At 40.8% G+C, this 121,896-nt stretch overlaps 2 protein-coding genes across 3 annotated transcripts; one reads left to right on the top strand and one right to left on the bottom strand.

The window, feature by feature from the left end:
* Nucleotides 1–2,300: 2,300 nt before the first annotated feature.
* On the bottom strand, nt 2,301–17,863 carry si:dkey-27h10.2 (uncharacterized). The gene is made up of 10 exons (XM_068727183.1): nt 17,723–17,863; nt 16,912–17,121; nt 16,633–16,740; nt 16,024–16,068; nt 15,787–15,866; nt 15,419–15,506; nt 15,174–15,257; nt 12,395–12,637; nt 11,666–11,761; nt 2,301–2,967 (listed from the first exon to the last, which is right to left on the bottom strand). Exons 1-9 carry the CDS (start codon nt 17,754–17,756, stop codon nt 11,709–11,711), a joined length of 945 nt encoding a protein of 314 aa, XP_068583284.1. The 5' UTR covers nt 17,757–17,863; the 3' UTR covers nt 2,301–2,967; nt 11,666–11,708.
* Nucleotides 17,864–57,210: 39,347 nt separating this feature from the next.
* On the top strand, nt 57,211–91,297 carry hhip (hedgehog interacting protein). Of its 2 annotated transcripts, none has more exons than XM_068727128.1 (13): nt 57,211–57,976; nt 61,790–61,982; nt 66,645–66,774; nt 68,256–68,457; nt 74,500–74,651; nt 76,044–76,217; nt 76,630–76,773; nt 77,071–77,189; nt 78,477–78,600; nt 79,677–79,822; nt 81,106–81,187; nt 88,409–88,557; nt 88,736–91,297. In XM_068727128.1, exons 1-13 carry the CDS (start codon nt 57,707–57,709, stop codon nt 88,930–88,932), a joined length of 2,082 nt encoding a protein of 693 aa, XP_068583229.1. In that variant the 5' UTR covers nt 57,211–57,706; the 3' UTR covers nt 88,933–91,297. The 2 variants fall into 2 exon arrangements, with proteins under 2 accessions (XP_068583229.1, XP_068583230.1); XM_068727129.1 differs by lacking the exon at nt 57,211–57,976 and adding an exon at nt 58,413–58,689.
* Nucleotides 91,298–121,896: the final 30,599 nt, after the last annotated feature.

Genomic DNA, 121,896 nt, shown 5'->3' with positions numbered 1-121,896 from the left:
CTTAGTGAACTTAAATCATTACAACATTCCTCAACTTAGCACACTGACAGACGCTTTAATGGATGTTCTCTTGTTACAAAGGAAACCGTTTTAATCATCATTCTTCACATTCTGGGCTTGTCCATAACTCTTCTCGCTCCAGAGCATCTCAAGCATCCATACAGCTGATGGACAGCTCAGTCCAGCTGTGCAGGGCACTTGATATGAGTCACTGATAGTTTGTGGTTGTCCCTGGAGACAATACAGAGGGCCATATCCAGGTAAAGGTCTGCAGCATCAGAGCTACTCTACAGGACACACACACACACACACACACACACACACACACACACACACACACACACACACACACACACACACACACACACACACACATGCATAACTGCTACCTCCACATACAGTTCAATAAGATAATATATTAATTATTGCGAACTCATAGGAAAAACTGAAAAATACATTTAAACCACGTTTTAAGACACCAACAGATACACCAGGGATATTTTGGTACTTGGGTTCAGCCCTTCCCCACTATCTTGATACATTATCGAGAAAACCCCAAACCTTGTCTTCCTGCATCAAGCTTTTTTTATGTTTAATGATTGTGCAGTTGATTATCATGTCACGTTGTGTGCTTGACTCCCTTCACAAGAAGAGAACTATATACTTTTTTTTATTTATATGGACGCTCTTTTTGAAATTTAAGTAATATTTTACATTTCTTCTCAATTTTAAAACTAGTGTTTGCTGGGCTGGTTCCCAACACAAGCTTACCACTACTTCTCATCACATAGATTTAATGAAATACATAGTAGATACAGAAATATTGGTGTGCTGCTGCTTGTGTGTGCGCATTGACTACGCGTGACTCAGTTATGTGTGCTGGTTGTCTTCTCTCTTGTTGTTTCCGTTTGCTCCTCTCTTGAGATAGAGATCTCAATTTCTCTGAGATCAACTGATTATATATGTTTTCTTTTTAAAGGATCACCTGCAGAATGTGTGAAGTAACTCTGACAGTTTCTTTGAAAACAAGAAATGACATCAGCAAGGTGTCTCACCCCTGATAAACTTCTTGACTCCTTAGAATAGCCGAAGAAGATTGCCCGCACATTCTCTTCATTACTCGCTAGCATCCTAATCATCCGGCCCGTTGTAAATATACACAGCATATAAATAGAGGATACTGAGACCTGAGACATTTGGATTCATTTCCGAGGAGGAACAGGTTTGTGTTCTGCTGCACTGGATGATTTGGTGCATGGTGTCCATGACTGCGGTCAGGTTTGAGGGGTACGCGCACAAAATTTAGACCCGCTCCTGCCGTCACTGCTGCACCGCAAGCTCAGTGCAACATTTCATCCTCTTAATGGTGGATTAAAGCATCCTGCGAGCGGATTGATATAGGCCGGTGCTATCACTTGTCTTTAAAGGAGAGCGGAAGCCCATGGAAACAGGCTGGATATAGCAGTTGGATCAGACCCAAACACCGGGCAACACATCACTGTAGATGGAAATTATAAAAATATTATATGGCGCATGAAATTAAACAGGACCCCAGATCCATATTTATAAGTCCTTCAGTGATGAGCTGAACCGCCACACAGCAATTCATTTTGCTTTATTGTGTGTTAAATAGCAGTTGTTTTTATCTTAACCACAGCAAATGAAAAAAAGATTCATCTTCCATTAATCTTCTGTTAAAGGTTTAATTAGCACCAATAATGACCTTAATATACGTCTACTACAAGACACCAGTTCCACAATCAGAAAGCCGGCTACTGGCCCAGGAATGTGTACAACACAGTGCCGGGGGATTCCTGTCTTTTAACACTGTCACTTTGAACTAAATATGTTTGCACCTGGAGCTCATGTTTGCACTTACAGTAAAATGAGTCGGGGGCGATCTAAAAGAACAGTTGGTGAAAGTCAGCAGGGGAGCAGCAGAAGAACAGCATGGTGGACTGAACAAATGCTAATTGACCTAATCATTATTTTCTGAGGCCAAAGACACACAAGAAAAGTTATGTCTGTATTTCAGTGGGTGCAAGTATAAACGGTTTATTTATCTAAACTAGAAACTTCTGAATATCGTTTGTGGATAAAGTTTTAAATGCTTTATTAAAGGTTACATGGTGTTATATAATGTTAATCAAGTTATTTTTAGTTAGGTTTCTAAGCAAAAGAATCATTTAAATATATAGTAAAAATAGTAAAAATAAAGATTAGCCAAGATTAATCAGAACCTCTATACAAACTGTAAATCCATAATTTCTAATGGTATATAATTGCAAAAAACATAGAACATGGTTAGAATACTTTTGTTTAATACATTTATGTCATTCATGGCAATTTTTTTTGCATAACGGAAAGTGCTACTGAATGAGAACAGCATGGAAAAGCAAAATGCAGGATCTACAAAAAATAACATTGCATCCAAAATTGAAACAAGAGCACTGATTTAAATCTTACAATCCTATATTATCCTGTTTATTTATGTATCATACTATCATAGTTTACAAATATGTACCAAAAATACTCTTATGTGACAAAATAACATTAAGGTTAATTAATGTAAAGTATTTGTCAGCATATTTCATAGTATTACATTAGTATTTTACTCTATTAAACCATTTATCATATGTTTATATACCGTTTATACATGCTAAATGTGTGTGTGTGTGTGTGTGTGTGTGTGTGTGTGTGTGTGTGTGTGTGGGGTGGGGTTAAATAAAAAGTGTAATACTGTAAAAGTAATTACATTTAGTATACAAACCCGGTAAATTGTGATTGTTTTCAAAACACAAATTCAGTTCAATCAGTAAAATGCTTAAAACGCTTGAAGCTGACGTTTAACTTTGAAAAAGCTGCTGTGTCACAATAAATTTGTTTCCAACAAGGAGGAAACAGCCCACTAGATTTCTCACACCTAAGAACAGATGTGTCCTTCTTCACTGCGGTCACTTCTTCAATCTGAAAGACAGAAGAAAAAGGCACAGAACAATGAAAACAATGTGTCCTGTCCCACAGTCACACGTCCTGCAATCAACTGCTTTTTCCACTTGTAACTTCTGCTTTGACCAAGTTTATGTGGCCTTTGCCATGACCTTTGACCTCTATGGAGAGACATCTGTTTGAGGGAGAGGATCACTAACATAATCTTCTCCACACCTATTGATGTGATTTATGCTTAACCAATAAGCGACTGCAAAACACAGTGTTACCTTGAGTGTTATCTGACAGTGGGACAGGGAGGGTTAATCTTGGGATTTATCCAAATATTTGTTTGAATAAATACATAATTAGCCATTTCTATTACATTTTACACTTTACAGCCTTCAATTAAAACGTAGGGGCTAACTGGTCTGTTGCTTTTTGACAATCATTCAAACTCAATCGTTTATTTCAAAGTGGTTATTTGTTCTCTCAAATTTGTCACGAGCTAATCTGAACTGCATCCAATATAAAGGGGTTTGGTTTTAGATCAGTAATGTGACTACTGAGGCTCAGGTTGCAGGTAAGACTTCACATTGATCTTAGTCTACACAGTTATGCCGAGTTGAGCCACAGGGATAGATAGGGATCTGTGGAGACCAGTTAGCTGCTATAGTGAAACCTGGCTGCTGAAAGATTGGGAATTCCAAGGGGGATTTAGTTGTGTGGAAGAAAATGCTGAACTAAATCTCATGCAAGGATGTTCCTCCTTTTCAGTCACTTACAAATGGAAAACCTACAAATGCCATTCAAGTAAAGCAATAAGACTTTGTGAAAACCATTTTTGAGGTTTTGTTCTGTCTGCTTCCTTATGTGGCATCTGAGGCAAACAAGACGTTTCTAACCATCCTTTTTGAGGGGAAAAAAGGGTTGAAAATAAAAATTTTAAGTTCACTTAATTCTCCGCTGCTGAAATTATGTCATGCGTCACTGCATTGCAAATATATGTATTTTGTGAAGGGATGAATATCTTTATTGGAGCACAACAAGGGTTGTGCACAAAAACAGAAGTTGGAACAACTGGAGCGATAAAATTGTCGGATTGATACTTCAAGGTTAAGTTTCCTGAACCAGAACAAGTGATGTTGTTCACAGAAAACAATAATGCAGTTTAATGGCTTAGCTGTAAATCATTTGAATATTAGTTGATTAGAATTCTGTCAAAATAAGTAAACATGTAAGGAACAAAATCCTAAATTTATTCAAGTAGAACAGGAATATAAGTCATACTCTTATTAATTAAGTGAAAGTAACATGTCTGAGTTTAAGATGGTAGTTACAATAGTGTAAAATATTTCTATATGATATAATGACTTCAACTTTGGTGAACTTTGACAGATGAATTTGTGCCGCTGACTGATAGAAGGTAATCATGACAGTTCTGACCTTCAAGGGGATGAAAGGCTTGAGAGGCAAAAATGGAGAAAGTTATATTATTAGTTTTGTTTGATTTCACAATTTAAATAAACTGCATTAACTTAAGTCAAGTCAAGTCAATCAAGCTCAATGTCACAAATCACAAATTTGCCTCAAAGAGGTTTTGCAATCTGTAAAGCTAACGATATCCTCTGTACTTTGACCCTTGTTACGTTAAAAAAGACCTACTGTTACATTAGCGACCAAGCTTAGCAAGCTTGCTAGCCCCTTTGATAACTCTACGCTAAATTAAAGGAATCCCGAGAATAAAAAGCCAGGCGGAGTAAATGGGCACAAACATGAAGATAGAAAGAAGCTTGGAGAGCTGTTTTGACTGACTAGTGTCATAATGTTCCTGGCTGGCCAGCTACAATAATTTACCAACTAGCCCTGTCACTACATCACAACGTCCCACAGGATGACCTGAATCTGATGAATTTCAGGTGTTCCCTATCAAATTATAGAGAGGATCAGCATTGGATAATTTTTTTGCAGTGCCACCTGTTACCTTGTACTGATACATAGTGTATATTGTAGTGTAGATATACTCATCAGGCTCAATGTGCAGATTTCATTTTCCCACTGTTTCCACATGAATGTTTCAACATCAACTGAGTAACATCGAAAGAAAGGACACTACAGTTTTAACATTTTTGGGAACTTTCATTCAGCATCATCTGAGATTCCACCTGAGTTCACTTAAAACTGTGTGTGAAGGATGAGAGACAGAGATGTAATAAAGCCCCGGTGTGACAGTTTGCCTGAGGAATGTGGAGTCGATGCCGGAGGCGATACCAGCAGGTGAATGAATGTCCGTCTGTCAGCAGGCCTCCTGATCACAGTAGTCCTGCCAACTGCATAAAGCCAGGCCAGGAATGTTTAAAGTAGCCTGGAGAGGATAACATGAGAGGAAATTGTCCCTACGACTATAGACCTCATGGGGTTCAGAGTCGTAGGTCATTGAAAGAGTCAGCTGCGTTGGGATCTGGTCGCGTCGACATGAAAGTGGATGCATCTTCATGCTGTGTTCATGTTTTTAGAGCCAACTTTACCAAGCTAGCTTCTTGACAATAGTTGGAAGGTAAATTTAGTAAAGCTATTCAAGGTACCTAGAGAGTGAAGTTTAGTGACTTTAGTTACCTGATTTCTGTTAAAATTGTCATTGTGAGCATGCTGGCATTTAACCCAAAACACTGCTGTCCCAACCGCCAGCGTGATTGTTTACTTTCCCAGTAGGTTTGGTGATTTCTAAAATTTCAATCATGACAAATATGTTAGCTTACTCCTTAATTATACTCCTTAGAACCTATAAATAACTGATTTGTTATGGCGAATACAAACTTGAACACACATTTTTGTGTGGCAATGGAGATAAGTGATTTCTTTATTCTCTGCAACATAATGTTGACGTTGATCTAATCCTTTCCCGGGGGAACCAGCAACACAAACAAGTCTTAAAGGCTTGTGCACCGGTAATCATGACAAATTTCCAAACCACAGTAACCTGTCATTACTTCGACATTAACTAGACAGATGTTTCCTCTTTATAGAAGATGCGCTGCGAAAAAAGAACAAAGCATTGGTAACTAGGCAGAGTAAAGACAACACGGTCAATAAATCACAAAGTGTCTAAGGTGTGATTGTTAGCAACTAACCCACTGTGACTCAACATTGTGGGGCTGGAGTGCTGACTCTATTTCTGTAATCTCTAGAAATTGTTTTCACTATGTAACCCCCCCTCCTTCCTTTCCTTCTTTGAGAGACTGGCAGCGTGGTGTAAAGAAGTGAAACATGCACTACTAAATTGAGCCCTTTAAATATTTTGCGGTTCACCTGCCAAAGTATGGACTGGAGTACAAAGGAAGAATCTAGAAAATGTGACACTAGTTGTAAAATGTCTATAGAGTAAATAGGGAAGGTCAAGGCTTGGCATAATTTGACATCTCTTAAAATAATAGGATGTTGGTCAGGGAAAGTAGAAGTACGTTTTTTAAGTGGCCGCTCATTTTACCTTGCTTCCTGCGACAGGATAGAAAAAAAACGTACAAAATCGTATGCTTGAATATAACATATAAAAGTATTGGGTGAATGGTGGAGAAGGAATTATTTACATTAAGTTTACATTGAGCTCAGTAAGCAATTATTCGTATCCAAATTTCTCACAAATATTGTTTTCTTTTGTTCTGTCATGTGCAGCGGCATTTGTTGAAATGCATCTTGGTTTGCATTACAAATCACAACAGCCGCTGCGCATCCAATTCTGCAGAGACTTGCTCAATGACAGGCAAAGAATGTGAGCCAGTTGACTCTGACATTGAGGCCACATTATTCTCCTGCAGTCACTGTGTCCCCTTTAATTTGGATTGTTTGACCTATGACCTTTGGAAAGGACTTTAACCAAGAAACCTCTGCAGGTCGAGGAAGCAAAGCACGTAGAGGACACGCACCCAAGTTGGTTTTGATAAAAGGGCATGAGCTAACCCGAGAGGCTAAAATACAGTATGCATTCAAGCACACACTGTTGTTCATGTCTAATGACATCACGCTGAAAGGTTCTGCATTGTTTTCAGTTTGAAGACGATCAGATTGACCTCATTTGTCATTGTCTGAGCCTTGTTTTCCTCTTTACAAAAGCATGCCATGACCTCATAAGGGGCTCAGTTTCACAAACTCAACTAAATTGTTTGTTGATGTGGTGTTAAAGGGAAGTCGAAGTCAAAGGTCAAACATAACGTATTCTCTTCATATTTTGGATTCTTCAGGCATACATTCTTGTATGCCTGGAATGACTAGTAAATACTTTTAACTTTAACAAGTGAAACTGAGCTCTTTGTTCAGCTTTACCTTTGCCACAGCAAGTTGTACCACCAACAGCTCTGTTACTGACAAAGATTTTCAGGGATTCAACTACAAATACAACCTGATTTCCTTGAAAGCCCTCAAAAAGTTAACGTTAAAGTAAAGAAAAAAAGAAAGTGCAGAACATAACTCCCTGTAACACTGTACCTTCTTTATGCCAAGCTAAGCTAACTGGCTGCTGGCTTCAGCTTCACATTTCTTGTACACATGAGAGTGTGGTATCCATCATCTTATCTAAATATCAGCAAAAAAACAAGTATTTCTTTAAATGCTTCAACTTCAGCTATTGCTTCCATACACACAATAAATCTTTCAGTAGAAGCTAGCTCGCGAGTTAGTGCTGATAATGACCCAGATGAAGACCCATGTTGGTCACAATGCCTTGGTCTTTTTAAATACATATTGCCATGTAAAATAAAGACATTTTCAATTTGCTCAAACCCTACAGTGTGCCTTGGATTCTTTTTGAAGGGACCTCTGCATTTCTTACCTTTTTGAAATCATATTCCACCCGTACAATGAGCCATTTACAAGATTGCATTAACACAGTATACCTGAAGGCTCCAAAGAGCAGCTTTATGTGATCACTACAAAGGCTAAGCAGTGCCTTTACCCCATTGTCCACACGATATTTATCTTCAGAAAATGTACTTTTTTTTTCCAGTAACTGAGACTTGTATGACTGGAATAACTTGTTTTACTTTTACATACAGTATATATATCTTACAAAGCCTTGATAAACCAAATGCTGAAAGGCATTGAAAGGCTGCTGTTCTATATGCCAGGATGAGAATCACTGTGTATCCCAAAACACTGATGAGAAAGAACAAAACGTCTAAGAGGTGATGCTTTTATTTATCAAACTAGTGATTATCAAATTAATGAGCATTCCATTTGGATATGACATGTCAGGTCTTATTTACTTCACAATTACACTAGAATATTGCTTAAGAAAACAATGTCCACTGTGGTGTTGCCAATCCTTTTCTCCTAATCATGAATAACACAAACTTATTGTTTATTAATTTTAATCCAGCACCAACATTATGCTATCAAACATGAAGTGCTATTAAAGAGCCTATCTTTGCTTTAAACCGCAGGTACATGAGTGTACTTTACCTTGTGGGTACGACAACATATATAATTTCACAATAAACACACAAAAAAAAGCGAAAAGACACACAATCCTCTGCCTCAAAACTGCTTGTACAGTACAACCCGGACACAGTCCTTTAATGATGCAAGTCTAATAGCTATCTTCACAACTTTGCAATTACAAGTTTTCAATTTCTTGCCCAAAACTAGATGTTTTGTGGTAGGAAGTCATGAGCGGAAGGAGAAGAACCAGCCTCCACCAGCTGTTTTCTTCAGTCTGTGTTGTCCCTCCTTTCTGAAAAGCTGCTCAGGTGTAATGGCCAACCTGCCAGTTTTAACCACATCAAACCACAGACGCAGGAAGCTTCCCTTCACTGTTATTATAAAGATCCTGTATTCACCACATGCACCATTGTCATCCTGCAAACGATAAATCTGCGTTTACACCTGTTATATCGGCCAAGGAAATTGTAACTTTTGCTATAACTAGAAAGCAGGAAAAGGAGACAAATTGCTACAAAGCAAAATGAGTCAATTCATATATAAACTCTTGTTTATCCTGAGCAATGAAAGGACATACAGTATAAGGACTCATTTATGATCACAAGTCCACATACAAAGGCTTTTGAGTAACAAACAAAAACGTTTTGTTCAGCTTCAGATCCTTGACCCTCCTCGGCTCCATGACCTGTCTCTGAAGCAAAACCAGCAGCCCCTTCACAAAAAGAGAATCTGCACATAAAACAAGCTGCTTCAAGCTAACGACTAACCTTATTTGTCTCACATAGTCAAATCTCACTCTGCCGCTCTCCTTCAATTTCCTCCTCCGTGCTGTGAAATATTCATCTGAGGCCGCAGACAGTTTTCTCCAACATTAGCTATCAAACATGAAAGCTGAGCTCTGACTGGAAAATAACACAGTAAAGTCCCAGGTCTAATTATGCTGGTTTAGTTTATGACCTGTCAGCTCATATCCATTATCCACAACTGCAGAATGGTAAGCCACCTTTTAACTTCAGTCTCCAGCTTGCTCATCACCTCCCAAACCAGGTGGGAATGAGTGAAGAGTTCTTTTTCCTTTTCTCTTCTCTGTTTCAAATAGCGTTATTCTCTGTTTTATTTCTGAAGGAAGACTTATACTGAGAGCTGCAACATTTCAGTCTCTCACAGTCTACAAGGGACATGATTGGCATTTTATTTTACAATGAGTTTAATTATCACCTCCAGACTACAGACAAATACATCTCAATTTAAAATTCATCACCACAGGTTTTCAACTTTTTGGTTCCAAGATACTGAGAACTGGTCCATCAATAGCATGTTTGACACCTTAAATATTTTCTGCAAACGGAAGGATCTTGTCGGATAGGAACTTCTGCTTTTCTTTGGTAAACGTGACACCATCAGACAGAAATACATCAAGACGTCATTCATCTAAAAAAATGGCTTTGGTATAAGAGAGAGTAGCTGTTCACAAATATTCGAAGCTCAGAGGATTGGAAATACCCAATAGAAGTCTGCATCAAACTGACCAATACAACAAAGGAATGAGATGGTGAGAGCATATTCACATGTCCATTTGTTACTAGGTAAAAGTCAATTGAGCTATTATTCAGGGCTTGATTTTAATCATTTTGTAAATGAAAAAAAAAAAAAAAAATCCACAGTACCTTTTAAAATGAATACAGAAGTGAAAGCACACAATCAAATTTATGATGGCTGAATTGAATTCAGCTGGTATGGAGGGTTTTTTTCTCCACAGACATTTTGACATGTCATAGCAGGAAAAAAAACGGGTGAGATTGATAACATGAATGATGACTCCGTTCCATCAAGTGTCCCAGTAAGCTCGGCCAATGAGCCACGATGCACAATACCTGGTCCTCCCCCATCGTTAATGTTATTAGATGCACCTGTGCTTTTCCTACTATGACATGTCTGCTGTGCATGCTGGCTCACTGTAACACTGTCATGGCTTATTGAGACACTTCAATACAACTGATCCATTATTAGTGTTAACAGAAACACCTGTGGGTTTCCTACTATTAATGCCACATCAAAATGGGTGCATTTGGACAAATATCTAAAGGTCATGTTTGTCAGGTGAAGATCATGTCACAGGTATAACAATAATATAAATTCAAATCTCATTAGATTTCATGGTTATCCTTTAATTTATCTTGAAGTCCTTCAGAATTAAAACTGAGTGCCTCTGCTGAGTGGGAGCTGTTAGGGATTTCTGAAGCTGGTGTTTTTGTAGGAACGGAGATGATCCGTGACTGCTAACACGGAGCATCTGAGGGCGGTTAGCCCCTCAGATGTGAGCTTATCATCAGCTGTTAAGAGCGGTGTGAATTCCTCGGGCCTCAGGCTTCGGCTCTGAGTGTTTCTGAGCAGATAGGAAGAGAGAGGGAGCGCAGGTGCAGATGCGGGCCTCACATCCTGCAGCACATGATGATTAGACTGAGAGGGCCCATGTTAGCACTGGTGTGAGAGGAATCTCATCCATCAGTGGCAGATAGAGCATGGAGGAACCACAAGGAGGAAGGAATGATGCCAAGTGTGGTTTACGGAATAGAGGTGCATTAATTAAGTAAAGGAACAATTGCTTTTCCCCCAATTATTTAGAGCATATAGACCTGTAGATGAGCATGGAGATTCAGTTTTCACCCTGAAAAGCATCGTTTCAATAAGAAAATCTCAATTCAAGAGCCACTTACAAGCTTTTCTACTTATGAGCTTTTCCCTTCATCCGTGGATTGAGTTGCTTATAACCTAAGAGTGGTCACATCGTAATGTAGATGGAGACTGTGAAACGCAGTTAATAGATCGGGAAAATGCTAAAAAGTGGACATTGATGTAATATTATTGCTGACAGAGCTATAGCTACTTCAAACAAAAAAGGCCATGAAAAAGAATCAATTAGCAAAGCAATCAAAAGTAAAGTAGTAACACTTTGAATGATATACTGTATGTTGTGAAACTGACTTTTTCAACGACCAGAGCGGCTAAGTTTATGGGTGCAGCTTCCCGTATATATTTATAAACTACTGTATGTCAGACTGTCAATGTGATTTACAATTTTGGAGACAAGCACACTTTATAATTTTAGATTTAATGGTTATGACTTCTCTATTTTTAATATTTTAATACAGGACGAGAAGCTGTAACACAGCACTCCCAGTGGTCATTCATGATGCTTGCCGACCTGCAGGGCAGGGTGTGTGGTAGGGAGGAGGGGGTTACACCTGAGCTGGCTGAGCAGCTGCAGCAGCTGCAGCAGAACGTCTGTCCACTGTGGTCTTACCGAGTTCCCGAAGAACGGCACAGGTGCAGATAGGTGAAATGTCTCACACCGGACAATCGAGAGGAACGTCCCAGAAGTTGATGCTCCTCTTCGTATCTGTTTAAAAGAAGCAAGGGGTTAGCAGAGGGTGGTTTAAAGATGCAAATCATGATGTTAAACTGAAGAAAAAACTAATATAATGTGACCTGATTACTTTCTTACACTGTAAATTAGACAGAAGAGTCAACGAATCATTAGGACCACTAGGAAGGGATCGTTTTACAGCCAGTATGGAGAGGATACAGCGACCAATTACTAATAACCAATAATCATTTTTGTCAGTCAGCAACAAACTTGGAAGAATCTTTTAATGTTGCACAGTAAATTTCCACTCAACAAGGTATACACAGTACACCCAGAAAATTAACAAAGTGAATGATTGCATAGTTCTTGTTTTTGTCACCCGATTAGCGGAAAATGTGTTGAAATGAGGCATGTTGCAGCAATTTGGAACTGACCTATGAAAAAAGGAGCTGTCATTCTGTCATTATTGTGCAATTTTAACCACCAGGCAGGTTTACAGTAGAGTCAACAAACTTAGGTCACTACTGTCCTTTTTCAATCCTAAATGGATGAACACATACGGTATAAGCAGTAGATGAGTGTTTGTTGGTAATCTTAGTGTGACTGTGAGCTAATAAACATCTCAGATAGTACAAGGAATAACAATGACAAACTTTAAATACCAACCTCTAGTCTGACTGAAGGCAGCATTGTTGCTGTTATTCTCGTTTGTCTCCTTCAGCGACTCCACAGAGGTCTTGTTGGAGACGACGCCTTCGTCATCGGTTTTCTCCTCCACACTCGGCTCCACCGGTGCGGGGGGACTCTGCTCAACGACGTCCTCTTTGGGTTTGTCCTCAGAGCTGTCTGGGGTTGGCACCGGAGCCGCAGACTCAGCGCTGGGATCAACATCAGATTTGCCAGCCTCAGCTGTGAAGGACAACAAAAGCAAACCACATTGAGTTTTCATGAATACTGTTTTTCCTACCCTGAATCCAGTTGAAGTGTGACAGAACAATATGTGGATGAATTAAAACATCACACAGCTTAAGTCATAATGGAATAAATTGGAAAAACCCAACATTTATCTCATGCCTTTTTAATAGGAAGTAAGACTGTTGCAATACATTAATTGTCTAACGTTGTTGGGACATAATTTTAACTTCTATGACATTGCAGATTGCTATTCACGTTCTGTACTTAGCACCCACATAATAACAGTATTTCCACCCATATAGCCTCAAGCGGTTTCACCCTCTCTGACAGTCAGGGGGGGATTTCTTTCGGGCGAAGGCATTTCAGGGGGCGACCATGTTGTTAATGAGGCGGCTGATTACTGACCAGTTCCTAATGAGCCACAGCCATGCAGCTGTTGGAGGCTGTGGGAAAGTAGGGCAGCCCCATCATTATCTGACACAGGGTTAGGTGGAGGGAAAGCGGAGAGGAAGGGGAGAGGAAGGGAGAGAGGAAGGTGACCGTTGTTCTAGACATAATTCTGTCATGAGTAAGATGGCTCCTCGAGCGACTTTCCAACCATCAGAGAATCATCATATCTGTCTGGTTTTTTGGCAGATGACTAGACAAATTATTACAGGTGGACTCTGGATCTGACTGACTTTACATTATGCTTTAGTAAAAGACTGGACACGTGATCTGTAGTTGCTACTTTGTGTTATGTTGAAAAGTCATTGGTTTAAATAATGTAATAAATAGCTCTATTGCACTCACATGTCCATGCTGAGATAGAGTCAGGTGGCAGTTATCTTCACTTAAAAGCAGGGGGAAACTGCTAACTTGGCCTTTTCAAAAACATTTTTTTTTATTAATTAACACTTTGGGAACAACTGGGTGCACTAACCATACAGGAGTTTTTCACTTAAGGTAAGTTAAGTTAAACGATTAAACTCTCTCTGATATTTCTCAACAACTATCAGATGTATTTATATCTCAATGAGACTGTTATTTATGTTGTAAAGGAAAGAAGAAGAAGTATTTGCAATGAACCCACAGGAAGTGACACATTCAACTGCTGGTGAAATACGTTTTACCTGCTCCACTCAATTCTGATTAAAGTTGACTAACTGACATGTTTTGCCTTGTTTGTCACTTTAGTATCTTTTGGTATAAAATGACAAAGACCAGCCATGTTGTACTGAACTTTGGGGGAGAATCTTGTATCAGATTGAATAATTCACAATTTGCCAAGAACAAGTGGGTTTGAGTGCACTGGACAAGCAGTCATCATCAGTCAAATCAGATTGTTCTTCTTGCCACCAAGTTGAATCCAAACAGCAGCAACAAACCCAGGTCCATGATTACAAATCTGACTGCACCTGCACTGATTGCTCACACAATTTCAATTATTTTCCAATGAGAAGAAGAGAACCATTTGAAAAATTGCTGATTTTCAAAGCGGCCGTCAGCACTGTCCATTTGAACAGAGTGGCCTAGGGCAGGGAGGCAAGCCCACACATGAAATGTACATTTTACCTTTTCTTATTCAGCCTGGGAAGACCTCTGAGTAAAACAGAAACACTTAATTCATTCTCAAACAAATGAAAATGTCAGAACAATAAGGCAAGAACAAGCTTATGCTTTCATACATATTACTCTATATGACACCAAATGTCTAGTTAAAGATTTAGCATACACATAAATTATAGAGGAAGTTATCTTGAATTCACAAATATTTACTGAACATCTGGATTTAAAAAAACTTTCTGACTTGCTACATATGAAGGCAATGGTTTGATTTCAAAAGCGTTTGAATTATACTGAAAAACACTCATTTTATGTGGCAAAATGACCACATGCTCAAGAACCACTGAAGGAGGTGTGAGTTGTCAGCTGCAGTTAGGGCAAACTGAACGAGCTTGTAATTTGTTAACTTGGCTTCCATTTCCACCATGTGGTAGACATGAGTACTGCAGGCCACATTTTCAGCCTGTCCCTCATTAAAGTAAGGAACTGTTGAGTGTCAGTTGCGCAGAAACTTAAAGTCAAAGTCCTCATCTGATCTGAATTCATCCGCAACAAAGTTGTTTTTCAAGTCAAGCTTGAGTCAAGCTGCTGCTCCTTCCTATACAATTGACACCAACTGTGCTTACAATCAATCCATAAACATGTTGTGGTTTGACAAAGTTGTATGACATATGGTAAAAATGTAACATTATTTTATTTAATATTTGTATTAGGCTGACAAAGACCTGGAGTGGAGCACAACATATTTTCCATTAGACTAAATGATTCTGCATGCCTGCAGGTCATTCACACTGTCTCACAGTACCTCAGTGTTAATTTAGACTGTAGAGAGAGCAAAAACTGTACTTCCTTGTATTCAGTTTAACTGATCTTGTGAAAGAGGAAGGAAGACAGCACACAATTAGCCCACAAAACACATACAAGTTCACAACTTGATTTGCTAAAAACAGATATCTTATCCGGGTTCTCAGAGGTTTGTTCTTACCTTTCTGCTCCTCCTGTACTTCAAGTTTGGCCTCTGGTTCCTCTGGCTCTTTTGTAGTTTCTGTACTTTCAAAGGTTTGCAGACCTGAAAAGCATACATGGATCAGGATTTATACTATTATTTCTGCATCAACAAAGTAGCACAATTTGTTTAAGTTCGAAGGGTAATTGTTTTCTTGTATACAAATGTGACATCTTCTCTGTTGATATAGTTGATATACAATAATGATGGTGTGTTGGACTGACCGTTCTGAGGTCCAGCATCAATCGGCTCCACAGTGCTGAGAGGGATGTTGGCTTCATCCGGTCTGGAGGTGAAGTTGATAGAGTCACGCTGTAAAAAGACGGGATTCAGGCGCACACACATTAGTGACAAAAATGGAGGGAATGGTTTGACATTTTGGGAAATGAGAGGATTGATAACACTTTTATGTCTGCGGGCGGTTAGCTGTTTCTGCCTCTCTTTAGTATTCATTCTAATCTAAGCTAAGGTGAGTGTGGTATCAATTGTGTCGTCTAATTCTGAGAAAGTAAATTAATAATCACGTTTCCAAAAATATCAAACTATTTCTTATTTGGTGCGTTAGTGGAGACAAATGGCTAATGTTACTTACCCTTCTTTTATTCCGTAGGAAGAAGCAGGCAACTCCAAATCCAAGGGCTACGAGGATGATCACAACTAGGATGATAATGCCTGAAGGAGGTAATACAGTTTGTAGTAATGTTTACATTGCGATGTGGCCCCAGACAAAGACACAACGTACATCTACTGTTTATGGCTGAACTGAAAATACATTGTGGTTTGATATCACTTGATATCTTGTGCTGGAGCACATTTAAGTGTAACTCACCGGTGCTGTCACCTGCTGTCGATTTAGCTGGCTTGGCAGTGGTCTCTGTAAAGAAATACGTATACGGTTTATATTTCAAAAGAGAAAAACAAATCAAACAATGCCCTTTAACATGAAGTTAGTCTGAATGATTAGTCAAATTTCACCCGCTATTCATAATACAGTCAGAAGGGAAAGCTGCTTCCAGACTTTATCAGTGTTTAACTGGTTTAAAGCTGCATTAACATTTTTGTTTTGGCCACTTGGAGGCAGCAAAACAAGCTGAAAACAGTGACATTAATTACCCGACAAAGATGATATATCTATTGCTACACTTTCAGCATCAATTATATTCATCACTGTATCCACTGTATCATTTGTCATCGCACAAAGTGATGTGGTTCATGCTCAAGATAAATATAATTTGAGTTGTTTCATGTACACCTATTCCAGGCTATGCAGCTGTTTATTATACCTGGCATATACTATTTTTGATTTTTACTGTTATCGTACAAGGAATATATACCCACAGTATCACAATGTTTGGTAATGTACCGACGGTCAAATCTGACAAATTAAGGAGCCCCAAATTGTTGAATATAGTTTGATTAATTAGCAGTCTCAACTCACTTTTGTCATTGAGGTTGTTTTTTTTTTTGGTGACAGATTTTGTGGTTTTAGAAGGATCCATGGGTTTAGGTGTGGTGATTGGGGATGTACTTTTAGAGCTTCCCCCACCTGAATCAGAGAATCATGTTAAGCACAATCAAACAATGATTTAGACAGGAACAACCATAAACAAATGAAGACATGATGATGAATTGGCTGACTATGAGGGTCCAAAGCATCATTTTTGGGTAATCCAACACTTATGGCTGTACGCACAAGGCAACATGAATAAGCTCTCACCGCTCTGCATTGTTGTTGAAGGTAAGATGGTGCCGTTGCCCTCGGTGGTGTTCATGACAGTGACAGAGATGTAGCTGGTGGTTCTGGTGACATTGGTGGTGGCGTTGAGGGGTGTCACAGTGGCGGAATAACTGCTTAAGTTATTTGAAGCAGTGGAAAGCCCGTTCCCTGTTGTTGTCTCAGTTACTATGTCAGGAAGCACAACCAAACCTGCAGAAAAAGATACACAGCCTTATCAAAACTATACAACCGGTGAACACAAAAATAACTAAAGCTTGAGCATAAAACAAGTTCAGATTCAAGAAGCTTTAAGTTTTTCTTGGTCTGTTTGTCTTGTGTTTTTTATTTTTTATTTGATTGTGTCTTTGCATATATAAATAAAGAATTGATCACATTGATCACACAAAAATAAACTTTACTGCAGAGTAATTTCTTTGCTGATCTGTAAATCAACTCTGCACTGCATCACCAGACTACAAGACTTAACGTAACTCTAGCCCTAAAGGGAACCAGCTATGTAAGTACTGCACTGTATATTAAGGTGTGGCCCTGCTTGTCTTATGATGTTTTACTCATAAACTCTGGCTTCAGGCTTTTCAATTTATTAAACTAAGCATTAAATTTAACTTTCACTGCATTTTTACCATCTACGATTAATTACTTAAAAAATACTGAACATCATACCAGGTTTTAAGAAATCCAGGTTTGGACAACAAAACTTAATACTTTGATAGTGATAAAAACACTGATCTAATACAGCTTAATCAGGTGCATTTAAAAAAGAAATGGATACAAATGTAAAGAGCCTTACCCAGGACAAAGAAGAAAAGATTGATCCGAGGCATTGTAAGTTTCTTTGATGGTAGCAGCAGTTGGGGATATTGTAGATACACAGAATATATATATGTATTATAAAAGCTATGAGCGCAAAGGTGATGCTTTCATACGCTGCTTTTCTTCCTCAATGCCTCAAAGCTTTACGTGTTTATAAAGAACCCTAAAAAGAGGATCAACGCCTCTGACCACAGCAGGATGCATCCAAAAACAGTGTTGCTCAAACGGTGTAAGTTAGAGGAAACATACTGTTGGTACGTTGCTTCATAGTCAACAATACCAGTACTCGTCTATTTTGGTTCACTGTAAATTTATTCATTAAATGAACAGTATGGCATGTTTGTGCCAGCTGTAACACCTGTGAGGGCAAATATTTCATCTATTATTGACCTCTTAGTGTTTGACGGATTAATTTGTCAGTTTGTGTTTTCAATTTATTTCCACTAAGCAATACATTGTTAGGTTATAAGACAACTGTGTGTCTTTTTCTTGAGAAACTTACAGTGTTGCAAAACAGGTTACTTGGTGCAATACTTCCACTGTTGTCAGTAAATTTTCTGCTCACTAGATGTCGCTGTGACAAAAGAGAAAAACGCCAGATGGAGTTAAGACAGTTCCCCTCTTTTTTTTTTGCTGAAGGTAAATTTAACTTGAACTAAATCGATTTCCCTCTCTCATGAGAATAAAGGAGGTACAAAAGGTCAACAAAACATATAGGAACCTTGTATTTAAGTTGTATTTCATTTAAAAAAAAAAGAAAGATCAATAACAATATGTTGAGGCAATTGTTTTGGAGGCTGAGGAAGACATGATGATAGTGAGAGAGCAATTAGAGATGCAACAATCAGCCGATTAATCGATCGACAGAAACAGAATCGGCAACTAATTTGATAACCGACAGATAACTTCATTCATTTGTCAAGGAATAATGCCACAATTTTCACTGGTTGCAGCTTCTCAAACATGAGGTTTGATGCTTTTCTTTGTTGGACATGGGTATCTTTGGGTTTTGGTCGAAATGCAGAAAACATCTGAGTACATCTTTTTGGGCTCTGTTGGTAATCATTACAAGTAGTTGTCACTTTTTTCTGGCCTTTTACAGGTGTGTCATTTGCTGTAATGCTGCTGTTTTTTTATAAATGTGTGTGTGTGTGTGTGTGTCGTTGAACAAGTGTGTCAGCATTACTTGTCCTGTGTGGGTGGAGTTGTTGTAAGGGTGTATGTGTGCTCAGCCTTGTAGATTCATTTATTACTGTTTATTTCCCCGTGCCAGTGGTAATCAGCAGCAGGATTAGTGTTAACTGCCACCCAGTCACTGGCAGGCTCCACGTGGGCCACCGCAGGCCCCTCCTGCCGACTGGCCTGACCAGGTCTGTCCATGACCAGCTCGCAGTGACGAGGAACTGGGAGTCCGCTACTCCTGAAGAAAGACTGGCCGTCTGGCTTCCTCTCTGGGCCACCTATCACCACATCAGAGCCCAGGCACCAGCACCAGGCCCGGCCCGGTGGATGAGCTAATCGCTGAGGGGAAAGCAGAGTGTGTTTCTATGTGTATGCGAGAGAGACACAGAGAGGGGAGAGAGCTGGACCACCCACCCGGAGGATTCAGAGGCACAGGATTCACAGCCCATTCTGTTGACCTGCCACACCGCCCCAGCTCTGGGCAAGGCCCTCCCCAATTGTTCCGCCTGCTAACACGAGGGGGGGGGGGGGTTACACAAGGGGGATGGGGGGTGGACGAGCAGTAAACAGTGGGCTGAGCTTCTCTCCTTCAGCGCACAAAGGGGCTGAATTGTGTCGGGACTGGAGCACTTTTTAGAGTGGCCCTGCCATGGGGCCTGAATGAAACATCTGTGGAGGCTGAGCCCGAGGGAGAAAATGCTATTTTGCTGTTCAACCACACTGACAACCTGTTTTCTCTTTCTTTACCCTCCAACCCCCCCTCACACACATCCACCATCACCACCTCCCCCCACTGTTATTTCTCACTTGGCCTTGTAAAACTATTCAAACTGTATACTCACATTTGCCAAGCAAGTAACAGAGAAGCAACAGTAAATGAGGGAGAGAAAGAGAGAGATTACTTGAAGGTTTGAATGAGGATACACTGAACTGGAAACTGGAATTTTATTAAAAAAAATTCCACATGCTTATGAACCTGCACACAATTTTTTTTTTCAGTTAAAAAAAATTCAACAAATAAAAATGAAACGTTTGATCACATGGACTGGCGCCCAGATTTCAGTTTCCATTTGAAAACCTGTCAACTTTATGTTGTCCAACTGATTTCAACTATGTATAACTCTGACGTAGCTGATCATAAAAATGTTGACTCCTGATGAGATATATACAGAAATGTTTAAATAGTATGTCAGTTACCAATTGTTAAGGTAACATTTTGCATGAAGGCACTGAAAAGCATGCAGAGATAAAGATAAAGAAATACAATTTCAATGTTGCAATGTTGCCACATTTCCAGACTTATGCAATTAAATTGGTGAGTACAATGTTACTATTTACCAAAAGCATTTCAGTCAAAGAACTGACCATTTACAGCAAATGGTTACACAGTTAAATGTGGCGGGAAAGGAGCTCTCAAAAAATCCAAACAACCACGATGATCAAACTGGATATCCCCCTTTAACAAACATGCATGAATGTTTAATCTTAATTAGGAAACACCACATAAGGAGTAGGGAACTTCTGCAGCAAACGCTGTTGGCACGAGCACATCAGCAGAGTTTGTGGTGTAACATCCGCACTGTACACCTGCTGTGAATGAACTAAGAATGCTGAATAGAAGCCAAGGGCCAAAACTATGAAAATAAATTGTTATACACTGGAACCATCCATTAATTCATTAATGTGTGCGAGCTGCAGACAGCTAACGTACTTTAATCAGATGAATACAGTGACTGGCGTATGGAGGCTATCATGGGTGTCGAGTCCCTCCATCTATCAACATCACCTCCCCTCTGCAGAAAGGAACCCCCACACTCTCGACCCTCTTCCCCCAAAGTCCTTCTCCACCACACGCAGCTCAAAGAGCGAGACCACTGAGACATTTCAGTTTAATTGAAGAGGAAACAAAGATCCCTGCTTACTTCCTGGTCACCCATTTTCTTTAATCAATTTCCTCCCTTTGGTCCTATATCATCTGTAATTACTTTCCCTTTCCCGCCCCTTGTGGGTTCCTCCTGGAGCAAAGGTCCCCATACGCACATATAAGGACACACACACACACACACACTTATTGCTAACCCCCTACCGTAAGCAGGCAATACCTTTGGCATCAATACTCGCTGCCCCCCTTTGGCTCCTCCAGCCTGAACAATAGAGAAGGCCCACTGGCTCCAGAACCCCACCAAGCAACCCCTGACCCTGCCCACCTACTCCATTAAACCCCTACACACACACACACACACACACACACACACACACACACACACACACACACACACACACACACACAGAGGTTCATGTGGTATGTACTGTTATATTCAAGTCGTAGACATTGTCACACACAGCTCACACAAGTCTGCAGTGAAGGGGGGGAAGGAAAAGAAGAGGAGGGGAGGCGGGGGGGGGGGGCACTTTAAATACCAGCTCAGCTTGTAATCACTGGAGTTTGAACTCAGAAGACTTCTTACGCTAAGAGGTCAAGAAGCCAGAACACTCATTCGCTCCTTTCTTTCTTCCCTGCTGCCCTCTGTCACTCACTCCTCTCAGTGGGTCTCTCTGATCCATAAGCTGGTCGCGTTGTGTACAGTGAAACCCAGGCTGATATCCTGAGGAAATCTTCCAGCAAAGCAATGAGTGCGTTGTCTTACAAGCACCAAATTCATCATGGCACAAACTTTGAGTTCCTCCTGCGTTCAAGTAATACAAAGTGAATCTTCTGCCAAACGGGGAAATTTTCTGGAAGAACTGAGGTTTATTTGCAAACAGATCCAAAGGGAATTCATTAAATTTGACCAACCTGCCAAAGGGAATATGAAGACAATGCCTGTAAATGTAATTTAATAGTGTTGGACCCGTTGCTTACTTCAGGACATTTTGTGTACATCTGGTAGAGGCTGGATGAAAATGCCCTTCCAAATTATACACCTTTATTGGACTTCACATTTCCAAAATATGACCACCCAGAGAACGCAGCCCATACCACCCACACACTATTGAGTGGATTTATCACTCAGCTGATGCCAGTGTGCTTGATGAATGAAAGCGGCTTACAGTATTGGCATCATTACCTTGTTTGATGGGGAAGCGAAACATCAGAAACTCCTATATAAATAGGTATTAGCCATGGGAATAGGAGAGGGAAAGGTGTTGCCTGCAGGCAACAAACACTATGTAAATGCCAAGAAAAGTGCTGGTGCAATATTGTAAAAATAAATAAATAAAGAGCTGAGGAGGAAATGTTTGTGTGCGGTAAAGACAGCTCTAAAATTGGCCTCCAGTTAGTCAGCAGTGCAGTGGGATACAGATAGGAGGTACACAGTGGTGTCAGCCAGAGGACAGTGCTACAGCTAAGGATTATTTTTAATACCACTTTCGATAATTTATTTCATTAATCTGGTAATTATTATTATTGTAATTGTCCGAAAATACAGTAAATAGTGAAAAATGCCCATCACGATTACCCAGAGCCAAAGGTAAAGTCCAAAACCCAACGATTTTCAATTTACAATAATTTAAAACAGAAGAAAAACTAAAATCATCACATATGAGAAGTGGAAACCAACATTGCCATTTTAACTTATTTAAGCCAACATGGATAAGAAGTTCTATGAGAACTATATTGTAGTTATATCCTATGGTGATGAGGACAGCGGGATATGGTTGAAAGCTGAATAAGTCAACCTTAAGTGAAAATTGATTTGTCAACTGGCAGTTGATCCACAGAAAATCAAAGGTCAACCGTTTTGATAATTGATTATTAATTCGAGCCACGTCATATTTATGGGTCCAGCATAACAATAGTGGGGATTCCCTGTTATTTTTCTTATTTACTGTATATGACTGCAAATTGCACATCTTTGAGTTGTTGTGGGTGTTCAGAACAAAAACATTAAAGAAATTCAAAGGACTGCATTGATGGGGATGTCTTATTTCAGGTCAACTAATTTGAAGACATCACTATGGACTATATTTTTGATTGGCTTTAAAAAAAATACATTTTCTATTTTAAAGACTAAACAAATAATTAATCAATGAATTGTGAAAAATAGGCAGATTAATTAACAATGAAAATAATCCTAACTTGCATCCCCAAAGTCAGAGATGAGAGACTTGTGTTCAGGACATGTAGAGATACAAGACAGAAACTCTCTTTCTGTCAGTGCACATTTACTAACCAGCTGTATCTAAATTCAGGCACACTGGCAGGACTCCAGCGCTTGCAGCATCCCATCATCTGTACTGTGCCACCTAGGCAGCAGATAAAACCAACTGGTATATATCTCCACATGCACACACACAGAGACACACTTGATAGACCATTGATGTGGGCCTTCTTGTGTGGGATTTTTAAAAAAAGCCAGCAGGAAGGAAAGGACAAGACGGATTTTGGCCCCAGAATTTCTGGAGTATTTTCAAAAGTCTAATGTGCAAATGATAACGGCGGTTCATCCAAACAATGTGTGTGGTCAGGTGTTGACGCACATGCACACATGTTCTCACACACACACACACACACACACACACACACACACACACACACACACACACACACACACACACGCACACACAGCAGTGCCCGCACACATACTGTATGCACACACATGCACACAACGACTCAGTGATTGGAGTCTTTGGTCTTCATCAGGTCAATCAGTGGAACCGTGAGACCTGGAGGCTTTGAGGCTGGATGTCCTTCTGCTTCCAGACTTCAGTGTGGCCTGTTCCAGTAACTCCTCAGCAAATACAGACCATCAGTGTGTGTGCATGTGTGTGTGTGTGTGTGTGTGTGTGTGTGTGTGTGTGTGTGTGTGTGTGTGTGTGTGTGTGTGTGAGAGAGTTAAAAAGTGGGGAAGAGGGGGAATTGTAGTAGTAGGAGCTGGGAACAAGCTCTGTGTGGGGTACAAAATGAAAATTAGAGGGTATGACCTCATTGTCATTTACTGTAACACACATTACACATTATCCATCCAGGTCATTAGCGCAGCCATCAGCTCTGAGGCACCCATAATGCTGAGCGGTCTGCTCGGACATCATGTCCAGGTGTTGTGGTGCATGTGATCAGTAGTTGGGAGTATGCTCTGAATGGAGTTTGTTCATTAAAGAGTGAAAGGCGTTTGTTGTTGCTATCGCATTGGGGGCCCACCTGCGGCCGTCCGTGAGCATGTGTGTGTATCATGCGTATCAGCTTGCTTCATACTCACAAAGCAGAGCCCACCACAGAAGGTGCACAGATGTGCCGCTGGCTACAAGCAGAGGTAGGTCTTGCGTTTAGAAGTGAGAGCTCTCATATGGCGTACGGCAGTAATAGTGAAATCTGACATCACTTCCACTCTAAAATATACAGCCAGAGAAGGAAGACAGATTGCAAAGCAATTTGGGGTAGAAGGAATATTCATGATCTTTCTTAAAATGAAGTTATGTGTGGACACTGATAAGGAAAGCGTGTAATCATGGCGTTCCACTTCACTTGTGGTTTGTGTGACAGCGGGTGATTGATTTTGTTTGTGTTGGGGATTTCTGAAAAATATATGTTTAGCCTGAATTCAGAACCACATCAGTAGGAAGACCACCAGCTCCTTCCTCAACATCAAGGTTAACACATTTCTGTCATCCACACGCATAAACCAAGAAGCTTCATGACTGCACATTAAGGGATTGGTTCGTCCAAACAACATAACAATACAATACAATGGAGGTGAATGGAATTGTGTTTGTGGCGAAGACAGGCTAGAATAAATAATTACATTTAAATTAGACAAAGAGTCTACAGGCATGCTAGCAGCTATGTGAGGTTCAGGAGAGGGAGAGTAGAGAGGGAGAGTATGGACTGAAGTTGTGATGTGAAACAGTCTGATATTCCAGTGAAGTGTTTGAATTACACTCTACTTACAGTGACAAACAGAGTGACGTCTAACTCATATGAACGGGGCCATGTGATATTCGTCTGGTGTATGAATGTCTGTATTGATACTGCCCTGCGTCTTTCTCAAACTATGATAATCTGGTTATGAATCACATCTCTCGTCGTCCAGGCGTCGTCTCACTCCATTTTTCTCTCCTTGGATTTGTCATACAACTGAAGTTACATCCACTGACTACTATCAGCCTAACGTTACCAGTAAATATTATCTTCAATAATATCTTCTGCAACACCGCTCTGCTCGCTCAATGGAGCAGCTCCAGTCTGCGGTCGTCTTTGCCCATCTGTGGTCCAGCAGCCTGATTGACCATTACTTGTGACTTGTAACCAATCAGATGTCAATCAGAGCTGTGGTGGGACATTGAGTGAGACTACAAAGTGGTTACTACAACTACAGACAGAGACAGGGGGATGCATCAGAGCCAAAGCGACGCATTTTTCAATACATTTGTTTTATTTGCTATCGGATAAAAAAAAAAAAAGAATCAGGTAATCATAAAAATGGTGAATACCGAGGCCAATTATTGGTCAATCCCAAGTGTGGATATCTGTACCAAAAATCACGTCAATCCATTTTGATAGTTGTTGAGTTTTTGATAGTTGTTGAGTTATTTCAGCGGACCAGAGCATAACATGACCGTCCCTGTTACTCTGGAAAATTCACAAAAACCTTTGAAAATATTTATATTGGTAAAAAGTAGTTTTTTGGAAGAAAGTAGTCAAAATGAAAACAGTTGTTTTTTCATGTTGTGAACACCATAAACGAATTAGGGGTGGTGGCATAAATCTCAAAACCTAAAAGGTAAAAACCTGGCCAAATAAAATAAACCCAAACTATATTCATGGCAAGAAGAAAGTAACTGAGAAAACATGTTTTTTTATTAGCGTTCCTTGTATTCCACCAGAAAAATGCCGCAAAGCGAATTAAAACCACATGGCTTTCAGACATATCCCTGCCAAGTGCCAAAGTCGGGATTGCCCCTTTTTGTCAAGAAACCACAAATGTAGCAGATTAAAGCTGAACCACCACCCAGCCTGCCAATACCAACTAGCTTCATCTGACATTTAAAGCCTTATAATCCATCATTAGCAGAAAGTTAGGCCTGCGCTTGCCACAAGTTTTTCTCTGCGCTGGAGTGCCACCACGAAATCTGCTCTGACTTGCTGTCGCCAGGTTCGATACTTGCATTGAAACCCGTGCGTACACACACCATGGAAATTGTCTCACTTCCTGACAACAGCATGCCCCTCTCTTCGCCTCATAAAACTTGTTTATCTCATTTAAGTTCCTTCAATAAAAATAATTTTTTATAGCAAGTCTCCCCTGCTTGTTTTATTCCCAACAACTTCTTTTTGATCCGGTCCCACAAGTGTCACGCTGAGGGCACGGTGTCAGTCTTACTGTAAATCAGGAACCCAGTTTTCCGAGTACCATGACACAAGGCACAACCGGTAATGACCACGGGGAGGGTCGTGGTGAAATTGGGGGTGAAGTGGGAGCAGAGCAGGGGTGTCCAGCAATGCGTCACCAATCCCCTGAGTGCTTTCATCTCCTCTGATAAGTGCCATACCTAATCAGGTTAAAGCAGCGCATGCCACGGAAGGAGAGGAAATTCCAGCCAAAACGGTAACGTATCTGTTCCGCTCTCATGCGTCGCATTCCTGCAGCTAATTAGGAGTAAATATCTGACCCCGGAGAGAAAACGTCCACATTAGTCCAACCAGTCAGTCGGTGTGGTCCATCTGCACTCTCTCTTTCACTCTCCTCCCCCTCCCCCTCTTTCCTCTCCCCTCTCACCCTAATTTGGCCCACAGATGACAAAAAACATAGGGGAGTTCTCAGTAGGTTTCTTTCTTTCTTCTACGGCTCCCCTCCTTTTTCTTCTCCAGCGTTAGGCCCCATCATTACTGACAGGCTATCAGTTGTTCTCATACCAGATTATCTACTGCCAATGACCTCCAGGTCGTGGCAGCGTGCTCTCCGCCACTTTCTCTCTTTGCTTTGCCTTTGTCTCGCCCCAGATACACTTCAATGAGTTTTAAGGCCCTGCTGACTCCAAATCAAAGATACTATTGATCGTAGCTCCAGTTTGAGTTTTGGTTGTTTGGGTTAAAGGGGAAGCTTAAACAGCGTAGTGCGTTATTCCTAAAATCACCTCTGGTAAAATAAAGTGTATTAAAGAGAGCTATTCATCACTGATGAGAAAAAAACAAAGCTTTGTTTACAATGTTTCTTGTGCTGTTTAATTCTGTAATGATAGACAAATATTGTGTTTGGGCGTTTAGTTGCCTCACTCTCTTCACTCTTAACAGCAACTGATTTCAAGTTGCCATGACAATTCTTATCGTAGAAATGTCAAACTATCATCTTCCAATGCAAATGAAGATCTGCAACCAGACGGAGTTGTTAACAGAAGCTAAGTAATCATTTCATCAAAATTTCAGCCAGAAAAACTGAACAATCCATCACAAAGTGATAGCAATTTGTCTTTGAAATAGCTCACAAGTACATAAAACGATGAATTAAAATGAAGTGAACGTTTATTTGTGGGGTCTCATCCCAACCCTTTCTCAAAATTACATTCCCATACAAACAAGCTGCACTACACTTTGAGGGAAACATATTTCCTCCAAGATTAAGGTTGTAGTTTTAATCATGTGGTTAACGTTGTAAACTGAAATAAAACAAAACAAAAATACAAGAAAATTACTTGGTTAGATTTAGTTAAACATTCGGCTTAAACTTAAAATGTTTGTTATGTTATTTAAGTTATGGACTAAAATAAGTCAATGTTGACTTTTGGTTGCACATGAGACACTCCTGGGCGTCCTGTTTGTTTTTTGCACAACTGCTCAGCGATGGAGTCTCAGAGCTCTAGCAGTGATGATGTTATTTCACTTTTCATGAGATTATGACGAGTTTCTCAGACTGGCAGTGTGTTTCAGGTAGGATGAAGATGTTTTATTTGTATATGAGCTAATTAAATAATCAGCTCTCTTTCCTGTTTTTGTCTGAAGTGTTACGGTTGACCTCAATTAAACTGATGATCAGGCTGAATTGCCATGGAATGCATTATATAGTTAGAGTTGCACACGGTTGTACGCATGAAAAAATACCATAAATAGTGTATGAAATGACAAAAGAGAGGAAGTTAGAGAGTTAGAGAAGTTAGAGAAGTTCAAAAACTTCTGATTCCCACCTCCACACACCTGGCCAATCACTGTGTGAAGCGGGTATGAATGTCTTTGTGGTTGGAAGGAGTTAGCGAACCTGTATGTTCGACCCTCTAAAACAGTTCTGATGATTAGCAGAAAGTTTCGGTCTGTGTAACCATGAAATCTGTTGGTTAGCAGAGTTGCTGCCACCAGGTTCGATACTTGCATTGAAACACGTGCGTACACACACCATGGAAATGCCCCGCCCTTAGCTGCCAGTAGCTCCTCACAGAACACTGTGAGGAGTGGTCCGTGACACAAGCGCATTAATTGAAACCTGACAACATGGATTTCGTGTGATATGTGATCTTGCGATTCTCATGTGATCTTTTGACATTCCGAGAATCCAGCTGCCGTGCAAGATAATTACAATATCCCATATAATCTTGTTGTTGGGCTTGTTTGTTTGATAGCTTAATGTTGGAGACACAGGAGCAAACTGCATGCAATGCTTCTCATTGAGTTTCCTTGGCTGACTTTGATGTGTGGCGTGTAACGAAGTGTGCCAAACACCACCGTTATTTGTTGACTTAGCCTCTCATGCTTTGAATATAAAAAGGAAACAAGCAAGGATGAAATCTAATGAAGCTTGCGGTCCATTTCTATCTGACAAACATTGTGCCGAACAGAACTTTTGTGCTTCGTTGATTTCATCAATCTGCAGGGAAAGCATGTTGCAATACATGTTCAATCCTGGCGTCCATGTTCAAAGAAACGGTAACATATCCAAAAATGATTTTCACGTCATTGTCAGCTTCATGTCATAATCAATTTCTGCAAGATTTTCCACACCACACTCCGACAAATCAAAACAGTCCTTGGTAATTTGGCTGCTTCCATTCACAGTCCATGTATTTATAACTGCGCAAACAGACTCACTTTATGTCTCATCAGCTGACGTACGCAGCATGCCACACACATAGCAGCAGGAAGCAGCCCAGCGTAACACACTTGGAGCTGTTTACATTGCGTTACAGAGAGAGGAAGGTGCTCGAGAGGCACATCATCATCCTGACCCATGATCCTGACCTGTGTGCAAGTGGATGTCAAGCCGCAGTCCACATGTTCCAAACTGGACTGCGGTCAAGAGCAACATTAGCAGGGGTTTGGCAGGAAACTTCAAGATTGTGATAGAACTACAGTGGGCAGGGAAGTACAGTGTGTGTGTGTGTGTGTGTGTGTGTGTGTGTGTGTGTGTGTGTGCTCTCTCACCACCTCCTTTATGCAACGTTGCACTTGCGTGTCATGAAGCGTAAAGTTAAGCTCTGTAACAGCAAACATGATGTAAAAATCATCTGGAGCACAAGACTCGTGTAGGAGTGACAAATGTTTCCAAGGCCGATGATAGATCTCTACGCATACAGAAGCTGTCATGATCCCCAATTGTAGAGACGGTGTAAAGCACCAAAAAAGGCTGCATCAACTTCAGTGTGTTAAACAAGGCATTAGTCAACAAGGAGGGGAGGAATGAGTGGTGATGATGATATTGCTGGGTTATGTAGCGGCAGCAGCGTTATGAACACTAGAGTGTAGTAACCCACATAAAGAGCTCTAACACACCACTTTGGTTTATAAAGCATCTGAAGACCACATTAGTGTGCAACAGCTAGCATTTACACCCGGGTGGCTCACAATGTTTTTTTCTTAACTCATATTTACTCTGTGGAAGGTAATTAGCGTGCTGATCAAAAACCATATTTATTCCCTTGTGGTCAACCATAGCACTCTTTCCACTTTGAAGTGTTTGCTGAGCAAAAACAACAACATCTAAATGGTTCCAGATAATAAGACAAGAGCTATTCTCAGCTTGATGTGACTTTTGTTGAATGTGCTGGTTCTTTTCAATGGGTGGGAATTATGGCTGACTGAAATAAAGTAATTCATATGTACACATGTTCTATATATATATATATATATATATATATATATATATATATATATATATATATATATATATGGAATACAATATGGACATATACCACCTCTGTGGTGTTCCACTCTATTCATATTCTATACTCCTCTGTGGTTTTAACCAATTATGGCCATAGCTGCTCATTATGTGAAACATTACTCAGCGTAGAAACACACTAAATGCTATAATTTAGATGGGAAGACATTTTGCACGTCTCCACCTAATAAATAATTACACATTATATATCAAAAAAGTGCTATTTCTTAAGTTTTGGAGCTCCTCTCTGCAGACCTCTTTCAGTGAATGTATCTCAAACTTGCGATAACAATTTTTGGGGCATATGGAAACAAGTTGTTTATCATCACTGTATAAGTTTATATGCCGAACATTTTAGCAAACAGTTGTACATTTACACATCCAGCAGTTACAGAGCAATATCATCATTTATTTGGAGTCAAGCTTATGGCCACCTGGTAAAAGTAAGTCCAACAGTCACTCTCTTTTTACTGATTTTGGTCTTAGCAACTCCTGAAGGAAGTATCTTGAATGTTCATTAGCAAGGATACCCACACGAGAAAAAGTCAAATGTTGTGGAAAACCTTGTGTTGTGTCTTGTGAAAATTATTTCAACCTTCTCCCTTTTTCTTTTAGCTGAGAATGAACTACTAGATTATTGACCCCAAAATTAATAACATTGTATCTAAAACGGCTAAGTTATGTTCAGGATAATATTAACGTTCAAAATCAATTCAAGTTCATGGACGAGAATATTTTGACGAGGCTTTTATGTTGTGGAAATGCTGTGAACAAACCCCCGAGTCACGTCACATTGTAACAGGCAGGTTACAACTTAGGTGACTGAAACTCTGAATATAATTTTGTAATAATGTAATGTAATAATAATTTAAGTTACATTATCCCTAGAATGTAAATATTAGTCACTGCAGGCTAATAACTGGGTTAATTTGTATTATTATATTATTCTAAGATCAATTTATCATGATTCATATGCATGTAACGGATGATTAATGAATGGTGCTGAGCAGGTAGTGTACAGTGGGTTTTTAGAGCTTTTTCCTGTCTGCAACCATGCCGTCTTTTTTGATAGCCAGCAGGGGCGACTCCTCTGGTTGCAATAAGAAATTCGATAAAGCAAGGTATGCTTCAGGTTGCTACCACGGCATTGTTCGACTCTAACCCTTTCACAATGTGTTTTCAGTTCATGAGAATATATTGCAGCCGTTTTTGTCGCCTATAAATGTTTTATTCAGCGTTCCATTGTTCTTAGCTCTCACTTATGTTATAATAGTGAATATTCTTTTGGTATGGAATCCTGCAAATGTTGCTAATTTATATGTAAAATAATTTAGTTTATATATTATTTTTTTCTTATTTTTCTTCTGACATCTTAATTTGTTGTTTTTCTACTCTGTTCTGTTCTGGAGCTTTTAGTCACATCATGATCTTCATCAGCATATTGACAGTTGTGCCCAGTGGTCATGTTTTTGTCTAAACACTTAAAGTAGCTATTGTCTACTTTGGCTAACTAATTGAGTTCATTCTAGACGTTGAAAGCAGAAGTTGACAAAACAATCTCACCTTATTAAGGTCCATTTAGTAGCTGTTCTGGAGCTTTCAATCATATCACATGATCTTAATCAGCAGTTTAATTTGGGTTTACGTTTGGGTTTCTAAGGTGAAGAATTGAATCTTGTGGTAACCATTTTTAGTAATTTTCGGTGTTATAGCTAGTACATTGATTGCAATTGTTGCAATTGTTCTCTTAATCTAAAATATTTCTTCGTATAAGACTTAAAACACGTTGATGTCAAACTACAAGCAAATAAGAATATATGATTTATGGTCAAAATCAGAGTTTACGAATAATCCACAAGTGCTGTTCAACACACACACGAACATACACACGGGTCAGCGGTCTGTGGTTTGAGCCTTGTTGTAGTCAGACAGCATGATGAAGTGTGTAGAGACCAGAAGAGAAAGAAAAGTGCTTCCTGGGCAGCGATGTGTGACAGGAGATATCAGAGAACTGGTGCAGGGTCAACCGTTGCTGACAGCCACCACACCTCTTGACATCCACCCGAGACCCCGGGAGTTGTGCTCTGCAGATATGGGTCAGTGGAGGCTGGAGATGTGTGGGTTCATCACTTCAGCGTGTATGTGTGTGTGTGTGTGTGTGTGTGTGTGTGTGTGTGTGCGTGTGTGTGTGTGTGTGTGTGTGTGTGTGTGTGTGTGTGTGTGTGTGCGTGTGTGATCGTCGTTTAGTTTTTGTGTCTGTGCGAACTCTTTATGTGTCTCTCCGCTTGTATTCACACTATCTGATTCCCCGAAAAGCAGCGCCGACTACCCAGGTGGTCCTGAGCCACGAGGAGACGAGGCAGTGAGCAGGTAACCTAAACCTTCAGACCCCCTGCCTGCAGCTGCCTGATCTCCTCCCTCAGGAACCAGGGCTTCTTTTACTCTGCGCTTTGTTCTCCACCCTGCAGAACATTAGCACAACAATGACCTCAACAGAGAAACCCGAGTCCATAAAAACCTAATGGAGTAGGATGAAGGAGGCAGGCTGAGAGGACGGGTAGCTGACCAAAAAATAAAAAAGAAGCCAAATTTTGTCAGGTTTATATTCTGCTAAATTCCTGAACTAAAATTACCGCTTCGAAGTTGTATGCCTCCGCCAACCAGTCAGGCTGCAGTTTACATCCATGTCTGTCCTAAATGGCAAGGTCCAAATCAGTGCTATGAAGACCCTTTTTTATGCAACAGCCGAGGCCGGAGGCATTATGTTTTCGAGTTGTCTGTCCATCTGTCCATTCCTGTGAACAAGTAAATGTCATCATTTTATCCTCTTAGACATTTGTGTGAAATTGACATAATTACCATTTGAATTCTTGACTTATAACCAAAAACGTGTTTTGTAGATTATAATGAGCTTTGACCACCAAAATCTTATCAGTTCATCATTGAGTCCAGATGGACATTTGTGCCAAATTTGAAGAAATTTGCGGAAGGCGTACCTGAGATATCGTGTCCACGATAATGGGTCAGACGTGAGGTCACATTGACCTTGAACTTTGACCTGTGACCACCTAACTCTAATCAGTTCATCTTCGAGTTCAGGTGGACGTTTGTGCCAAATTGTACAAAAATCCCTCAAGATGTTCCCGAGATATTGCGTTCACAGGAATGGACAGACAACTTGAAAACATAATGCCTCCGGCCTCGGCTGTCGCATTAAAAGGGGTCTTCATAGCACTGATTTGGACCTTGCCGGGGGGGGGTATAGTTTTAAGTAGCAACTGCGGTTTTCGATTTGGGCTCGATCATTTTTCAAAAGTATTCCCCTATCAGTGGTGAGGCAGGGGGGAGAAGAGGGGACAGCCATGGCATGTAATAATGGCCTGTCATTTTTCATCAACATTCCCGACAATGCATGACCCAGACTGGAGCCAGAACACACACTTAGGGAGCTGACACACAGCACAGAAATACATCACTCGGGTCAGAGGGTCGGCCAGCGTCATGTTTACTGTGACCATGAGACCCTGCGTATGTGTGTGCGTAGAGTCAGGGGTATAGTCCTCAACATCTTGACTGGGAGTTTAAGACAGGGGCTTCCTCTACAGGAAAAAGAAAGCGGAGAGAGGACGCAGGGCTTCTCCCATTCCTCCCCATGTCTGCATGTTCTTCTTGTACTTTTATTCGTACCATCAGAATGCATTTCTTGAGAGAAAGTCAAGCACACAGGCCCTTGAGCTGAGGGCCCTCTGGGAGAGGATGGCTGCGCCACACAGACCCCCACACCCCGAACCCCACTCTTAGCCCCCTTCTCAAATTAGATCTCAGGTCTAATCAGAGACAGCTTGGCGTTGTGGGTGGAAACTAGCCACAAACCTCATCTTCAAACGACTGTTGGTTGCTGTGAGAGGCCCCCCTGTTCTGTTGACTGGGCAGGATGGAGCACTGTAAGCGGCGCTCTCAATTCTCTTGACCACACAATGGAAAATGGGAGAGAGACCACACAACAATGAGTGATTTCCAACACAGTGGTTGACCTACACAAAGTTTCAGAGTGAAAACCTACTGGAATAATACTCCTGAAAAGAACAATATTTAATGTCTTTCTTTCTCTTGGATGGCAGGTCAGGATGCAAAACACCAAGGTGGGAGAAAAAGTTGACTAAGGTTGGACAGAGAGAGCAAAGAGGTGCTTTTTTATTTGCCAATTAGAACTAACTAGCTGAGGCTCATGAGAATATCATTCATTTTGCAGGTATTTGGTCATAACCATAGCAGTAAATAAATCCAAGATTTGACCTAATAGTGGTGCTACATGACAAGTTAGGTCGATCAGCAAAGTTTCATCCTTTGGGGAAAGATTTACCAAATTGTATGGCAATCCATCCAATAGTTGTCAACCTTAAGGCGATGCCAGACAAAAGTCAAGAATGTCATTATGATGCATCATTTAAGAACATTTATACCAAACTGAATGGTCCAATCTACCCAGTAGTAGTTGAGATATTTCAGTCTGGACCACAGTGGCGGAGCGATTGCCACACATCTCGCATGGCTAAAACTCATTTGGTTGTGACATTATTTTAGCTGCAAAAACAAAATGAGTACACTGCATCCTGACATGCTCGTTAAAAACTAGAAATATAGTAGCAGCTATGTGTCCTTGGGAGACTCAGCAGTTGTCGAGGTCAGCACTACATTAGACAGCAATCAGCCAAAGATGAGCCCTCCTAACCCACTGGAAGAAAAATGAGAAAAAGAAAGCAGTAGTGGATTTCTGGCAACCTCTCCTTTGGCAAGCCCTCGTGATTATCACTTTGTGTGGAAGCATTCATTTTGGCCTCAATTGTAAGACAGAAAAAAAGTCCATTCCCCTTATTACACTGGTAATGATAGATTGCTCTGGCTGAGAGCACATGCCCGGCCAGCCGGCCCGCTGCGTTGCTACCTACACCACTGATGCCAGAGCAAATGGGGCCTTATTTAAATCTGGTCAAGGGTAAAATTGGGGCCGTAGCTAGTCATTACAAAGTGGCACATAAAGTCTAATTTGGGTCAGGCTGTGGGGGCCTAAAAGCAGTGCAAGTACAGTTTTACTACTCCCTATGTGTCTCTGTGAAAATTAAACAAATGTGCTTCTATCCATCAGTGACAAATAGAAACGTGTAATGACCAGCACTCTCTCCCAAAGGATGTTTTTCTATTATCCAAACATAAACATTAAGAAACAGAGAACTCCCACCAGTCAGATGATTCCTGGTGGATGTGGATATTTGCATAACAACAAGTGAATTCTGTGTACAAAGTTGTAATAGACATTACACTGTTCCACATATCCTCCATGAAGCAGCATCGGCTTTGGAAGGGAAGAATATTCAGACGAGGTAGTGATGGAGCAAATGTTACCATTTAAATTGTTTCTTTCATTAATAAAGACTCCATCTATAGCCAATCTCTCTTTCTCCATAGTGAAGTTATTAATGTTGAGTGCTCATTACAGCTGTTCAAACACTGGATGGCGGCCAAATGACCCATGCTCTAGGAAAACACGGCGATCTGCTCTGGCAAAGTCATTTTAAAGGGAGCATAATAACATTTGTCATAACTCATAGGACACCGAGGACCCGCCGAGAGAGGCCTTCAAACCCAAACACGGTGTGTATGAATGTTTGTGTGTATGACACAAACCAAAACAGGCAGCTGTTCACACCAGGCCAGCAAAGAGAGGAGCGGATCCAGTGATGGAGGCCCTCCTCAAAAGTGTTCGTTTCATCTGTTGAGGAGGTCCAGAGATCAGAGGGACAGAGAGGGGTGGGCACAGGGGAAGTCTCTTATGGGCCGGTGTCGGGGGCCAAAAATAGCGGCGAACGCCCCTCTCACCCTCCATGACTCATCTGGAGTGCGTTAATTAGCAAGAGACGGTTCGCCACCATCGTGGCTGGAACCACACGGCACACGGTGGTGACAAGGCCCAAAACAAACGCTCCTTAAAGAGGGACAAGGCGGCAGAAGGGGGAGTTAAGTGGGGGAGAGCCGGAGAGCAGCAGCGTGAGGATATGTCACACTTGGAACTGATTGGTATTACCAAATCCTTCCAAGGACCAGGAGGAAGCGAGCGACCAAGCTTTCTCATTGCGAGGATTATCATCCCTTTCACCCCCCCCCGAACTGAAGAGTTGAAAAGTGGAACTTACTGTTCTCCCAAACCTGTGCTACATTTTCTCTCGATGGCACGCACTAATGGAGGTCTGTTCAGCAGCGAAACCCAGGAGCTACAACAGGAGAAATCCCCAGTTGACTATAATGGGCTCAACAGGCCCTTGGACATTAAATTACTCTGCCTACACATCAATTAATTCACCTCCGTTTTCTCTGCAAACAAAATGGCCCATTCACATATCATCGCAGACCCTGCTGAGCAAATAAATGCCTTCATCATGTCTGTATGTTTTGGGTCAATGTTTTCTTTGCATTTTGAGTCATATTGATTTAAGTCTGGACCTGGTAGGCTGTGTGTGTGTGCGTGTGTGTGTGTGTGTGTGTGTGTGTGTGTATGTGTGTGTGTGTGTGTGTGTGTGTGTGTGTGTGTGTGTGTATGTGCGTGTGTGTGTGTGTGTGTGTGCGTGTGTGTGTGTGTGTGTGTGTGTGTGTGTTAGAGATACAGCAAGAAGAGAGAGAGAGAGAGAGAGAGAGACAAGTAGACAGAGAGTAGGTACTCTGTGTACATTTGTGCGTTTACTTTAGACCCATGAGATGCTACGGGAAATAAGTCATTAAACCGTACATAGCTTGCCATATAAAAAACAAACACGTAATATGTTTTGTGGGAGGGATTGTTGGGGATCAAAGACAGAGCAGCAGATATGAGTTTCTGTTCCTGGCTAGTCGAGGAGGGGGGTTGTCATACCAGACATGGTGAGCACATACATTTCCTTGGGCCCCGGGCGTGTGCTGAGGTTCTGCTGGGTGGACTCATTACTCACTGGGAGCCCTGAGCCTGGGGTTGACGGAGAAGCCTGTGTCACACCCACTACGCACTGACCGTTGTGTAATCCCTCCTGGGGTTGTGGAATGAGCTTGTAATGATGACTGGTTTTGATACGGCTTCACCCTCCAAAAACACGCAGAGACGCTCAGGAGGCATCCCTGCAAACACAAACTAAAACCTGCTGCGATGTAAGTGATACTTCCCAGCGAGAGCTTCTGTCCATAGCAGGAAGCCCTTGACAGAGGTTCACATGCACAAAAGTCTCTAAAGCATTTAAAACTGAAATGTTGCAGCAAAATCAATTAATTCCAATTGAATGCACTGATCAGTGGATTCACAGCAGGGACAAACTAAATCTGCATTTATCTTTTGCCACAACTGAACTCGAGCCATTGATCAATAGCAAGCCGTCTTAACAGGGTTGAGTTTGAGGGAACGGAGAGCTGGAGAGTTGCAGATGGAGAACCTTACCGCAGCTTATTATTTCAGCCAGGCGTAAGCCTGAGAGAGGTTATGTGTTTGGTCGCGCGTGCATGTGTGCGTGTGTCCATGACTGAGTGTGCACCTCTGTGTCTGTCCACAGCTAATTTCGCATTCTGCTGAAGCAAACTGCACAATATTTTGGCTGCCCAGTTATGGTTGCATGCTCAAGGAACTGGTGTGGTTGCGGTGCCTCACACTTTCTCAAAACACGGTTTATTGCCTGTTTGATACTACCATTGACTGCCTGCTAGCTCCTCTCTCACTACTCTTAACCGGCCCTTCGGACATTAAGGGGCCACTAACAGCTAATGGAACTAGCAGTACACACACTGCTGTACATCGCCGCCACTCAGCTTGGTGAGTTTACCTTTGTGTTTTGGCAGAAGTGTTACACAACAACTTAGAGTTGCTTGTATAAAGTTAAATCACTGCAACCCTCCTCTGTTAGAGTACATACTGCTTCACAAAAATGAGCGATTTGCAGGCAGTTATGAGTCGATGGTCTTTTGAATTAACTGTGTGAACTTACTGTCCTGTTAACAAGCTCAAATATGCCACTCTCTGGTGTGATCCTTTAAAATTCTTTTTAAACAATGGATTACATGGCTGTGTGTCAAGTGAGCCAGCATGCACAATACCAGGATTCTGTCACTGTAGCAGCTCAATGGAATGCAGTCATCAATTATTCAAATATTTACCGCCATGCTTCTCCTAATGTGACTTTTCAGTATCAAAATGTCTCCAGTAAAAAAAGAAATGGCTTATCAGCAATCATTCATAAATTCCACCTGTAGCACTATCAGCTTCCATAAACTGTTGTTCACAGATTCCTATATCAAAACATATTTTTATGCAGAAACATTTTGAAAAAGCAAGATGAACCAAGCCAACTTTTTTTGAAACGAGGAGCGGTATAGAGCTCTCTGACCTGCTGCATAATGAGGCTCACCCCCATGATTTTGTCTCTTTGTCAAGAATGTTCACGAATCCCTGTGGATGACATCATCTTGTTCTGGGGAGTTGTGGCCAAACAGACAGAGAGAGAAGCAGCACCAAGCGTAGCATCCTGATCCAAGCCCTCAGCAGGCACTCTCTTGAGCCAGCAGACCTGGACACCAGAAGAGAGAAATGCCCCCCCCCCCTATTATTTCTGCCTCTCTCCCTGTTCTTGAAAGCTTGGTTACATCATCCTCTGTGTGCACATTTCAATAATGCCTCTGAAATCTCCCACTGGCTACAAGACTCAGGGGGGGACAGGACTGGGATGGAGAAAGAAAAATAGCAGAATGTGTGATGAAGAATAGAAGCATGGATGCAGGAATCGCTGAGCATTCATTGAAAGACATGAGTTTAAAACGTTTGGAACATGCCAATCGGATGTAGCTTTCTGTCTGTCCTCCTCTTCCCTCGTAATCCCTCCAAGTAGATGTGTAGTGGTAAGCGTTTGTATTGACTCAGGCTGGTCAGCCGAGCTCTCTTTTCAACCCCCCTCTACCCCCCACCCCCCACTCCCACCATTCAGCCAGTGGGGGGGCTCTGAGCTCCATGCAGACCCAGCCATAGCAGACATTTTTGTGGTGAAATCATTAAACCCACGTGCAGCTCTCTCTCTGTGGTCACTGGGGGTCGTGCTCCTCTGCCTTTAGCTGAATAAATCATAAAGTTTGCCGGGGGACCACACAAGAAGCCAGCACAGTGCAGCCAGCCCATCTAGTCTATGCAGCCAGCGCAAAACACATGCACACGCACAGCCCCAGACCTTGTTATTTTTCAGAAAAACACCAGCAGCGAGACAGAGACAGAGGAAGCGAGACAGAGAGAGGCAAGGAGGCAAAACTGTCAGGGCACAAAAAAACAATAGAGAAGACATTGCATGAGAAATAATGTCAAAGAGATGATAAAAATGTGTAAAGTTAACATGTCTGTGTTCTGTAAAACAAAAAAAGAAAGACTTGCAGGTACAGCAAGGTGGAAATAAACAGACAGAAAGGGAAAGATTGAAACAGACTACAGTGAACTGAAGCTAATGCACACAAAAAATACCACTGAAGAATCTGAAAAAGATGTCAACAACATTTGCTAGTAACATCAGGTCAGATGGAACTGAAAAAACAACAACATTCTTCTGAGCGGGCTCAAGAGCATCATAAAGGAGAGAGATCCTCTCTCCCTCTCTGTCTCTGTCTGGATGACCTCGCCAGACTGATCCTTCAGACAAGACCTGACTACTAGAGGAGGAAGCACTGTCCTGTCTGAGGATCACATACTGTCTAGGGAACACTTAAACAGGTCTGGCTGAGAATGTGTATGTGTGTGTGTGTGTGTGTGTGTGTGTGTGTGTGTGTGTGTGTGTGTGTGTGTGTGTGTGTGTGTGTGTCTGTGTGTGTCTGTATTTGCAAGTTGCACCAATTAATACTATAAATTACCAGAACAGATCACTATTAAAACTGTCACTGTGATTTCAGAGAAAAACTTCTGTGTACGCTTCAGTCACATTTCCATGTGAGATTGTACAAGAAGAACAGCGCTGGACGTCTTTGCTTCAGTGGTGGGAAAATTCAGAACTTTTATTTTGTAACTGTAAACAATGTTTTTATTATTGACGTTACTACAAGGGACTTTTAACTGGATATTAAATCATTACAATTTTGTAAGATGACAGACCTGTGCTCTGCCTAAAGTGACCAAAACTGCTGATTGCAGGTTTAAGTTACATTAAGTATTAATACTAAAATGTAAAAGTTCTTGTATTGTTAATTTATTGCATTTGTCATGACAGAAAACTTCACTTTATAAAATATGGTTTAAAACAATAGTCATCGGTTGTGCTTGTTATTTCTTAATTTGCATCTGTTAAACAAAATAGAGTGAAGTAAAAGTTAAAATAAAAAGTAACATGAAATTGAAATTCAAGGGTAAAGTACCTCATAATTGTACCTAAGTACAGTACTTGAGTCGTTATATTCCACCATTGCTTCGCTCCTAATGAACAGACGTCATTTGATATGTGAACCAAGCATTTATACCACTACACCATCAACACACTTGCTCCCACATTAAAGTCAACTCAAAATCAACTTTTCCAACAATCCTTTTTTGATATTTGCTTCCGACTTTCTCCAACTTAAATTCATAGACAAATCTAAACCACCAAACCACTCTTATTCTGTTTTTTAACGCCTTGCTGTCCTGCTTTGTTGTTCCCTCTTTCTTCACCTCCATCAAGCCTCTGTCACCTGACTAAAAAGTGGGGGTTGTCACGCGTGTCATAATGAGAAATGTAAGTGGCAGAGCAGCCTGGAGAAAGAGGAGAGGGCGAGGGTGGAGGTTGAAACTCTACCCTCACCGTTAACGGAGGCCATACCACCTCTCGACCCCAGGCCACACATTTCTGAGTGAACTTTGACCCTGTGACCACACCAGTGGTGCTGAGTACCTCCTCGAGTCATATATACACATACATACACACAGTATATCCTCAGACACCCTCTGGCTTGCAGGCAGGCTGCCATTACCTGGAGATTGTATCAGTGTCAGTGTGTGGGGGATTCTTGCTCCCTTGGGGTAAAGCGCAGAGGGCAGGCGCCTGATCTCTCTGTGAAATGTTAATGTGGAACAAAACAGGCTGAACTTTGAGTGTAGCAATGTGTGAAGCCGTGCTCGTAGGTTAAAGCAAACCACCCAGCCAAATTCCAATCAAGTATGTCAAATTGGGTTTCAAAATCAGGAAAAAATAAGCAGTATTCTCTCCTCTGAAATGTTGGGGGTGTGTGCGCTGAAGGCGCTGTATTTTAAAAGTATCATACTGTCTGTCTGTGATGTGTCGCCCCCCCCGGGCTCTCTGAAGCTCTGTGAGTCGCATTAACTGGCTGGCGGGGGTGACGGCAGCATTGAGATGCCCGGGGCACGCTGGTAGACAATATATAACTTAAATTTTAAATTTATATAATGTACCAGAATTTACAGGAGCAGGAGATCGAACCGCCGATTGAAAGGCAGCCCTGCTCTCCACTCAGCCACAGCGACACCAGATGTCACCAGATGACACCAGATGTCAGCGGTACGAGAGGATGAAGACCGGGGAAGGACACAGGAGATAGACAGTTCGGCTTCATTCACCAGTGGATTATTTCTGAATCCCAGTTGTCTTCTTAGAAAGTTGTTGAAACTATCCAGTGTAAAGTGTTCACTGCAGAGGCAACGAAGTTGGTGGTGATCCATAGCTCTCCATCAAGGTGACTCCTTAAAAAGTTAATCCACCTTTTCTTCACGTTCTGATTTTTATTTAGTAATTTAAATGAGGTGACTACATTTTTTTTGTAAATCCTGAAAAACTAGGGAATGTACATTTACGGAAAGTCAAGGAAGTCATAGCTAGCTAGCTAACTGTAGACTGTGGTAAGTACGTATGTACGTGGTGTTGTAACTCACTATTGAGCTGCAAAACCACTGACGCTGTGCGCTCTAGTTATTGGTTAGTGTTAAGGAAGGGATTATGCTATGGATGCTTCATCAAGCCATAATTTCAGGCCTGCAAAAAAATCTTCAACATGAATTTGATGAAAAACAGTTTAACAGTACAAATCCACAATTCAGTAGAAAATAGTTTGCAGTCTTTTTTCATTGTTTCAGCAAATATTTTCTAACATGTATAATGTGATTTCAAACAAATCTCTGATTTTACTTCACCCAGACTTCACCCAAACTCTATCCCCTTTAGCATCAAATGGCATGTGACCAAACCCAAAACAAATCAGATGACTTTGAGTGCTTTAAAAGTTTTCTAAGCACACATTGATGGTTCTACAGTCAGATCACTTACTTGCATGCTTTACAGTATATCTTCAGTGCACTGCCTTCATTACTGACTGAGACAAAAATCTCCTATTCAAGCTACAGTTTTCATTAGCACTGGTATTTCAATTTTGAAGACAGTAAATTGGCCAAGGAATGCAGCTTGTTCCTTATCAAAGTCTGGAAGTCAGGGATCTGGAAATGCCTTGCTTTGTTGAGCGTTTAGTTTATCTGTCCCGTAATTGCACATTGTAAAACTGTCTTTCTGGGCTTCTTGCAATCCCCAGTGGCCAATGTAACCATCTGGCCCTCGCAAAGATCTGAGCAGGAAGTTATGTGAGACGTAAGAGGACAGGAACTCTGATAATGGATGTTTAGCCTCACATAAAGTCGGCTGATTCTTCAGCAATCCCGTCATTGTCTGAAGTGCCTGTCACCGCGTGTTTGACTACCTTGCCAAAGTCGTCAATCTTAACGGTGCTTTCCTGCAGTAAGACGCTCAACAGGACGTTAACAAGCTTTTCACGTTTTTTGCACAATGCACTGCTTTGGTGTACAGGTGGAAAGCACGCAGACCACTGTGTTACTCGACCTGGCATAAATGGTTCATTGAATCAGAAATTCTGGCATCTCTTTACCTAAGTGCAGGTGGATGGCGCACACAGCCATGTCTTTGTGCAAACTAGCATTGCAATATCACCATGGGGAGCACCTGCTGTGTTCCTGCACAAATATGTCTCTATTATGAGTCTATGTGTCAACATGACCTAGTGATAAAAACATGTTTTCATTATTTTACCTTTATATTCTACCTAATATCCTGTCATTTCAGGGCTTCTATGGTTATCAAGACACATGTTCTGTGTCTATCTTCATCATGCTTTCACAATAAATCACTCTGTTAACACATATAAGCAGGTGGCTGGCAGCCTCCTACCAGCCAAGTCACACAGTCCGATTGTGTAGGATGAGAGAGCGTGTACGTTCAGCATCCCTACTTACCCAGAGGGTTTCAGAAAGCTGGAGACGGACACAGTGATATTAAGACAAGGAGGTCCGAGGAGAGTCAACCTCTGTGCACAGATCCCTCTTTATGCTCCTGTTTATTATGGTCCCAAGTAATCCATGCCTTGTGCACTACACCAGAGCTGCCATATGTCAACATCATGCTGGTGGTTTGCAGGGTTCCAAACAACAGATAGGGTGCACTGAACCTGCCATGTAAACTTTATAAAACACATTCAGCCGAACTATAATTATTTACAAAACCAGAGCATGGGAATATTTTTAGTAGAGGAAGGGGGGAAGTTTGTTGCCCACGGCCTTTGTGATAATATAACTTTATTAAGAATGATATTTTACAAGCACCTTGTTATGGCACCTTCAAAGCAACGGCGAGTTTGAAATCGAAGCTCTTATTTACTAAAGAGCTAGAGAATGCTGTATTGTATATGAGTGTTTAATTTGCGCAGCTTTGCCAGCATGGCTAACACACAGGTTTGTGTGTGTAAACATTTCACCTTCAGTGCCTTCACGGTCTAATGGAGGGTTCTGCAAAATTTAGTCCACCTTTCCGTAGAGCAGGCGTGGCAAAACCGGGTGGGGAGAGGGGTAGATGGTGAGGAGCGAGGGGGGTTATTTTTGTGAGCACCCCTACAATGCTCCACCTGTGCCTCAGCCATACCCCAGAGGACCACCCACTTAGGGAGAGAGAGGGCAGTCGAGAATCCCTATAACCTCTTTGGGTGGGCAATAAGGCCTTGCGCTGAAGTAGAGTGTTTGAGACAAGTGAAAGACTCAGGAGGAAGGACTCTCAGCGAATACTATCACACCACCAGCAAAGAATAGCAAGTGCTGGTGTGAATTAAAGAGGTGCTACATCAGGGCAGCCTGTGTGTGTGTGTGTGTGTGTGTGTGTGTGTGTGTGTGTGTGTGTGTGTGTGTGTGTGTGTGTGTGTGTGTGTGCGTGTGTGCATGTGTGTGTGTTAGTAGTAGTTGTAGGAGTAGTAGAAGTGGTACATGCATATCCATATGTGTGCATTGTGTGAAATTGAGTAAGAATGAAAAAAAATGACTTTATTTATCTGTATGGGAATTATATAACGGATTTACAAACCTGTGTTCATTTCATCATAGAACTCAGTATAATCAGAGATCACCACGCTAGACATCACGCTACATATATCAAAGACACTCGAGACACTCCTCTCATCCCTCTCATCGCCACTTTCATGGTGAATTTCATGCAGATAACCATAAACATTAATAACTGTCAGTTATGATGCCAGCATGAAACAGCTAACACCAGATGAGTAGCAGGCCTCCGCAGAAGACACACGGAGGTATCAAAGGTCAAAGACACACTTCACCATCACTGACATAATGCTGAGTAGGTTTGGTACAGAGGGAGTCCTTATGGTAATATGAAACACCAGGGACGTAAACGGCCATCAGCTGTGATGTGTTTTTATTCTGATAAAATGTCTGCAGTTACCAGTAAACACACAAATCATGGGAAAATCATTTTATAGCGATCCTCTTGTTCAGGTTTCCTTTTTAAAATAAATATGCATTTAAAATAGTTTTGTCTCTGTCAGGGAATTCTGTCCACCCACAGACCCTACTTTATCCATTAGTGGCCCTTTCCCAAGTAGGCTAGATATGGCAATGAACATTAAAGAGCCATAAACCTCCTTATCTATAAGCGTAAAGCTGGAGGCCAGTGTTGGTTATGGCCTTGTTTGAATGCGGGAATTTAAGGTGCCGTTAGACTTCCACTGTAGTGCTTGCCGGATGGTCAAAAAGCATCTGAATTACAGTCCTTCAACATCTTTGAAACTACCAAAATGATCGATCTGCCAGTAAGGTCCACTTAACGCAGCTTGTGACAGGTGTGGAAGTAAGAAAGTAGAAAGGATTTGGAGTAATCTGTCTTCGACAGACTACTGCGCCTGGTCCCTCTCTATGACAGCAGGCTTTTTGAGTGTGGCTGTTGACTATAAACACTTTTGCTGTCTAACGTGGTGGGAGGACAAATCTTAAAAAGTAATCGTTTTGAGCATACCTTGGCTTTTAAGATTCATTCTGTGACAATAGAGCAAAAAACGAACAGTGTCCACTTTAACAGAATAAAGCGAACATTAAAATATAACACACATCGGTCAGTTACAATAAAACACATGCTGCATCAATCAATGTTCAGGAACCAAAGATCTGGCATGAAGAATATACATCATAATGTAAATTACGACTTTCATTGTAGGTAATTCTGTGTGAAGTAAGCGTAAATTACACATAATGGCAAGGTGTAAGGATGAGCGTCTGGTTGTGTTTGCTTGTATCTATCTTTGCTTATATGAATGTGAGTGATTGATGGCTGAGGAAAGAGGTGAAGGCCTCCTCCCCGGTGGTCTAGCTGGGCTCTTAGCCACTGTGCAATGATCGCTGCTGCTGCTATCCCTGACCCACATCACCACATCATTGACACTAAACCGACCGCCAATCTTCCGTTGGCCTGTTGCCCTTGGCACCGTCTGCGCTGGAGCTGTTTGGATTATCACCCTGCTTCATAATGAAGGCCGAACAATAATGAAGAGGAACACTGTATCCACAAATACAAGATAAAGTTTGTTTGTCTATCATTATTGTCAGGCTGACTAATATTTTCCTCTTTAAAAAAAAGAAAAAGAAACGTGGTGCACACTGCTGCACAGGCCAACCCTGCGGTGCACGTGTTAAGTGGCAAACACAGGGAGGATAAAACAGCTCAGGAACACTATCCCATGTTCAAATAAACAGAGGTGTGTGGGGTCTGAAGGACAAACACACATTCATTAGGTGTCTCGGTGCCTCCAGACCCGTAGTGTTTGCGCAGGGATGCACACACACATTCACATACACACACACATGCCCTTACTCTCTCTTTTTTTAATCTCTCATTCTCTCTTTTTCTCACACACACACACTCACACAGAGTCCAACCCCCAATTAGACAATCAAACAGCTCCACTGACCCTTAGTTTCTCTGGGATTTGGAGTTTACACCCCGACATGGGCCGGCCATTCCTGTTTACCCAAGAAACCTGACTGATGGATTGTATTGTTTGGCCTTTCACAGTTATAATTGGCTCCGTTGTATAGGTTAAAGCTTGGGATATATTCTGCAGGCCCCAAACATGCCACGCTTGGCCTCAGGGTCAATGACACTCATATCAGTCCAGGGCCCCCTAAATGGTAAAAGGGTCAGTAGTGAACATCACTGGCTCGCTAACGACATCGGTCGGTGGCGATGACTTCACCATCTTACCCCCTCTCCGTCTCCTTGCTGCTGAACCAGAGACACAAGCTTGGCCAAGCATGCCTTCTAGTCCCCCAGCACCCAGTAAATATTTAGCCAGGACTCCACATTGTGACACACAGCCAGTCCAAACAACCTGCTAAACAATTATCATTGGCATAATCTGTATACTGCATTGCCTCCTTTATGTATCCATGTGTCAATATAGTATTTGGCTTTAAAATGCCATGTGATATTTTGTTAACTTGAAATGTCAAATTGGACTGAATGTGTACCGACTATCATTCTGACACCACAGAGAAAGAAAATATACATTTCAAGTTGGTAAGTCAATGATGTAAATAATGTCCAGGGACTGGGTCCAGTATGTTTCTGCTATCACTAGCAGCATTGTACCTCAAACAATTCTGCAAAAAAAAACAAGTGGAATGCGCACAAGACGGTCAGTCTTAAAAGTTGATAACCAAGCTGGAAACATAAAAAAGGCGACTGTAAACACAATAAACCCAAGATGTCAAAATAGTGGTACAACAATTATCAGCTTCATTGGGCATAGACGTCGGCTGAGAGACATCACAACATTGATTGTACTTGTATAATTTTATACAGCTACAGGCCAAGAAACTCTGTCTAAATGTATTATATAAAAGATGATTCAGCCATATGCTAATTGTTTACATTAAGGTGACAAACTAGCTTCACAAAAAAAGGTTTAGACTGTATGCTATGATGGAAAATAATTTAGTTGTGTGGATCTACAAGAGTCATTAATGACTATGCCACTGGTTGCTAAGCATTCAACAAAGACAGGTGCAAACACATAACACCTCTGTGTTTGGCCACTGGTGAAGTTGTCACACTTGGTTATGCAAACATTTGCAAAAATATGGCTTCCGCTTCTCTGCTGCTTGCTAATGAGGCTGCAGGCACAGGGATTTAAAGGATGTCCAGCATTTTGCGGTTGCTCTTGGAGACCAAGCCATTTCAAATAAATGTGATGATTTTTTTTTTAATGTGTTGTAGTTTGTGTTACGCTCTCAAGTTTCATTTCCGTCCACACCGGAGGTCTACAGCGGTGGTGAATCAACACGGAGCTTACAGTAACTGAGCTGTAATCCAACAATGATAGATGTTTGTGTACTGTGGCTGTGGCTAACCGTACTGCCAAATACTATTTTGATTTCAAGATAATGCTGCACTGTTTGTGGTGGCCATCCAAAGTTAGCTAGATAGACAATATCTTGTGAGCACCTGGTTTGAAGTGAGACAACGGAAAAGATTGGCCTTTGTAATTGACAGTAGTGATAATTGAAAGGTAAAAAAATGTAACTCAAACTGTCCATATGCAAAAGAAAGGAAAACATTGTTGTTTGGTACATGTGCCAAATGCAAAGTAGAGTAGGTAGAGTTCATTCTCAACCTTCGTACACATTAAAGACAGGACTGCCACCAACCTTTATTGAACTCTATCAGAGACAAGTAGTGCAAAGACATCCGTAGAAGAAATGTTCACCTGTAGGGTAGGCCTGCCCTCCCTTTAAACTATAAGTCACCTGTACAGTAATGGCGTAATTGACACAAGTAAAAAAGTCCACATTTTAGAAAAATAAGATGACAAACAGAGCAGAAGTCAAAGAGAAAGTTAAAAAGTTTGTGACGCAAACTAACTAATTATTCATGAATGGGGTGGACGGATAAGGAATGTTCTTAAATTACAATGAGCAAACACACTGCAGACTCAAAAGTGACGTCTGAAGCAAACCTTCCAAAGTAATCACTTAGTGATCAGAACATACACTGCATTGTCTTCATTTCTATGTATCATGCTGCTCAGCTAGAGCAGGACAACAGAAATCAACATCTCCTCCCTTAAATTACTTCCACATTTTATTCATCGTATAACAAAAATAAATGCCAAAACTTGAACAGCGCAGTGTAAAACATGAAGCAAGTTCAAGAGTGTTTGAACATCACTGATGGGATTCAACCGCAACAGCACTGTCCAGTTGACCACACAAATATTTGGAGTACGCAGTGATACTTGGCAGCCTCCTTCTCCTTGAAACAGCATGCAAGCCACAGGTTGTGAAAGACTGGTAGGGAAAAAAAATCCACTTTCCCAAGGAAGGACAAGTGTTGAAATGCATCTGAACACTGCACTGCAGTGCACAAATGATTTATGATCAATCCATCCTCTAATTTTCTTGCTGGTTTATCTCAGTGGGATTGTTGAGTTTGCTCGACTCTCCCTTGGATTCAGAATTCACAGAGCTCTTTTGGTGGGCCGAGTGCACCGCAAGAACATAAAGGCTCAGTTCATTTAGCATCTTAATAAAAAACATACCATATGGCTTCTATGTCTTGGCCTGTAAAATCATAACAGCCTTACTAATCAAAGACATTGTGTCAAAGGAATACTGATTCCAGTTGTGGCCTAATGTTGGCAAGACACCCTGTTTCTTTCTTTATATTCCTCTGCCAAAAGCTGAATAAAAAAGTCAGTGTTTTACAGGAAATTAGCACAAACTATACATCTAAGAGTATCGACGTCAAACACCTGCTCATGCAGACCACCATTCGAATGAAAATATTGCTGTTCACAATTATGTACAGTATATACCAGATGGAATTGAAAACAGACCCCTAAATTAAAGGTTCAGTTTACCGAAAGTACAAATAAACATGTTTCTCTCACTTGACCCTTGTTGTGTCTGATCTTGAAGATAGTTTTGTTTTTTGTCCAAGCTTTGACACATTAGAGTCTAAGATTTACCACCACATTCATTCAATAGTTGTTGCGATAGCTTACTCTGGACCGATCTGGTGGACCGTCCAACCTAACATCAGGCCAATATTGGCAACCTTAGATTATGCCTTAAATTATATTTAAAAAAGTAAGCAGGAATGTGTCTTTCCAGAAACAAGAAGCAAGTTACACTTCACTATGCACAGACCTCACTGTGGACAGTTTTAATTGGAACAACATTGTACTGAAGACACAGTGTCTCTGAAAAGAGTTGACAGTGTGTTCTTTCGATTATTCAGAGCAACAGGGCACTGATGCAGTAAGTGTTGTTATTAAAATTCAGCTTCAGTTTCAGGCCCAGAACTCCAACTTGCTTATAGACTTGTTAAATACAAGGCGCCGTCTTACAGACAAGACACACTCTGACAAGGAGAGGATGGATAAGCAGCAGAGGGAAACATTTTATCAGAGTCTTTGTACATCTCAAGTCATGTAAGTATACTTTAAGTCCTTGGTGGTCCAATACTGCTATCAGCATCTGGAATGCAGCACAGTGGTGACTGCACCCAAAAAGTTCTGCTCTGTATCTTTGCAATTAGCTGAAGATAAACTTGGTGTTTTACACTGTCCTGATTTATCCTTTGTTTCTTAAATTATTTACAAAATTATCTTTCCCACAAGAAAGTGCAAACATGTAGCCCGTGTTTATGGTCACTGACTTTGGTTCATTTGTTGTCTGCTTTAAATGGCTATGACGGGAGTATGAAGATAATGATGCAGTGTTTATGTTTTCAAGTGTTTTGTGGTAATAGGCCTGCATCTGTTTGCCTGTTTTGTACTCTTGTGCAGATGGGCTTATGGAGCAAATGGATGGAGGATATCTGCAGGTTTCAGACCATGTGAGAGACAGCTCGTCTGTCCAAGTGTCAACGTGATGGAGGGTTTGAGGAATGGGAGGGGGACATACAGTGGCACACAGGGCAGTGACCCCATCCGTCTGAGATAAACCCTGCTGAGAGGCCGGGGACACAACTGCTCAATTACACAGTGCGTTTACATGCACTTTGGTAAACGATTTATCGTCAGATTTTTGCATTAACTTTAACTATTTAAATTAGTGTAAATGAGAAAAGAATCAGAATCAGAATCAGCTTTATTGGCCATGTATGCCAATGGCCATGTATACGCATAGAAGGAATTTGACTCTGGTTTTCATGCTGCTCTCAACGTACATACATAGAATATACAAATAAACAAGAAAAATATAAAAAATAAAGGACATTTAAGTCAACAAAGTAAAACAGAGGTAAGCATAAACATTTAAACATTTAACTACTATATACAATATAAATATATATCCAAAAGTAGAAAGAAACCTGGGTTTCTTGTCCATGTATACGTTTACTTGTGTTTTTAATGGGGTTTCTACACGTGCCCATGTGGATGACAAAGATTGCAATGCAACAATGAAAAGAAAGATTGTTACCAGTAGCTCTCCATCCTTGTTTCCAAGATATTTAAATCCAAAATTCAACTAAATGTAAAACTGACACTAAAACAGATGAGTCTGAAAAAGTCAGTCTCCAAAGCTGACACACACGGTAAAATTCAGATACATTTGCACAGCAAGAAAAAACTTCTGCTGCTCACTTTACAGCCTGTTCTCCTACTGCGCCGTCAATCCAAATGCTCCTACAATAAATTTAAAAAAAAACACGCTGGTCTGCAGTCATATATAACTGATTGATGACACTTAATATACGCCAACATATGGTAGACATTAGGAAAGAAACCTGATTACTGCATGTAGCGAATACAGATTTGACATTAACCAGGTTATTGCAGTGCATATAAAACCCATTTTGTGATTTCCTAATTGAACTTTAATTGAACCTGTTTTCTTGTGTGCATGGAAAGCACAGTGACTGACTCAAACCTGTCTTCACTGGGGCCAACATGGAGACCACCTTCTGACACGACGCTCACTCGCTGCTAATGAGAACCTTAAGGCCACGAGGAGGTAAAACACATCTGACTAACACACAGTCGAGCATGACCAATACGGAGACTTTTTAGCCATTAAAGTGTTAGGTGATACATAAAGGGTAATAGCAGGGGCAAGGTGGAAATGCAGCTGGACATAAATAATGAAACATGTCGATGTCACACTGAGTTTAATGCAAGTGAGGCTAACAAAAGCAGTAGCAAATCTGGCACGGTACATTTTTCAAACTGTTGAATCAAAGCTACCACTAAATACCTTCCATGGCTGGTATGAACACACAAAGGAGACCACAGTTTGAATTACATTTAGGGAGGCAATATGAAAATGTATACTGTAATAACTGGGCAGTGTATTCTAGCAGACGTACCTTGGGCTAACTGAAAGGGATTAGAACAAAAACATCCTGACAGGAGAGGCTGGCACATTATAAAAATGACTCATGCTTTGTAACCAGATCCCAGACAAAGGGGAAGTTTTCACTTTGGCTTTTTGATATAAAAGAATGAGGGCCAGACGAGGAAATATTACTCTGAAATGAGACCTCAAAACAATTCCCTGGGACAAAAAAACACAGTGGATTCCCAAACAGTGACCTTTGTATGGCGGGATGAAAGGAAAAAATAAAAAAAAAAGGATTCCATACTACACCTAACTGGCTTCTTTGGAGCGCCTGTTCCATTCGCCTCTTTTCCTTCTGTTGTAAAATGATCCCAACGTAAAGAGGCTGTGTAAACCGGGATTTCACAATTGACCACAAGCCCTAGGAAAACCATATAATGTCCACTCTTGAGAAAACTCATACAGCACTGAACTATCATACCAATCATCCCTCCAAACTCAAGCTGAGGACCACCTTGAGAGCTACTTTTCCAAATAATGGAAGTAAAATACTTTCCATTTGCTCAATATAAATAAGGATGGAATTGATTAATCTGTCTGTAGACCTTTTTGTTTGAATGATACAAGTTAAACTTACAGTACAAGGCAGAAAAGCAACACTGCAGGCAAGACTCCTCAGATGAAATGTACAAGTTTAGAGTGAGAATTGATGCCTTCCATATCCACCGAGCAATCAAAGTATTTGGGGCACAAATTTACTGGCATGGTTCTTAATGAAGGCAGATATTGCTTACAAAGGGAGTGACACTGCTTGGATTTGAAACAGTGTCAAAATAATCTCTTAATGAGAACAAAATGGCATCAGAATATCATGCCATTTGATATCCCCTGTACTTCTTACCTGTCTGTATTTAAAAGGGAAAGCGAGTGCGTGTTGTACGCTAAATATTTTCACTTGAGCTGATCTGCCTGAAGGCAAGTTGATAGCCAGCTAATGACATTGGTGGGCCCTCATTTATCAAACGTTTAAGACAGCACATTTAAAAAACACACACACACACACACACACACACACACACACACACAGTCTTGCAGGTGCACACACATGTACACACTCTCCTCAACATGACTTATTCAGATGCCATGAGATGAGAGGAGCACTCAATAGCTCGGGCCTACCTGATGGAGAGCCTGAGAGGCCAAGCAGGAACAGATGGGCTGAGGACGGCGGGGAACTGGGAATGAGGGAGTAAAGGGAGGGAAAGCCGGGAGAGAGCATTGACAGTCAGGGACCACCATCATTGCTGCCCACACCAGACTACACTTACCACCATTCGCCCGTCCGCCCCCATCCCATCCCACCAAATTAATTTGCAGCTCAGTGATTCTAGACCGTAATGATTCTGCAACTTGCACACATATGTACGGTGCCCAACATGGTATTACTTTGGGATCTTTTAACCCCCGATGGAAACATTTACAAACAAGAGGCCGCAAAGAGTCATCAATCCGCACATTAACCTCTTTCTTGCCTTTGGGGGATTGTGCTATTCTCTATTATAGGGTTCAGAGAGGACCAAAGAAACTGAAACAGGGAGGAAATGGAAATAGTCCCTTTCAAAGCAGGCTAAAGAGGCAATTATTCAAGCACAAAGAGGACCAAGCTATGGTCACTTCAGTCCTTGTCTTCCTTTATGCTTTAAGATCAGAAAAGACATGATCAAAGTGAAGTGAGAGATTTGAGACCCTTGAGAGGTAAAATGACCACTTCTAAGCTCCCTGAGTTGGAATCTAAAGCGTCACTGTGCCTGCACATCTGGAACGGCATCTATCTGAAGCCAATGCTGCTGTATTTATCTCCCTGGAGCTATGTCGCTGTATTTGTGTGTATTTGTATGCATCAGGCATCGAGTATCGAGTAAACAGCGACGGGACACTACGTCTTCCCGACTTGTGCAACCCGGTATGTGTCTCGTGCCACCGCGCCAGGAAGCCCTGGGTGGCTTCAGTTACTCATGCCATGTGTATACTCTAGCCAAACAAGGCCTAAGGACACTCCAGGGTGGTACAGAGGAAGGAGGGGCGAGGAAGCTAAAGGCGAGGTAGTGTGGTCCGATGGTTGAAGCCAGTGATTTAGGGGCTGTTGATACCGGGCAGACAGCCCAGGCTCAGTCACTGACTCACTGTAGATGACGCTGCATAAGTCACTACACTTAAAATGTCCTCATATGTTTAGAAATGTTCAAGTGGAAATCAGGCGCGCTCACACAGCTGGAAATCGCTACTGGATCAGATTTTTTTGTTTCTCTCTTGCTTTTCCCTGAAGCTTTCATAAACAGATGGCCGAGGCTCATTAAACTGTTGTCAGGACTATTAATGACATTGTGAACACTTTCTGAGTTCTGTATGCCTGAGGGCTTGCGATTGCCAAAGCTGGGCCATTAAAGAAGGTGTGAGAATAACACAATGCTGCTGTGTGCTGCAAGGTGAGGGATGGAAGCCATGAAAGAAACATACACACATCCTCGAACTGCTGTTGGGCTAAAGTTAATGATTTCATGTTAGCGGTGAGAAAACCCTACAATGCTACATTGCATGTATACTGCATTGTATTTACTCCAATAATGTGGTAGAGGGGACACACTACAGTCATATCTGCCACTAGTACTACTTTAAGATAACACAACAATTGTGATGCGTTTCTATGCAAGTTCACAAAATTGTATAGTGTTAAACTCAAAGAGTCCACAGCCACGACTGCGACTCTGTGATGGCTGTAATAGGCACAGCGGTGGTTATACCTAAATGCTAAAATGCTCACAATTATAAGGTTAACATGCTGATATTAGGCAGGTATAATGCTTACCATGTTCACCATCTTAGGAACACGTAGCATGCTAACATTAGCTGATTCAAGTGATTACAATTCATTCGGAAACGAATATGAACATGTGTACCAAATTTCATTGCAATCCATCCAATCGTTGTTGAGGGATTCCACTCAAAGCCACAAATGTAAAACCCATGGTGGTGCGAGAGGAAATGTCTGGGGATCAAAAAAGTCATGATTGGACCATGATTGTATGTATCAAATTTCAGGGTAATCATTAAAATTATTATTGAGATATTTCTACCAAAGTGGTAGACCAACAGAAGACCAACATTGACATCCATAAGCTAAAAAGATAATCACTTGAAAAAATAATTGTCACAGACAAAGGTTGCATTTTTGATTCAAACATTAAAAACACAACTTTAAAATAGACAATACTATTTAATTTACAGCCATTGGAAAACTTCTGTTCTTGAGTCAAGTTATGGCTAAAAATCCCTCTTATCTTGCAGCACCACAGACTACTTCTTCTGGACCAACAGCTAAGTGCTGTCCCCCTCTGACAACACTCAGAGACAACTTTAGGTGGACTTATGAACTGTGAAGTGTGAGGTAGTGGTTTTGCCTGCTCGGAATGGAAAAATTGAAAAAAGCTCAAATGGAGCCCTGTCATCAGTGCTGTTGTGTATGCTCATGATTGCGTTAGTGAGTTATGAAGCAAACAATGCAGGAACAGAATGGACAGAGAGAACAGAGTAAACTTTCAACATCTCCTCAGTCTGGGAAACAGTGGAGGCGGCAATGAGAGCTTGCAGAGCTCCAGACTCATGTTGTTGATCCTTATGTGGTCACACGCAAACCTAACCATCTTCCTCTGGGATATCCTCTCTGAGTGCATGAGAATTTCCCCGCTGACCCTGCAGAAATAAAAGGACAAAGCAGGTGGTATATCTTTTCAAGGTTTCTTTCCTTGTTAATGTTTTCAGGAAATCAATATTGAGTCACAACCATGATCCCAACTGAGCCAAATTAAAGCAAAGTGAGCTATAAAATGCATCCCTACACCTGAAGTGCTGTGATGCAATAAATGTAATACAACCAAATTAGTTTTAATTGTTGTGGAGAGAAAGTATTGCAAGAGGAGACAGTTTATAAGGCTGTTTGCTTATTTCTTCTTGTGTATGCATGTATGTGTGTGTGTGTGTGTGTGTGTGTGTGTGTGTGTGTGTATGTGTGTGTGTGTGTGTGTCTGCTCTGAGCCTGTGCCACTCGGACTCTGTCAGGTTAAAGCTGTGGTCTGTCAAACAGTGATTCTCTCTAATGGTCTATCTCTCCCACCAGATGTACTCCTCTTTGCTCCACAGCTGCATCCCACATGTTTTCACGCTCTTCGACAATGCAGTTATATTCTTTTTTTCTGCATGGAGCTCTATTGGTGGTGGCACATTCATTCTCTGCACATGCTCTTTTCCCTTCCCTCCTTTACATCCAGAACACTGCAATAGCACTTTGGCTATACTTGGTCCTGAAATGTCTCCAGTTGGGTAACGTAAAGAATGTTGAGGGTGGGGGGTCAGATCTGGCAGGGTCTGCTATACGGCTTCATAGCACACACAGTCATTTCCATAATTGCCCACAATCAAACCAACCCCTCCTGGATTCCTGTAGATAAGCTGAGCTGGGGCTCTGGTGAGTGCCGGAGACCCCCAAGTAAGAACAGGTGCCGCTAATGTCACTGATTTCAGATTCTCTGTGTATGCAAAGAAAGGGGGGGGGGGGGGGGGGGGGCTGTTGTTTCTCCAGTAATTGGCATGGTTGGACATTCCCTTTCGGATCGCAAGCGTGTGACTTTTTTGATGAGGAGAATGAAAGAGGATTTGTCCCACATTTGATCTGGTATTATCAGGAGCCAAATTAAGATGCCTTACAGTATGTGCAACTGTAGGGCAACAAATTGCTGTGCATTAGGTCAAAGCGATTGATTCACAATGTAGCTGATTTTCCACTGCCTAACACATGTAATTCTACATTCTGCGGCTAGCAGAATAAACCTTTTAGATCATATTTAGAAACAAAGTCAAACACCCGTGACACAGTTTGTGATGTAACATAATATTCACAATTTTCATAATGTCACTGTCTTACAGAAATCTCCATGCCTCTTTCATAAGCTCAGTTATTTGAGAAAAAAAAAGAAAGTATGACTCATTTTTCAAATATTTGAAGACTTGGCTCATGGCCATGCCGCTACTCTAACATATGGACAGCAGTGGAATTTCATGTATTTAGATTATTGTAAATTTACCAATAGCAAAATGTAAAAATACTCCATTAGTAAGTACAACATAATAGCCTAATGTAAATCCTGGGAATGGGCAGTGCAATTTATATGTTATTAGCCTACTGTATCATTAGTGGACTGAACAGTTACCAATCAAAAATAAGTGGTTATATTTTTGTATATTATCTTTTAAATCACACATTTAAGGCAGAAACAGACATGAGTAATACTTGTCTTTACTGTTTAAGTCGATGGAGCCCAACAGTGCGTCTCCCACGTCTTCCACTCTCCGTCCTCAGCTCTAGCAGGTAACTGTTTATCTCGACGTGGACGCGACTGTGGCCACATGCGCGCACCCGCGAAGTCATACGTCACCGCGCTCGCTCCTCTTCTCGCGCGCTGGTTAAAAAGAAGGAGGATAGAGCACGGCAAAACATGTGAGCGGTCTGAGGACTTTAGTGAGAGACAACTTTTATGTCTTCTATGTTTTTTTTTTACCCTGTGCATGCACAAACCGCCGTGTTGTGCTTAAAAGGATTTACATCTAAAGGAACGTCTTTTGCAGTTGGGGTTTTGACTTTTTGATTTCATCAAGATAAATTATTATTGTTTTACTTTTATTTTTATTTGCTTTATTTTATTTTAGTTTAACTATACAGGCGAAGCAGAAGCAACAACAATTATTATTTAAACAGCTTTCTTTATAGCAGTGAGTCACATTTAGGACACCTGTTCTGATTAACAACATATTTGTAATTTTCTGGTAGTAATTGGCTGCTTTGATAAATATAGCCCAAAATAAATAAATACATAGGCTGCATTGCAGGCTAAGCCCACTCCTATCTTAGAAAAGGGGACCACACTTTGAGGTGCTTTTTTTATTTCATTTCTATATTTTTGTCAATTTTGTGATTTTTTAATTTTTTTAAACTATGAAGCATTTGCAATTTGTGCTCGTCCTGTCCATCGCGGTCAGCGTGTGGGAATGTGGGGACGCAAAGTTTGGCGAAAGGGGAGAAATTAGCCCCAGGAGAAGAAGATGTTACGACGGAAGCTTGCCCAAGCGGCTGAAGAAAAGGGAGCGAAAAGTGTTGCTTGACGGCAGCAACAGCGGAGAAGTTTGCCACAGGTTGTATCCCCGTGTGTCCTGCTGTCCCACCAGGAGAGCCGCCTATCAGATCCTGCACCGCAGGGATGCCAGGGTAGGTTACTGTCCATCCACCACGCTGCATTCTCAAATTAAGGGACTGGGGTTTTACTGCCCGAGGAGATGCATTTTATTCACAGCGCTTTTGTATTGTCATTGTAGCTCTTGTTACCGACAGCTGGATTTGGGGATGGTCAGGGGAAATAGCCCTGGGCTACCTCTGAGTGTCCCGATGAAAAAGTCTTTATTTATCACTGCTAATGTGTGTGTGTGTGTGTGTGTGTGTGTGTGTGTGTGTGTGTGTGTGTGTGTGTGTGTGTGTGTGTGGTTGCCTGGCAGGTGACCTTACCATACCTTTGTGTTTTATCACCTAAAGGTTCGCCCTGTAAACTCCCTATTTGTGAAATGCACGTTATATCTGTAGGCTACTGCTATGTTATCGCGTTTTTAATCTCGTATGATATCGCTATATCCCTTTAATATCTTCTCATATCAACTTATTTTGCTGGTATATTGTATCCTTTCTGTAAATGTTTACCTGTTTGTTTGTTTTTTTACTTACCTGGTCTGAAAGTTATGTGTCCATGTTTTGAGGATTTCTTTTTATTTTGTTTACCGGGTGTCTGGCTGTACACAGTCTGGTGCAACACTAATTTAGCTGTGCAATGCGCACAGCCGATTTACGTTACTTCTCGCCACAGTCAGCTTTAACTGTCAGGAGAGAGGGACAGCCCACTAGCCACACTGTTGAACCGTTTACCCGAAAAGGTAGGAGCCCGGTGGAGAACCGTCGACACGTTTTTACCGTAGCTGGCAGCTGATAACGAACTGTTTACTTGTCGTCTTATTGACAGCCAGTAGTTCGGCGTTAACGCACAGGAAGTTGTTAAGGGAAACGTTCCACGAAATGTACCGTGCTCGCGCTTTCACGAAAAAAAGTCTTGGCCGTCATGGCATCGACCGAAGTGTTTCAATGAGTGCGACAATGTCATGTAAGCAAGAATTTTAAAAGCATATGCTCATTTCCCGGTGGGGCAAAGGCAATACAAAGCGACTGTATGCGCCAAACTTGTGTAGCGGATTCCGTTGGATTCTCACCGAGCCATTCTCCTGTAAACCATTCCTCGAATCAGTCAGTGGCTGGGTGGTATCTTACTTTGTGTTGCGACAAAAAGCCATATTGCATCATTTAATTTGCTCAAGTCATGCAAATAGGGGGGGGGGGGGGGGGGGGTGAATAGGACAAACTCGACTTCTCCTCCTCCCCACTACACTGCCCACACACGGAGCCCTTTCTGATTATGGCAAAAGAATAACAACCACACCATTGTGTTTGTTGGTTTCACTAATGGGAGAAGCTGGAGAACATCACTCTCTCCCAGTCATCAGCCCTGTCCAATCGTAATGCCTTTGAGAGGGTGTGTGTCCTTCACTATATCCCCCTGCCAACCAACTTACACCTATTCCCTGAGGACAAGTGTTTTGTTAAAGCTTAGCATTGCCCACATCAGTGCTCTCCCCCTCCCTTAGTCTCCCTGACCATATGAGGTTTGCACAGTGTTACTGATTTATTGCATTTGAAAGGCAAGTGTGTTTTTGTTTTTTTTCAAGTTCGGCATTGTATTTTAATATGTTTGTTCCGGCAATTTCATTGGCAAAAGCAATCATGCAGATGCTATCCTAGAAAGAAGTAATCCTGTAACAGCTGTTCTTCCATGTGACGCCATGCATTGCAGCTTGGTGTGATGCCAACTTCAGAGAATGTAATGTAAACATCTGAAATAGCCGGGTAATGCCTCAATGACTATTTTAGTTTCTTACACTATTATTACTCCATGTTTGTTTGATTATGACTCTGTTCTTGACTTGCTTTAGCGTGTCCTCAGCAAAAGTGCAACAGCTGAGCCTCATTGACATTTTCTCCCTGCTTTTGAGGAACGTATTCACTGAGATTCAGCAAAACACAACAAACAAAGGTCCACTTGTTCTGGTTTGGATGATGGCAACATTGGAGCCCATCCCAGCAACATATGGACACAGGGCATGGCTGAGAGCACACAAATGCTACTCTCCATGGACCTTGTGCCAGCCCATGGCACACAGAATCAATGGGCAATTTAGAGCAGGAGGGCAGGCATGCCCCACGACACTGCATGACATAGATCACACATCACACATAGCCAGCCTGGAGATCCCTTTTTTTTCTAGGAAAACGTCAACAATTAGATAAAATATAGAACAAAATTGGGATTGAGATCTGAGTTTAACCATAGAATCTCAGTTAGGCCAGAATGTTTTTTCTGTCTTGAATTCTGTTATACTTCCTTTAGTGATTAGAGATTGTATGTTTATGTTTGTATATCTTTCAGGTAGACTCTCAAGATGTTGCCAGATGTTGTGCTACCTGTTGGGTAAACTCAGCTCTGAATAACTGCTAAACAGAAAATCTTTTCTCCAGTTACAGTTTGTTTTGGTGTCCGAGCGAAGTGTAAGGCATCCATATGTTGGCCTTGGGTCCGCTGGTCTAATTGACTTCGACAGACTGCTAATTTGTTGATACCAGAGTGGGAATGATGTGCCTGTCTATCTCTAAATTGGTGTTTACACATGGACCTCACACAGAGCAAAGCACTACCAGCCTGCCCGCCTGGCTGCCCAAGCAGCGCTGCTCTTGACCTAAAACAGATTACATTGTGTTTTATTACAGCTAATTTGTTATGTAAATAATCCCGCTAATTTCTTTTGGATTAACTCTTTGTGTACTTTTGCGTAATGACCCCAAGTCAGTCTTTTAGGTTCTGAATTTGGCTTCATTCATTTCATGCCCGCAATCTGTCAGACATGGGAATTGTAATTTTACTTTAACTGTTTATGAATTTGGGTAAGTAGGCAGTGATTGAGATTATTTCTTTGTTTATTGGTCCAAACAGACAGGGTGTTCCAACCTCAATGTTTAACAAATTGGAATCAAAGGATATAGAATTCTGTAATACAGAAAATGCTGTTAGGATAGAAATTGGAAAACATCAGTGTACATGGCTTTGTTATGATTCAGTTTGTGTAGATTGAGATTGTAAAATCTCTGAAGAAATGCTTCAGTGTGAGAATGCGGTAAGAGGCCATACCACTACTACCAGTGGAAATTTGGAGTGTCTTTGCAGTGTGAATGGTGTGAACGTTCATGCAGATCGTGGTACTGTAGAGAGGCTGCAGACTTTCACACCATCACAAGTGACTGTCTGTCTCCCTCCTCATTCTTCATTCATCAAATGATGCAAGGAAAAAAGAAAATTTCTCACAATTATCTGTTCAGCACATTATCAATCCAAACAATAACTAACCACATGTCAAATCTGAGGATCATGTAGAATATAAACACACGACATGATGACATTGATGTTTAACATGTGATGTGGCATGTGAGGTAATATATAGTTTATTACATCTAGTGTTGCCTTACACCTTGTTGCCAACAAGAGAATATCTCACTTTGGATGTGTTATATGGGAGAAAGCTGTTGTTGACACACGGTTGTTTTCTGGATGTGTTGTTGTAACTTTGAAGTATTTGTGTTTAGTAGAGATCATTGCCTTTCTCTGTGGTAACTGGGGGGAGATTTTACACATTACATGGACTGATATATACACATTGAAACATGTAGGTGAATTATTTTAAGGGCTAATATTTCCCTTTTAAAATGTAATTTGGACTCACTAGTTATAGTTTTCAGAATCTCAGTGTCTTGAGTTGTCAGGAATTTATGATTACGTCGATTTGAAAACACACCCCACATTCAGAATTCAAGAAGTTAAAGTTAATAGCCGAACATTTTAATCAGGCATTGGTCCTTGTTGCGTGTGGTCTCCAGATTTTCTCCACCAACAACACCGAATGTGGACGTCTCCTGGAGGAGATCAAGTGTGCTCGCTGCTCCCCCAATGCCCAGGTGTTGTTCCACTCCTTGGACATGGATAAGATGCCACACAGGGAGCCAGACCTGCCTCGGCTCTGCCAGGACTTCTGCCGTGAGTTCTACTACACCTGCAGGGGGCACATACCAGGTAATTATACAGATAATAATGACCATGAATGTGACTTGAATTATAGCCCCTGTGTGGTTACCTGGTGATACGCAAGCAAACATACACACATAGAGTAAGTGAAAGTAGGCATACGTTATACTTGCTCATTTTGGTCTACCATGCATTTGAAATGAAACTGACACTTCTGATTGTGATGAATTAAAATTCACAGCAGGCCTCATTTCCCATTGAGACTCAGCCTGCACATGTAGAACTGGCAGATTTTTGGACTTATGCAAAAAGTGGTGCGTCAGTAGTCTGGTCTGTGAATATTTATTTATTCAGCTCTTACCTCATCTGACCTCACCTCCATTTGTTGCTGAGCTTGTCTCACCCGTTTGCTTGCTCGCTGCCTCGCTCCTTGCTTTACTGTTGCACTTTAATGCATCAGTAAAATTACTTGCCACACACTGCCCATATAGATACAACACCCGTATGCTGATTAGTATGCAGTCTGACGTAGCACATTTGGTCTTGCAATATTTTAGCTTTTTTTATGACGCAGTATTCAGTCGAGCTGTATTTATGGCACCAGGTGCAGAAAGTTTTGTTCTCCTGTCTCTGTTTGGTTTGTTTGGATCACGCAAGTTTATTTTAATCAGCATAAATATGCAAACATGTGACTTTTTTTGTAAGACCTTGAATGTAGTTACAGTTCACCGATTTGAGGCATTTCCTGTCATGTGAATGGAAAATATTAGATTTGCAAAGGTGGGTGTGAAAACATGCACTAACAAAAGCTGACCCAGCCTGACCAGTGTACCAGAAAACTGGACTGGAGCTAAATAAACTATTTTATAACCTGTTCCTGGATACTGCTCACCAGACTCAACTCCTGAGGTTGATTCTCTATTCGGGATGCATAAGAACCCTAGCTGTGGTCTAGACAGGATTGCCCAGCACCTTGCCTTCCTCAGACATTGACCTCACTTAAAATCCTGTGGCTCATGCTCTGCCACTAGTAAGTTTTCATTTAACTAGTAAGTTCACATGAATCTAAACATAGCTGAAGTGTTGCTTTACTGGCTCCTGTCATCTCAGACTATGAGCTCTACTAGGAGATGTCAGAATCCACAGAACAGGGGAAAAACACATTGATGCAACCGATATCCTTGTGGATATGGTACTGCTAAATGATAGGAACCCCTTTGCCCTTTGAAAGCATTTGGTCTTCAGAACTTCCTTTGGAGAGATGCAAGATCAGAGGTACCTGTGCCTTCACAGTGCATACCAAACATGATCAAACACTTTCTGACTGTCTTCAGCAAAGTCTTCTTCCAATCTCTGTCGCCACAAACTGATTAGATCTGCTGAGATTTGCAAACAGAGAACAGTTTCAAACACACTTGTCCGCAACCCACCCACATGGTATGCTTCAGCTCAAGTCAAATATCAAACACATACATTCCATCTGAGTCCATCTGAGTCTGCATCTAATGGCCTGCTCGCATATCTTGTACCGCTGTTGAACTACATTTGAGGTTGGCGAGTGGGACTCCACAGAGCCTAGAGAGAGGAAAGAAGAAGAAGACTTTGAGTTGACTTGCATTACTTGCTCGGGAGCTGACAGACATATAGGAGTTAAACCAAAAAAGCTTAAGCGAGGGATCGAATCCCCCCCCCCCTCTCCCTCTGTTCACCGTCGTACCCCCCTCCCCATCCAGCCCTCCACAGATCAGCATATGTGGTGACGAATGACACATTTATTTTTCTACAAAGGTTGTGTGTATGTAAAACTGCTGAAGTGCATCAAGATGTCAAGTACTTTGGGTGGGCCACCCAGGTTGCCTTGGAAGATAACCAGATGGAAGTATAACTTTAGCGCTGGGGAGCCGGGAATATGGACAGAGTTCTCTCTCTCTCTCTCTATCTCTCTCTCTCTCTCTATCTCTCTCTTTCTCTCTCTCTCTCTCTCTCTCTCTCTTTCTCTCTCTCTCTCTCTCTCTCTCTCTCTCTCTCTCTTTCTCTCTCTCTCTCTCTCTCTCTCTTTCTCTCTCTCTCCACTTCTTTGCTCTTTCTCTCCTGTCTTTTTTTCTTTTGCATGCTCTTCCTCTTCTCTTTTACTTGGTTCATGCTCTTTTTTTTCTGTGCACACTGTACAATTTAAGTGGAGCATGCATGAATACAGGATGACAGATTTAAATAATGCACACCCTACAAAATACATTATAAATTGATTATTTAGATTGAATCCTATTGCAGAGATAAATCTCTCCATAGAGTTATAAGCGTTGTTTGCATAAACAATAACAACTGTGTTGGCATTTTTAGAATGTTTGACACAAATAGTTGTGGACCTGAATCTTATCATGGGAGGCAGTTAACAGTGAAGATAAGATAAGATAATCCTTTACACAAACATGAACAGACAATATTATGTCCTTAACTTTTTCTTATTCAAAATCACTGGCCAAAGGAATTAAAATGAAACGGTAGCCTTTTACTGCATCCACAACTGTCATCCTGATCCCATGAAACTTCCTACCAGCCCTTGATTAGGGCATGTACTTAGCCCCCATTTCTCCATAAAGACATTTACTGACTTTCACTTCTGCCTGGAGGCCTCCAACCTTCCCCAAACTCCTCTTCTCTCATATCTTCCTCCCCTCTTCACTCACAACCCCCCCAACCTGCACCCGAGGTCCCCAACCAGCATGCTTAAGATAACTGCAGACACAAGTGAGTGGGTGGTATAGCCAGAGCTCTGTGTGTGTGTGTGTGTGTGTGTGTGTGTGTGTGTGTGTGTGTGTGTGTGTGTGTGTGTGTGTGTGTGTGTGTGTGTGTGTGTGTGTGTGTTTGTGTTTGTGTTTGATCTTCATGTTGTGTTTAGATGTTTGAGGGGATATCCTATCACCTCCAGTATTTGGTGCGGTCAGCTCTTGTGGTCGGTGTGTGGCAGGAGAGGGAGATGAAAGGAGGGACAGGGAGAGTCCTGTTTGTGTTTTTATCACTGGTGTATTTGCTCTCCTCTGTCCTCTGAGGGATTGACTAAAGGAAACAATATTGCCAAGATTGTTTTTAGGTCACAAAGGCCCTCTGAGACCCACTGCACACTTTGCTTTTTGCCGGGAATAGTGTTGTGACTGCACAGGCTGGAGGCGTAGCTGCGTGTGACTGCTATGTTTACGCTAAGATCACTTTTGGCCCTGACACTGAAACATTTTAGATAAACCTGCAGGTCAAAGAGAAATGTGGAATGATGAGATGGCAGTTGTACCTAGAATTCACATGCTAACTTAGTAGAATACAATCAGAAAGCCAAGCCAGGTCAATTCTATTCAGCCCAATCTGTAGAGTTTATGACACCCTCTATCGTTACACACCCTTGATTCAGAAAAGGAAAAACAAAACCCAGGAACCATTTGGAAACATCTCGTCTTCGTTTGGCAATGCAATCTCTCACCCTGAAAACATTTTTTTGTTTATTCCAAATTACATGCCATATTTAACAGGTTGACTAATTTATTTTGCATGCTGTGCCCATCTGTTGCTCAGTAATGCAAACCAGTCAGACCTGTTTGAAGGAAAGAACAAGTGGTCTGGACTTATTCACTGAAGAACATCTAGGGATGCCTAAGTATTGCCGGAATAATGAAATGTTTTTTCATCTAATAATTGACACAGTTTTGCACAAGGAAAACTAACTACAATCAAGTGGCCTTTTGACATGCTGATTTTGACAGGTGATAGTAAGAGCTGTGACACGGTTTGTCCCTCAACTTGTCTGCGCAGAGAGAATTTTCTAATTCAAAGGTCCTACAAATAGCCTAATAAGGTGAACTATTATGACCTATAATGACAACAAATGTAACACTCTGTGATCTTTTCAAGTAAATATGAGTGTTTCCCAGTCTTTCTGTATCAGTGTTTTCAATTTGGGTCTATATAGTTTGATTGGGTTTATGTCGGGGTGTGCTAAGGCTGTGTGAGCAGAGTCTTTGGAGCAGCTAGATGAGGGGAATATGACTTTATTCCTCAAAAGGTCAGTCATATTTGAGACTGCAGATGAAACAATTTTTCTGTGCATTTAATTGTGTCTTCTGGTTAAGAATCTACTGTATATGGAAAGTAAAATAAACAAGCAAAGCGTCACTATGTTGCTGGATAGACTTCGATGAAAGAAAGTGTCAGAGTTCTTTCATAGGAATCCATTAGGACTAGTCCAAAAGCATAATCAAAATAATGACAGTGTAAACTTATATTGAGAATGCAATCTTTATGCTCTCTGGAGGAGGCATAGTTCACAACTGGGCCCTTTCTAATCTGCGATCCATTTGGTTTGGCCCATTTTCTTTTCACTTGTTCATTTCGGGCCTTGTCTAGCCAGGATTTGGTTTGGCTCATCGAGCATAACTCCAACCCTCCCAAACACACAAGCACATCACATTTGTTCTCTCTAACTCTTTTGTCCTCTCTTTCACATACTCATGCATGCACACAGTTATTGTACAGCCACATACAACTACAGAAATGTGCACACACAGAGCTAAAGTACCTTTGAAACAATGTTAAAAGAAAACTAATTGTATTTTCCCGATTTAGGTGTTTCCATTAGCCCTGTGTATGAAGTCATTTAACCATGCAGTATCTACAGTAAGTGTAAGACCCTCTGTCTATGTCGTTATCTGTTGTGTTTGCCAGAACTGTTCCAGGCCGATGTAGATGAGTTCTGCCAATACTATGGGAGGAGAGATGCCAGTCTGTGCTTTCCAGATTTTCAACGAAAGCAACCGCAAGGGCAAGATTCCAACTACTTGGAAGACGAGAAAAGGTTTGTAGCCTGACTTTTATCGTCTTTTATTCCGTTTGAGGATTGAGTTACACTATGGAAGATGAACATATTATTATTTAGAATGAGCTTCGACTAGTTCTTCAATGTGTTTCAGCCAAGTGAACTTTCTGGCTTCATTAGTACTTTGCACTGACACTGACATTCAACCGTGATTTTTATGTTTTTATAGAAACATGTTCTGGGTTCACTGGTCCATTTTGACATGGTCCATACTCTCAGACAGAAATGCTATGCCATCTCCTCTCTAATCCTAAAGTTTGTCCAGACTGCATTTGCTCAGCTTTGCTCACATAATGAAAATGCTTATCCTGCGTCATTCTGGTTGCCTCTCTCACAGAAAAGGTCTGTGCATCATAGAGGGCTTTGCCCTTTTGTCCATGGGGGGATGCCTTTCATCTCTATGTTCCCCGAGGCAAGAGGGCCAAGCAGTATGTGCACCTGAATAGCAACAACCAACATTCAGTCAAATATCTTCCAAAAGTTAGAGTCAGGGGCTCATTTGTCACTTCTGCACCTTAGGTCTACTCAGGTAAATGAGCAGGACTTTCTTACATTAAAGGCTGGGAGAAAGGGTATAAATTAAATCACAGTTATGGGCTTGCATTTTGGCCTTTGCTTTTAGGAAATTGAGACGCGGAGTTCAAGTGCTCATGTGGTCCTCAATCCACAGAGAGAGTGCTGATGCACTTTTTGGTATTTTCATGGCTGGTGATACATAGCTAACCAGAGCACATAGAAAACAGGATAGGACAAGAAATAATCCACCATTATACATTACCAGCAGGTGTGTTAGTTGGTTGTGGGCTGGTATCAATTGTGGCCAATCACGTTAGCTTCTCTTATGCCCTTTAAAATCTGTTTTCTCTGCACCAAAAGTGACCATCTACACAGGAGGGAAAGCAACAGGGGTTCTTTTCCCCGTCTCTACGGTTTAGTCGGGTACCTGCACAGTGAAGGGTGTGGAATTGAGTGACAGAACCTTCTGCGCTAGATTAAAAGACGGAGGGAGACGATTGGTGGGAACAGTGTTCAGTGATGTAGAGAGGAGAAATAAGTTTTAGTTGTATTATAATAGACCTGATGATGAACTGAAATTTTATTTTACATTAAATGTTGCATTTTTCTGGTTAAGAATGTTCCCACCTTGGAAAACAGCAAGTCACCAAATTAGTAAACCAGCAAAGGTGAGGAAAAACCTCACTGAGCCTTTGCGAAATGCAACATCAGACTTCTAAACGAATGGCATAAGAATGAAAAAGAGCTCACCTGCTAGTTTTGTCAGTTGAGACAAATATCAAGTGCTTGCAGTCCTAGACAGAAAAGTTATATCTTACAGCTGAATATTGTTTGCTTCCTTCCAAATATTACTGCTTCAGATTCTATTATGCCTCTTATACCTTATAATTGGATTATTCACGGCCACCGTCGGTCTCTGACCTTTTGTCTCCCTTGTTACCCAGGAAACACAAACACAACTGCTACTGTGCCCAGGAGGTGTTGAGTGGTCTGAGGCAGCCGGTGGCCGTGGTGCACTGTGGGGATGGATCCCAGCGGCTCTTTGTCCTGGAGAGAGAGGGAATTGTCAGGATACTCAACCATGACCTCGAGCTAATCAAGGAGCCCTTCCTGGACATACACAAGCTGGTGCAAAATGGCCTGAAGGTAGGAATAAGCCTGCCTTTAGTGTTAACAGTGTGGGAGGATTTCCAGAGGTAATCTGATAACATGGATACAATTTCAGCGCAGATGTAAACAGCAAAGAGGAAAGGATCTTGGCTGATGGAGTATTAAATATTGTTTGCTACATTGCTAGAGTAAAGAATTAAGGTGCTACAGCCTTAACACTAAGCTTTACAATACGACTGTTTGCACCTATGTAAACGTGTGAGGAACATCTACAGCCAAGACAAATTCCTTGAAAATGGTGCCTGCTCACTATTAGTTTTCAATCATATAATTACACCAAACAAGCAGTCATTCATCAAATGGAATTGTGGCCAATCATTACGCTATTATCTGCTAATTAACTGTACATACCACACACATTGTGCATACTGCTAATTTTCTGCTAATTCTCACAAGATGGTTTAATGGCTTTTTTAATCTCTCCCATATTGTTCCTATAAGGGTTCTAATATCCACCATGGTTACCCAATACTCAAGGTATATACTCAAATGCCTGTGATATCCTTTTGCTTTCTCCTGCTCTCTATGTGGTTTACTGAGGGAGTTCTTTCTCTCTCTTAGAAGAGCTGAAAAGGCTGATATTTTTATATTTCTGTCAGGAATTAGTACCTATGTAGGATTTCCATTGTCTGCCTGCCAGAAGAGGGGGCATGATAGAGGTGTCATGAGGCAAGTACTACTCCTTCTACTTCTGTTTGGCTGTGAGCCCTCTCTGAGAAAAATAAACATGGGCAGGGCTGTATAAATATTGTATACTGTATATATTTAAAAAGAGATAAAATTACATGAAGTATATTTTCTCATTAATCCAAAGTATGTTTACAAAAACACACGCAACCAAAAGATAAATACTGGGTGCTGGACAGAAGAACATGTAAGTCTGCACACTACATTATGGTCAGGTGCTCTGTCCGGCAACCTTTTTTTAACCAACTGTGTGTTGTGGTGTGGTGTTTGTTCTTAAAATATCTTCTTCGTGACATTGGAAATATTGCAAGACTTAGACATAAATTGTTTGTAATACTGTAGCTATAGCAAATCTCTATGGATCTCAATTACAAAGACACTGTAATCTTCAGGGTAATGTCCTGATATTTGTTTTTTATCCGTAATCCTTACTTCATCTCACATTTTGAATTTGAGAATTGTTCGGAAATTGTTGAGATGGCACGAGATGGGTTAGATGGGATTTTTGTGGGGCACACTCCCAGACAGGAAGTTTATCCATCACGCATGCCTCCTGCTCCTCCACTGACAAGACCCTTTGCTTACAAGGAGTCAAACGGAGCGCAGCAATTGAATGTGCAACTGCCCCCTGCGGTATGCTCTCACTGCTCTGCTGTGCTATCTTATCGTCATTTAATCCAAACTGGTTGTGGATAAAGTGATCATTATGACAATTAGACGTGGCTCGATCCCCCACAGGCCCCAGGAGTCCTATACTGGGATGTTGGCTGCCGTAAAGGGCTCCCAGCCACACGGGGTGAACAGAACCAGGGGAGGGCTAAGGTGTTTACTGGCAGCATCAACAGGATGGAGCAGGCTTTATACAGAGAGAGGAACCCAGGCCCCCAGGAGACAGGGCAGATAACGGGTTTATCATCAGCTCCACGCACATGCTTTGATTGTAATGTTCTGTGTTTCCTTCTGCTCCTCTATCCCCCTCCTTCCACGGATCCCCCCGGTGCCAATTAAGCTGAACTGCACAGAAACAATGCTGCGCTGTGGTAGTGTGGGCTCCTAGCTGCGCTGTGGGTGTTCTTCTCCTGAAATTCAATCTCTATACTATAAGAGATTTTGTTGCTTCAGCTTGGAAGCAGTCCAGTTAGTGTCTGTGTGTATATAAATACAATACAAAAGAAGCTATATTGTGAATATAACTTTAAGTGATTAAATAAAACATTAGGTTTAAGCAATATTTTACAGTACAATGCTTTCAAATGAAGTTCTTTAAAACAATCTTCAGGCAAGTTTGCCACAAAATTAGAGTTTCTCGTCGGTGCCTGTCAAATAAAGTAATTTAAGTTGCTCCACTTTTTCACAAGTCTCATGAACTTCAACATAGTAGCACCCTTTCATTTTCATTCTATGCGTGCCACATACACACAGGTGTGGTTCAGTTTGTGTACGACTCTATCTTCCAGGTTAAACATGTTTTATTGGATGGCAGTGCTTCGAGCATACGAGGGTTACATTAAGCTTTATAGAGAACTTAATGACAAAACTTTGAACAGCATTAAATATGACAACAACTACAATTATCCTTGAATTTGTTTGTAGTAGCACTCAGGGCAACCTATTTTAAGCAGCTACAGTTAAATCCAAAAACAATTATCTTTAATGTATATGTAAATTCTGTGGTGTGTTTTTGTGGACTTTGATGCTAAGCTTCAGCCTCTGCTCAAACAATGACATTGCACTTTACAACTTCAGAAAAGACACTTGAGACTAGCACGTGTGATAGTAACAGTGAGTTTTATAAATGCAGACATCTGTGAGCAGCATCCCAAAACTGACAGTCCACTGACATGTATTAGCCTGTGTAACATGGACGAAGGGGCCTGCAATAAAGTATTTCACTGTTAAAACAAATAAGTCACAGCATGTTATTCTTTCTTTCCTTGCTTCGCTGACAGCTGCTCTGCATTCTCAGCGGCCATCAGAGGCCCAGGGCTGCTCTCATACGGACTAACATAAGCGGCCTGATCTTCACTATAACTCATAATGATCTCACAATTATCCTCAAACAGTTGGATGCCTGCTGGTGAAAGATGTTAACAAATACAGCAGTTACAGTAAGCAAAAAAAGTCTATTCTATGAACTTTATGGCCCAGTTGATGGATTATATCTTATACTTGGTTGGTGGCAGGATTAATGAAGTTGCTATGAAATTTTCACAGGATTGATGTATGAACAGGTGGAGGAGTAGCAGTGGAGATTTGATTATCATTGTACAAGGGAAAAGCGGATAATACTACACAATGTCTGTGTGTGTGAGGGGGGGTGTGAGCGTAGATGGTGCAGGTAGTCTTTGAGTGAAGGGCGTGGACATTGTTTTGCTCCAATCAACTCATGTGGAATATCTTTTGGTGGAGGAATGCCCACGAGCCAATGAGGAAGGATCAAAAGGGTCAGGGTAACAATGCATGAGCCAACAGGTGCGTCACTAGGACTCAAAGACAGCTGCCCCTGCAGAATTGGAAAATGTAGCGTTGTGTGTGTGTCGCTGCCTCCGCCGTTCAGAAAGGACCAGCATTCAATGTAATGCACCGTGAGATGTGAGATAACAACCGCTCCTCATCCCTGCACCACACTTTCCCAGCTTTCTGTGGAGTGACGCCAACACTTTGACAGTGCCAAAGCCAGAGCCCCAGAGAACACTTGGAGGGAAAAGAGGAATGCAGAGGCAGGTGTTTGTGAAAAATGAAGAGATAATACCTCATGAGAGATTCAATCAGAGCCCCCTGCCTGGCTGTTGAAGAATGATGGCAGTCGTAAAAAAAAAACACAAAGATGTTCAAGGGAGAAATGGAGGGAATGTGATTTAACTCGACACAACAGTCATTTGTACAGTTTGAGGTTTGGAGATGGCAGGCATTATAATCAGCAACATTAACCTGTTGTTAAGAAATTATGCAGGTATATTATTATTAATATGAGGGTTAAGTGCTCGTTATAAAACAGAGAATTTTGAAGCTTACCCCTAAATTGTCCCTCATCCATACATCTACTGAAGGTGAAAAGTATACCGCACAACACAGCATGGTATCAAAGTGCACACATTGTACTGTACTGTTGTAGTTGATAAAATGTACTATACTATAACACAAGGCAAACATCCGTAGCACAACTGCTGAATCTAATCTTGGCTTTTAAACCCACAATGTAGAAGCTGAATCCCCTGAAAATTCACTTTGCAGCTGACAATATGTGAAACCTGCAGTTTCTCTAAATTAGCTTGTTTGTACAGGATATTGATTTCTAAACCTTGCCAAGACTATCCTGCCTATTGCAGCTCTGGCAGCCGTTTTAGCATGATCAGTGTTTAGCACTTTGTCTTCTTTTAATCAAGGTACCTCCTTGGATTGACTCTGCAGTGAAAGACTTTCTGATGCAGTGTTTGTTTCTTGTGGCTCCAGTGCCAGCTCTGCTGTTCGCTTGCTGCTGAAGGAGCTAGTCATTAGCAAGGGAGCTAATATTTAAGCCCTTTTCACCACTGTGTATCATGGTGGTCCTCCTTTGACTCAGGATCTAGGCCTCTTTGGAATTGCGGTCTTTGACCCAATCCCCATGGCAAGTTTATTTTGGGGATGTGGGTCACTGCATCCCCAAATCCAACACATGGATCCAGCATTTCAAGGTGAGGTTGAGAATTTCTCTTCCCAAGATGAAACCTTTTGACATTCTTTTGCAAAGTACAGTCACCTCGGCTCTTACTGGCATCCAGCTGTGCAGTGTGCTGCATCCAGTGCCACATAACTCCTTTTTTATTTGACTTCAGTGATCTGACGTTTAGTAGTACTCGTAAATTTGCTGTGGAGGAACTCTGCCTTTTGCGGTGGAGATTTATTTGTCAACTTTCACAACATTTCACTTTATATTCAGATTAATAGAACCCCTGTGGCTTATCATGTGGGTCTCTGTTGTTGCTCATTCGTGCTTCAGATACATTTCTTTGGAGAGAGTCATCTCTTTTTCATTCACATGTGGCCTATGTCACTGCTGCATTTGACTGGGCCAAGTCTAACTCAGTCCAAACAGAACTACAAGATTCAGTACACCAAGTTTTGATGTGTGTTACTTGGCCTGTGACACAGACTACACCTATCCAGAGCCTGCCACTTGTGTTCAAATCAATCCACATGTTTTGATCTGAATTCCATTCTTTTACTATTTTGAGAAGGAATACCTTAAGGATGAGACAGCTGTGTTAATTATAGAAGTGATACTAGTTTGTTTGCCATGAGTGAGATAACTTCTTTGCACGATGCTCACAAATTATTTTTTTTTAAAGAATCAAGCTGTTTTAGAGAGATACAACCACACAGGGACCACTTTATAAACATTATTCACACCTAAGCCTTGCATTCTGTTCATTCTTTTGTCAAGAAGAAATAGTGAGGGAGAGTACAACATAAAAAAGGGGCGACCTGGCTAGTCTTGCTGAGGGAATGAAATGCTGTAGCTGATTATTACAGCTAACTATGATGGGAGGACCACCAGGGTAGTGACAACTGATGTAGCTGCCTCCGGGGTGAGACAAAGGTTTACATATTACACAAGCAATTTAGATGTTTTCTAAACATGTTGCCAAGACAGTGGGAGTTGGCAGCTTTTTGCCCCCCCCCTCTCTTTCCCTCAACCCCTCCAAGCCTTGAATTTTGCATGGATTTTGTGTAAACCAGGAAAGAGCGAGGGGATGGGGAGCAAAAAGCACGGACTGAAGCACTCTGCACTTTTGTGCTCTCTATGAACTGTGAGTGAGCTAATAAATTCTTTCAGCCACTCAGCGTAGCATTCACGGATATCCCCCAAAGATTACACACACAAATCACTGCACAATGGAGGCCACCGGGAGGGCCTGGGCGTCACAGGGGCCCCCCGACCCTGTAGACAAGCGCACATAACCAGGCTGCAGAGAGGACTGGGCAAAGGCGGGGGTTTGTAGAGGAGGTGCAGCTCTACCCAGAGTCAAATGCTTTATAATGGTTGGTAATGGTATATTCAAGGAGGTTGGTGAAGGTGTGAAGTGAAACAGGCGAGGGTAGAAAAAGAGAGAATGGGAGAATAGCAGGGGTGTGAAAGGGAATGTGATGGATAAATAAAAAAAAAAGGGGATTAGAGAGGTTGAAGAATTAAAGAGGTGGGGGGTGATGGGTGCGTAGGGGTGACATGTAGTGGTCTTGGTGATGATGAAGATGACCGAGGGGGGTGATTCCAACCCCACAGAGCCGAGCAGAAGCCAAGGAGGGACATAATTAACTGCTGGATCTTTTGTGTTTCTCATCTGACTGCAGGGCGGAGATGAAAGGGGCCTGCTAAGCCTGGCATTCCACCCCAATTACAAGAAGAATGGCAAGCTCTACGTCTCCTACACCACCAACCAAGAGCGCTGGGCAATCGGACCACACGACCACATTCTCCGTGTGGTTGAATACACCGTTTCGAGGTAATGGGAGAAGTGTGTGCCAAATCTACCTTAAATATGGGCCGTTCACTGCCTGAAAGGAAACCAAAACCTCAGCTGCCTCACAGTCTGCACAACATTTAACTGACCTATTAACTATTGGGGATTAATATAGCGTGGACACATGCATTGCTTCATGCAAAGCCTTAGCCCACTTACTTAACCACTGAAAAATACCAGACAGTTTACAATGTGGTCAGTCGTAACTTGTAGCGATGCATGACTATTGGTAAAGATTCCCACAATCTGCTTTTCAGTACATGCTCTCATTTCACTGCTCAAAAATTCAAATGGTTCGATTTGTAAAAATTGGAAGCTTTTCAAATGCAATAAGAGAATTAAGAATCGGTTGAAATTGAAATTTATTGGATGTTGGGAAAAAGTTCTGATCACAAAACCCTGAAGGAACGCATTTTTTTCCCTGAGACCGTACTAACCACAGCAAATATGAAAGCTTCAAGAGCACACAGAGTAATATGGGCGTTCATTTGCAACGCTCTTGTTATGATAGCGACGCGTGCCTTTTGTTGTGGCGATACCTCACACTCCCTTCAAAATGACCTGTAATTTAGACAACAATCTTTTCTCACGAACGTGTTTAAGTGTTACATTTTAATTTGCATAATCACAGTTGTAAGTTTAACTTAATGATGTAATCTTAATTATAGTCTTGGCACACAGTCTTGGTGACTACAGCGTATAGACCTTAATTTGAGGGTCCAATAGAGCAATGACAGTTAAAGTATTTGATGGTAGTTCAAGAGAGTCATTTTTCTCTCTTTGGCAAGGTGCGTTTTAAAAATAACACATCATGAAATATTTGTTGCTGATACTGTGAAGCCAAATCCTCACTTTGCACTAGAACTTGTGCAACATTTTGAATCCTGTGTTACATCTCCACCCACTGTCTTTGCCTTACTAAGACACAGCTTTAGACTAAATGTCTCCAGACAACAAACTATTTAAACTCATTTATATAATGTTAGATTTTGTTTTGTTCGTCTTGTCAGCATTTCTCATCAATGCCTTGGTATCGTCATTTTATACACAAACACAATCATTCCTTAAAGTAATTAGAGAGTACTTTTATTTTTTTTTCAAATCATGTCTTATGCAGGTTATTTAAACATTACATTGCATTTCTTCAGTGGCTTTCACCCCAATCAAGAGCCAACTGTGTAGAAAAGCTACTTACCAAGACCGTGACACAGTTTATACGTTTTGAATAATTATGACACTGTGTGGAAGCATGTAGGTATAGAAATGTTGTACATGCTCCTGATATGTATTAGTTACTTAGTAGTGTAGCAACCATAATTTTTTGCACCCTGTGACAGAAACCCAGTGACAATGATGGGTTAACATTCTCCTTAGGAAAAACCCGAACCAGGTGGACACGCGGACTGTCCGAGTGCTGATGGAAGTGGCAGAGCTGCACAGGAAGCACCTTGGTGGTCAACTTCTGTTCAGCCCCGATGGTCTGTTGCACATCGTCCTGGGAGATGGCATGATCACCCTGGATGACATGGAGGAAATGGATGGGCTCAGGTGAGATCAGAGGTCCTTTGCTGCGGTCATACTACACGCGACAAAGCAACAGCCAATTCATGTTGAGGCTGGTGACATGAAGCTACAAACTGACGGCAGACACTTGTTGCTGCATGATGGGCTTGACGCGCTACAAATCAAACTTGAGCTGGTCTCAACCTTTTTCAGTGCTCCAATTTTGCAGTGAAGCTTCAACCAATCACATGTTTTTGTTGTTGTTAACAACAATAACTACGTCAACTAGCGCTTGAGCAACACGCTTGGCAGCTTTGTTGCTTTTGTCGTTCATAGTGTGTACGCAGCATTAGAATCATACTATAAATGGTTGAGTGCTGGTGTTTGTACCCCAAGATTAAATCCTTTTAGCTCCCACAATCGTGAAGGTGTATTTTTTTTGTGTGTTTGAATGCAGTGATTTCACAGGGTCCATCCTGAGGGTAGATGTGGACACAGACTGCTGCACATCACCTTATTCCATACCGCAGAACAATCCGTACTTCAACAGCACCAACCAGCCACCTGAAATCTTTGCTCATGGATTACATGACCCAGGCAGGTGAGTGAAACATTCGATGAGAAACTTCAGCAAAGTCACACTGAAGAACTAAACAATTGTTCCTGGCAAAAGAGATCCACTCTTCAAAATCAGGCTACCACTGTACGACAAAACGTTTGCTGCTTTTTGGGCAAAAACTTGTAGCTTACATAGCAATTATCTTAATGTGCTGTTTTATTTCTGCTGTTTCTATGAAAGGGTTTTATAAACTCAGACTGCCAACTTGCCACCTTGTAGTTGGTAGGTGTCATTAATGTACCTGTGTCTCCTGTATTCATCCTATATTCTGTTCTGTAGGTGTGCAGTGGATCGGCTTCAGACCGACAATGGGAGTCTCCTGATCATCTGTACGGACGCCAGTGGCAAAAACACATCAGCAGGAAGAATTCTGGAGATTACTAAGGGGAAAGATTATGGTGAGTTAGAATTTCCATGAGATTTTCCAAAAATGTTTCAAAAATAGTTGTCCTTTTTTAAGTTTGAAAAGAGTTAATAATTTTTGCAATGTTAATATAGCTCATGATAAAAAATGATTGAGTGCAATCTTTTTCGGTGTTTTGTTTGATGGCATTATGTTTTGAGAAAGAAATAAAAATACATTGACCTTTGAGATTTATTCGGCTGAAAATAACATCTGTTTTTACGAATGTCTTTCATTTTGTAAGAACATGGTGTTTTGGCAACACGTTCGGAAAACACCCCGGGTTGAGTGCAGAGACAGTGAAGGTTGAATGTAAAAATGATGTGGTCTAGAAAGATTCCCCCCTTGTGGAGTGTGGATTTGCCAAGGGAATGTGAGATTGTGTCCACAAGTACGATTTAAAGCTGTCAAAAACAATAACTGTCTAGATGATGGTTTAGCATTGTTGAAAACACAGCTGAGAGGGGCCTTGCTCCTTTCACATTGAGATAATAATCAATAACAGCAGCACCAACAAAATGCTAGCCTTCTTCTCTTCACACACACAAACAAAATGACTGCTGTTTGTTTCAAATTTAATGGCTGGTTATCTTTGCCACAGTGAGTTGTTGTTTTGGCAACCCAAATTATTCCCTCAACCGTGATCTCTCACTCCAATTCAAAGTGCTGGTTTTTGCCACAGACCACTCGTCATTTGGCTTAGTGCCTGATTTAGCCAATTACTCAAACTCTAAAGTGAGTACAGTTGGGAAATAAGCACACAAAGTCTTGGCTCATACATCTATAAAAACAGCAAACCTCCATTCAAATTTCCCTTTGCCTAGACAACTGTAATCCAGAAAACATGCCGTATTGCCTCATCATCACTCTTATTGATAAAAGATTAGTGCATTCTGTTTCCGGTTTTGATAAAGCCATATTGAAGTCTAAGTTGTCTGCCAAGGAAGCTGTAAAGTATATTGCTGTCCAATTTAAAATGAGATGCACTCTTTGCTCTTTTTTTCTTATCGAATTAAGTTTCACTAACCACACAACCATTATGTCTAATAGACTACTGACAAAATTAAGTAAACATGGTTAATATTTTTCATTTCAATACAAACTTTATAAAATAGATTATGACTTTATGAGTACATTAGTAGATTGTAACCACTGGGATGCAGGATGCAGATTGTTGATTTACCTGATTAATACATGGTTTAGATTGCCTCTATCTAGTGTCTAGTGTTGCATGCAGGCGTCAGTGCCTAAATCAGACTTTTGCCTCTTTGTCCGTCCCCAGAAAATGAGCCTTCTGGCTATGACCTGCAGTCCAGTGGAGGAGCACCACCTGTGGGGGGCTTCATCTACAGAGGCTGCCAGTCTAGAAGGCTTTATGGCAGCTATGTGTTTGGAGATAAAAATGGGTAAGAATGAAAAAGAACTGACTGTAGATCTTTTTCCCAGCAGACATGTCATTGTAGGAAAAGCAGAGGTGTATTTGATAACATTAATGATAAATGCATTCCACTTAGGGGAGGTATTGTGCTTTCTGGCTCACTGGCATAGCTTTCTGGGACACTTAATGTAACTGAGCCATCGTTAATGTTATCAATTTCAGCAGTGCTTTTCCTGTCAAAATATCTGCTGTGAAAAAGGTCTACTGAAACAGTACTGATGAACTGAAAATAAAGTTGCTATGTGTTGTAAAATCTAGATTGACTCCCTTCACACTTGTTGACTGGCTTTATTTTTAAGACATAGTAGTGTCTTTATCCTATTGGCGTTAAAGTGCACTTGATTTATAAGTTATCAGACAAACATATTAAGCCCTATTGAGATCCGCATGACACTTTCTTCTCTTCTCAAACTAAAAATCTGTTCCTTGCATCGGCATGTGCCAAAGTAAACACAAAGTTCCATCCACGTGGGGGAAAACAAGTTCTATGTTACTGTCACCACTTTGTCACGGCCCATTCAGTGTAAATGGAGATTAGACATCCTGCTCTGTGCTGTTCACACTTTTCTTTGGTTTGTAATTTATCCTACTTTGCTGATGTAAAACACTGACGCTTGAGTAAACAAAGGAAGTAAATAGCAGGGGGCGAGTACACTATCAGGAGTTGGCACTGTGTTTAAAACAATGTGTGGTCGGTTAATTTTGGGCCTTATTACAATTTGAGGGCATAATGTTGTGGCTAAGTGAAGGGCTCCAGCATGATGTTTGTTTTGAAACTAAAAGCTGAGGTCTTAAATAACACCATGAGAGACATGGGGGTGGAAAAGGTGATGATGGGTCAATGAACCATGTTACATGACGTAAAAGTTGTCCCTGTTTCCAGATCTCTACTGTAATGTGCCTAATATTGTGGCAAATTAATTGTTTGGTATTTCGCACTAAATGTGCATGTCATGTATAGTACAGAACAGTATTCTGGGGGGATAAACTGACTAAGTGATGATTGTAGTAATTCATCTACTCTGTGTGTTTTGTTTGTCTCAGTAACCTGCGGATCCTCGAGAAGTCTACATTGTCAACATCAGCAAGTGGTGAACAGTGGCAGGAGAAAGCGCTGTGTCTGGGCTCAACTGGCTCCTGTGGCTTCATGCTTGTGGGACACATCTTGGGTTTCGGAGAAGATGAACTAGGTTAGTAGGGCAATGATAAGAAACCGACACAGTTATGCAGATTATCTATCTCTTCTCAGACTTTCATTCGAGCGCTCTTTCTCATTTCTCTCTTCCTTTGTTTTGTTCTTCCTCCCTACATCCACATTTAGTGACAGTTATGTGTTAACATATTTCTGAAATCCCTTGTGGGGTTTACAACATGAATCCTTGAAGGCTTGTTGGCCTCAAATGACGGATGGCAAAACTATGGAAAAATCATGGCTTGGAGTCATTTTGTTGTATATTTATCAATGGTGCACATGTTAACATCACGTTGAGGAATTTTCCAGTGGGTTATTCAAAAATGTGTTTGTAAAGTTTTGCACTAACACAGTGGGATGCATAAGAACATGATTTAAAATCCATAAAAATTGCAACACCCTAGCCAACAAGGAGTAACACTCCAATTTACAGGGGAACTAATTCCGTTCTTACCTCTATGGCACATTCCCAGCAGGATATTAAAGAGTGCGTACTTCCTTTTGGATTAATTGTCATTTCCATAAGATAGCAATGCTACTCCAAAAGACCCACTTATGAGCTGTGTTTAGGGCCACCTACAATGCAATGTTTTGCATGGGTAGAGAGATGTGTTACTGTTTACCTGGGCGTTAAGATAAGGTAGGGTGAGCTGAGGTGAGCAGACTAATATGACACAGAACATTTTACCAGCTGGACCCCCACTAGAGACACACAGAACTATTAACTGCCTCCTCTGGTGTTTCTGATTAACATGAACACATGATGTGGCTCACTCACACAGTCATCAGAAATGTTTAATCACAGTTCTTGCCAGGTTTTGGAATTATTATTTGATGAGGTATTTAAATATTTCTGCATTTGATCATGATTTGCAAGTGGTGCAAGAATCATGGAGGGGTCGGGCTTGTGTCCCAAAGTATGGGCCCCACAGACACATGTTTACAATTTGTCCCCTTATGGAATTTTCTTGTTGGCTTGTTCCTCATTAAATTATCCGCTTGGTTCTCAGTCATGAGTATTCAATTGTCCCGTTAAAATCTTTCTTATAGTCCTTTGGCAAGTACAGTAATGCAGAAGCTGTTGCCACACTCATTCCCCTCATGTCCTCTCCTTTTGTCCTCTTGTCATCGCTTGCTTCCTCTTGTCTCATCTCCTCATTTTGGCACAGGTATTGCATGAATGGAAGACAGATTGATTATTGGGACTTATGCTGTACATTAAAAATCTGTAATGCAAATAGTGCTGATGGCCCCTTTCCATGTGACTGTTCCTATTCACAGGTGAAGTCTACATACTGGCAAGCAGTAAAAGCATGGCGCAGTCACACAGTGGGAAACTCTACAAGCTGGTTGACCCTAAAAGGTACATTAAGAACATTTTCTTGATCTCAGGGGATGGTTTGTTTCACATTTGAAAATGGCTTTGAGTGAACCATATTTTTTCAACCATCGATTGTTTGTAAACTTTTGCGGTATATAGTTTGGTTGTTCTCAGTTCAATAAGTAAGTGACCCCTCAAGGAATATAAACAGACTCCAGAAAACCAGCCCACCATCCCTAATTCCATGCTGGTTTTGTTTTATGGTGGGACTAGGACGATTCCACATACAGTATATCACAGTATATCATACAAGACACTCATGCAACTGACTCTCATGAAACAATGGATCTATAGTTAATCACATTCCACTGCAGCGACGTCTTTTCTTGCTAATTTTCGTACTCAAGTCCTCACTACCTATATATGTCCTCTCCACACACACACGAAACACATCGCTGTCACCAGAACTTTTGTGCCCTTCAACAAGTCATCACATGATCACCTTCCTGGGCCAAAACAAATGCTGAGCAGTAAGTGGAGAGTAAGCGTAGCATTTCAAAATGTTATTGTAAAGTATTGCTAACAGAAACACTGACTAGCTGGCCGTGTTTCACCTGAGTAACTATTGCCTGCTGGTTATTTTCACAGTATTTGACAGTAGGGTTCATTCTGCTGAGAGTAAGGAAAACACAAAGGCACCTGTTGTCAAGCACAGAGACTTCTACATACTTTATTTCAACACGCGAAGAAACACTCACACATGCTCATGCATGTAACATGGTGCATTTCATTCGTCATTTTGTGGACAAAGTTTTAATAAAATCCAGAACACACACCCAACTCAACTTTGAGCACGGCAATCCACTCTATTTCTGTGCAGTCTAATGCTTAATTAGTTTATGTTAAACAACTGGAATGTGTGGGGAACACTTAACATAATTCAAATGTGTGTGTGTGTGTGTGTGTGTGTGTGTGTGTGTGTGTGTGTGTGTGTGTGTGTGTGTCACTGTGTCATAATCCTAACCATAGGCACCTCAATATTATTATACTTATATTATTCTGATAGGGATGGATCTATAAACTATTTTTGCAAAGCCAAGTACATGTGAAAAACATTTGTCACTCGAGACAAGAAAATGTGCAAACGGCATGAATTCATCCCACATGATACATTAGGGATGTATAAGCATATGTGTCTGATATACTACCCTGGCAGCAAACATAAGCAGACTTTGTAATTCAAACCAATTGCATATTCATTTTCAAGCTGAATCCCCCCGTGTTTCTGCCTATCTTCTTATCAGTTTTTTTGCAGGAAGTTGATAAAGTGAGATCCTGCAGGGTTAGGCCCATCTGCTAAGGTCAGTGAGTGGGTCGAGTCCAACTTTAAACATACTGAATGCACAAAGAAAGTCCCAAATGAAAAACATTTCTTTAGGCTAGGTCTGATGTGATTAAGAGAGGCAGATAAAGTAGGAGAGGCAGACTCGGAGAGAGAGAATTTGCATTGCTCAGAATCACAATAGAAACATATCCGCAGCTGATTATTCCTGGGTGACGACAGTGCCACCCAGGCATTAGCACAATTAATTACACCACAGATGTTTCAAAGGGTCCCCGGTGGCTCGCTCCATATTTATGCTTTCTGGCATGACTGCTGGATGCATTTCTCCCAAAGAACAATTCTTTCCACCATCAAGTGGACTTGTTTAGTCTGTGCGGATCCTGTGGTGTTGGAGGCTTGACTCCTAATACACTCTGGCTTCGTTATTATGATCTTGTTACAGCGAGGATGGAGAGGGGGTGACGGGGGGAGTAACTGGGGTAGCTAACATGTCTGACCTCAGCGCGTTATCAAGTCTGGTGGTCCTCCCCTTTTTTCTTTTCCATACTGCGAGGACATCTGGACCCTAAAGCCCTCTCATAAAGAGGTTTGTTTTAGAGTACGGTGGTTTTTGTGGTCCAGTATAGCATCTAACGCTGTGTTTGGGAACATAGAAGGGAAAAGAGGAACTGTTAGGGAGGGCGGCAAAGGCTTACAGGGAAACATCAGCCATAAAATCCCTCAGCAGTGTTTGTGTAAACATGTCCTGGCCAGATGACTTCATTTCTAGGTATTTGTTTGTCAGTTGGAGTACCCCTCCAATAATAAATAGGCCACCATGCATTTTGAAACATGCTGAATGTGTGTGGTGTGAGGGTGTATGTGGGTGAGAGAAAGAGAGAGGCAGAGAGCAAGACGGGGCTTGTTTGTGGTATAGCAGTTGGATAGAAATATTTCCAATCATATGGTCTCTATATTGTGGCAGTGACATGCAGTTGAAAGCTCTACATCAGTAGTAAGTGGACCTTTGAATTTAGATTCTCTTCACCATAGATCGTTCCCAAAGTTTATTTGTATAGCACCTTTCAACAACAACGTGGTTCAAAGTACTTTACATATAAAAAAAGAAAACAAAAGATAAATATAAATAAGGTTTTTAAAAACTAAAATATGTAAATAATGTCATATCTGATTGAGACAAAATATAATTTTTGCTTATCTTCTTTTTCTTTTCAACAATCTTACTTACTATATTAACCTTAAACATAAAGTAATTAAGCAAAGCAGAGACCCATAGACAGAATACAATTTTAGTTTTACTGTGGTTTACTCTGCACATATACTGTAAGAAGGTATTCATGGGCAAGTTTGGCTACTTTACAGTCCCATTGAGTCTGCATTTGATAACATGATTATTTATACAGTGAGAGCATTATATTTATGCCAGGAACATATAATTCCAGAAAGAAAACAGAAACATACTAACAAAGAAATACATTATGATACAGCACAAAACCAGGAGTTGTTTCAGCCCCTCTGTGTATACTCAATACATCATGGGAGTCTTATAGCAAAGTTACATGTTTATCATATCATAATTTTAAAAGCACATGTTGCACTCCATCAATGCAGTTGGACAGAATCAGCTCTGCTCTTACAGTTGGTCCTCTGCAATAGCTTAATTGTAACACGCAGTATAGCGCCAGACCTCCTGCTGATTTCTGGTGTAAAATGCAATTTGCCTTTCTATTTGTTACAGCCCCCCTCCACAGAGTAGAAGGAAAAGCAGTATTATGAAAGAGTTTTCACACATTCAGGTTTTGTCAGCTGCAGGCCGGACTGATTGAATTACAGTGAGCAGAGACCTTAAAAAGACATAGCAAACTTCGAATAGGGTCCTGAGACCTCCTTTATGAACTGCATTAGCCATGGAAGTCACAAATCACTGGAGGTACAGGGGGAGGAAGACAGCGGCTGCTCGTTTGTGGATATGTTTATCTGTATGTATGCCGCTCTGTGTTTTTCTTTTTTGTGTGTACAGATATACACTGTGTGGGTGGTGTGTACACGCGAACATGCACATCTGTGAGCCTGTGTGAGCGTGCGGTACGCTAGCTCCCAGCACGCTGCAGAAAAAAAAAGAGCCTTTTCTTTATTTTCCTATCCCTCCTAAATCTTCCTACATCTCTGCTGTGGTCCTCCCCTTGACAAAGCTGCTTGCCAGTCGCACTGAATAGCCCTGGCTCCTACAATACACAGTAAATTTCTTGCACAATTAAAACAAGGAATGAAGCTACAAAAGAAGCCCCCAAACAATGGAGTCAGATGACAAAACAGCAAAAGAGACCACACTGGGCCGTTTGATTAAGCCATTGTTAGGGCACACAATGTACACCACTCCACAGCCCTTTTCTCACATATACCTCATGTCAATCAAACGGGCCCTGCGAGCCAACAAGCTAAACACACACACACACACACACACACACACACACACTGACAAACATAATAATTAAACAGATCAGGAACAAATCTGAGGCAGAGCATTCACACTGCTCTGATGGCGCAGACTTGAATGGATGTCAGTGTTATGATATGTTAGTGATCAGCTTCCCCTGATGTAAGGACAGAAGGGAGGGCATTTTTTTAACACAAAACAACAGGTCTTTACCTGCAATAATCTTCCTGGTTCTACTTCACAGCTGTGCAGTCATTCCTGAGCTAGTATGCCTTGTGTACTTTCTACTCTATTTTCATTTCAATTATGACATGATCTGTGTTTTATTTCTGATTATCATCTCTCTCTCTCTCTCTCTCTCTCTCTCTCTCTCTCTCTCTCTCTCTCTCTCTCTCTCTCTCTCTCTCTCTGTCCATGTAACTTCCTCATGTGTGAGCACTGTCACCCTTCTCCCACTCCCTTGCTCTCACACATACACCACCCCTCCCAAAGTTGATAAATTCCCACAGTGGCTGTTGACCCAGCTGCCTTTGTCAAGTGGCGCTACCAGCAGGTGCTGTTTTCACAGCCACCCTGGCAGTCGTACAGACTGTTTAGTAGCGCTGCTGACCCCTGCCTGCTATTAACAGTGTTAGCTACACACCCCCCAATCCTCCAGGGACTCTTACTCTTTCTCTCTCTCCCTCTCTTTCTGTTTGCTTCCCTCCTTCGCTCTTTTTTAACTGCATGCAGCCTGCAACAACAAAAGCCAGCACGGATGGAGTCTGGAGTTGGGTGCTGATGGGAGCATGGGAATCAACCCCCCCCTCTCCCTTCCCCGCCCTCCATCATCCAAATTTAAAGCAACTTAAACTCACACAGTCACAGTATTGTCACTGCACAGTGCCATTAGTCAGTGTGTCTATCAGAACATTTGCAACACATTTTTTTGAACTAGGAAGTAAACACTAGCACAGTCAAATAAATACAGTTATCACCACACAACATTGTAGTCATTCATCTAACAACTGACAGACTCTGTTTAAAGCTGAAACATGTGTCTTCCAACACAGTAATTCCTGTACAATAGTTAAAACCAATATTATATTTACCCAACTACTGAAGGTCAGAACAGGTGTGACTCAACAAACCCGATTAAAATTCCCTGACTGCAGAACACTGAGAGCTGTAAGAGCGAATGCACAGTTAGCTATATATGTCTGTAATACCGTACATTTTAAACATTGCTGCTTTCCGATTTAATAGACAAAATGATCACCCTGGTTGTAGGTCCTGAACTCCATCTAGTTTTGGTTGCGACTGCTGATTGATCATTTGCTCTCCAGCCATGATTGATGAGGTCTGCTCTCCCATGGACTAAGCATTACATATATACACACTGACCTCACTTCTGATGCTCTTCAGCCCTCATAGAAGCATTAGTCTACAGGAGTCCAGTTACCCAGCCTGTGTGTATGAGTGTGTGTCCTTCAGTCAGCAAATTGTGTTACCTCATTAGCTTTCTACCTCAGTACAGCAGAACTGTTTACACATCCATAGTTCTCCCTGTCTCTCTTTTACAAATGCACACACAGACAAATGTGTGTGGGCATCAGGCACTAACAGACGCTTCACATTTGAACGTGATTACGCACCGTATTATTTCCAGATTTGTAGACTGTGATATGAAATAAATCAGTTTCAGCCCATTTGCTGATGTGCGTGTCTGGATGTTTGTCTTAATATGGAATGATCACAATATGTCTCTTTGGTGTTCAGACTTGACACATATGGTGTAGAGATGTTTGTCTGCGTCTTCTTTTTCCAAATCATGTTTAGACCTTCAAGAGCCCTGTGTTAACCCTACATGTATGCTTTGTTTTGTTCTTCAAGTATGGAGGATTTAAGGAAAACAAGTCAAAACAATAAACGCGCCACACTTGACACAGTTATTGTTCCTGCTGTACAGTTCAAATCCATCTTTGACAGTGGATTCACAAATTGACAATATACAGAACACATGAATGTCAAATCGTTGAAAAATGTATCGACATATACATGGACATACATACATATTTAACTTGCTACAGAGCTTAAATACATACTTCTGAATGTGCATCATTTCAAAAGTGCTATCCCACCTTGGCTACATATCAACAAATGCTGAAGACCCTGCCGATCATCTGAGATCATAGACACAACATATGATGGCAGATGTGTTGATCCTTCCTGTTGTAACATTAAAAAATAGCTTTACAGTAAACACATTGCTACAGCTGTCATGATACATCAAAATGAAGTGATAGATGTTTAAATAGACCATGTTTCATACAGTACTGCCATGAATCATAGTATCATAGTATTACTGTGTACCTCAGCCAGTAAGTTTAATGAGAGTTTTGTTTTGCCCAGTCCCTGCTCTTTGTTTGTGTCTTAACAGGCTTTTTAAAGAAAAGTGATTAATTTTGCACGAAACTGTGGTGATCTGGAAAATAAGAACTGATGTTTGTTGTTGTAAGGCTCGTCTAACTTTTTGTAACAGACTCATTTACCGTAGTGTGCCTAAAAGCAGACATAAGAAGAAGGTAACCATCCATTACTAGCCCAATTAACCAACCTGTGGACACTGGAAAAGTTATTTCTATTTTGGACATTGCAACCCTCCCAATTTATCCAGAACAAATACAGCACTGATTAGCCGTGTAGTGTAACTGGCCCAAAGTCTGAAAAAGTAGGTGGAATTGAAACAACAAATCTCATGACATCAAATCTTCCAAACATGGAGTTACTGTATAACTGCACACCTTGACACCGTACTTTGCTTGCCTTTGATAAATCAATAGGACCCTGTTTACAGCTATCATTATTTTCTGAACAGACATTATTATTGGATTCATCTGTTGCCAAAATATAATTTTGAGGTATTTGAGCGGAGGCGGTACATTGTTCGGGGTTCAATTGGGGTCCAATTTTTTGTATTACCTCCCTAGTAGACTGCTTTAATGATAACCAACAATATGTTGGGTCTCAATTACAGGATTTGGGAATTACTGTGAAATGTCTAAACATTCCTAAAATTCTGTTATCATATACCACCTATTTGTAGTGTGTCTACAAGCCAAAAATGTATCAGTTGGGAGAATGTTAGACTGAAGATCTAAAGGTTCCTGAAGTGAAACTTAATTTCGTTGTCCCAGTACTCTGTGCAGCAACAATGACGTTGAATGCAATTTAATGTCACTGCCAATATTTTAGACTGTGTTAATGAAATTGTCTTTAAACCGATGCTGACAAATGATGTTCCCTAAATGGCTTTGATTGAGGGATTGCTTTTGTGTCACAATTATATATCATTATGTGATCACGGTGTGACTTTATTTAAAGACATTAAGCGATAGTGTAAAATGAATGCCTCGCCCTACTTTCTGTAATTTGTTAGCGTGCCATGTGATGCTTGTGTCTCCCACATATTGACTTTCCCTCCTTCTAACAACTGTTACAGACCTCATGCCCCGAAAGAGTGCCAGCGTCAGGTGGAGCCTCCAGAGCTGCTGATGACAGCTTGTTCCAGACACTGTAAGAACGGACACTGCACTCCTACTGGCAAGTGCTGCTGCAGCCCCGGCTGGGAGGGACCCTTCTGCCGAGTTGGTGAGTGCCTTTAAGTAGATTTGTCATCTGGACAAACATCCATGTGTTGTTCCTTTACAGATGTTTCAACGGGGGTTCATCAATGCACAACATGCCTGCCGCAATATTCAAAAACGTATTTGATCTTAAATTCAGATCTTTTCTGACTTTTGACCACTGTGTTTTCTGCTCTCTCTAGCCAAGTGTGAACCAGCCTGCCGCAACGGAGGAGTGTGTATGGAGCCCAACAAGTGCCTGTGTAAGAGCGGCTACTCTGGGGCCCAGTGTGAGAAGAGTGAGCATGGCATGCCCAACGACCAGGAGAAAGACGGCATACTCGACCACATCATTGACATGACCTCATACCTTCTAGACCTGACCAGCTATATCGTATAGGGATGCGCAGAGGGGAGCTTCTCCCTGCTGTCATCCTCAAGTCGACACAAATCTACCTACCACCACCAGCAGACTCTAACGAGGTGTCTTTAATATGGCCTCTTAATCTCCCTCACACCCACACAGGCATGTGTACACACACACACAGACACACACACATAAATACACACAGGATCCCCATCAGACTGCTTTACATCCTTGTCTTCTTCACCATACCAGACTCATCCTCTTTTGCCTATAAGCTACATGCTCTTGAGCACCAGGCCTGGCATCCAAGCCGTGTTCACACTTCGGAGAGATCTGCAGACAGCAGAGGAGATGATTGATAAGCATGGCCAAGTTATGGAAGATCCACTATGACATTTCCTGTCTCGTTCAGAAAATGCTCACTCATGGCTGACTCCACAGGAACAGACCATTTTAACCCAAGACTTTGGATCTCTTCAGGGGCCATCTGTTGCTTTATTAAGACCCCTCGAAAAATGGAGTTTGAGGCGTTTCAGCGGAGACAGTTGATTGTTCAGGGGTTCTTTAAGGATTCAAAATTTTAAGGAGCGGCGTGGCTCCAGATCCAATTTATGCTCATGGTCCATTCAAAATAGATGTCCACATACACAGACTTTGAAGGACTACTCTGCACCTCTGAAGTCTATGAGAGTCGTGGGTCCTATAGAGCCTGCAGTGCTTTGTGCTATACTATTCTAAAGGCACTAATACAAGAGAGATGAACCGTGTCATCTCACTTAAGATGTTGTATTTAGTTTGTGGGCACATTGTCATAAAAAAAAGCTATAACAGTATACAGTGTGTATACTTTGTTTTGCAACATTCACTTGCTATCAATGTACAGAGTGGATCTACAACAGAGGACTGTCACCTACACAGAAATAGGAACGACTAAGTGAGAACGTTTTGTCAAAGCCAGTTTCATACAATCTGAACAGAGTTTCTGGCTCTCATGCACTGTATTCATTTTTTGTTTCATTCACTTTATTATTCAAAATGAATTAAAACATTTATTAAAAGCGCAATGAGAGTAGTTTAACATTCACGTGTACACACCACACTATCACAGTTATCATTTATCAAACTCCTTTCATGGCGTCACACACTGAAATTGAACCCAAACTCAAAACTATAAAGGGAAGAGATAGCGCAGTGATGTATATTTCCAATAGAGCTTACCTAAGTACTACTTAGCATTGCAAAAAAAAAAAAAAACTATAGCATTACTATTGTTATCATAGAGGAGGGTTTATTTTTTTAAGCGTAATAATATATGGGAGAGAATGGTGTTTATAGAAAGCAGTTTTACACTAAGCTTGTCAGTTCATGTCATTTCATGTTCTTGTACTTATACATATGCAGCTTTTTCCTCTGTTAAGAAAGACACGTGAGGACAAGTATTTTTTTTTTTCTACCCCCCCCCCCCCCCCCCCCCACACTTTAAAAGTAATGCATGTCTGTGCCTGCAGAGAGTAATTCGTAGCAGTTGGCTGAGTCCATCTAATTCATCTGGTTTCACTACCACTGTCAGAAATGTGTCTCTGTTGTCAGATGATCAAGCGGCTCATCAGGCCACCAAGTCTTTGTGGAAGCAGTTCAGAGTCAGAGGCAGATCTTCTCTGTAGAGAGCAGATTTAAGATTAAACTAATGATCTGTCTCGTGGAGATAATGTCGATTGAACGTTTAATGAACATCTGACTCCTGCTTGTAGTCAGTAAACAGATGAACACAGACTGGTATGGTCTGGAGCCTCATTAATGTGTTGTGTCTTTTCAGATGCCAGACAGGAGTTCATACAGATGCAGCACACATACATTCTTTCCCATATTCTCCATAAACTCCACCTTTGATATTTTGTCATTTGAATTCATAATAGGAGTCTTGACAGATCCATCATGTCATTGTGTTTAACAGTTTTGAAAGCAAATATTTGCAGTTTTGCTCTCTCCCCAACTTTCATTTTGAAAAACAAGTTTCCAAGTATCACGGTTAATTGAAGTCCAGTGTCCGTTAAAGATGTATTTGTTCCTCATCTCCCGCCTCGCTTGTGTTTGCTGAAATAAATCAACTACCTGGTCAAAATGGAATTCATGCTGTAAAATGGAAAATTATCATTTCTTTTAGCACTTAATGTGAAAGTTGCATTGTAGCTGCTGAGACGGCGTGGTGTGAATAGAATAACCATTTTCATTATTTAAGTAGTTACACAAATAAAATAATTATTTAAGTTCTTTTATGTTGTTTTACCATTGTACTGTATGTGACAATTTTTTTGTATTCCTGTATTGTAAATAAAACTAGGGATAACTTTGTTTCTCTACAGAAATATCAATATGTCTATTAAAATTTATAGCATGTCGGAAATATTTGTCTCTCTTTGTTTTTGGTATTTAGGCAAATATGGTAAAGTTAAGATTTCCTATATAGTTTCTGATGCAATTTAATACTATTTTCATTATTGTAAAAATATCCTTGAAAATAAAGTAAATTCATATAATATTTCTCCATATATGTTGAATTGTTAACAAAACAGTCACACTATCAGGCCCACTATTAGCTGCTGTGGAGCTTTTGATAGTATCGTTTGACCTTCATCAGCAGTTTCCCAGCTGTGATGGAAATCTAGATGTTAAAATGTACATTTGTTATGCTTCTTTGTTGGCTTATCTTGACTGGGCAACATCTACATCTGCTAAAGAAGATCATGTGATATGATCAAAAGCTGTGGAACAGCTAATAGTGAAGCTCGTGGCGAGATTGATTTGTCAACTGCTGTTTTCAAGGCAAAGAATCAACTTTCATTCCCAACTTTTAATCAACATTTAGGAGAAGTCCTTAAGTAAGGAATAGCTCACCATTTTGAGAAATGTGTACCACTCTTAGCTTAGCTTAGCATAAAGACTAGACAGGGGAAACTTTATTCTGGCTCTGTCCAAAGGTTAAAAAAAAATATATGATAAAAATCTGCCTACAAGACCTCTTAAACTCAGTGATTAACATGTTTTATCTTGTTTGTTTTACACAAATTGTAGTTTACTAGTATTATATAATGTAACATGTTTATTATTGAGCTTTGAAAGCACTGGGCTGGATTATTTTTTTAGTCCTGGTCAGGTGCAGGATATTTAAACCTGTTTGCCGTCGTTTTGAGTAAGCTAAACGGTCGCTAGATGACGACGTATATTTATCATACAGGTGGGAGAATAGTATTGGTCTCACTATCCAAAACTGCGCCGTTGAAACATGTACAACATGTCTGTCTCTATACTCTCACTATATGATATCTGTATAAAAAAGGGCAACACCAACAAAAGAATCTAAAAAAAAAAAAGCAATTGACCTTTTCTCTAACTCGAGCATGAGGAAATATTGAGAAATTATGGACCCGTAAAACAAAACTTTACCTAAGATTTTAGTCGAGGCGTAATCTGTCTTTATGGGATGGTAATTTCATGTATAAGAACCCTGTTCTTGGTTGCGGACCCATAGCGAGAATGGTCTCATTTTTGGTAAGTCAGCTGCAACATTTCCACTGATGGTTTGTCTTCCAGCCAGGTAAAAAGAGAAGGATGTTGAGAAAATGTTTAAGTTAAACTTGGGCCAATGTGGCAACAGGCCCAGGGTTTTCCTTTTACTCCTGCTTGAATGGAAAAGCTGCCTGCAGAGTTGACAGCAAGGAGAGAGCGGAGATGGCTGCTATGTCGTCATGCAGCGTCATGGCATCGCTCAAAGTTCAGCCTGAAAAAAATGTCCTCATTTGAAGTGGAAATTCTCCGCTCTGTTTTTCGGAAGTACGCAAAACACACTCATGCATGGAGGCACACACGCAAGAGCCACTGCTGATGGCAATATTAATTTCCTTCTCAAAATACCAATGAGGCTTTGTATTGTATACTGATAGTGAGTGGAGACCACCCACCTCACTCTGGTCTCACTCACACATTCAGACAAGTGCACACACTGCCATATTTAGAGTAATGCAATACTAAGTTGTCTATGCACTGTTCGGATCCAATCAAAATTGCATAAAGTGGAACTGTCCAATAGTGCTGCGAGGTCCAGCGTATTTTTGAGTTTATACACTATCTGTGGCATGAATCATTACTTTTCATTTGGAATAGTTTTCATTTTCCTTCCCAAAGGGCTCTTGTCTGGCTATCTTTCCCAAACAGTGTAACCCAGTACTTTGAATAAACATGAGGAGCCTGTATACCAAATATTTGTAGGACTGAGATGGCTGGAAGTGCATGCTATAATATTGTATACATGAGTGAAAGAGTCAGCACAAGCAATACTTATAGGGTAACAGGAGGAGACAGGAAAAAACAGGAAAAAACAATAGCCCTTGGCTTTAAAAAGAGACACGTCATTTGTTTTCTGCTCAATCAGAGGAAAGTGAACAATTTATTTTTCTGTATTCACTTGTGTTTTAATTTTGTAGTGACGTATTGCATCCTGTGGGAGATTCAATAGATAGATACATCTTTCTTGTGCCTTGTACAGGGATAGTTATTGAACACATGTGACTATTAAATGCCTGCCAGCCACAGGATCTAAGTAGAGCTGCGAAGTGGGAGAAGCTGATGGTTTCGCAAGTACTTTTCCCCAATAATTTATTGCAAAAGGGAACAAAACGTGACACCATATTTGCTGAATGAATCTAAAATTTAAACTGCAGATTGTCAGTTTTGTCAATAGCATAAACTTTAGTTTCAGGTAGCCAGTTTCTAACCTAAACGTGCCTTGGCAATTGGAGTTAACTCCTCAGCTTGTATTTTTATGCATTTTAGGCTTGTACTTTTGACTTTTTATTTAAAAAATAAATTTAAAAAAGACATTTTCTAATGCATTTGTTTATCTTTTTACAGATTATTCATACAGGAGATATTTATTGAATGTTTGAATTAAATGTGAGTCATCTAATATTGTATAGAGAAAATGAATGGTCTCACTACAATACAATACATCGTCTGACAAATGTGATGGACAACAGGTTGCCTTAACAATTAACTTGGAAAGTAGAATCGTACAACCCTGATCCTGTAACTAAGCCTTTTTCAAGATTGTAAGATGAGTGCTGAGTTCACGTTTGAGCGCCAGTATTTTAGCACCTTTTTTTAAGGCAGTCCTATCCAGGTGTAGCACTGTTTGTGTAGGAAACGACTGTGAGTTCAACAGCATTAAGTGAATATGTAGGTGCCCTTGTGACTGTGAGGTTTATATGTCCAAACTGCAGTGTGCACGTGGAGGTAAAACACAACACAGTGCAGGTGCAGTACAGAGACTTGTGCAGTAGAAAAAACATATATATTTCTACCCGGCATGCACAAAAACTTGAAAAGTCTGGAGTTGGTGTGAAATATATGTTTTAATGACCTAATTGCTTAATGGCATTTTCCAAGTTTTATAAAAATATAATATGGTGTAAATCATTTTGCAGAAAAAAAGGCTAGTCATTTTAATAAAACTTGTAGATCTAAATAAACGTACATGCAGACCATCATGTTTTAAGGTATTTTCTTTGACTACCTAAACAATGAAAAATAAGTAATTTTCCCTGAAGGCACTGCTACTTCATCAAACCCATGTTATAAGCCATTATTCTCACTGTTGACTCCAATGACTTGAATTTTCTGATACCACCGATGTCCACCCACAACACTTTTCTGGAAACGTCTCCCAATCCTCACCACGATTGTGAGATCTCTTCAAGTCTGGTTTGACTCTCCCTGCACCATGAATAACTGTTTCCACTGTGATCTAACTGTTACCACTTCACCACCATACCACAACATCACGGTTAAATGTACAGCATGCTGTACATTTGGCTGAGCTTGATGTCACATGTCTTGTGAAGTCATGATGTCTTGACAGGGAGGGACCCTATAGCTGGGGAGCTGCGCTGATTATATTTGTGCAATAACATCTGTCTTTGTCCACATTGGCACTGGTCTTCTGTGATTTTGAATATAAATCGTGGCCTCCAGGTTCCAACATATTGATTCATGTGAGAATATTGGATCTGGACTGTGTAAACATGTGTGCTGCTTGTTTCAGTGAGTCCGTACCTGCGAGTGTACATGTGTGTCCACGTCAAATCCCTCAGTTGTATATCTGGTTTTGTCACTCCCCTAATTGCGAAGTGTATTCTGTGACCTCATGTGTTTACTCTTGGCTGACTCAGTGAGTACTACTGCTGAAACGTACGACCGAGGCAGCTGAAATCTTATATTCCCTGGCCCCGATCACTTACTAATGAAGACACACTTTCCGACCAGCCTGCTGCTGCCTTTTCCTTCTGCCTCACTTAACTCTCGGCTTATCACATAACAAAACAAGCCTCACTTGACGACCACCTTGGAGGAGGTTTGGGTGGTTTTGCAAGGCTGTTGCTTTTTGTGTGTTTTTGTTGCTGAGAGATTTCTTTTTGCCTTTTACACACCCCCACTATCTCATATTTCACACTTCTTCAATTCATCCCAGTACCTCAGTAATTTACGCCAATTTCCCATCCTGAAGCACTTCCTCTTCTTCTTTATACCAGCTCTCGCATTCATGCTCATTCATCTCTCCATCACCCTTCTATCACTCCCCCACACCCCTTCCTTCTCCTCCCCCCTACTCACTCTCTCTCTGCTCCTGGATTCAGAGGTTGTTTACTCTCCCGGACCACAGCACTGACTCGCATCCATGAAATGATGCAATTAAGGTTCCCACTGGGGCTCAATCTGTCATGTTAACACATGCTGAACCCCCACAGAGGGCTGAGAGCAGCTCTGAGTGTTGGGAGACAGGTAAGGCTGGCAGGGGTGAGGGGTGGTGGTTAAAAAATGAGGCAAGTGTGATGTGCTGTACTGCAGAAACCATGATAAATGATACCGTACGGCATTGAAAGGAGAGTATTCTGAGAGAAAACATCAGCTGCATGTGTGTTTCTGAATCCAAACCAGTCTGTTCCAATTTATTACATTAAGTAGATATTGCATTTAGTAAGTAGAGACTAATTTAAAGAAAGGTTTAAAGAGTTAAATGTATTTTATTTATCAAGCACAATTAAAAAGTTGAAACATGCAGAAATGGGAGCAGTTTCTGTCAATGGCTTTGTCATTTTACAGGGTTAGACGCACTGTACAGCAATATCCCCCCCAATAGAGTCTCAACACTTTAGTGATGAAAGAGTGAATATATCAGATATTCTGTATTGATGTGATGTTTGACGAGGGATTACTGACGTGCTCACTGGACAGTCCAAACTCTTTCTGATAAAACTGGGCGGAGCTGGCGGTTCGAATCAACAGGACACTGAAAAGACAGCAAAAGAGAAGGACAGATTTTAAACTTTGAAAGCAACAAGATGATTGGTTTAACTGAAAAGTGTGAACACCCTCAGTGAGCTGATTAAATCAGTGTGATGGGCATAGATAGATAGATAGATAGATAGATAGATAGATAGATAGATAGATAGATAGATAGATAGACAGATAGATAGAAAGACAGAAAGATAGATAGAAAGATAGATAGAAACCAGTATGAGTGAATCGTGCTACTATGAGAGTATGTACAGCAGCATGACGGTCCTTAAAGCGCATGTGTGACTTTACATATATCGTATGTTTCTGTGTGTGTGTTTGATCTATCCGGACGTGCGCGAGGCTGTCAAAGACAACACATCGCTCTTTGTCTGCTTCCCCTCTCTGTGATCCTCAGCAGGGCTAGGTAAACAACTGATGTCAGCTGGAATGGACCACCTAAGTATAAGTTTCCATGTCGGGGTATCCCCTCAAAGCAAAGCAAGGAAATTTTCCGAAACACATTAACAAGAGTTATGCAAATGGTTTACGGCAGCGCTCGTGTGGCTGTATTGTTATATTAATCTGTATACACTGTGGCTCATCTTGGCAGGGCCCTTTGTTTGCCTTCACTCTTAATCTGCAGGGCTCATCTTGAGCTTACATCACTCCGAGTCAACAGATGGACATCCGCCACAGCCTTACTGCTAACACTAGAGCTGACACCGGGGTCAAATAGTGTGTGTATGTGTTTGTGTATGTCAGAGTGTGTGTCAACCAAAGTCACTAAGCAAAGACAAAAAAGGTCCACTAAGTGTCCACAGATCACCTGATTACAAACTAGTCCTGCTCTCGGTCTCTCATTTACAAGAGAAATGTCCCAGAACAATTTTCTGATGACAGCTGTTCTCGCACATATTTGCTTTTCAAACACTGACTTCCCTCCAGAACTTTCCTGCCCTACAAGAGAGAGAAAAGGTAACAGCGAAAAGAAAAGAAAAGAAAAGAAAAGAAAAGCACAGTTGGTTTTTCTGAGCTTGCAAAGATGTGGTTTCCTCCGACTGAAGTGGGGCCATAGCTTGTATCAGCCGTCTGTCTGCGTGTCTGTGTGTCCAGGCCAGTGAACTCTGCCAGATGCCTGCCGCCTTGTTATCTGTACAGGCAGAGCCCGTTCTGTTGCACTGTGTGGGACAAACAGTTTATCACACTAGCAAAGAGGTTGGGGTCTTGCACAAGTGATAGCACACAGACACACACACACACACACACACACACACACACACACACACACACACACCAGAGTATATAGCACGTACACTTAGAGGGAGAATCTTGCATGAACAAACATGGATGGGGACAAATACACACCTCTGCATGCAGATTCTCACACATCCCACAGCAACGTGTATCTGAAAAGTGCTCTTGCTCAGTCTTGCTTGGTTGATTCCTTCAGCATACATGACAAAACTCAAATCCTGCTTAAGCCAGTTTATAGAAATTGTATTTGACATTTTTGGAAATAAACTTTCTTGCTGAGAGTAGAGAAGGTCGATCACTCACATGGCATGAGTCTTACTAAACACAGAGCTGAAGACAGTTAGCCTAGCTTAGCTTAAAGACTGAACTGAAGGGAACAGCTAGCCTGGCTTTCTCAAAAATGATCCTATCCACACGTTTCAATATCACTTGTTTATTCCGTACACTAACAGAGAAGTAAAAGCGACCATTTGTGCTTTGTTTAATGCATTGTAATGACCTGACGTTAACATCTTTGTTTTTCTTGCCTTGAAATTTGGTTCAGACATTTATGTTGTCCTCAGGGTGATTTGTAATGGAGCTCAAGCGTAACTTCAGTCAGGAAGACTGTTCTTTTGCATGCTTAGGCCTGTAGTTTATTTCTCATATCCTGCATTCACTCCTCTCACGCATGTGCACTCATAATTTCCTGCTGTCACTGTCTGAGGCTCTCAATCCTGATATCAGCTGTTCACATCAGCTGGTCACATCTAACCAATAGCACAGTGACACATCTATATTATTAGCCTATCATCTTGCAGCTCTCTCTCTTTTTGAATATGATTGTCTTTCTGCTTCGCAGCTTCATCAGTTCATCAGCCTGTGTCCACCAGTGTCTGGACTCAACGGGAGGATTTATCTTGCTGCTGCTCAGAGCAGACTCCCCTTGATTATAAATCTCCCTGTAGTCTAAGCACCAAAAACTTTCTGTCAAGACTTTATCATGACATATCATCTGTTATAATAAACAATTGTCTTTTCTTCCTTCACTTGTCTCTCCTGATTTAAATAACTTTGTGGATCCCTTGACTTCTCCTCTAAGAAAATCATGGGGTCTAAATTCTAACTTACCTGTAAAACTAACAACATCAGCCTCAGTTATATGTTGTGTTTAGTAGCAAATGTGAGCATGCTAACATGCTAAAATAGAATGGTGAACATGGTAAACATTTTATCTGCTAAATATCTGACTTCAGTATTTAGCTGTGCTTAAGTACAGCCTCACACAGCTGCTGGCATGGCGGTGGACTCTGTTGACAGAGTCAGGCTAGCTGTTTCCCTCTGCTTCCAGTCTTTATGCTAAGATAAGCTAATCACCTCCTGGAAGAAAGCAAATAACTGCATTTTCTAAAATGTTGAACTATACCTTCAAGATTTGAAGAGTAATTAAGAAAAAAGCTTTTAAACGATTCAAAATAAAAAATAAAATCTTCTCTTAACTTGTGCTAATGAATCAACAGTTACTATGAAACAAAAAAGCAACCAAGCGAAGCAAACAAGCGTTGCTTGTTTACCAAGCGTTGCTTGGTAAACAAGAAAGCCTTATTGTTTATGGCTCTGCTATAACAAAAAATTACAACAGTGCATGGCCTCTCAGTCAAACCCACACAATCACACAAATGCACCCCCATAACTCCAAGTCCTGCGTCAGAGCACACTCTACAAAATGAATCATAAATAAATCTAGTTAGTGTTATTCCAGAAATGGAGGATTACAGAGTAAACATGCCCTTCTACACAGTGAAATATTGAACTGAATAAGAAATATTGCTCATTCCTTCTCAGAAAATATTGCCCATTCATTCTCATCAGTGCCACATAAGGTAAAAACACATATGGTGAATCATTTTCTTTGGCAATGCTCTGGTGTGCTGCCTTTTCTTTGCCAAAACCCTAATCCTTGTTTGGTACAGAGACTGCCTGTGTTGGTGGTGTGTGTGCATCCTAATCTCTCCAAAGCTCTGTGTCTAATGGCTGCACTGCCTCTCTGTACACTGTGTACCTCCAGTTTGACTGTGGGCTAACAGGCATAGCAAAGTGGTGACAGGAAGGGGTTGTTACACAAACAGACTAGGAAGGGAGGCCCAGTCTGAAATTCTATGACAGTATAAATTGTGGAAATATTCATATGTGATTGCAGATACTGTAGCTTTGAAATGGAAAACCAACCTTATTTACAAATATGAAATACATGCCTCTTGTTGACAAACATGACGGATGTAAACAAATGTCACTACATCAGAAAATATTATAAGTATGCTTCATACAAGACCTGTCTGTATGGAGTAGTAGCAGGCTCCAATCTTGTGTTTTAAAGTGTTATGATGGGGCTACACATGTATTTACATTCTTTACTTCTTACTGTCTTTTTTAGACTTCAATCATGCATCAATCATTAAGCCTTAAGATTTTCAGGTGAAAAATGTAAATTGCCAAACCCAATAATAATAATAATGTATTATTATGTATAACAGTCAATAATAATTACATGGATAGTTATATTAGATATTAATAATAACACATATTAATATTGATGTTAATATTAATACTAATACAAATATAAATATTTGCTAATACTACTACTCATAATAATAATAATATAATAATAATGGAAATTAATATCATAATTATCCCTACAACACACAAATTACAATCATTGTAAACCGAGAAAATCATTACATTTGTGCATTTCTGGAGTCAGCAAATGTTGCACATGTTAGTATGATAACTTTGTTGTTTATCCTTATCGGGGGACTTCTTCATAATAATATAAATATATAATTACGCCAACATTGTGCTTTAAAACAAATGGACAATCTGCCAATGGGTTGATTTCAGTTGATTACATGATGGCTATATCTGTTTTCTGATGAGGCAGATCCTTCCTCATGTAGCACAACATTTCTTGAGTTTCCTGAAACAGCCACACTGACATAAGATTTAAAAATTGAAAAAGATGATGACTCAAAGAGAAGAGACTGTCATTCTTGATTGAATGTGTAAATGTAAATGTACACATGTCCCGCACATAAAAGAAGAACACAGCAAGAGAGAAGATTACAAAATGCTGCACCTGCACTGGGTACTCAGCATCATGGTGATGGATAGAGTGGGATTCCACCCTATTTCTCACCCCAAATCAGTTACATTGTCCTCCTGCCACAGCCATCCCTGCTGTCCTCATCAGACCCTCGCAGGTGTCCCGTTTGCTGACCTCATCCCTGACCTTTACTCTTTAACCCCTCACACCTGGGCGACTCCTTTGCATACCCGCTCCGAACTCTGACCTCAGACTGTCCATCATCCTGGGGGTGACCTGGTAAAAACACTAACCAAAAAAACAATGGTAGTTCTGTGGTGATGAAGCTCTCCGAACAGCTACTCATAAAGTAGAGAAACACCCTCAATACAATGACACACTACTTTGACTCGCAACTTTGATTTGTATTTAAGTTTCATCATACTTTGCCGGTTCCTGCAGGGAGGTTGACATATAGAAATAATCATGCAGGAGGTGATTTATATTGACAATGTGTCAAAGAACCTGACTATTCATCCGTTGATTGAATTTGGGGGTCTTTAAGACCACGTTAAAAAGTGTTGAATAATGTCAGTTTCTTGCATTTCGCTAGGAAATATTGGAGCCCATAAAAGTTACTTTTTAGACATGTTTACATTTTTTACTTTTCTTTCCTAAATATTGACTTTGTTTGTTTCTATAGTATGGCTTTGAAATACAGACCGTGATTAGTTTAGAAAAGGAAACAAAATGAATTCACACTTTATTGTGACATTTGGTTGCCTCACATTTGAAACATGTCAGAAACCGAAAAAGTCTTCCTTAATATTTCCTGAATCATGTTCTCAGTAAGATGCAGGCATGTTTACTGTATATTCCCATTTATTTTCCATCTATTTTACAGTAGGTGTCACAGTAAGTAACTTCTTACAATGTTACAGTTTCTCCTTTTTTCACAGCTTTATTGTGTAATTAGTTCCCAAATGTCTTTATATTTTATGACAAGTAAAACCAGGTGTGACATTGACAGAAAAAAACATGAAAAAACACCAAAAATGTATATACACTTGTGAAACCTCAAGCAGACTGTTGACAATTAAGTTCAAATTAAGCCATTAGAGGCAGTGTTTAACTTCAAAATGATGGTGATCTTTTCATCTCCGTGGACACGAGAAAATGCATTTGAATTGTCAGGAAATACACACTCATGTCACTATTGCATATGAAAAAGTACTATTTAATAAGAGCAGAAGGGCTGTCTGTATGGACCGTGTGACTGACCACCAACATTGTTCCAGGAATCATATTTTCACTTCGGGGGACTCACTCCAACCTCATCATTTATGACGGATATGTTATATCTTTTGAGCAGGTGGGGGTGGGGAAGGGGCTTTACATAAATGACATCTGATCTCTTTGTGGGGCATCCCTTTTCAAGTTGAGGAATCAAAGACCACCAATGTGTTACACCTCTAATGTGGTCAAAAGAGGAGGAGGAGGAGGAGGAGGAGGAGGAGGAGGAGGAGGAGGAGGAGGAGGAATCTGCAGATTTGGCTCAGACACACACACACTCTTGAAATCTTGATCCGCTCCCACTGAGTCCATGCTGGCAGATGGAGGCAAGCGCAACACAACTCTCTGATCAACTCCTGCACTTGCCACACACTGCGCTAGCACCGACAACGTTTATCATTCTGTTTTACTGTTGACGGCCACTTTCTTTTTTTCTCCATTTCCCTCGCTCCTTTCCCTTTTGGCAGGCAGGATTAAGTTTAATTGTATCGTTTATGACAGATACGGAATGAGGTTTGGCACTAATTCAAGGCAGACCGTGCACAGCCATTTTATGGTTTCTTTCCACCTCACTTACTGATGTGTGGTGGTGACACATTTGACAAAAACCATCCAAGATGGAGGTTTGGATGGATGGCTGTGTGTATGTGCGTAGGGAGAGATTGAAAATGAACTGAGACTAAACTTTTACAAACACCAATTTTCAATTTTCAGTCACCCTTAACCCTTCTTTCCTGCCATCCAGCACCTCATTTTAAACACATTCCTCTTTGAGTATGATTGGTTGAATTTAAAAACTCTGTGGTTTTTAGTTTGAAAACGCTACAGTCTCCTTAGCAGCGGTGGCACCCCGGGGCCACCTACCCACAGTGATGTCATAATTTGTTAAATGGGATTGGAGGAACCTGCCAAATATGTGCCATTTGTTGTTTTGTGGTCAGACAAATTGAGGTGTCGATTGAAAACAGGAGGTTTGCTGTAAACTGACTAAACAAGCAGAATAATGTTGGCCTCGGTGCCGATAGGTATCACCAGTTTGATCCGGCTGCTCATGTTCATTCATCAGACACATGTAGTGTTAAGGCAAGATGTGTGTGTGTGTGTGTGTGTGTGTGTGTGTGTGTGTGTGTGTGTGTGTGTGTGTGTGTGTGTGTGTGTGTGTGTGTGTGTGTGTGTGTGTGTGAGATTGTTGTCCCAGACTAAAGTCCTGATCTCTGTCTCTTTCAGTTTTAGTATATAATAATTTTTCATTTTACTTCATTTTTAAACTTTTAAGTTTTAGTTCGAGCAAAAAAAATAAAAAAAGGCAATTAGTTAAAAAGGCAACAACAGGTATTCAGGGTATATTTTTTCAAATGAAGCCTTTACAAAAGAAACCCAAATTATTAATAATGATAACACAAATCTAGAAATGTCATTATATATTCTGAATCAAAATGGTACAGATTACAGATTTATTTTTTTTTGCCCAGCACTTCTGTTGGTTTAAATTTAGGACCAGAAGAATTATATCACACTCTTGCCTGTTGTGAAGCTGGAGGCAAGAGGCGATTAGCCTAGCTTAGCATGAAGACTGAAAGCAGGGGGAAACCGATATCCTGGCTCTGTCTTAAGTTTAAAAACCTATCACTAAATATCACAAACCATTTTGTTTATTTCTTACAAAAATCTGAGTATAAAAATGACAGGCTTTGGTTTTACCAGGGTTTACTGGAAACAAGTCTAATGACGGGGACTTACTGCAGTCTTACTGTCACTGTGAGGTTGTCTGGCCACCAGTGGAGAGAAATGCTTCCAGCAAATAACTCCCCGAAAAAAACAAAAAAAAACAAAGGAGATGTAATATTTAAGTAGAGGTGTTTACAAAGTAGGGGTAATTTTTTAATCTTTGGACAGAGCCAGGCTAGCTGTTTCCCCCTGCTTCTAGTTGTATGCTAAGCTAAACTAAGCTAAGCTAAATGTCGGCTGGTTCTAGCTTTGTGTTTTCCCACCAGGTTTGATTGTTCCTTGTTAGCCCTGCACTCACCCCACCTTCCCCATTAGTCAGTCGCTTTTTGTACTAGCCCAACTCCTTTGTTCCTTGTCTGTCGTCTTTGTTGCTTCATTTCTGTTTGGAGTTTAGTTTCCGGTCACCTTTAAGCCCATGACCTTGCCTGCTGTTACCTGCCAGCCCTTTTTGGACTCAGGACCTGTAAGCCATTTCCATTAAATTATAGAATTGTTCCTGCTGCCTCCTCTTCGGTTTTATGTGTTTGCATCCTTCTCCTGCTGCCTGCTTTACAGACTGTGATATAATCTCCACTGAAGGTTCCCTAACATTGTCTTGCTGATGAAGGCCATGTGATATGGTAGAAGAAAAAAACAGGGTTAAGTGAATAAGTAGACCTTAAGTGGAGATTTCTCTGTCAGCTGCTGTTTTAATCTTCAAGTATTTTGAACGGTCAAGCCGACATGAAGAGAAGTCCTAACAGTACTCAGGAGATTGACACCTGAGCATCTGATGATGAAGACTCTGTGATACAGCCCAGAACGAGTGAGTAAGTGGACATAGAGTGGATATTGTTTTGTCAACTAATTTATTTTTTCCATTCTTTATATTCCTTTGCCTTTATCCTTCCGTTGTTGCCCTCCCTTTTTCCCCCTCCCTGCCTCTCTTTGTCCCTCTCTCTGTTTTCTCACACAGGTGAGCTGTCACACCTGGACCCTACAATTAGACCATGACTCCCCCTCCACTCCTCAAACAAACACATTCACAAACACTTTAATGTCCTTTGGCACGGAAGACACCTCTGCTATTGCCTTTAAACCCACATCACAACACGAGTGCCACTTTTGACGGCAGGAAGGTCTTCGGAAGATAGATGTAATTATTATGAACTTAAAAAGTTGTCATAGAAACTGTGGTGGAAGAAAATGATTGAAATAAACCGAGTCTTTTTGGTGATTCTTCATTTTATTATGCTTTCCATGGCTCATCATCTGGACAGGTAAGAAAGAGTTTGTATAAAAGTTCATCTGTTTAAAAAAATGAGAATTGTATGGCTAGATAAGATAATCTATCCTTTTAAAAGCAACATATTATATTAATCAAGAGAAGTCAAATACTGCTCAACTGGACAGCAAAATGTGCAATTTAGTACATTTCTTAAAAACCAAGGAAGGTGAGTGTGGGTCTTTCTTTCTCCTCTGTTACAGTGTGACCATGCGAAATGGACAGTTACTTGGCTATTGTCTTATCATATTTTAGCCTCAATTGCGCTGTGGGTGTGAGGAGATTTAACAGCAGCTATGAAAGAAGCTTGTTCGGTGGTTCTGTAGGCCTTGTAGTTTATTGCACTTTTGTTTATGACTACAGATTTTAATGAGGGAGGAATTATTACTGCTTACAATTTAAGGACTTTTCTGGTGAATTCTTGGGAATGAGTAAGGTGTTTCATAAGTAGTTACGGTATACAGCTGCAGTAAATGGGTTCACGTGTGGTCAAAAGATCTGGTAAGCTATAAAATGCACGAGATATTTATTTGAATGGGAATTGTAATTTAGTGGCATTTCATTATAAACTAAATTAATTCTTGACTAGATACATTTTATTTCTTTTCTTTTGCTTTAATCCCTATCTTTTATGTTTTTAGTTACCTTAAAAAGATCCTTGGCATGTTTCAGCTATCAGTCCCTATATGCAATGCATCAAATTATATAGATGTGAAAACCGGTGTGACTGTGGATGTATTATAAGAAGTTGGCGGTGATGACTCAAAATGACAGTGATTAATTACTGCTCACTATATTGGTGTATGTTTACTAGATTCCTGCATTGTACTTCCTTTAGAAACTTAATGTTGTCGAATAGTTTCCTTGTTACTTCATTAATTAATTTTTGTAATACAATTTGTCTTACAATTATTTAAGATAAGGGTTCTTAACCTTTGGTGACTTTTGGTTGTTAAAAAACGTTAAAAAATGTCTGAGAACCACCTTCCCAAATAAATGAGACAAAAAACATAACAAGACTTGACAAAAAAAGGAGAAAGAATAAACTGGGCCGTAAATGTGTTATGCCACTGTCAGCTGTAATGTCCAAACCAAATGTACCACTTACCTTCACCCTTCACTGCCTGCTATTATATGAATCCAAAAGGGTCATATCTCCTCCCCACACGTTTTGGAGCTTTTACTGGCGCCGGTTGTCTCCCACCTCACTTTTTTGTTTTAAAAATAAATCTATTTTGTGTCGCTCCATCTGAGGGAACGTTGGCTGGCGAAAGGTGGCAAAACAAGTTTGTCTCTACCTGATGTGTCATGATTGCGGTGATATTCAAACCTACCTACAATTATGAATTTGAATTATTTTTTTTTTATGTGAATTCACTTTCGCAGTACCTCCTCAGCCCCCAAGGTTGCGCTCGTTAAGACGTCTAGTTTTTCTAATTAGTTATATCTATCCTTGAATTTGTCTTCCAATAGTGTTTTCAGTTTCACAATTATTTGCAGTGAAAATGAAGGCAGCTGTCTTCAACTTTTTATTTGAAGTGTGTTTATTTAGCTCGCTGCATACTTGCACATATAGTGAGGCCAGACAAATAGCCTCCCTCTGTGCTTTTCCAATACTGAGGTGTGTCACTATCTTCCAGGGCAGCAGTCTGTTTGGGTTCTGTGCTGAAATTGAAGGCCTGAAGGCTTGACGATGCTTAATGATCTGGTAACCTTTTGTCGCAGCCTCCACAGGTCAGTGGAGGATGCGCTGGAGCACTCTGGGGGTCGCACACCGCCAGGACTCTGCAGCTATGGTCAGACCACTTCCTGTTGTTTGGGATGGAAGAATGTTAACGGCATTTGTCAGCGTAAGTCATTCTGCGATGCAATGACAGCACAAGAACAATGACACATTACCCACAGTTCACAGGTTATCAGTTCGGCATCTCAGCGAAACAACAAATACTTGGAAACACGTGTGAGGAAGTTGTGATTCTTGCATTTTTGGTTCTTTTCTTTGCATTTTTCCTCCATCTATACTAGCATATAATCATTGTATATTTCCATTTTATACTACTTTACTCTTTTACTCCTCTACATTTATCTGACAGCCAGAGTTACTATTTGTTATGCATATTAAGATTTCACATATGTGTGATGAGAACTTGGTATGAGCTTATTAACTAGACAGTGTGTAAAGTAGGTCAAATCATCCAGCTGCAAAATTAAAATACTATGTAAGTGTGAATGCAGCAGTAATGATCCAATATTTTTTTATATACAGCATAAAACACACTCTGCTTATCATAATGAGTACTTTTACTTTTCATACTCAAATCCATTATTTTGATATTACTTCTTGTACCATTGCTTAAGTAGAACTGTGAATGCAAGAATTTCTTTTAACCTGAAATTTTGTATTATTTACATTTAAAACTGCACTAATCAATATTTCTACACTGCCAATTTATTAGATGACTATAATGTGCTGTAATGTGCAAGGTGTTGCTCGTTTTACATTACAAACAAACTCTCAGGAATTCAACATCCAACTCTGCAGTTGCCCTCAGCTCTACGGAGTGTTTTAACATCTTTCAGCCCGCAACACAGACAAAGTTAGCGATTGCCGGTGAACCTTTAGCAGCTAAAGAATCAAACATTTCCCACAGGAGTTGGTGGAGACCAAAACAGAGGTAAAATGTCAAATTTGCCAGACACCATGAAACACGATTAAAAAGGGATGCTAATGTTGCTCCATACCTGTGTTGGATGTGTGAGTAACCATTTGTTTGCTAATACAGTCACCATATTGACTTTATAAAATGATTCATGCATGTTTCCATATTTATGCACATTTTAAAGTTTCATTAGAAAAGCTGTATGGAAACTGCAACATTTGATAAAACTTCCTCAATGCGAAAAAAAAACCAACAACAGCTCACTTGAGGTAGTTTTTGCCTTTGTTGAAAAAAAGTTAATGCACTGAATGCATTATGGAAACACTTTGCCAAAATAAGTTCTAACATAGCAAACATATAACTCACATGAATGATCAGCTGTTTTTGCTTTCACAGTCTTTGAGGACATTCACAAAACGCGCAAATACTTGTCTTTGTCCCAGCATGAAACATGATCAATAAAGGGACAACTAAAACTTGCCCAATTGATATAAATTCTCTTTCTCCATTTTTCGCTCGTAGATCGGCCAAGGGGACTTGTTTTATTTCCAGTTGGCAACCTTTACTTATGTTTACTGGCAGATTACAGCCCTGCGTAGTCTATACCGGCAACGTCTGAGGAATCTACGCAGCCTAGTTTATTTGCTTCAAACCAGTTGATGGAAACATGCCTAATTCACATTACTTTTTGCGTCATTTCAAAAGTTTGCTTACTATTGGCTTGAAAATTGAGTGGAAACACAGCTCATGGTATGTTTACAGCTTTATTTCTGTTATCCTTAGGTGAACAAAAAGTGAGTCAATGCTGGTTTTAATTTTAACATTTATGTAGTTAGGGTCTTATCATATACCACTGTACAGAAGTTTGTGATGTTAACATGATTTGGTTTATGGTCTGTCTACCATCTTCCTCAGCGGTTTGCAAGAAGTCGTGTGTAAATGGAAAATGTGTGGGACCAGAAAAGTGTTTATGCTCCAAAGGGTATAAAGGACCTCAGTGTGATGAAGGTAAAGTGTAATGCACAAAGCCATTGTCAGTCTCATGTTTCTAATTTCTTAACCCATTCTCCTGCATGATTTACTGCAAGGATTTCTCTCTGCTGCTCAAATAATGTTTCATTGACTCCAGATGTGAATGAGTGCGGTTTCTTGGAGAGACCATGTTCCCACCGCTGCATGAATACACACGGTAGCTATCGTTGTTACTGTGAACCTGGATATACACTCAGTGCAGATGGATACACCTGCACCAGTGAGTAATTTTCAGTTTAAAGACAACATTTAAAACTCTAGTATCCTAAAAACCCAAATGATGAAAATGTCTGTAAATGTTAGGTGGTAAAGGGTACAAAATATAGATTTGTGATTTTTTTTTTTTTTACAATATTGTTTTTGGTTTTAAGTAACATTTAGTCACAATTTTTGTTATGGTTTCATTACTAGTCCCACTGTTGCAGAGCTTGCACTCTTGTGCTGTGTGAGTGTATGTGGTGGTATGGCTGTGTGTGTGTGTGTGTGTGTGTGTGTGTGTGTGTGTGTGTGTGTGTGTGTGTGTGTGTCTGTGTGTGTTCTCTCAGCGGTGATCCAGTGGCCCATTTCTCTGACCGTTCCTCAGCCAGTGTTTCCCTGTCTGTCTTCCAGGAGAGGCCGCATGTTTCTCCTTGCGCTGCCAGTTTGGTTGCCAGATGGAGAGAGGGGGAGCGGTGCGCTGTCTGTGTCCTCCCGGCCTCCACCTGGCTGCTGACAGCAAGACCTGTGAAGGTAATGCTCCTTCAGAAACCCCCCTCAGCTTATCACTACAACACGCCTCACTTGTTTATAATTAGTGTTTTTCATATTTCATGTTGGCGTGATATTAAGCCTGAACTTTCGTTTCGTTTCACTTCCTCATTCAAGCTGATAAAATGTTCGTGTTTGGGAGTGGTTGTTATTTTGCATTAACTAATAGTGTATTAATAATTTTCAGCTTGTAGTGATGAAACCACAGATAATTATCACCCCTCAGCTTCAGGGCTATTTAGCGTCTTTCAGCTTGTTTTTTTGGTCTTAAAAGTTCTCCACATGAATTTCAAAGGGTGATAATATGCCAGTGCTGAGTTGACAGTAGTTACTAGAGGCCAAAATTATCACTTAATGCAGGATAAACAAAGCTAAAGATAAAGATTCATCTCATATTTATGTATTTGACCAATGAGTGTGAAACAGCGCTGCAAACCACACCTAGATAGTTCCTCTGAAAATTACTACCACAAGAGTGACTTTTGGGGGAAAAAATAGCTATGGTGCAAGAACTAAAACTGCGTTCCAAATCACATTTTTCTTTTTACTTTTAGCACATACTGCAGCTGCCCTAACAAAGTATGTACTGTTGCATGCAGTATGCATTCAATTGGAACACACTACTTCCTAATAACATAGCACCTTGAACTTCGACCCTCTTGTTGATATATGTGCTGCACAGAGGATTATGGGACAGAATAGCGATAAAAGCTTACTGGTTTACATACTGCAAAATGTTACATCATGCAGTAGGACATCCTGGTATTTTTGGCATACTGCATTTCACATATGTATTGGGACATGCTAAATATTTTTCTGGCATACTAAATAGTATGGTAGTATTAGTATTGTAATACACAGTCAATTTTTTCCCTAATTCATCAAAATGCAGGTTAAGTTCCCGAGTTCATTAAAAGGACCCCTGTCCCTGTGGGAAAGTTCCCATAGTGATTCATTGTAGCAACTCTTTTATTTATTGTCATGGCTCTTAAATACAGTTGTTATTTAATTTGTGTGTTGTTGCCACAATCTTATCATGTCAGATGATTTCTTTTTTGGCTTTATTTGTAGAGCAGATGCACACAGCTTCCCATGCACATTATATTAACCACCTGCAGCTAACTTACCAGTGGCACCTCTCCACTGGGTCTGTCCACCCAATGGTGAAAAGCCTTTAATTACCTGATGTAAAGAAAAACATACCCTGGACTCTGTTCCTCAGTGTCCAACCGCTTTATGACTTAAGTCCCCCCTCGATAACTCACCTCCTGTCCTGTAATGAAGAAACCCTTCAGCAGCCTCCCTCACGGCTGTTAGGACATTTTCACACTGTGGGAGAGCTTTTGGTGGGAAACAATGTATCCAAGATGGAGAGAAATCATAGCTTTTTTATCACCAGTGCACATGTGTTCGAAGTAGTGTGAGACTTGTATACAAGACACTATACATGAAGTAGTACAGTTTGTATTTTTCTGGGTTTTTACATTAAAAGTCAAACTACAGGTGTTTTTCTATCATTAATTAAGTAAAAATATAGGATACACTGCCAGGTTATCAGGTACAGATATTTTCTGTAGCTGGGGTGCGTCAATAATGGACTTCTATCACAACTGATAAGAGATATTTTCAGAGAACCACTTGTGTCATTATTAGTCAATGTATTCCAAAAGATGCCATATAGTACTTTATTCTGTGTGTTTGGGTCATGTTGATAAACAACAGTGCACCTTTTAACGCTTCAGTACAAAGAGGTGGTTGCAGGGTTAAGGTACTCATTTGTGCCTCTCATGTCTTTTTGAAGATAAGTATTGTTTTGACCAAAGACCACAAACATTTAAGCTGCCTTGTGTGGACGAGAAGGCCAAAAAGGTGATCTGTTGTGCAATGAAATTTGCCAAATCTGTTGCTGGCGTTTGACACATGTGTTGTGTTGCAGATGTCGATGAGTGTCGGCGAGATGCTGATGTGTGTCCGCCACGGCAGATCTGCAAGAACACTTTCGGCAGCTTTGTCTGTGTGTGCCGAGATGGCTTTGTGATGGGGACGCTCCGTGGTGTGGTGCAATGTCGAGGTGTGGCCTTCAATTGTTATTAAACAAAGTTACATTTTAAAAAGGAATAATGTGGTTTCGGAGCATGTAAATATCCAGTAGTTCCCCATTGTTGTTTTGCAGATGGTCAAATGTTTCCAATGAAATCTCATTAAATAGTGTTACTATTGTGATGTGCTTGAATGCAAAGGTATGTGTGGGGTTTTCTTAACCTTTTGACATAATTAGACGGTAGGGATAAACAGGAAACATGGGGAGAGAGTAAAGGGGATATCATGCAACAGAAGTCTCACATCAGAATCAAACCAGGGTTGTTAAAACAACGTCTTAGACCATTAGGCCACAGTGTGTGGAGCAACATTCAAAACTGTTCCATGTCCAATCCTGTAAATGTCTGAACGGATCACAACACAGCTCCACATGTTCTTCTCATCTGTGTTAATTGGCAGAGAGAGGGATCATGTTTAGATGTGCTTTGGCAACGAAGGATCCAGAGACCATGTTTATTTGATGAGCACTCATAGCTCACCCACTCAGCTGTGGGCTCACCCACGAGCTGTTTTTGTTTTCATCCATGTGATGAGCATTGCAAAATTATCTCTCGAGCAGGTTTGAAACAGATCCATCTCCATGCTGATCTAACATGACTCGATGCAGCCTCGCTCTGATGAGAAATAATGAAATATCTGACGAGCATTCGTTCTCCTCCGCTACACAGATATGGATGAATGTTTAATCGGGTCTCACCGGTGTAACCGCCATGCTCAGTGCGTCAACACAGATGGTTCCTACACCTGTCAGTGTTTGGAGGACTACTCCGGCAACGGACGCACCTGCTGGCCCAGGAGAGCCACGCAGTCCAAGGCTGACATGTACTTCAACTACAAACTCTCCAAAAGGACCAAGCTCAGACAACCTTCATCTTAAAGCTACTTCTTACAATCTACATGGCTCAAACCAAAAGGGACACGCATTACTTGAGGTGTTCAGGTTAAAACAATGGTTAATAGATGTGAGGACGTTCTGAAACTCTCAGAACAAAGTATTTTGTGAATGTTAATCATTTTATTAAACCTTTTTCCTTTTAAGGCTGTCATTTCTCCTCCCAGACAGCAAGGCAAAAACCTGGAATACCCCCAGCACCATTAGTTGCATGTTTCAAGTCTGTTGAAGGAACCCTTCATTTAACAAATGCTCCACAACAGGACCACACTCTGTACTTTGCTTGTGTGAGCTTCAGCCCAAATGGACTGTGATGACAGGAGGGCTTTCTTTGGGCTGGCATCACCAGTGTCACAGAAATGCCACCCCTGTTATTGCATGTTGGACCTACTTTGTCCCACGAAATGCTGTGTAAAAAATTGTCGATGAATCATTGGTAATTTATTAAATATGTCTTTAGTTTTCTTCATAGGAAAAAGCTGTTTTGTGAGAGTTCATCAGAATTTGTTAATAAAAGGCTGACCTCTGGTGGATAGATAAGGGAAGATATATCTGCTCAGTTTACACTAAACTCTGAAGAATCTTGGTGAAAGAAATTGCTGTAAAAGGATATTCACTGTTATTTGTACATCTACCTTATAATGTGACTGTAATGGGTTAATATGATGCCATTTTTCTGAACTTCAAATTAAAATGGTTTGAAATTTTACCAGCTTTAAACTATTTATTCTATAATATCTATTCTATAATACTACAACGATGTTAGGAAAGGAGACAATATCTTGCATAATTAAACCAAATGATTTATAAATATAGAAATTCAGGATTTAATACATCTCAAATAGACAAAGAAAACTGTCATAAAAGTAAAAATGCAGGCGATAATGGCTATAGAAAAGCACAGACAAATTTAACAGTCAATTTAGAGGCATTTGAAACCCTGCAAAAACGCAGACTTATGTTTTTCATACCTCGCTGTTTATCTTCTGCCCTCTTGCTCTGTTATGCCACAGGGAATGTTTTCAGACCTACTAAGTCACACGCAGGGCAGACTACCACACAGCAAGAGAGCATAGACAGGTCAGACCAACCAAATACCAGGAATCTTTGTCTGTCAGCAGCTGTCTGGAAACCTCTTCCTGCGTTCAGAGAGCACAAGAATGGAAATTGAAGTTCGTTTTTGATGTTTTCCTCAGGTCAATTTTACGTTTCCATCCGTACGATTAACATCGTGACCCTGGGAGAGGGGGAATTGGAGATAATAACTGTAATGATAGTAGATGATGGTAGGGGGCACTATGTGTTGTGTCAGGGCCTCCGTTGTAGTCCTGGAGGCTTTGGAGCACTGAGAGAGTCGGGCTTGCAGTGAGAACAAGCAGCTGCTGCCTGCTGAAGGGCCCTGCCACTGACCCTATTCATCGCAACAGCAGGTGTCACATCAAGTCCCCGCCTCAGCCTCGCGCACACACATTCACACATGTGCTCCACACACATCCACCCATTTGAGAAATCACAGAGCCTCGTGCACGTTTACACACACACACACACACACACACACACACACACTCTCATCTGTGTGTGTTTGTGAGTGAGGGGGGACCTGGAACTACTTACAGAGAACAAAGAGGGAAATCAAGAAAAAATGCAGCCTCTTCGAATAAATCTCACCACAATGCTGAGAAAAATCCCCAACCTCACCCCCAGAAACGCAAGAAAAACCTTGTTTCTCTCTTTGAAAGCAGTCAAAAGTGTCCTACAAAAGCAGAAATAGAAAACATTTTAGATAAAAGGATCCAGGCCCCTCTCTGAAAAGGACCTCACACCAAGTTGTGTGTAATTCCTACCAGAAACTGGTTTATTTACCAAAAAATAATAAGATTTAATGCCAAAGCACTTAGGCCACAAATAAAGGACAGCAAGTGGTGGGCACCCTGAAAGGGATGAGGGAGAAAAAGAAGGACGACGCCGGGGTGGAAATTTTCCCTTTTCTTGTGCTTGTTATTTTCTGGTTCTCTGTTTACACCACACAAGATTTCACATGGAGGAGCAGCGACAGGAACGGTGGCGCTAGAGCCGTGCAGATTGGCCTCCGCAAAATAAAAGAAAACAATAAACATGTCAGAGGAATTTGGACATCTGCAGTGACACAAGCTCTCACAGCGAGGCCATTGCAATTTCACGAATCAAAGCGCTGCTGCCTCGGCTTTCCCTATATAAAGCAAAATCAACATTTATCCTGAGAAAGTGAGCAATGATGCTGACAAGTGCATAGAGCCAATGACAATACGATAGCAGAGATGCTAGGAACAACCGTGCCACCCACGTTGCTGAAAGGCCGTGCTTTCAAACACCACCACTGAACTGTAAAACCACTAAAACCCCTGTCTTGCCCATACTGTCCTTTTCACTTTAGCTAGAAATAAGCCAGTTTTTTTCTCCCTGTCAGAGGAGGCTTTTCCACAGCTAATTCTGGTATTATGTTCCTATTGGACCCACATCTCCGACACACAGTCACTATTCGGAGGAACACAGTGCAGTGTTTCCATGAATGAATTAAAATTATAAATGCTGACCAATCCCACTCAGGGGGAATGAGCCAAAGCTTGAACCCTTGTCAGGATGCCATTTTCTCTTGCTTTTCCTTTGCCTACAAACTCTGCAGTAGAGTAGAGAGCTTACTGCCTACAGCAATCTTCCAAGATGTCTTTTATTGAATTTGACTAAAATGAGCTGAACTAAATAAAGCTGAGCTTATTGGTTCAGTTGCCAAATCATTCCCCGTATTCATGAATCTGCGCCAAAAAGAAATGAGCTAGGTTCATTTGTTTCAGTTTAGAAATGAAAATAGAATCACATCACAGCAGCTTAACTAACCCACTATTCCCAATTTTGCCACGGGGATAATTAAAGCTTTCTGTTATCTTATAGGCAGCGCTGTCCTCTCAGTCACTTTTAAATCACGTTATGTGGAGCAAATACATGTGAGTCACTCTCTTCTGTGTGACCCCGGGATGAAAAAAAGGTTGTGTACACCCGCGCTTCCTTGTAATTCTCATTCATAATACACTCCCGATGAATGTTCGGCTATGCGGTGGGTAATGTGTGTGTGAGGCTGTAGGAAAACCTGATGAGGAAATATCCGACAGACCTCAAACGTCTTAATAAGTTAACTCCCAGACACCCTTGTTCAAGCATACAAACACACTTTATTTCAAACAGACTGAGCTGTTGTGTATCAGTGACCTTAATTCATGTTACAAATCCACATGATGACTTTAAACTCAGTTTGAACAGTAAAAAAAAAAGCCCTCTTTTCCTTTCCTTTCTTCTGTCTGCTCCTATTATCTCAAAACAAGGTACGTATAACAAGTGGAACAACCACATCATAACATGAAAGTGGAGCGCTGACCTGACCGGAATTCACTGTGCCTAAATCATTCTTAATATGAGCTCTGAGCAGCCTTGTTCGGGGGATTATCCTCGATAGAACAGGAAAGATTTCTAGCTAATCTGTATAGGAATGCCCACTCTGGAGAAGGTGAAGGGAAGTGGCTGGGACCAAAGGTTTCTCTTCGAAGCCAACACACTTCGTTATTCTTTTGTGCAGCAATTAGGGCCCTACCACTGAGAAAAGCAATATATTTCTGTTCTTTTACAGCATGTGTCCTCCAAGGTACAGAGAGAAGAGATTGCTTCCTGTTGGTGTGGGAATGAGTAATCAATTTGTCAACAATTTTTGATAATTTATCTATTGCCAAACATTTCCAGGTTCCATCTTATCTAGTGGAAGGATTTGTTGGTTTTCTACAGAATATCTTTAGGTTTTGGCTGCTTGTAGTACAAATCAAACAATTTCAAAATGTCACCATGGGTTCTGTGAAATTGTGACATTTTTCACTGTTTTCTAACATTTTATAGACATGGAATAAAACTTTTTGGGGCTAGTTTTGGTATCTCGACAGGGGAGTTTTCAGAGGATTACATAGTTTTTTTATTTACTTGCAATATGTGCATCACTTCCCTGCTGTGTTTTCAATAGCACAAATAGAAAAGTAAAGGAACAAACATTAGTGAGAAGTGAGAAGATGCACAAATCAATATGTTCACGTTGAAATAAAGACAAGGTGCTGTGATGAACAGACAGAAATATCATCCAACTCTGCAGTTTCCTTCACCTCTACAGAGCGTTTTAGCCAACAGGTAAAAAAATGTATTAAATGACAAAACCCATTGATTGCCTTTGTTTTTTCATAGCGAAAATGCTCTAATAAACCACTATCCAGCACCAAACAGAACACTGACAAAGTTAGTGAATAGCTGGTGAACATAGTGGAGCATTTAGCAGCTAAAGAGACAGACATTTCCCTCGAGAGTTGGTGGAGACCAAAAACAGAGGAGAGTAAATATTGGAGTTACATTTATCAGAAAGACAAACTCCAAAGAAATGTTGCTCCATATCAGCTGAATGTGTAAACTAGCAATTGTTGTCTAGCCTGTTCACCAGAGCAACTTCATAAGGAGATATTATGTCAGTGTTGTCTTTACATCTTGTTCTGCTGCCACCAAGTGACCAACAACATCCACACAGGAAAAAAAACACACACAAATTTGCATAACTCTCACTTCCACCATGCACCCTTCCAGCTATCCCTGTTTCTCTCTCTGTCCTCTCAGCTCCTGTGCCAGTTCAGGTGTCTGGGGCAGCTAAGGAAGCACAGGGTGGCACCAACCCAGACCCGGCGAGCTGGCAGCGGCCACTCCGTTGAGGAATGTATGAGAAGGTTGCTGGCAAGCTCGTCGCTTGGCAGGTTGTCCCGCTGGGGAATCACTCAGTGAGAGCAGACTGCAGCCAATTTCCTGTCAGTGGCCGGTGAGCTCACAAGGGCAGTAGTCGGGGAACATAGACGCGGACACAGAGACGGACTGTAGTCATGCTGTGTAATACCTTCCCATTCACTCCTCCTTGCTGCCACCCCACCCTGCCCTGACTTAGAAATTAAAACAGTGTGTTCCGCTAAAAACTTCAATGAGTGGAAATGGTTTTATTACTGTGGTGCTTAAATTGCATGTTCATATGGTTGACTTGATGTCCAACATGACCGCTCTAACAGGAACATGGTGAAAGATGTTTGTTTTTTTGTTATGTTTGCCCTTTTTAGACAACAATTAACAGAACGTCAAAAATACGTTTGTGTCTTATCTATCTTTTGACAATGCAAAGGAATGATGTGTTGCTCAAGAAACTCCCCCCATCTCCCGCTCCATTTCTAAACCCACACGAGCCAGGCCAAACCGAACCTCAATTGCCACTTAAGCTAAACTTGAGGAGGAACCGACTACCCCAAAACCTCACCTCAACCTGACCGCACTGCAACCCCTGTTGGCAGTCTGACGCATCGCTGAGATGTTATGAGCCATTGGTTGAGATATTGTTTTATTTTAGGCTTTACTCTTGTCTATTTTGGCACCATAGAAATCAACACTGGCCTCCATGTTAGCTCCATGAATTACTGGCTAACCGTTTTAGTTTGAAAAGGTTTTCGAAAAAGAAATTGCGTCTATTTTGACGGTAAAGTTGAAATAACTTGACATGGAATGTTTCTTGAAGCCGGAGTGAGAGCCTGATTTTCCATCCAACTGTACCAGTGTTTAGCTGTGAGTCAGGTGCTGCCAAGAGACTTTCAAAGGCCTCTTTCACACAACGTCTTGGGGGACAATGACAGTCTACAGTGCAACACTGACATCTCATGGAAAACCAGGAGATGTGCAAACAAATCTAGAGGTCAAGAAATGTAGCAAAATGCATGTTTCCAGTGCAGTGAAATGTAAATGTTATGTCAATTACACTATAAAATTGCAGAGTTAAAATTTGGGTATGAAGTGCAACAGGAGAACTTTTTTTAAAAGTTCCACTTGGTATTTGGAATTCTACCTAGAACCAAAATAAAAGTTTACACATAGAACTATCGCAATTAATATCCCCTAAGCAAAACTTTAAAGATAATTTATTCCATTAATTTTCCCTCCCATGACTTTATTCTAAGAATATTGTTTATATTCTATTCTATTATATGTGACTTTACACATGCATCCAGTTTTAGACAACAAATACATTCTCATGTTTATCCATTTCGATCATGCACAGTAGGGCTGGGTAATCTGGTGCAGTGCAACCCAGAATAATCATGGTTCACAATCACAGATTTTGGGGACGTGTGACGCGTTCCCTTTTAACACCCACACTTCTGAAGAACACTTTCTTCCAAAAAAGGGTTCTTTGGAACCTCAGTATATGGACAACAAATTAGTTGAGGAGGATGTTTTTCTACATTTGGATTTTCTTTTGTGCTGTATGACCCCCCCAGACTGACAAGAGATTGTGTAGAGTGTGTGGTACAGAGATTCAAAACTTTAATCACCTTAAACCTATTTCTTCTCCAGACTTCCTGCCTGATATTGACATGAATGATGTAACACATACAGTAACAAAGTTCGTCCTTATTCTGCCAAGAGTAAATGAAGGACAAGGGGGTTGAAAACATCTTGACCAACAAACATGTCCTGCAGGCTCATCAAATATCATATAAATATGTAATTTACGTGGCTCCTTCATTACTGTCTTTATTGTTATTTGCAATTTTCAACAAATGTTGTTGGTGCTTGCAGTGTGGTCCACCAATCACGCATTATCTAAAAAAATCATCCTCATCATCATCAAACATGTGACATTGTTCACCACATTTATTAATCATTGAAATGCTTTCACATTATACAGGATGTTATTATCCCAAAGAACAAGGACGGCCTGGCAGCTCTGTGCAGCTCCTTCAGCCACCGGTTGATTCACCCCCGGTGTGTGAAGGAGAGGTACCGCAAGTCCTTCCTTCCTGCCGCTGTCAGGCTGCACAACCAGCTGTGCTCCTAGTAGACCACACAAGACTAACAACACAAAAAAAACGGTGCAATAATTACTGTGCAAAAAAAATACTCTGTCTGTATATATAATATTTTGTATTTTATTTTAATTTTAGTTTTAGTTATATTTAGTAATTGTGGACCTTTGTACTTTTTTTTATTATTTAGTTGATATTCTTTACTGTTTATTACTATTTATAAAACTTGCTGCTCTTGTTTTTTACCATGTACCTTGTTTGTACTGTCCACTTTGCTGCTGTGATCCTGTAAATTCCCCCACTGCAGGACTAATAATTATTAAATAATGATTATCTTATTTTATCTTATTTTAACAACACTGCTTATTATTATATTATATTCTTAATCTCTCTAAATCTACATTTTATTTGATCTGAATTTGTGTTACAGCAGCACATTTTCAAATCAACCATCAATGTGAAAGATGAACAATAGAGGACGTAACGACAATGATATCAGCAGATAGGGGTCTCAAGTGGACGGACATACGGACAGAGGGCAAAGGGGTCATTTGGGGGAAAGTGTGACAAAGCCCCATCTGCTGGCAGCAGGGGGGAAGTGTGGTTTTAGTGGGACTGAGTAATTTAGAAATTCATTTAAATATTGATTAATGCGTGACATAAAACATGTTATTGACACATGGCTACACGTTAAGACCAGATGGATGGAATAGTAAAATAGTCATAAAATAAAGTTTTACTGGACTAGGCTTCAGAACTTGTGATGCCATGTGATGATTAGAGTGATAGCTTCACTCTGCTGTGTTGGAAAACAACAATACGCATGCTCAAAGCCTTTTCCAATGCCATGCTGCAATCTGATTGGCAAAGAACTGTTGTCCTCGTGTTCATAGTTGCCAAAAGTTAGTATTTAGGAACGTTGACAGTGTGGCTGCTACTGCCCGAAGACGTTGTAAGTAAGATGTAGTAGTAAGTAGTAATATGACAGTAGTAAGATGTATCATTGAGGTTCATTTGAGATATGCTTCTCTCATTTCTGCATTTGAGATTTATACTCTTGGATTGAATCTTGTATTTGTGATGGACAGTCTTGAACATGAGAGCAGCTTCATAGAAACACATAGTATTTGAGATATATATACCTTTGTTTGAGATACATACCTTTGGAAATGACGGGAGCTATCGTTTGCATTTTCATGTAGACTATTCTAGCAGTTGATGTGTCATAAAGGTACTTATCTTCAATAAACTGCAGCCCAAAATCTGCAAAAACGGTCACTGACCACTTTTTACCACTAGATGGTGCTTAGTATCTACTTAATGGTTAGCTTCTCTTCTGTACCAGTGGCCAGTTCTGTCCACATAGTTTTGGATATATATAAACAAAATGGTAACAAATTTGTTTCATTAAAAATCTATTTAAATAAAAAGTTTTTTGTTTTTTTTAATTTTCTATTAATGTTTTATTGTTGATTACAAAGTTTATGTTTTATGCAGTCAATTTTGGATATCATAATGTGGTAGAATAATCATTGACTCTTTCAAGGATTGTGTTTTACTGTTTAAAAAAAAATGGCATTGCTGAAAATGATATTATGAGTGTTTTCTACTCAAAAAGCAGTCACATGTTTTTTTTTACTTTGTTGCAATATCATTTACTCACAGAGCTTACTTCCCTTTAAAGTCATGGTATGGGCATGTAATCAACACTCTGGGCTCTTGGGGCTCTTGATAGCTGGTTTGGGAAAACATATTTCCTATTCTTACATAAATTAAATTGGAGTCTAACATGGCATTGCTTTTATCAAAACACAATGCATCATTTCAGTTTATGGTGGGCACTTGGTGACAAGTGTACCTGGTGCTTAGGTAACTTGAAAAGTCTTTTAGTTTTCTGAAACTAAAAGACTATTTATTTTATTGTGAAGAGAGGGAAATAGCATTTGGCATCCTGCACACCTGAAGAAGACAAAAAAAATTGAATCCTCAGAATTCATAAAGAGCAGGTCAAAGGAAGGTGGCCTGATGTCCTGAGAGGAAGGGCTGTTGTAAATGGTCATGATCGATGGGCCCCCACCCCAAGGGCCGAGTCTTTAAACTGAGGGTGCGAGGGGGGGGGGGGGGGGGGTGCACTTATCTGGCTAAAAGCAACACATGACACCGCGCTCATACATGAGCAAAGCCTCGGTTAGAATGAAGTGAATGGGAGTTTAGATGGAGGGTTATCTAATAAGGTTGGGCAGTTAAGCGAGCTCGTTCAGTAAATGTCTGATTCTGTTCAAGTCCCTATAAAACAAATGAACCCCCTCCTGTCTCTGTTAATCAAATCTGTCCTGGTCACATGACAGCTGTAACCGCAGGGATCAATTAGAGATTGGTGACATCACCACAGTGTCTGGGTACATTTTCTGTCCCTGAGTCCGCCGTGTGAGGAGGGAATTCCCAGGTTGGCAATGTGTGTCTTTTACTTCATTTACAGCTCTCTGACCCGCTGTTGTTATGAGTTCAAGTAAGCATTGGCTCAGAAAATGGTTCAGAATCATGTTACATTTTTAGCTAATGGTTTGCACACACATTTGCAATGCCGAGACAACATTCATTTCATATGGTGTCATGATACGGCAGTAGAGAAAAATGCCAGCTCACCACCAATTGAGTTAGACAAACTTAGTGTCCTATGTCCTATTGTTATGTGTGTATGAGTGCTGTATTCGGGAAAGTCTCCTAATTGTTCTCCTTTTTGG

This window comes from Cebidichthys violaceus, unplaced genomic scaffold, assembly GCF_023349555.1.
Source record: "Cebidichthys violaceus isolate CVI_PGR_0920_01 unplaced genomic scaffold, fCebVio1.0.p SCAF_4, whole genome shotgun sequence".
NCBI lineage: Eukaryota > Metazoa > Chordata > Actinopteri > Perciformes > Stichaeidae > Cebidichthys > Cebidichthys violaceus.
The sequence above is the reverse complement of the archived record's forward strand: the minus strand, read 5'-3'. Positions and strand labels throughout refer to the sequence as shown.

Coding starts and splice junctions, on each gene's coding strand:
- si:dkey-27h10.2 (XM_068727183.1), bottom strand. CDS start 17,756: ATGCCTCGGATCAATCTTTTCTTCTTTGTCCTGG. Junction 17,122..17,722: donor TCTTTTCTTCTTTGTCCTGG/GTAAGGCTCTTT, acceptor CTTTTTCTGCAG/GTTTGGTTGTGCTTCCTGAC. Junction 15,507..15,786: donor TCCTACGGAATAAAAGAAGG/GTAAGTAACATT, acceptor GTCTTTTTACAG/CGTGACTCTATCAACTTCAC.
- hhip (XM_068727128.1), top strand. CDS start 57,707: ATGAAGCATTTGCAATTTGTGCTCGTCCTGTCCATCGCGGTCAGCGTG. Junction 76,218..76,629: donor GAGGAAATGGATGGGCTCAG/GTGAGATCAGAG, acceptor GTTTGAATGCAG/TGATTTCACAGGGTCCATCC. Junction 88,558..88,735: donor GGGACCCTTCTGCCGAGTTG/GTGAGTGCCTTT, acceptor TGCTCTCTCTAG/CCAAGTGTGAACCAGCCTGC.